The sequence below is a fragment of the Ruditapes philippinarum genome, unplaced genomic scaffold, assembly GCF_026571515.1.
Source record: "Ruditapes philippinarum isolate M1 unplaced genomic scaffold, ASM2657151v2 ctg4314_1_1_1_1, whole genome shotgun sequence".
Lineage (NCBI taxonomy): Eukaryota > Metazoa > Mollusca > Bivalvia > Venerida > Veneridae > Ruditapes > Ruditapes philippinarum.
In genome coordinates this window covers 1-118,391 of record NW_026864598.1, presented here as the reverse complement: position 1 = coordinate 118,391, position 118,391 = coordinate 1, and the positions used below count along the sequence as shown (strand labels likewise).

General features: G+C 31.7%; 4 protein-coding genes and 1 long non-coding RNA gene across 6 annotated transcripts; 4 read left to right on the top strand and 1 right to left on the bottom strand.

Moving 5' to 3' along the window:
- The first annotated feature begins 34,538 nt into the window (after window positions 1-34,538).
- Window positions 34,539-36,904, top strand: LOC132726230 (E3 ubiquitin-protein ligase TRIM71-like). The gene is made up of 3 exons (XM_060711506.1): window positions 34,539-35,459; window positions 35,916-36,061; window positions 36,815-36,904. Exons 1-3 carry the CDS (start codon window positions 34,580-34,582, stop codon window positions 36,902-36,904), a joined length of 1,116 nt encoding a protein of 371 aa, XP_060567489.1. The 5' UTR covers window positions 34,539-34,579.
- Window positions 36,905-40,010: 3,106 nt separating this feature from the next.
- On the top strand, window positions 40,011-50,050 carry LOC132726235 (uncharacterized). The gene is made up of 5 exons (XR_009625168.1): window positions 40,011-40,252; window positions 44,459-44,485; window positions 45,277-45,297; window positions 49,111-49,131; window positions 50,026-50,050. It is a non-coding gene; the product is annotated as an uncharacterized LOC132726235 (long non-coding RNA).
- Window positions 50,051-75,772: 25,722 nt separating this feature from the next.
- On the bottom strand, window positions 75,773-88,960 carry LOC132726231 (trichohyalin-like). 2 transcript variants are annotated; one of them, XM_060711507.1, is made up of 9 exons: window positions 88,881-88,960; window positions 88,468-88,499; window positions 87,951-88,041; window positions 87,297-87,491; window positions 83,075-83,206; window positions 81,766-81,921; window positions 79,252-79,421; window positions 78,690-78,732; window positions 75,773-77,850 (listed from the first exon to the last, which is right to left on the bottom strand). In XM_060711507.1, exons 3-9 carry the CDS (start codon window positions 88,026-88,028, stop codon window positions 77,608-77,610), a joined length of 1,017 nt encoding a protein of 338 aa, XP_060567490.1. In that variant the 5' UTR covers window positions 88,029-88,041; window positions 88,468-88,499; window positions 88,881-88,960; the 3' UTR covers window positions 75,773-77,607. The 2 variants fall into 2 exon arrangements, with proteins under 2 accessions (XP_060567490.1, XP_060567491.1); XM_060711508.1 differs by lacking the exon at window positions 88,468-88,499 and having other exon boundaries at window positions 88,881-88,899.
- A 7,042-nt stretch (window positions 88,961-96,002) lies between these two features.
- On the top strand, window positions 96,003-101,154 carry LOC132726232 (uncharacterized). The gene is made up of 7 exons (XM_060711509.1): window positions 96,003-96,242; window positions 96,421-96,961; window positions 97,418-97,445; window positions 97,729-98,319; window positions 99,817-99,891; window positions 100,194-100,568; window positions 100,943-101,154. Exons 2-7 carry the CDS (start codon window positions 96,431-96,433, stop codon window positions 101,152-101,154), a joined length of 1,812 nt encoding a protein of 603 aa, XP_060567492.1. The 5' UTR covers window positions 96,003-96,242; window positions 96,421-96,430.
- A 1,056-nt stretch (window positions 101,155-102,210) lies between these two features.
- On the top strand, window positions 102,211-116,738 carry LOC132726234 (zygote defective protein 12-like; the record flags this gene model as incomplete). The annotated part of the gene is made up of 8 exons (XM_060711510.1): window positions 102,211-102,278; window positions 109,652-109,753; window positions 109,970-110,100; window positions 110,815-110,854; window positions 112,847-112,954; window positions 113,251-113,381; window positions 114,006-114,045; window positions 116,523-116,738. Coding segments are annotated over exons 2-8 (768 nt in total), but the record flags the coding sequence as incomplete, so codon positions are not given.
- Window positions 116,739-118,391: the final 1,653 nt, after the last annotated feature.

The window sequence follows — 118,391 nt, the reverse complement described above, 5'->3', positions numbered from 1 at the left end:
GGCGAGGCCATTATGCCGAGAGATTTTTTGCAGAAAACATCCGAGATGTCGCCCAGTCAGTGTTATAACCCCGCTAACTAACGATTTTCATATATATTATAACTGTTCTATCGCAAATTCATAATTTTTCTAAAAGATATCAGCAAAAATACTATGTGCATTTCTCTCTTTCTTGAGCCCTTTTACTTTTGTTTCAAATTGATACCTTAGATAAAATAAAAGTAAAAAATGGCAGTTGTTTTTACTGTCCCCAAAAAAATGAAATAAAAATAAAAATGAAACGAATAAAAAAAGAATAAAACAACATACACAATACACATCTAATGTGAGAGACGGATTGTAATCTGATACCCAAACATTTTGACAGAATTATGCCCCTTTTTCGACAGAGAATTTACGTCAAAGTTTGTGTACTTGTGTACTATTCAAAATTTTTTAAATTACATTGACATCTGGCTTTGACACTTTGTACACTTGTTCACCATTGTAATCTCAACCTATGTACAGTAAGTCACCGTATTGAGCTTTTTTTACATTAGTATGCCCTTTTTTAAATACTAAGCACACTGAGAGTAGCCGAGCACGCTGCCATACCTACAGCGCTATAAATAGATAAATCAATAAATACATAAATTTTACATTAGAATATTTTTTCTAAATTTGTTAAAACCGTTTGCTCTAAGACGAGTGAAAAAAATCGGGCGCTGCACCCGCCCGGCAGAGGCGCTTGCTAATTAGTTACTTATTTTTATGACCAATTTTATCATAATATTTTAACATATTATAACAATCGTTTACATATCTAGATGTTGCATATTAATAATACGTATCAAAATAAGAAAACGGTCTCAATTACAAAGATATCGATAGATAAAGGAAAACGGTTCAGAAATAATTGTGCATACATTCAGCTCATAATATATGACCTGTCCCCCCCCTTATTTCACAGCTAGACTGACTTGAACATCAAATATTTTGAAAATATTTTGATAACGTATTCATCTTGTTCAAACTATTCAAAGAGCTTATTATATGTGTCTCTTAGTAAAATGAAAAAAGTTTGACAATTATTAGTCAAGTTAATGGTTATTGTTTAAAAATAAATGTTCTTAAATGTTCTGATGTTTTTTTCATATGTCCCTTATTTTCCTTCTGATGGGACAAAGCAGTAATATAAACGCAAAACTTGAATTTCATATATATTCCAGGTCAAAATGAATTAAAAGTTTTACTTAGATATGTAAATTCAATGTGATAGTTTTACTAATATTTTCTTTTTTATTTGATGAAAAATAAAATAATTTTTAACATTAATCTATTTCAGTCTACGTAGAGTACACGAGAAGTAAGTACATTAGATTAGTTTTAATTCGTAAATGAGTAATAAATATAGTTTATAAAGAGTAACATTAAACAATTGACTTTTGATGGACACACTTATTAAGAACAAGGCAAATTTTTCAAAAGACACGATTTTGTATCTTGTTTTAACAGCAATTAAACTCTTATTTGATTAACGTGCTGAGTCAATGTATCGATATTCATTCTCCTGTACTTGTGTATATTTTGAGCACATTTTTATTTCAATATAAACTAATATACAAGGAGATCAGTTATAAACATAGATTAATCGAACTGAAAATGTTGTTATAACTAGAACTGTGTCCAAAGGACACGGATGCCCCCACTGACAATTTATATATGGTATATAGTGAAAAAATCAACAAAGGGCCATAATTCTGTTAAATTTGGTCACAGCAAAAATTCCTTCCTTTACTACCATCCACACATTAAGGTTGATCATCCCTGGAAGTTTAAGCAAACTCTGCCATCCGGTTTAAGAGGAGTTGCGTTCACAAAATTTCTATATGGCATATAGTGAAAAAAATCAACAAAGGGCCATAATTCTGTTAAATTTGGTCGCAGCAAAAATTCCTTCCTTTACTACCATCTACACATTAAGGTTGATCATCCCTGGAAGTTTAAGCAAAATCTGCCATCCGGTTTAAGAGGAGTTGCGTTCACAAAATTTCTATATGGTATATAGTGAAAAAATCAACAAAGGGCCATAATTCTGTTAAATTTGGTCGCAGCAAAAATTCCTTCCTTTACTACCATCTACACATTAAGGTTGATCATCCCTGGAAGTTTAAGCAAAATCTGCCATCCGGTTTAAGAGGAGTTGCGTTCACAAAATTTCTATATGGTCTTTGGTGAAAAAATCAACAAAGGGCCATAATTCTGTTAAATTTGATCGCAGCAAAAATTCCTTCCTTTAGTACCATCTACACATTAAGGTTGATCATCCCTGTAAGTTTAAGCAAAATCTGCCATCCGGTTTAAGAGGAGTTGCGTTCACAAGATTTCGGGACGTACGGACGGACGGACGGACAGACGTACGGACGGACACTCGGACGGACAAGTGCAACGCTATATGCTCCCACTCTGTGGGGGCATAAATATGATTTAGGTTGTCTTTAGATATACACATTAATCTGTCTAGTTTTTAAACGTGACAAAATGTTTATTGGGATCTTTTATGCCTAAGATTTTTAAAGGTTCTTGGCCGAGATAAATATCAGATTAGCAAAGTCCATTGACATGGATAGTCACAGAAATCTTCATATAGTTAATGTCTTATTATTTTACCAAATTTGTAAGAAAGTATTTGATATTTTTTTTAAAGTTGTCAGATTTCCTTTTCCACACAAAAGATATATTTCAAACCAATACTTGTTTGCCTATTTGTGGCATTAGATAACCTTTTAAAGTAAACACATGTTCTTTAGGTGACAATATGTTAAAGTTTATGTATATGAAACGAGTTAGTTGCGAGGATATAACAATGGCTGGGGATGTATTTGCTAAAATGGCGAGGCCATTATGCCGAGATGATTTTTTGCAGAAACACCCCGAGATGTCGCCCAGTATGTGTTATAACCCCGTAACTAACGATTTTCATATATTATAACTGTTTTATCGCAAATTCATAATTTTTGTAGCAGATATCAGCAAAAATACTATGTACATTTCTCTCTTTCTTGAGACTTTTTACTTTTCTTTCAAATTGATACCTTTGATAAATGAAAGTAAAAAATGGCAGTTTCTTTACTGTCCAAGAAAAAAAATGAAATAAAAATGAAAATAAAAAAGAATAAAAAGGAATAAAACAACATACACAATCCACATCTTATGTTAGAGACGGATTGTTATCTGATACCTTGTCATGTTTATTCAAGTTTTAAGGGGCTTCTCAAGCGGAAATAATTCTTTCAGCGGATGTACTTTTGTTATTTTAGCAATTCTTTATAAGAGAATGAATTTTTATTAATTAACAGTGTTTATTATCTTTATTATTATCATTATCATTATTATTATAACTATTATTATTATTATTATTATAAATGATTATTATTATTATTGTTTTTTTATTATTATTATAATTATTATTATTATTGTTGTTGTTGTTTTTTTCATTATTGTTATTATTATTAAATTATTATTATTATTATTATTATTTTCCTGCTTGGAATGATTGTTACCCCTGTCCCATTTCAACCTCTGAGAAAAAACAAACTTAACTGATATATACCTAACAAAAAATAAAATGTTATATATTAGTTGAGTTTTTCCTATATCAATTCAAGTTTTTAAAGGCTTCTTTGTCGGAAATAATTCACTCAGCAGATGTGTACATTGTTATTTTGGCAGTTCTTTATAAGAGAATAAATTTCATTTATCGTCGTTGTTTTATTATTATTATTATTATTATTATTATTATTATTATTATTATTATATAATTATTATTATTATTATTATTATTATTATTATTATTATTATTTCCTGTCGGGAATGATAGTCAACCCTGTCCCGTTGAAATATCTGTGAAAAAACTACACTAGTATTATAAAAGGTGCATAAGAAAAACATAACAAAACCAAAAACTGTTCAATATTAGTTGAGTCTTTTTAAAATTTCTATATAAATCAAAGAAAATAGTGCACTGTTTAAAGTGCACTGAATATAATTTGTTAGGAGGAACAAAAGAAAAGTTGCAAACCATGCGATAAGCTTATTTTTTACTGTCAAGATGATATAAAGTTATTGTATATTTTAAATATTAAGAGGATATTTTTTTGTTTCAGTGAAATATGGACAGTCACTCAACATGATAATATGCCACATATTTTCACTCGCCGTCCCGGCTCGTGAAAATATGTGGCATTTCATTATGTTTCGTGAAAATATATACCATATTTCACGAAAAATGAAAAATAACCTTTTTATTTAATGTTTTTATCAAAGAAACATGGTTACGAACCACCCTGCTTGCTACGCAACTGCAAATGTACAGCGCGCAGTAAGGGGGCAGGGGACCTAAAAATGAAAAATTTTGTAATTCAGTGTGACCAGAAACACAATACCAAATATTTCAAAATATGTTTCACAGGCAGATAACCAGTTGCACAGCATTATTCAATGATATATGACAAACATTGAAAAAAATAATAGTTTGTATGCATTGCTCCTTCAAAAAATGACTGACAGCAATTTATATTTACCCCCACCCAGCCAAAATCACACCTAAAATATACCAATATGGGCAATCTTCATGAAGGTGCAGCATACTCCAGAATCCGCCCGATTCCTTTAAAAATATCAGTAACACGCAGTGCAGGCCATGGCATTTTCAGAAATGACAAATAAAGTGTCTGTCATACGTTTAGATTTTTCACAAAATTTATCTGAAATTTCTTACTTGTTTGGCGCCAACTGTCAAAGCTTGATTTTTAACTTTTTCACCTCCATTCGGAGAGTCAGAAATACATACAAAGCTACCAAAATGCTTAGTTTCGGGTAAAAACCCCAAAATATATCTCATTTACTACACACAAACAAGAAAGAATTACAATGACAGAGAAATATCAGAAGTTATCAGTACCTTCAAAACACCATGTCTGAGTTATTATAAAATTTGACCGGGGCCATCATTCGAATATGTCCCCTGCCCCCTAATATAGACGCGTCTTGTTTTGCACAAGATATTTGGCGCTACATTGAGACGTCACGTAAACAACTCTTAAAACGCCTGTACAGCGTTAATGACTGAATTAAAAAATATTGGTGTTTGGATTTATTTTCTTAGTTAGACCATTTTCTATCCTTCTAGATAGTTTTCAAAACGAAATTCAACAAACGTTTTTTTGTGTTTATCAGATTTTTCAAACAAAATGGCGAAATAAGTCCCTTAAAATAAATATGGGTTTTGACTCCGCCAACTTTCATATTTATATTTTATATTTATTTTTGAAAATATGAACTATATTTGACTGATATAGCACCATTTTGCATGGGTGAAATTAAATAATATCTAATATAACTGTCTTGTACCGAGAACTGGTAATGATTAAATATTTGAACTTCCCAAAAGATTAAGAGACTACCCACTTTTTTACAAATAAAACATAACCGATTCATTCAGAAAGATATTTAGATATGTATGTAGATCATGGAGTTATTGATGATTCAGGTCTGTCACATATATTAAAAATTTAAAACAAATATGACAAAATATAAAGTTGAACTGAAAAACCTGACCAGTGAACGTCTACTCATTGATGTGCTTAATGTCACCTTAAGAAATCGCATTAAAACATCCGTTTAGTTTATCCTCGTAATTTATAGTCTTATTTTTTTATCTTTTGAATAATGATTGTGGTATCTTTTGTTTCAGACTACAAAAAGAGCAACAGAAGTAAGTAAATAAGATACTCCATTTACAAACACTCAATATGTGCAACCAAAAAGAAAGATAAACGGAATCTGATATAAGGCCGAAAACGGCAAAATTGTAAATCATGCAGGTTCGGTTTGCTAAAGTATAAGCCTTTACCTTAAATTCATTTATTTATTACGTTTTTCTTTGTAGATATAGCTGAAAATATTGATGCTAAGATATAAAATTTGGAAATTTTCGACGGCAAGGCTTTTTTTCTGAAAGTATCTTCAACCCTGATTAAACGTGAGTATGGTCAAGTAACCGATCTGTGCAGTTTTTATAGACTATAGGTATATCATTTTAATTCAGGAGTGTCTCGCAAATTGATACATTTTTCATATTTTTTTGTTTGTCGGCCTACAATGACAACAAATGTCATAAACTATCGCACATATTTAGAATGAACTGTTGTGTAACATACTTTACATTTGTCAATAATTAAAACTTTTTTGTTTCAGAACCCATAAACTAGAGAACAAAACGTAAGTAAATAAGTGTTTTCCTATACTAATATATATTAAACAAGTGATTCCCTCGCAATAATAACATTTATCATATGTACCAACATTGCTATGTGTGTATACCGTCTATTTTCGTTTTTTCTATAAATATCTGATACATTGTTCTCATAGATGTCCATATTTTTTAATTAGTGTATATATATTTTGCTGAAAAGCTTATACAATAACATTTTCTGATAATGGGTTCCAATACATTTTACATGCGATATCTAAAATAGTACCCTATATTGCCGAATAAAAAAGTGGCCGTTACACTAATTACCATTTAATTTCTTATTTAATTGATTTTGTTGAACAATGAAGAACTGTTTATAATTTATATTTACATTTTTGTTTCAGATTGGATGAATTGAGGAAAGAGTAAGTTTATTAGTTAATTCTTTTAAATATCAAATACGTGTTACAATGAACAGTTAAAGAAACTGTGGCCTTTTATAGCAATGAGTATCTCAAGATTTTGCTAACTATTGACAAATATGCTTGAATGGAGGTTTTTTTTTTAAATTTAACAGTTTTTAAATAATTAATGCATAACATGCTCGATACCCATATGAAATTGATTTTCACTAAATGCCCCCACAATCAAAATTCTTATCATAAAAAGAAGTCACCAGTCATGATAGCTAACAATTTACAATAGCATATAATTTGCCTCTCATTTTGATTAAATAATCTGAAAATATTTTTTTCAGACTGAAGGAGAAAGAAGCAGAAGAGTAAGTATATTATTTTCTTCTTTAATGACAAACACAAACATGAATCATTTCAGAAACACATAAGACATCATCATCAAAAGTTTTTTCATATAAATTTTCGGTGTATAACAAGTTTGTTAGAAAAGAAATCTCAGATTTTAGTATAGTTGTGCTAAAATGCTTCATTTATTTATTGATTTATATATGTTAAATTAATGTAATTTATTAAAGGTAAGATTACCTTTGGATTTTAGGTGAAGTTAACATAGTTCAAAAAGCAATACCTGAAATTGTAATACACTCTTACATATCTATTAACTTTTCTATCTGACATTATTCTGCATGTTAGAATTTTGAAATAATTTAGAAGACTTTGTATTTTATACATCTTGCATTATATTATGATACAAATCATAAAACAAATAGAAAGAAGAAACATGGTTATAGTTTTGGTACACTAAAAAATTGACAAATGAGTTATTTTTGGGAAAAATGTTATTATGATCAACATACATCTCCATTGTTTTATCAACAGTATTATCATATAATGGTTCGTTATAACAAGTTTGTTAGAAAAAAAAAACTCTGATTTTAGTTTTGATATGCAAGAATGTCAAATTTATTTGTTTTTATTGTGTCGCCTTGAAAAGGTGACATATAGGGGTTACTTTTGTCGGCGGTGTCGGCGTCTGTGTCGGCGTCGTTGTCGTTGTCGGCGTCGTTGTCGGCGTCGGCGTCCCCTAAAGCTTGTCCGGAGCATAACTCAGTCACTATAAGTCTGATTGACTTCAAACTTGGTATGCATGCTTCTTTCAATAACCCGAAGTGCAGTGCACAAGGACCGGTACTCTGCAGTTCTTATTTTTTGAGTTATTGCCCTTTGTTAATTTTCATACTTTAATTTTGTCCGGGCCATTTCTCTTCAACTAAAAAAGCTATGGACTTGAAACTTCATAGGATGATAGATCTCATTATTAAGAAGTGCAGTGCACAAGAACCAATACTCTGCACTTCCTAATTTTTGAGTTATTGCCCTTTGTTTATTTTCATACTTTATTTTTGTCTGGGCCATTTCTCCTAATGTATAAAAGTCATGGACTTGAAACTTCATAGGATGATAGGTCTCATTAAGAAGAAGTGCAGTGCACAAGAACTGGTACTCTGCATTTCTTATTTTTTGAGTTATTGCCCTTTGTTTATTTTCATACTTTAATTTTGTCCGGGCCATTTCTCCTTAAGTATAAAAGCTATGGACTTGAAACTTCATAGGATGATAGATCTCATTATTAAGAAGTGCAGTGCACAAGAATCGGTACACTGCATTTCTTAATTTTTGAGTTATGGCCCTTTGTTAATTCTCATACTTAATTTTTGTCCAGGCCATTTCTCCGAAAGTATAAAAGTTATGGACTTGAAACTTCATAGGATGATAGATCTCATTAAAAAGAAGTGCAGTGCATAAGAACTGATACTCTGCATTTCTTATTTTTGAGTTATTGCCCTTTGTTAATTTTCTTACTTTATTTTTGTCCTGGTCATTTCTCCTCAAGTATGAAAGCTATGGACTTGAAACATCATAGAATGATAGATCTTATTGATAAGAAGTGCAGTGTACAGAAACTGCTGCTCTGCACTTATTATTTTTTTAGTTATTGCCCTTTGTTATTTTTCATATTTCATTTTTGTCCTGGCCATTTCCCCTAAACTACATTGTTCACAAGGCGACACATCCGACTCGCGGAGTTCTAGTTTATATGTGTGAAATTAATATATTTTATTATAAGTAAGATTATACATTCGCCTTTTGAGATGTAGTTTACAGAGTAATATTTTTTATAACACATGTAAAGTAGGTTAGATGCTTTAATATCTAAAGAATAATTGCTGAAATTGTATAAACTTTACCTCTTATATCTTTACAACTTGTTTTGTCTGACATTATCCTCAATGTTCGAGTTCTGAAATGATTTAGAAGAATATTTATTTTATAATTCTTTGGTATGATTTACATGATTATGCTGAGATAAAGCGACTACGATAGCTCAAAGATATAATTTGCACGCTTCCTTGGTTTTTTGAATACATTATTGCAATATAAAATTAATTGCAAATTATAGTGCATATGTTTATAGAGATATTATCTAAAAGAGCTGTCGTAATCAATGCCTTTTTTGACAGTATAATAAAGAAAAAGAAACTTTTAAGGATTTAAAGCTTTAATTCAAACATGAAAAAATAATAAAAAGAAGACAATATACTTTAGCTTCGGTTTACAAAAGATGAAACATGAAAATCATTTTTGGAACAAACAAAATTATCATTAAAAATGATTGAAAAATTTCAATAGATGCCATAAATTGTTGTATTTCTAAAGTCGCTAATACTGCTTTTCATCTCCGATTTTTATTAGGCCTTGTGTGAGTATATCTTTGAGAACAGTGAATTCATGCAATCATAAAAATAAGTGTTACAGTGCTACCATATATAATGCCTTGTTTGACAGTTTTCGAAGAAAGATTATACACATATTTTAAGAAGTTAAGAGTTTTATATTTTTAAAACATGAAATATTTGTTAAATGAGTGCAACTGCTGTAATTGTAAACACTTTGACCTATCTTTTCTATCTGAATTATCCTGAATGTTAGAAATTTAAAAATGTTTTTAAATTAGAAGAATTTGTATTATAATTCTTGTACATGATTATGTAACGCTGGAGCTAAAATTAAGCTGTACTTAAATAACTTCAATATATAATTTGTGCCCTTTTTGCTTTGTTAATAGATTATTATAATATACAATTAAGTTATTATGCAAATTATTGTGTACATGCATATAGTCATCGAAATATTTTGTGAAAAATAAAATATAGTTTCATGTCAGACTGAATGTCAGACTAAATGCTTATTTTGACAGTAATAGGAAAATAAAAAAGAGAAACGTTTCGACAGCATATAGATCTTAACATTTAAGCATTTAACTATTAAAAAAAGAAGGAAATCAGCTATGTCTTTGTTTGACAAAACAAAAATGAAACAAAAAAGCACTTGTAGAATAAAATATATAAGAAGGAAGGCACACTTCCGACAGATGCCATTCATTGTTGTGTATCTAAAGTCGTTAATACTGTTTATTATCTACAATTTGTATCAGACCTTTTGCGAGTATTTATGTTAAAACAATTAATAAACGCAAGACAAAAATGAGTGTAAAAGTGCTGGCATATATAAAAACTTGTTTTGACAGTTTTTGAAGAAAAATGGGGAAACTTTTGGACAGTATGAACAGCTTTAATTCAAAACTTAAAACATAAAGAGAAAAACGGCAATGTAAAAAAATGAAATACGAATGTTTTCTTTGGATAAAATGTATTATCATGAAAAAGAAAGAACAATTCCAGCAAGTGAATCGGCTTATTGATAACTTAATAACTTTAAACTATTCAATCGATTTATTGTTAAACGCCTTGCCATGAACCTCACATCTCCAAACATTTTTTCCTTAACTTAACAACTAAGTCATCATCCATTATAATAATTTTATTTTATTGTTTCAGACAACGTAAACAGGGAGAAAAGTAAGTATACGTATCTTACAAAACAATCATAAGATACTTTGAAAAGCTTTATGCAATAATATGTTTTACGAATTAGTGATGAATATATTAAATGTTTTATTTGTTCGTCTGATATACGTAAATGAATTCAATTTATTATAAGAAAGATTATACTTTCGAAAATTCTAAGATTTATATTTTTATAACATAACATATTTGTTATTGTTAGATAAGTTATTGTATACACTCTTTCCTATTTATTCTATCCTAATTTTCCTGCATGGTGAAATCATAAAATTTCTTAGAAGAATTTGTATTAAAATTCTTGTACATGAGTATGTTACACTGGAGCTGGAATTAGGCTGTACTAAAATAGCTCCACGATATAATTTGCACCCATTTTTTTGCTTTGTTAATAGATTATTTTAATATAAAGTAAAGTTATAATGCAATTTACTATGTGTACATGCATATTTTCATCGAAATATTTTGTTAAAAATAAAATATAGTTTCATGTCACACTGAATGTCAGACTAAATGCTTATTTTGACAGTATTAGGAAATAAAAAAAGAAACGTTTCGACAGCATAAAGATCTTACATTCAAACATTTAACAATTAAAAAAGAAGGTAATCAGCTATTATAGCTTTGATTGACAAAAAAATAAAACAAAAAGTACTTTTAGAAAAAAATATCATATTAAATAAGGCACATGTCCAACAGATGCCGTACATTGTTGTGTATCTTAAGTTGTTATTACTGTTATTATCTACAATTTGTATCAGACATTGTGCGAGTATTTATTTTAAAACAGTTAATACACGCAATACAAAAATAAGCGAAAAGTGTTTGCATATATAAAGCTTGTTTTGATAACTTAAAACTATTCCATAGATTTATTGTTAGAACGCCTTGCCATGCACCTCACTTCTTGAAACATTATTTCCTTAACTTAACCACTTAGTCTTAAGTCATCAATTATAATTAGTTTATTTTATTGTTTCAGAGAACGTAAACGGCTAGAAGGGTAAGTAAACACATATTACAAAACAATTTTATTTTACTTTGACAAGCTTTATGCAATAATATCTTTAACGAATTAGTGATGAAAAAATTTACTGTTTTATTAGTTCGCCTGATATACGTAAATGAATATAATTTAATATCAGAAAGATTATACGTTCGAAAATTTAAAGTAGTTTACAGATTTTTTTAAAATATATTTTTTATTGTTAGATGAGTTATTGTATACACTCTTTCCTTTCTTTTCCATCGGGATTTTCCTGCATGTTTGACATTTTTAAAATTATTTAGAAGAATTTGTATTATAACTCTTGTACATGATAATGTAATGCTGGAGCTAGAATTAAGCTTTTCAAGAAATGGCACAGAAGTATCTCATTTAAGGTTGCGTGATAACCGCCGCATGATAACATCTGTGAATATTTCTAAATTCAAAGTTTTACCATTTCATGTTTGAATGTTAAATTTTGCTTAAGCTGGTGCGAGGCCGGTAGTTTGAACAGGCTCAATCAAACCGAGCCCGCAACATTTTCAATTTCGTCGTTTTGGGATTCATATTTTCTATTATTTACTTTTGATATGCAAAAAAGCCAAATTGTTTTATTAAATTCATAAGTGTGAAGTACATATAGTTTACTATATTAAGTAACATTATTAATTTGCATTTTTAGACGTACTTTACAGAGCAATATTTCTATAATGTTTGAGAAGGATTTGTATTTATAATTCTCGAACATGAGCTTGAATAAAGCTTATAAATCCATCTAAATATTTTGTTAAAAAGGAAATATATTTTAATGTAAAAGTGATGTCATACAATTGTCACTTTGTCAGTATTACGAAGAAAAAATGAAACGTTTCGATAGCAGAAATATCTTGAATGGAAAACGTAATACAGTTAGGAATAAAAAAAAACGGGCTATAACTTTTATGTACAAAAAAATGCAACACAAAAGTCAATTTCGGAAAAAATATATCGTGGAAAAGAAGAAAGAACAATCCCTGCAGATGCCGTAAATTTGTTGAGTTTCTTAGTTCTTTATTAATGTTTATTATCTTCCACATATTTCAATCTTATACGAATGTATAATATATAATAATATGTTAAATAATTCAATATATTAGGGATACATTTTAAGACAAGTTAATTCGCGCAATACAAAAAAAGTGTATCGGATTATTGATAACCTAAAAATGTCCTTCCCTACGTCATTCTTCTGTGACTATTATCCCCTTTACAGTTAAGTCTGATGTCATTACACATATAACCAAATAATTTTTACAAAATAAAATATGTTTAACGGATTAGTGATGAATATATTGATTGTTTTATTGGTTCGATCTATATGTGTAAAATGAGTGCAATGTATTATAGGGAAGATTTTTCATTCGTCTTGAGATGTATTTAGTTACATTTCTATAAAATATTCACCTGTTATTGTTAGATGCGATGTCGTAAAGAGATCAATTGCTAAACTTTTATATATTGCTACACATCTTTAGCTACTGTACGATCAGATATCATACTGAATGCTTGAATTTCTGAAACGATTTTGACATATTTGTATTTGTATCATTATCATATGATATCATTGCTGAAATGAGTGACAAATTAAGAGCCGATTCATATTTGCACTCTCTCTTGTAAATGAAAACAAAGTGATGTTTTAATCAAACATTTTTGTGAGAATGAAATCCTTAGCTCTAGTTTTGATGTAAAGAGTAGTCATATAAAATGCTTAATTTGACAGTATTTTTACAAAAAAAATCAATGTTTTAACAGCATTAAAATATTTACAGTTAGAAAGAAGATTTTTCGCTATAGTTTTGATATACAAAGAAAATGAAATTGAAACACGAACATAATGCGTGTATATGATTATCAAGGGTTTGTGTGAGCTATAGTTTTGATGGCAAGGTCTGTTATATATAGTCTACTGTCTACTGTCTATATAATGCTTAATTTGACAGTATTTTGATAATCAAGAAAAAAAGTTTCGACAGCATTAAAATCTTTAAAGTAAATCACAAAACATTTATAAAACAAAAATACTATAATTTGATGTTGAAAAATATGAAACACAACAGTCCTTTTTGGGAACAAAAATATAATGAAAAAGAAAGATTCCAAGAGATACCGAACACTGTTGAGATTTTAATGTGGTTTATAATGACTATTATCTTTGATTGTTCCTGGCTTTGTATGAGTATACATTTAATACAATAATATGTAATATAATTAAATATATTAAGAATGCTTTTTAAGGAACGGTTGTTTAAGCATTACTTAAACGAGTTAAACAGATAACTGAAATCTTTAAATTCATCGATAAATATTGTAGCAATGTCGTTCTTTCCTACGTAATACTTCAGTGAACATTATATCCTTACCCATAAGTATACATATATAACAAAACAATTTGAAGACGCTTTGAAAAACTTAATCAAGAATATGTTTTGCGGATTAATAATGAGTATATTGACTGCTTTATTTGTTCGACTCATACGCGTGAAATGAATAGAATACAATTTATTTTAAGTCATATTATACGTTTGCATTTTAAATGAAGTTAACCGAGTTATATTTTCATAACATATGTATTTGATATTGTTCTAACGTGGTAACATCTATTCCAAAAGAATCTGTATTTGGCACATAACATTGAATCAATGATCTCTATAAAAGTTTTTGCATCATGCACTTCTGGTAAATTATGTTCCGATCCGTCATTTAATATCATAAGGAAATTTAAGACAAAATGTTTTAGACAAAGTTTCTTGACTGGGTCTCTCCCCTCATTGAAATGCTGTTTTGATTTTAGATTTATATTCATATTTTGGCGTATATTGCGCCACCTTTATGTTGTTTTTCAAGTTTTAAATAACTGTTTTTTAACATTTTGTTTCAGCAGTCTTTGAGTGTTTTGGGTAGTACTCTTTCTAATACGATTTTAAGTCAAATCGAGTCTGCAATTGTTATGTACAAAATAAAAGTATTTTGGTTCAAACCATTTGTTCTTCATATAATTTAATATGATATATAGCATGTTATTTGTTTTATGATTTGAAAGATATACTTGATATATTGAACGCCAGATGTACCTATGGCAATATTTTACTTGAAAATTACCGAATTCCGGATCAACGTAATTTCAAAATTGTAAAGTTAGTGAGCCCCTTTAAACTGACAGAAAATCCTTTTGTTTCGCGACAACCTGTTCTTTGTATGTGTGTGTATCGGATACGGTGCAGGTCATATATCTTTCTTCCAGCGTATAAACTCAACTAATTAAGAATTATACATCTTATGTCTTTTGTCATGTTATGAAATGTACCACAACAAACAAAATTATGGAACTTAATTATGTAAACAATATTAAGAAACATAATTAAAATACCATCGATTACAATGGAATGTTCCACACGTAAAATGTATCGAATCGCAGGATTTTCCCTACCAAAGTTGAGACACGTGACCATGTTAAATAGATTATTTCTTATTGATATTCAATTTGCGTACTACGTTTGTAACGCGTTAGATAATGTAATAAAGAAACACGATGTATTGACGTGTTTGGCAACATTTTTCTTGAATTAAGCTGTCAGTAATTAAGAAATAACATCGGCCTGAGAGGTGTATATCGGCTATTTAACACCGATTTGGAGTTTTGATGCGTAGGAATTGACCACGAAGGCCGTAGGCCTGAGTGGTTAATTTTTTCGCATCAAAACGACAAAACCGGTGTTAAATAGCCGATATACACCTCTCAGGCCGATGTTATTTCGATTCTAACACGATAAAATAAGGAAAATCACTAATGTTATTTGACAAGCGGAAATAACTTCCGGTGCCGATTTTCGTATAACGCTGTTCGATTTTCGCACCCTACTGTTTCGAAGATATAGAAATTATCAAACAAAAGAAATAATAAGAAAAAAAAAAGTTTCTTTATCAAGTTTTCAACAATAAAAACTTACGTCGTTTTGTGTTTACATCAGTGCCCCATTCATCATTCTTGTATGTATGAAATAACGTCAGCTTGTTTATGAATGAGTTGTTTACTTAGGATGACGTCATTACGCTGCTTACGGATTGGCGCCGTTTTGTCAAAATATTTATTAACTGATATGGATCTTATATGTGGCGTTAGTGTATGTGAGATATTATTTCGTATTGTATGAAAAGAAAACATTATACGAACTGAAAATATAAATAAAAATGCTTTTTATTGTTGCTTTAAAATGCTTTGTAAACTATACAATCGAGGGTGAAAACATAACAGCTCATATACAAGTAGTCCCTAACCAGTGTTTGTTGGCAGTTTAACACCAGTTTTTTTTTCTTTGTCTATAGTGACAAAATCACGTGAGTGTTAGAATAATGAATTTACATTAGGCAGTAGACAGATTTTCCGTAGACAGATTTTCTAATGTCTACTATATTTTTTGTTAATTTATTTATTTGTTGGTTCCTCAGATACTACTATAGATATTTGTGATGAAAAGTAAATATTTGAAGTGTATAGTTTGCTAAATTAAAGGTAATAGATCTTGTATAATATTGATTATTAATGTAATTGTTTCCATGATATAATACCTATTAACAATACAATTGCTTTCATTTTAGATTCTTACGACTCGTGCAGAACAAATAACAGAAATAGTTAGATGTTTGAGAAAGACAATGTGGTCTTGAAGGCGCTGGATGAGGAAATCAAAATTCAAAAACAAACATTTATCAGTTTTACACAATAATCGAAAATTGGTATTCTGTAGATTTTTAAATAATATACAATATATCAAACAATATAAATCAAATTCGATGTGTAAGTGTTGCGTGTGCGCGCGCGTGTGTGCGCGTGTGTGCGCGTACGTGCATTGGTGCGTGTGTGTGTGTGTGTGTGTGTGCGTGTGTGTGTTTGTGTGTGTGAATAATTGTTTCTTTAATGATCCTGTATGTTTTGAAAAAGACGTTGTATACCACTGTTACGTGAAATTCTATTTATATTATTTTGCTAATACAACAAGTTTCAAACATCGAATAATAATTATGTAGAAACTGCAAATGTTTGTACATAATAAATTTTATCATTAAATTATATGAATTCATTTCTTATTGGACAATTTGATGTAGAATTTACAGAACACAAATTTCTAATTACCTCCCTTTATTTACATGAAATATTAGATTTAGTATTATCTTTATAAATAATGCTTTTAAGAACTTACAATATTGATAAATCTTAATTTGAGCATCATATTTTGCATATAAAACTATAAAAAAATGTGTAACAGGATCTTTAAATGAATTTTTACGTTCTATAAATTGGAACTTTGATTGTACCCTGTTTTTCTAGATGTTATGTTAATAATATCGTGTAATGGATGTTTACCATTTAATTTGTATTTTATATCATCACTTTAACTCAATATTACACTGCACGGCTTGATACATGTACTTATATTTGCCTTTTGAATTTTGTATATAATGTGTATTGGTATATGACCGCTCTTTGCGTAAACGTCATGCACTAAAGATTTACCATTAATCCAGCCTAATTAACCTTTAATGTTGTCTCAGTGCTCAATCATTTGGTTAATCTAAACGCAATTACTATTGTTCATCTTTATTGTACAATATGTAATCGATAACAAACATTAAATATCGCATTAAATTGTGACTCAAAAGCTGTGGCAATAATTATTCTTCCAAGTTATCACTGCCAAATGTGAATAACATTACCAGCAAATTTTGATAAGTATATCCTAAAACAGGGTCAATTTGTTCGGGCAATTACATCACTATTGTTTACGTTTTTTCCCTTTTCTGTTCATTCAGTTTATTTTGTAATATAATTTTGTTAACAAGCAAGTCTTGTTGAGGATATTCTAAATCTCATAAAAATTGTATCAATATTGATTTCAGTTTCTTTAATACTATTCATGCGAACCTTTTTGTATTCTTATTTGTCATTTTCATTTAAACATATAGTTAATGTCAGCTTGATTCAGTTATTGTTGTCATTGTTTTGTTGCCTTTATCTTCAAATTGTATTTATGAAACTGTGCACATGTTGATAAGCGTCTTCAAGGTATACACTTATGTTGACATTTGATTTATGTAACATACATGTATATATTCTCCCGCGCTTTAATCATCGAATGTTTATGTTTTATATGATTATTAATTGTTGTTTAGTATATTCTAGATTTAATTTTGGTTTTAATATCATATCTTTTGTTTAATGGTTTGTGAATTGTGTGCAATCATTTAATGATTTAACATCTACTTTATTATAAATCTTTTGAAGTAGTGGCATAGTTTTTTTAGATATAATCTTATATAGTTTATGTATTGTATTTTTTATATTTAATCGGATTTATTCTATATACTGTTGGTTTATATATTTAACCGCGTACGTAATTTTGGTACTGCTGTGTATATGTGATTTTAAAATATATCATGTTTTATTTTGAACAAAACATTAATTTGGCTTTTAAAGCTGTTGAATATGGACTTATATCTGTTGAATATCAGTTAATGTGTACAAAAAATATACACAAGCGTAATACGAGTAGTCACTAGAGATATTTTAATGTGAGAAAGCTATCCAGCTTACTTGGGGTGATTCTACTAATGATACCTCCTCTTGTCTGAAATGATACTAGATTGGCGTCTAAGATATTCCTTTGCGAGTAAATTTATATAAAATCGCCATAGAAAGTCTACTGTGTTGGTGCGACGTGAAACCTAACTACAAAAAGCTACATAGTCCTTAAATACTGAAAAATATGTGAATTATTGTGGCCTATAAAGTTTGCTTTGAATCAATGACATACAGTCAGCTGTCTTTTTCATCAATTATCTGTCAAAATAATAACATTAGCTTTTATACTTAAAGTGCAAAAAGGTCAAGCTAGCACATTATACATGTTTGTAAATGTAAAAAATGTCCTTTTCATGTTGACAAAATGCATTTGTTACAATTTATTTGGAAGAAATCGTCCCCTAGTAATTACAAGAAGATAATGAATATTTTTTTTGGAATGTCCACAAAATCTATTTTAGAATAAGAGGTAAATGACATAGATTCAGCCAATCTGCATATGAGTCTTAGAAAAACATGTCAAAGGTTTTAAAAAATTGTTATAAATTCAAAGAAGATCTTGTTTCTAATACTCGTATATACTCTTGGTGAACTGATGATAAAAGACTTTGTGACTATTTTGAAAAGGGAGAAAGAGTTTATGAACACAACAAATCTGAAAACGATTTAACTCTGCTGCAACATTTGAGAAATTATTTCTAGAAATGACATGGTGGAATTAAAAATATATTCATCAATCGGAAGTTTAAGGAAAATATCTATAATTCAATTGAGCCAAATATGTATACCCTATAAATGTATTAATGTGTATTATAATAAATGGTATGTGTCATTTTGTAATTGGTGACATGCACTCTATAATTGGTGATAAAACTCTAGCACCAGAGGTATCAGAATTATTACCCTTAAACTTAGACTTTTCATGATTTTTTTCTTTTATGTATTAACTTCTTTATTTGTTAGTGTATCTGCTTCTTACTTCAAAAATATGTTTCTTATTATCATCCACATCATATGTGGCACGGTTCATAATTCTAGCACCTATTTCATCAGAATTATCATCCTTGAACTTAGAACTTTCATGAACAAATGATAGAAACGGTATCCACTTTAGACTCAAGATAATTTTTCCATGCCATTACTCGCATCATGTATGACAATGTTCATAAGTCAAGCATCTATATTTCAAGTGTTATTTCCTTTTTAGATTAAGAATTTTGAATTAAAATTGGTATAAGGTTTATTCTTGTCACAACTAGGGATGTTAAAAGTTTTGCCCACTGTCTGTTAGTCCGTCTGTCCGTCGTCTGAGATCACTTTTAAAAGAACTTGGAACTTTTCCCAACAAATTTTGTTGAAAATAGAGAAAAGTTGAAACATAAGCTATACATATTCATCCTGAGAAAAATAGATCTTTAAAAATAATGTCCCTATAAGACAGGGAAAATTAACAAGACAAAATAAGAACACAAAAGATTTAAGTTCACTCATGTCTTCAATAATGGCATAATCAAATATCTATGGCCGCTCAGAATGTTGCTGGCATAACTCTTGTGGGGTTCTAGCAGATGAGGACATTTTCTTTTATTGTTTGCGATATTTTGATAATTTCTTGTTCATTGTGCTTTCAATTAAAATTTTCACTTCCTGCTAATAATATAATTCCTTCACTATCAATAAATTACAGCTATTACTAGATAGAATGTTGTTTGTTGTCAATTTATTTTTATTATTCAAACACAAGTGAATTAAATATGACTTTTCCTGCTCAGATATGAGCTTTTGTGATCCTTGATGTCTGTTGTTTGAAGTATACTTAGCCTCGTGACTTATATTTTCTTTTATAAATAGTTAATATCAATTCATTTAGTATATATAGACTCAGGAATTATCCGTATTTGGCTCTTTAGTAAAGGGATATTAATCTTATCTTGTGCACAAGTAGAAGTAACAGCTTACATTGACACTCAAATAAGATAATAAATCAATCAGAAATTGAAGTGTCAAAAGCACAAGTACTAGTATTCAGTTTGTAGCTTCAACCATCCTATGTTATTTGCAAATTCTTATCAGTTTAGTTAAAATGCCCCGATGTTTGACCTGTGCCTTACCACTTTTAAATGTAGTATTGCCTAATGACAAAATCCCGTCCTTACGGCTATGAGTTTCTCACTCATGACACCGATGCTGCTAATAGACGTTCATGTATATTGGTTAACTTCATTATTATATCTAAGCTATATGTTTATATGTATTACACACTGGACAATACTTACTACTATGCCAGCTAACAGGTACCCGAGACAATGCTATTTCAAGCTTCGACGCCTTGACGAATCTGGTCCCACAACATGGGTTACTCATGTAAAATACTTGCTGTTTCAATATGGATTTGGGTTTGTAAGGATTTAGACGCCAATATATGAATGAACCTGTTTACGTCTACACTGAAGGTGTGCTCAACAGTCAATACTAGCAGACGTTAACTTATCTCAATGACACCAATGCAATGTATTAACTGTACAAAGGTGTTTTAAATCTTGAAAGATATGTGTTTATACCGCTTAAACAAACCAAAACACACTGTCTAACTTTCGATGTTCTAGGCACTCAGTTATGATCGAATCGTCATATGAAAAAAGATCGGGATTTAAGATTCTGCCAGATTTGCCTTAAACGAAATGAACTGCACTGAACTGCATTTTTATAGCCACTCTCCCGCACAAAACGGGGCTAAAAAATCAACATATTTGCATAGATGTAAAACGTGCAGTTTCCACTGTGACCTAACGGTTGCTTTGTTTTACTATCACACCTGTTAATATGTAGTAAGTAGAACAGTTTTACTTGGGTGTTTTTGTCGTCGGACAGTACATATATTAATCATATAGTTCTATATAAATGTTCGAGTCTGAATTGAATTCTTAACTTTTGATGGCATTTTATTTCAAAATTGCCCAAACTACAATGTGTGGGCTAGTAGCTTTAATATGTCAAATGTATAATAAACTGAGAGGGACATTATAATACTGAATGGACATCGAAAGCTATAAGTGAACATTTATTTATAATCATTATGTCAGATAATCAAAATCCAGTGTCATTGCTTATATTTAAATATGTCACTATCATTTTACACTAAATTATTGCCATGAACACAATCATTTTCTTCATCATTTAACCACTTAATCTATCTGTCTATGTCTCATGATATATGTCACTAAATGAACTGGAATTATTTGATTGTCCGAATTCTCTAGAAGTCTTGTTATCATCAACCTTTAACTCATCCAGTGTAGAATATAAAGAATCATTGCTACTATGTTCACTTTCGTCATCACTTATATTCTAATTACTATGTCCAGTATCACCCACCATATTTACTTGAAATGTTACTTTTAAGAATTTATTCACTTTGACAATATATCGCCTGTTCCTCGTGTACTTAACATGTAAGTGTATATAACATAACATAACATAACTTTTCTCTAGTATTTCTCTCCTTTGTTTTTATTGTTCATACCTTGCCTTTCTTATGATTTCCTTTGTTTTTGAAAGTCTTTTATTTCCTTTTCACGATTTTCTGTTTTCCTCTTTTCATATGTGTCTAGCATAATTCATTCTTTCTTCTTCAACTTCTTTCTTCCTTTGTCTTTTTCCAATCTCAACTTTCTTTTTGATATATACTTCGCCATTATGTATCTATGAATAAGAAGAATATCTTCTTAACATACACTTTAATCACAATATGTTCCGCAGTTTTCACTCACACTTCACTCAACTATATATGATCTCCACAGGTTATTACACAATGTTCAGTTTTTATTCACACTTTCTTTACTTGAGTATTTATTTACATCCAAATTATTCACAAAACAAATCACGATTTCTCTAAATGTACTCCATATGTATTGCTTTTCAACAAATCACGATGTCTTTATATATACATGTACTTCATATGTATTTATTTTTCACTATACTCGTATTTATTATTCTGCACTTTCATATTCTATTCTTTTTACACAATCTATCGTTTCAAAACGATTTCAAGTTCATAATTTCAGCTTTATATTTTACATCCTCCAAACACATTCATTTATCATTTAAAGTGCATTCACTTCAATATGATTTAATTCACAACTGTTATTTTCTTATCGTATTGCACGTTTTTTGATACATTAATTTATGTTCCGTCACGTATGTTTCAATATAAATTCATGATTTCGGTCATTCGTTTTCAATTCGTATATTTTCAAACTATTCATCACATATGTTTCTGTTTAAATTCATAATTTCAGTGATTCCACATTCACGGTTATGTTAGAAAATTGCTCAATACATTTTTTCACCAGACCAACAATTATTATTTTCTCCACTGTTCAATAAAAAACGTAGTGTTCAAAATTATATAGAAGCATGGGACAGAGCTAATTGATCTACGACGAATCGAGAAAACACGCAAAATTTATGTTTGTAAAAATATTTGAATGCTTTTACAAAAGATGAAAAAAGAACATCACATACATCAGATGAAATGATTACATGGTCATTTAATTTTTTGCACGAACGGACAATTTTCTATTTGCGCACAGATATAAAATATGTACTGATAAGATAACGAAGCAGTATCCGTCGGCAAGTTTTTTCAGAACGATATCATTCAAGGAAACGTTCGACAGAATTTCTTCAGTCTGAAATAAACATTAGAGACAAGTCCCCCCCCCCCCCTGCCGGCGAATACAGACGACTTTCAAAAGTAACCACAAATCATTCAAAATTCATAATAGTCAATAAATATAAGCTGGAACTATGTGTTGTTACTTTTTTTTATCAATATATCTTGAAATAAAAGCGAAAATGACCAAAAAGGAAACCCGCGGCACATTTTTTTTTCAAACTAAGGGAGGCAACACTGTACATTATATTGTATATTATAGTCTATACTTTAACAGTAGGTTGTTTCCCGTATAGAAGGCTATTTCCATTCTGAGGCACCTTATGGGGAGTTAAGGATAATTTAACAGCGGTTTTGTTTTGTTTATTTGAGATATTTCGTACTTGTAATTAATGTTTCATGAATTCATGAATGCAATAAAGTTTTACTCGTGGTACTTGCATACGACATGTCCGTAAAATGTAAAAAGTCTAGTTTTAACTAATCACCGTAAGTAAAAATGATTACGACATTTCTTTTCTTTCTATTTTCTTTTTCTTTTGTTTTATGTTTGTACAAAAGTCAACAATTTCTGTATTCAATTACACATTAAAATACGCACAGTTATTTGACCGGTTCCGGCACAAGTTGTCAACCTTCGCTGTCTGCATACAAATTAACAAATTGTTCCAAGACCGTTCTTGCTATTCGACTTCAAGCATAACAATTATCAGAAAATCTGCGCTGTGTAAGATAACTTATTGTGAACAAGATACAAGCAATTGCTAAACGAAAGTGATTGACTGGTTTTGTTTGTTTGTTTGATCCATTTTAAGCCTTTTCCCAACAGTATTTCAGTCATATCGGCGGGTAGATTTCTAACCATCGTTCTTGGAGGGTAACATCAGTACTAGAGGACCTTCCTCCGTGCTGAATTACCTAAGTATCTCCCGGGGATCGAACCCACGCCAGAGAGGTAACTGGATTAGTAGTCATCTTCTCTAACCCATCGAACACGGAGGCGGTTAAGATTGACTGGTAATGTACTGTTTGAACCACATATATGATCGACCATTGATTAGCTTTATCCATCGTGTGAACACAATATTCGTACTACTGTTCTTTCATGTAATATATGACAACTGTCCTTATATGATATGCGATCGGAAGTCAACCTTTCACCGTTTAAGTTTATGATGCACTGATCATTGTAACAACTTCTTTATATATGCCAAAATAATATGCACTAGCTGAAGATTTTAAACGGTGCAAAATACACCGAAAAATGCTTCTTGGGGCATCACAAAACGAAACATTTTTTTCAGGAAGCATGCCCACCTATCCCCCTCAAGCCCTAGCACAAACCCCATTGGTCGTACGTATCACAATATCGTGACGCCGTGCCTGTGTCCAAGATGAAATTAGTATTTGTTTTGCGATTGTTTTGCAACTGTGCTCGAACAATATCCAGTCCAATTACTTATAAATCATTTCTTTACTATCTTTTTATTTTATCCATGAAACAGATATATAGACAAACATTTTTAGTTAAAATAATATCTGTCAACACTGACATGTTTATTCATTGTATTTTATCATTTAGTTTACAGATATTAAATGTATATTAATTACACTAAACGTGCGTGTGCTTTCTATGAAATAATAACGCGTATTTTAAAGACTCCTTCTATTTTATATAGTTAACGCATTTTAGATAAATTAATTTGATTTAACTTGAAAATATGTTTACTTAGAATAAGTTGTTGCTACAGTTTCTTACATACTCTTTCATATATTTCTATATTAACATTAAACTTCTGATGAGAACACATGTAAACATGTTGTTCATTGGGTACATTCTGCATCAAAATACGTGCTTCGGTAATACATGTATTTAAAAAAGGGTCTCCTGGTTTTAAAAGGTATTAATTACTGTATGTTATTTTTTTTGGAAATATTTTTGGATGAAGCAGATAACACCTTTTCCATCGATATGTAAAATGTGTCCCTTTTTTCAGTTAAAAATATCATGTATCGATGTACCAATAAGAATAAAAATGGCGAGATGAAATTTAGCAATTTATGCCTAATGTAGATTTAATAATCTGACGAAAATTATAAGAAGCCGAAATAGAATGTTGATTTAACTATTTAATTGTTAAAGTAAAAAACAAGAAACAAAACCAGTAAATATTTTATTTATTTTCCATAATTATTTATTTCGGTTACGTGAATGGCTCGCTTTCAGGTTTGTTCGGAACTTGTCAATGCTCCAGTAGAACCAGTCTAGAATAATTTCGGTAAAAACTCTGCAGATGTCATATTAAATCTCATCATGCTTTCTGAATATTTTCTATTCAAACCTTAAATAAAATATTACTATTTGCCTTAAGAGGTCTTCAAAAAGTTTTATAATAAAACAGATATTGATACTGATTTATAAACCCACAAAATCATCGATTAAAAATATGTGTCGGAAATTGCTTTTGTAGCGAATCAATTACAGCTAATTTACACATCCCGTTGGAGCCCCATTTGTGATGCGCATGTCTTATCCAGGAATCCGGTTTTTATTTACAAGTACAATGCATAACCTGTATTTGTCGTATAAAGAGTTTATTTAAATCGGAGACGTTAATTTTATTTTTTGTTTAAATAACCTCATTTTTTTATCGGAAACTGCTTCGATACAGTAGCGCTGCTAAACTCAAATACCGTCTGTAACTCAGTTAATTAATTTCAAAAATACATATTATATAAGTCTGTATTGAAAAATAGCCAATAATCTTAATTAAGAATAAACTATTGTTTTTAAACGGTAAAAGTGTGCACACAAAAGTTTAATGCTTTAATTATTATAAACACGTTCGACTCAAATCCTCAAATTAAATATACACCTTCACCACACCTTCAGTGACAAAATATTAAAAACAATCACACTTACACAATTACAAAATATAACACAATTTTCAATATTCATATATTCCACAAAGGTACATGTCACTGTGGAATCCTTGATATTTATCTATCCTCAGTAATTCTGGTAAAAGTATCTGGTTGATGTATCCTAGTTGATGTATTCTCGTAAATGAATCCTGCTTGAGGTATTCTCTTTGATGTATCCTATTTGATGTATCCTAGTTGATATATCCTCGTAAATGTATCCTGGTTGATGTCCCCTGGTTGATGTCTTCGGTCGATGCATCCTGATTGATTTATCCTACATGATGTATCTTAGTTGATGTATCCTAGTTGATTTATTCTGATTGATGTATCCTGATTGGTGTATACTCTTAAATGAATCCTGCTTGAGGTATTCTGGTTGATATATCCTCGCAAATGTATCCTGGTTGATGTATCCTGGTTGACCTCTTCGTTTGATGCATTCTGATTGATTTATCCTACATGATGTACGTAGTTGATGTAGTGAATGTATTCTGAATCATATATCCTGATTGATGTAACCTGATTGATGTACCATAGTTGGTGTGTTCTGATAAATGTATCCTGATTGATGAATCCTGGTTACTGTATCCTCGTTATTGTATCCTCGTTGAAGTATCCTGGTTGATGTACCCTACTTGATGTGTTTTGGTTGATTTATCCTAGTTGATGTATTCAGATTGATGTAACATGTTTGACCTATTCGTTGATGTATCCAGAAGGTATTCTACTTAATGCACCATAGTTAATGTATCCTAGTTGATCCATTCTGGTTGATGTATTCTGAATAATGTGTCCTGATTGATGTATTTTGATTGATGTACTTTGATTGATGCATCATGATTGATGTATCCTGATTGATGAAGCATGGTGATGTATCCTGGTTGATTTATTTTGGTTGATGTATCCTGTCGATGTATCTTGATTGATGTATACTGCTTGATGTATCTTGATTACTGTATCTTGATTGATGAATCCTGATTGATGAATCATCGTGATGTATTGATTGATGTATCCTGATTGCTTTTTCTTCGTTGATATATCGAATTGATGAATCCTGATGAATGAATCATAGTGATGAATCCTGGTTGATGTATCGTGGTTGATGTATCGTGGTTGATTTATCGTCGTTGATGTATCCTGGTTGATGTATCCTGATTGTTATTTCTTGGTTGATGTATCCAATTGATGAATCCTGATTGATGAATCATGGTGATTAATGCTGGTTAATGTATTGTGGTAAATGTATCCTGATTGATAAAATAAAGAGTGTCAGTTACGCGCCCTGCATCTTCATGTACATTGTTTCGTTGTTTACATTTTTAGCTCACCTGTCACAAAGTGACAGGGTGAGCTTTTGTGATCGCTTTTCGTCCGGCGTCCGTCCGTCCGTCCGTCGTCCGTCGTCCGTCCGTAAACTTTTGCTTTAAATGACATCTCCTCATAAACCACTGAGTCAATTTCATCCAAACTTCACAGGAATGTTCCTGTGGTGGTCACCTTTGAAAATTGTTCAAAGAATTTTATTCCATGCAGAACTCTGGTTGCCATGGCAACCGAAAGAAAAATCTTTAAATATCTTCTTTTAAACAACCCTAAGAGCTAGAGCTTAGATATTTGGCATGAAACATCTTCTAGTGAGTGTCTACCAAGTTTGTTCAAATAAAAGCCCTGGGGTCAAAATTGGCCCCGCCCAGGGGGGTCATTGATTTTCCCTATATGCATATAGTAAAAACTTAAACAATCTACTTTTAAAGAACCGTAAGAGCTAGAGCTTAGATATTAAGCATGAAACATCTTCTAGTGAGTGTCTACCAAGTTTGTTCAAATAAAAGCCCTGGGGTCAAAATTGGCCCCGCCGGGGGGGGGGGGTCATTGATTTTCCCTATATGCATATAGTAAAACCTTAAAAAATCTTCTTTTAAAGAACCCAAAGAGCTAGAGCTAAGATATTTGGCATGAAACATCTTCTAGTGAGTGTCTACCAAGTTTGTTCAAATAAAAGCCCTGGGGTCAAAATTGGCCCCGCCCAGGGGGGTCATTGATTTTCCCTATATGCATATAGTAAAAACTTAAAAAATCTTCTTTTAAAGAACCGTAAGAGCTAGAGCTTAGATATTAAGCATGAAACATCTTCTAGTGAGTGTCTACCAAGTTTGTTCAAATAAAAGCCCTGGGGTCAAAATTGGCCCCGCCGAGGGGGGTCATTGATTTTCCTTATATGCATATTGTAAAAACTTAAAAAATCTTCTTTTAAAGAATCCAAAGAGCTAGAGCTAAGATGTTTAGCATGAAACATCTTCTAATGGATGTCTACCAAGTTTGTTCAAATAAAAGCCCTGGGGTCAAAATTGACCCCGCCCCAGGGGGTCATTGATTTTCCCTATATGCATATAGTAAAAACTTAAAAAATCTTCTTTTAAAGAACTCCAAGAGCTAGAGCTAAGATATTTAGCATGAAACATGTTCTAATGGGTGTCTACCAAGTATGTTCAAATAAAAGCCCTTGGGTCAAAACTTGCCCCGCCCGGGGGGTCATTGATTTTCCTTATATGTGTATAGCAAAAACTTAAAAATCTTCTATGAAAAAACCCAAATAGCTAGAGTTTAGATATTAAGCATGAAACATCTTTAAGTAAATATCTACAAAGTTTGTTCAAATAAAAGCCCGGGGGTCATAACTGGCCCTGCCCCAGGGTGTCATTGTTTTTAACTATATGTGTATACTAAAAACTTTAAAAATCTTCTTTTAATAAACCCAATGAGCTAGAACTTAAATGTTTAGCATGAAACATCCTCTTATGGGTGTCTACCAAGTCTGTTCAAATAAACAAATAAAAGCCCTTGGGTAAAATTGGCCTGGGGTGGGGGGGCCTATATACAGGTGAGCGACCTCAGGGCCATCATGGCCCTCTTGTTTAAGCTGTCAGCTGTCAAATGATATTCATATTTGTTAAATTTTGTACATTGTCATTTAAAATTCCAGTTAATGATTTACAGTATATTAAGAAATATGAAAAGAAATAACAAAAATATAATTTACCTGTATTGATATTAAATATATATAAATATATTCGGACTTTTATTAAGCGTTATAAAAAGCATGTAATGTTTGCAAAATGTTGACTTAAAAGTAGAACACGATTGAGCGAGGAATATCACGTGTTTAAATAGATCAAAGATTAGCTCGAAGGTAGCTTATATATTGGAGGTATTAAGAATATAGTACGAAATATCGAAATAATTTGGTCTGGCCATAATTTACTTAGAAAAAAAGGGAAAAAAAAACAACGAATATAATAAGAATTATTACACCCTACAACATGAAAACATCACATGTTAACATTACTTAACGGCACATTATGCCTCACAAATAAATGAATTTTACATTAGGTAGAAAGTCCAATAAAAATGTATTAATATTTCAAAAATGGATGTTGAACATGTGATGTTTATCACGTGATGAAAATACCGTTGAATGTGAAATAGATGATGATAAAGGTAGCAAAATGTAAATAAAAAAGGTATTTTGACCTCCATACAAAACACTTATTCACTGTAACTGTACAAATTACTAAAAGCACAAAAGACGCAACAGATGACTCAAGTATATAGCCAATGAGTTACTTTAAAAAGACCTTTAAAACTATAAAAAGAAAAAAAAAACTTTAAAATTAAAAGATTCTGAAAAAATAAAATCACGACAGTTTTAAAGTGACATTATGCCCATCCAAGGGTAATATAGTGATTGAAGGGTGAAAATAAGTTTTCATTTTTGTTAGAATTCCTTTTAATAGTATAATTAAGTGCACAGAACCAATGAATATCTCACAGATCCAAACGAAATTTCTGTAAATATCCATTAGAATTCGCCTATAACGCTTAGTTTATAAAAAGAGTGGGGCAGTCTTTTTATATTTTAGGCAGATTTATAATTTTATCCTTAACATTTTCCAATATCATCTGTTGGTCAAACACCTTTTTGACAGTCACTCTTTTGAAATATAAAGTCAATTCAGCTCAACTTGGTTATGAAAATATGAGCATAATGGCACTTTAAGGTTAAATAGCGCTTAAAGTACTTGTATCGTTTACTATGATTATAAAAGCTGCTATTATTGACTTCACATTACATATCATTGTTAATTGTGCAATAAATCAAGAGGGATACAACTATAAATGTAGATTCAGAAGTTATATCAAATATCTTAATTACACTTACATTTACTGCCATACCACTTACATCTACTGCCTTTACACTTACATCTACTGCCTTTAAATTTACATCTGTTGACTTTACACTTACATATACTGCCTTTACACTATTATGTTAGTCTTACCAAACATTGGATGGCATAAATGTTTGAGTGTGTCTTAAAGTAATTATAACAGCAAAAGGTACCTGGGGCTTGTTGTAAACATATTAACTATTTGGTCTAAATTGAAATAAGATAAATGTTGGGACATCTAGGAAACAAATTCACTATTTTTCTATCTTAGTAGAATAATGCCAGATTATGATACATTTATTGTTTTCAGTTTTTTAGCATAACTCATGTAATGCATCATTATTTTTACCCATATTAAAACAGTGAAAATTGGCTCTGTTCTGAATTCAAATCTAATGCCATGATTTCTTAATAATAATCACAAATGTGAGATGAGATTATTTGAAGTGTAACAGATGTGTAGCCAGGGAAGTATATTATACTGTGAAACAAACGTTTCTGGTGCAGCAGAAGCAGACACAAGTGTTAGAGATAAAAATGAAATGGAATAAAATATTTGTGTAGCTAAGGATATGAGAATAATTCATTGACGAGGTTCGAGCCTACAGCGGTAAGTAGTAAGTGATTTAAAGTCAGCAACCATAATCACTCGGCCACGGCTAAATGATTGCAAAACAACAACAGCAAGAACAACAACAAAACAATAACAACATCAACAACAAAAATGAACTATGTATAAGAATATATTGCAGTTAATTTTAAAAATTGGTCTGTCATGAAAGTTGGTCGCAATATGCTAAAATAAATCAATCACCTATCTAAAATGCCTTCCACGTATGACATACTAAATTAACCGTCAGGAGTTTGATTTTGTATTACATAATGGAAAGCCTTGACTGTCTTATAATTATAAACCTAAACGTTGTTATGTCCATATAGCAATATATTGAGTCAATCTTTCCTTATACAATGTGCACTCATTGATATATTATGTGGATCCATCTTTATGTGAAGTCAACTGAAAAATATATGATGTCACCGTGTCTTTATATGATGTCAATTTATCATTATACGTTGTGCATTTTTGAATATATTGTGTGGAGCCATCCTTATATAGAGTCGACTTAACAATATATGATGTCAATCTGTCCTTATATGATGTCAGTCTGCCATTAGATGATGTGAAGTTATGAATATATTATGTGGAATAATTCTTATAAAGAGTCAACATTAAATGATGTCAACGCGATCTTATATGATGTCAATCTATCATTATACGATGTGCATTTTTCAATATATTATGTGAAACCATCCTTATATAGAGTCAACTTAACAATATATGATGTGAATATGTCCTTATATGATGTCAGTCTTTCATTATATGATGTGCAATTACGAATATATTATGTGGAACCATTCTTATATAGAGTCAAAACAACATTATATTATGTGAACCGTCTATATATAGAGTCAACTTAATAATATATGATGTCAACACGTCCTTATATGATGCCAATCTTTCATTATACGATGTGCATTAATGAATATATTATGTGGAACCATCTTTATATAGAGTCAACTTCACAATATATGATGTGTATGTGTCCTTATATGATGTCACTCTTTCATTATATGGTGTGCAATTACGAATAAATTATGTGGAACCATTCTTATATAGAGTGAAAACAACATTATATTATGTAGAATTGTATTTATATAGAGTCGGTTTAACAATACATGATACAATTTACTTTGAGTTTTCCCGCTGTTGCTACGAACGGTGCATATTGAGATATAACCCGGTAAATTTAACCCCATCAGTATAATGACAGAAGCACACGATATAATGATGTTTGCACTTCAAATAAAGCAGCGGTCGTATAACAATAGATGCACATCGTATAATGAAAGATTGACATAATATATTGATAAGTTGACTGAATATAATGATGCAACCACATACTATATTCATAAATGCACATCGTATAATGAGTGGTCGACATCATATAAAGACACATTGACATCATTTATTGTTCAGTTGAATTCATATGATGCATCTACATAATATATTCATGAGTGCACATTGTATAAAAAAGAGTGACACAACAACGTTCATTTTTACAATCATAAGACAGTCAAGGCTTACCATATTACATTATGAACTAATATACGCTCCCAAATCGGGTTTACTTTGCAATGTTATTGACACCCCCTTCGTTTTGTATTCTGTTACGCAAAATTATGCTAACCTGAATAACACAGCTCAAGATAACGATTTAACATCGTATTACAACAAACAAGTCACGTGGTATTTTACATTCCATGTATAGGTATAGATAATGTATCGTCTTTGTAATAATTTTATCAGCTAAAAGTCGGATGTGATCATGTAAAATGAAGTTATCTGTAGTTTATATATATCTAGTTTTAGCATATCTTGAGGTTTATATAATACTAGTATATATTTGTATTCTGCCTTTTTGTCTCAAGAAATTATACCCATTGGCATATTATGATTATTTTAACGTTTAAAATGTAAGTTTATATATATACTACTCAAAGTTTGCTGAGCACCAAGAGTATTTTTTTATCTTATCTTATGTTGAATGAATTTTTGGAAAACTAATTTTTGCCCCCAAAAATCTTTGCAAATAGCTGATTTTGCTTTAATAGCTGGTATGTGACCCAGTGTTGTCAATGACAGCTTGACACCGTCGTTGCATACTCCCTATCAGGTTTCTTATGACAGCTTGTGGGATGGTATTCAACTCGTGAATAAGGGCGGCACGTACCAAGCTCCTGGGTACTTATTGTTTGGACCTGACGGACTGAAATACGGACCTAGAGCTCATTCCATACATGCTCAATGGGATTAAGATCCGGGGATCGGGCCGGCCAGTCCAAACGAGTAACACCTTGTCCTTTCAAGTACTATTGGACGACATTGGATGTATGGGGCCGGGCATTATCATCAATCAAAATGAACCCGTTACCAATTGCACCAGCATCCAACCTTACCTGGGTTTTAAAGATCTCATCTCGTTACCGCTAGGCAGTCAATATGCATCTGTCGAGGACAATGAGGTCATTACGTCCATCCCGGCAGCTTCCACCCCAGATCATTATTGGTCCGCCACTATAGCTATCGTGTTCCGCAATGTTTGCTGTATGGAACCGTTTCCCTGACCTTCGCAATACTCTAGCACGCCTGTCTGTGTCCAGGCAGTACCTTGACTCGTCAGTGAAGAAGACAGGCCGCCATTCCATCCTGTTCCAACCAACATGGTCCATGGCCCAAGCATATCGGAACCGGCAGTTGTCTCTAAACAGCAGGATCCGTATACATGGTCCCTTCGAACGCAGACCACTTTCATGCAAACGTGTACGTATGGTTTGTGTTGACACACACGCGCATTTTGAAGGTCAAAACGAAATAGGATCATCTTGTTTGTACTACTTGCACGTGCAAATGACCTGTCATTCAAGGTTTTGTATACACAGGGTACACTCTCGATACATTACTACACGATTTAAACAATTTATAACAATGTAAATATCATAACATTATATAATTTAAAATGCATGATGATATGTGGAAAACTTCGTGCTTAGCAAACTTTGAGTAGTGCATATAATTATATTAATATAAAAAAAAATAAAATAATGTAAAAACTTGGATATATGTTGTATGAAACTTTAAAAAGTTTAAACATGCACAAATTCTCTTTTGAAAGTCTCATAATCCAGAAAGAATATAAATTATGTATTTTCAATAAAAACAAATCCTGGTATATTTAACGTTCCTACCTTCTTACCTACCTACCTACCTACCTTCCAAAATTTGTACTTTACCAAACTGTCATGGGTCGGTCACCGAAGGGGAAAACATATTTTTCAGACTGGCCTTTCACAAATAATGTGTGATCAGTTGGTCCAAGCTTTTTAATCAAACATCTATTGTTCATTTGAGTAATGAATTCACTCTGAAATATATACGGTATAATTTTTATTTTCTAAATTTTTTACTGAATTAATTACCAGCACTCCATTTATATTTACTTAATAATGCATCATGACAAAACATTTCATATTGTATGTTTTACAAGTGCACTACTGTTGAGTAATAAACGCATCGAGCTTGTTATTGGTATATTTACTGTAGTAAATGTACCTCGGGATTAGATTAAAAAACAACAACATACAATTGCCTACTTCCGGAGTATATGTCAAACACTTTAACACTTTCATAATTTGCTCGACCCATAATGATATAATAGTTTATAAACAGATAAGTCCCGGTAGCGTAATGATTATAACTAATGTGTGTCGAGGTCGAATGTGCAAACAATTGTATGCGCCCTAGCCCTGCCCATATTATAGTTGAGAAAATAACGCTCCGTATTTTCTTTCTGTTTTATTAGGAAATAAATAGTTTGTTTTATCAAAACCGAAAGTAGGTCGATAGGGAAGTTTTATACCAATGACTTTCAATTATCTGTCAACAGCAGTAAAATTCTTAAGACAAATCGTTTTGTTTAAAGATCCTCTTTTCAGTGTGTAATCGTTAATATAATGGAGGGTTCTGACGAATTTTGTGAAATCTTCTGTGAGCCTTGTGAAAAAGCTCAACAACAAACGATAGCAGAAGGGTTTTGTGTTGACTGTTCTGAATACTTATGCGGACAGTGTTTTAATCATCACAAACGTTTTAAACTATTTGAGCACCATGTTCTACAAGATAAAAACAGCATGCCTTTGGATCCAAAACATATTGTATCGAAATATGTCTGTACATCAAAGTGTCAAGTTCACGCGGATGAAGTTACAAAATATATTTGTAAGACCTGTGATAAGATCGGATGTAACGTTTGTATGACGATAGACCATCGATCATGTGATGGTGTCAAGTATATCCCGGACGAAGTGAAGAAAGCTGAAACATCTGCAGAAATACAAGAATTTGCGAAAATGATAGATGATATGATTGAAGAGCAAACGAAATTGTATGTCAAGATTGACCAAAATTTTCAGGTGTCCGATGAAATGAACAAAACAGCATGTAATGAACTTGAGCGACAAAAAGATCAGATTGTCACCTTCTTCGAAAATCTTTATGATAAAATTAAAACCGAAGTTGTTGGAAAACAGGACGCAGATAAAAATGTATTTAAAACTTTGTTGAAAGAAATCCGTATTATGCAAACAGATCTGAAAAATCGGAAAGCGAGACTTCAAACATTAGAACAAGGTCAACAAATCTGTGAAGCTTTTATTTTCATGAAATACACGCAAGCAGCAATGGGGAAGATGTCAAGTGACGTTAAGATACTTTCAAAAAATGGAAAGGAAAAACCAGCTAGATACCAGCCATCTTTAGATGTGGAAGAGCTGAAAGAAGATTTCAAATGCTTAGGGCGTTTGTTAACAGGAGAGTCAGACCAGATAACACAAAGTAAGAGAAATAAGTAACGACAAATGATATCATAAGGGCGTCATTTTACACATAAACAATTGTATATTGCCACTTTTCAATTGGTCGATTACTTGAGTTTGAAAGAAAAGACAATGTTATCTTTGAAGAATATTTATCTTAATGCTATTATATAATTATTGTGCATGCATCATGAAATGATAATTGGTAATTAAAAATATATTCACATTCGCATAACACAGTTTATCCTTTGAATAATGTTTACCATCGATTTTACATCAGAATGTGTAATACGCTAATTGTCTACCCATTAAATTTGTCAAAAAAAAACTACTGAGATTAAACAAACATATTACTTCTGGCAAAAATGTCAGGGCTTGCCTATAACACTTCTTTAAGTGCTTTGGTTATTATTTTTTTAGATAACACTTATAAAAATGTCATTAATGAATTCGATAATTATGTTATTTGTTCAAGTCGAGTCGGTAAAGAAAAAGATGGAGAAAGAGCTCCATATGACACGCCTAGAAAAACAAGATCTGCAGGACGTACTAGATAGGACAAAAGCAATATCGGAAGACCTTAAGAAAAATGTAACTGAGTTACAGTCACGTATACAAAAGGTTAGTTTACCTCTTTTTTGTTGATGGAGTAAACTTACGGACATTTGTTTGAATATACTAATTAATCGTATCCTAGTTGATCGGGCCTGTACTTTATTTGATTTGTCATGTGAAGGATAGGTAGTACATATTGCCTATAGGGAGCTGGCCTGCCAAAGTGTTAACATGAATTCTTAAAAAAACAACAAAAAAAACAACAACAAAACAACATACACACACAAGAAATATCTAATACAGACAGGAGTATGTACAGAAGAATTACAGATTGAATATTTTCAACTGTAGGGATTCTTACTTTCTCTATTTAGTACTTTAGTCAAGATTTCAAAGTCATTGTATATAAAATCTTTTAAGCTATTTCATTTTCGATGAAATAAAATCATAAAAATGTATTTTTATTTCAAAGGGTGGCCAATATCTTTAAGGTGTCATATACCTTTTGTTTTTGCTATATACTAGGGCTGTCACGCAAAGTCAATGAAACCCCATATAAAATTAAAAATCAAAGTCAAAAATAACTTTAAACAAGTATGTGTCAATGAATTTCATGAAAATAAAGTAATTGTAATTCAAAACGCATTGAAACAGACCTGAAATGTATGCCACCAGGCCATAAATATTCATTTCACAAGCCTCTCATGTTATCTAGAATGTCATTTCATAACTCAGTGCATAATTAGTTTGGCAATACAAGTTCATTGTTTCAATTTATATCAACAATGGTATCCACAGAAACTTTATTTATCCTTTAAGGAAGAACAAAACAACAAATATCTGAAAACGGAGAAAGAAAATCAAAAACTGGACTATGAAAGCAGGTATTATTTATTTTTATTCATATGATTTATTTATGTTATTTGACATATGGCGGGCCCGTAGTTCGTCCAACATAATAAAATGTAAACATTTGTTTCCTTAAACCTTATATTTATTTTCACAAATGAAATAAAATTACATCCTACACAACAAACAAACAAATTTCCTTTTTATTTTATGCTTAATACAAATTAAAACGACATTTCCTTAATATCGACTTTGATATTAAAATCTGTTTTCCCCACTGGTATCCGTTATTAGTCGAATTTCTCATAAAATACGAAAAGTCTTTGGCTGAAAGATAAGTTTGACAATCACCGTTAAATGGCTGTGATATTTTTTATTGTATTCAAAAAATGTGAATGATCGCTTGTTTTAATAATAAAAGCAAACAATTCTAGTAGAAGAAAAAAATCACACCATCTGACCTTATTTCCGTTACTTAGTGCGAGTTTATATTTGACCTTGCTTTGTGAAATGTAACAGGTCGCCATTTTGTAAAGTTGTGTTTTTCCCGGGAGGAAAATAATTGTGTTTGATTCAAAGGATATCATTGCATTTGTTAGTCATATATCTGAAAAAAGAAATATTATTTGATGACTGTTACAGACATAATAATGATAATCATAGATATTTATGTAAATCGTTGGGGTTATTGATGATTCAGGTGACTTATATACAAATATGACAAAAGAATAATAACTATAATAATTTCTGTTTAAGAAAGGGCATTAAAACGTCTTTATAGCCTCGCACAACAAAGTTGTAAGGGAGTATACTGGAATCAGCTTGTCCGTCTGTCCGTCCGTCTGGCCACCCAAAAACTTAAGATTTCATTGACCCACAGTCTTCACATTTGATATTGAAATTGGTCATTTTCAATATTTGACCCCTATTGATTTGAGGTCAGAGTTCAAGGTCACATCCTTGACTAAAAAAGCTTGTCCTCCCAATAACTGTGGAATCCTTTGACCCACAGTCTTCATATTTGGCATGGAGGTTAGTCATGATCGTTAGATTTCTCCTATTTATTTTAAAGTAACAGGGTTAAAGGTCAAGGTGACAGGGAACCTAACTAAGAAAAGCTTGTCCGCCTAATAACCTAAGAATTCTTCGACTCACAGTCTTCCAAATAAGTATTGAGATTGGTCATGATTAGTAGATGGCGCCTAATGATTGTGAGGTCACCAGGTCAAACGTCAAGGTCACGTGGGGCCTTGATTACAAACAGCGTGTCCACCTAATAACTTAAGAATTCTTTGACCAACAGTCATCTTAATTTGTCAATGAGATTAGACATAATTATAAAGTTACCCCTATTGATTTTGCGGTCATTCAGTAAAAGGTCAAGGTCACAATGGCCTGAAGTTCAAAAGGATTGTCCGCCTAATACAATTAGAATCCTTTGACCAGCAGTCTGTTAATTTTGCAGGGACGTTTGAAACGACCATTTAGTGACACCTGCTGACTTTGTGATCACTGGATCAAAGGTCAAGGTCACAGGGGCCTTGAGTTCCAAAAGCTTGTCCGCTCAATTGCTTAAGAATGCTTTGGCCAACAGTCTTTATATTTGATATTGAGGTTGGTTGACTAGTATATGCCCCCTATTTATTTTAGGTGACTGTGTCAAACGTCAAGGTCACAGGGCTTTACTACAATAAACTTGCCTGCTTAAATACTTCAGAATGTACAAAGTGTTTTGATTTTGACATTTTCACATTTGAAGCATAATAATGTTCTCATATATTCATCGTAAAACAACCCCAGACAAAGCTTCATGAATGGAGGGGGGTTCAAGGCAAGCACTGGCAGTTTCAATTTTGAGGTCGGTAAAGGTAAAGGTCACTTTGATATTTGCCACTAAAACATGTAGAATACATAACTTAGTAATGCACTGGCTTACTACCCTCAGATTTGGCAGGGAGGATGTCCTTGAGCTCTAAATGACCACTGTTGATTCTGACAAAGTGGTATGCAGGGGTATTCACGCCATGGCAATGGCAGTGCTAGTTTAAATTTTAGTTTAATCTAGTAATCTATAGTCTTATTTTTCATCTGATGAATATGGTTGTGGTATTTTTTTTTTTAGATTGCAAAAAGAGCAACAGAAGTAAGTAAATAAGATATTGCATTTGCAAACGCTAAGTATGTCCAAAAAGAAACGATACGTAACGTATCAATTTAATTTTATATTCACAAAAAAGAGACAAACGGAATCCTTTATAATGCCGAAAACGTCATTAAAAATCATGTAGACTCGGTTTGCTAAAGTTCTAAACGTTAATGTTAGTAAGCCGTAACAAAGGTGTCATTTATTTATCATACTTTACATTTGTCAATAATTAAAACCTTTTTGTTTCAGAACCCATAAACTAGAGAACAAAACGTAAGTGAATAAGTTGCTATTTGTGTGAACAGTCTATATTATTTTATAGATATGAAACAGTAAAGGTATGACCATTCTTATGCATTACATCTTCTTTGAAAAGCATTCAAATAGACTAGAACCTTTGTTAACTACATAGAAATTTAGGACCGTGTGTTCAAACCCGAGTAGGATCAACTTTTTTTTATTTCTTTTATCATTGTTTTATGTTTCTCTCATAATCCTTTTGGAAAGGAAAATGTACTTAATTTTATTTTTTAATAAATATAGGTATAAGGCTTAATAATGCTAAATCTAATAATAGATATGATACCTGACATTTTCAAAGAGTAATAAAAAATCAAAGTATCATTATATTTCTTGAGATTATCCACTGTACGTTTGAGGAAATTTAGAGAAACAGGCACTCATTTTGGTATATTTAGGGATATTTTAAATCAAGCTCTCTAATAAAGAAAATGATCAATACATTTTGAGTAGTAACAGTCATTTTGCTTTCCTTAATTGTTAGCTAAATGTTACATTTTGTTTCTTACCAAAATTTAATGGGCATAACAATTTTCATAAGAATGAAATTGTAAATTATTTAAAGGTTCCTTATTTCAGAAAAGTGGCCATACCTTAATTTCAATACGGTAAAGTTTGTTTAAATATTGCATACATGTGTCCTTTAAGGTATATATTTGACCTATGTTGTCAATTTATCATTTACTTATATTGCTCGTAAGGTGGTCATACCTAATTGCTTTCTGTAAGATGTTCATATTTCTTAGATATTGTATATATGTTTTGTTGAAAAGGTAATGGAATAAAACTTTATTATAACGTTTACTTATAAAGTTTCCATGTATATCTAAAAACGTTAATATACCATATTGCCGATGTAGTCTTTACATTTATTACCATTTAGTATCATACTATGTTGAACAAGTAAGAAATGTTTATAATTTATAGTATATTTGTTTCAGACTCGATGAATTGAGGAAAGAGTAAGTTAATTTGATAATTCTTAAAAATAACAAATACGTTTTACAATAAACAGTCATATACATACTTATTTAAAAATTACTAAAGAAGTAACTTCCTCTTTTTTCGACTTAGAATTGACGTTAAGGCTTTAAACCTCAAACACTTGTTCATCATCATACCCCAAACCTGTACACAGGGGGGGGGATCACTCTATCAAAAATCTGACAAAATTAAGCCCCTTTTCGACAATAAATAAGTATACTTCTAAAAGGTGCAAATGTCGTAACTTTTTTCGCACAGGTTCACATTAACCTCTTATGTCAATGGGAGACTATTTAATATACATCTATTACAGATATTGACTGAAAGGCAACTCATTTTGTTTATGTTTTAACTTGAAACAGCCCTGGGTGTGGCATTCAGAATGTTGGTCAGACAGGACGGTCTCTGAACTTTCCATCCCGTGAACATTTTTATAAAATGAGAAATCGCACATAATTTACTTTTTTATATCACCATTTCCGTTAAGATGGTCATTCATTTAAGAATGTTTCAATTCAGCAAGTGGAGCAAATAATGTATGACAACGATGCTTCGGCTAGTTCTTAAGTAAAAGTTAGACAGCACAATTAAAAGGGATCAAACTCCTTCCCACTTGGTCTAAAAGACAACATTTTTTTCAACAAGGTTGCATCTCTTAAGATGTTGAGATTGGTATACTTTCTGTTCTGAATATTCGTTAACGTAAATCCCAATCTCACGGAGTACCTAGAAATGGCAACATCAAACGTAAATCCAAAATGACCCTATCTGTCACCGACTTAAATAATATCTTTGAAAAATCTGGTAAACGTGCAATTTTATCACGTCTAACTTTCCTTTCACTATCCTCTGACAATCATAGACGCGGAGGCAGATAATATAGTTATACAAACAGATCTAATATATACAGTAGCATATCTTATTCAAATGCTCGGCACGTCTTAAGACCTCATATCGACAACACTTCTGAACACAAGAGGCATTTCTTTCAAGTTACAATCCTAAATAAAGGTATTGATTTCATCGATTTACCTTTCATGATAAACGTGTCAGTGATTCATTTCCAGGAAACCTGTTAGAAAAATCATATTTAATTAAAACATAGTGGTCTCTGACGTAGATATTCAATCTGATCAACTTCTTGAGACTGCTGTACTTCTTAATTCTGTAACTCAGATTTTAGCCTTATTATCACTGGTAATTTTGATATTATTGCAGGCAACAAAATTCGTAAATTAAAATGGAAATGATCTTAATAAAAAAATCCCTTTAGAAATTGATTTTTATGCTTGACGTAGTCAGATGGCCGAATTTATTGAGGATTTTTCAATCAAGTGGTGTCGCAGTGAAAATGTCGATAGTAATGCTCTAGTTACATGGAAATGTAAGATGTTCAAAATTATTGATTCAAGTATTATTTTTATGTGGAAATGAACATGTTCTGCAACCTAAACCGAGACTTAAAAACTTCTGGAAAAGGATAATCTAGCTTTTCACTAAAAAATTGCAGACAAGATGGCTAATAATATTATTATTGTATGACGTATCCATTTCATTAACGTTTTGTATAAGGAACTTAATAGTTCTGATACGTATTCTAAAACTACTGCTTCTGAAAAAGACATTTTTTAACAATCATATTACTAATATTTCCAGTCTAAAAAAAATCCGAATCGATGAAAAATAACTAAAACCTATTATTATGTATTGGATTCCACAATTACATAAAATAGTTACTAGCCCAGATTCATTGCTCATTCTACCTCTAGCACAACAGGTAAACTTTCTGTTTTATTGTCTTGTTTGACTGTCATTAAACACATGCAATTAGATATTGCGATAAATTCTCCGAAAACACCGGCGAACATCAATTTAAAAATAAAGAATTCTGGTGAAACTTTGGATAAATGAAAAATTATGAATCAATCTTCAACTGTCAGTACATACGACTTTTCTACCTTTTAAACTGCCACACCATTTAATTAATGATAAACTAATTTCCCTTATTCAGAAAACCTTTGCACGGAAAAGACATTACCTTACTTGCATGAAACTCTCAAAAATCTTTCATTACAAACTGCTTTGTAAAACATAACACTATTTTGGCCTGTGACGGAGATTGTACAGCACTCTCTTTTCTTTTAGACACTATTAATGACAGGTTTACAGAATTCAAAGAAACCACAGGAATTCCTAAGCGTACTAATTGTGCACCTCTGGTCGCCGATTTGTTTTTATATTTCTATGAAAGAGACTTTATTTTGAGTATCTCTGAAAATACACAACAACATGTTATATTAGCATTAAATAACACTTTAAGATACCGATAACTTGATGACATTGTTAATTTAGATATGTTTTGGATCAAATTGTGTTTTATATTTATCCTTATGAGCTACAACTCAAAAACGTAAATTCTTGAAATTTTAGTACATCGTTTTTCGATCTTCATATTATTATCAGCAACAATTCTATTTACACGAAAATCTATGATAGAATATATGACTTATATATAATTTTCTATAGTAAATTATCCACATTTAGATGGAGACGTACCGCATGCATCATCTTACGGGGTATATGTATCTCAGTTAATTAGATTCGCTAGAGATTGTAGCAACGTAAAGAACTTTAACGAGCGGATTTCTTCTTTAGATTACATCTGACGGACCAAGTGGGAGACTCTATGATGGACAGTTTTTAAAGCCCTTTGGGACTGAATTGTCTTGAATGTTCGTCTTCTGTCTTGCTTCGCCGGGCCCATTTTCTTGGTTAATTTTCTTGTTGTTATGTCTTTCTTTGTCATTGCGTTTTCTTTTATATGTTTTTGTATGATCATTTCTGTTTGTTTTACTTTATTCACCTTTTGTGACCATAACAACTGTTAGAATTCAACGTGGCGATGATTCATTTTATTTGCACTGTCTCGTTAACAGGAACATGGTGGGGGTAAAAGTGAAGTTTATACTCCAAATCAGTACTAATGCTGCTGACCGTTCCAAGGTGGCGCCCTCTGTGTTATTCAGATTTGTCTTTGTGGTTTCATAGTGGTGACCTTTTTTGTGCCCCTTCTTGTTGATTTTACCATCCATTGTTAGTATCTTACTTTTTGCCCCTAGTTTTACTTTTTTTAGATTTAGCCCCTCCACTTCCCCGTACATTAAGTTTCCTTCCTCTTTACCTTAAACGTTGTTGGCTTATAAATCAATCAATTGCCGTTGATTACCTTGTCAGTTACTACTATTTTCTTTAACGTATTATTATAGTGATTATACTGTCTGGTCTCTGCCTTGTGCCCTGTCCAGTTTTGTGTTTTGGGTCTTCCTGGGCCCCTTGCCACTAGTCCTTAATGCTGTATCGTGTTGGGGTGCTTTCATTGAACGCCGCATTTCTTTGTTAATATGGTTTATCATATTTTACAATTTACTTTAAAATTTACGTACTACCTCAGATAATCCCTTGACATATGGCTTTGAGATTTGGCACACTCGTTAGCCATCGTAATCTTAATCTATGTACAGAAGGAAGTGAAATCATAGAGCTTTTTTACAATAATATGCCTTTTTTATTTACTGATATAAGTGCATAATAATATAATGAGCCGAAATTGGACAATACGTTTGTTAATCAATATATTCATAGCATAACGACAAAAATTACGAAGATATTGGCACATAAAGAAAACATTTGAAGCATTATTGTGCATATCTTCAGTATATTACCTGTTCCCATATTTCACCGCCATACAATAACATTGGACTGACTTGAAAATCAAATATTTTGAATATTTTGATAGCGTATTCATCCTAAATTATTCAAAGAGTTGACAATATGTGTCTCTTACTAAAAAGAAAAGGTTTAACAATTTAAGTTAAGTTAATACATGTTTAAGGATAATGTTCTTAAATGAGTAACTCGTTGCTGTCCAATATGAAGATCCAGATTGCCCAATTTGATTGAACTATATGCTTAAATGGTGGTTTTTAAATTCAATATTTTTAGAATAATTAATTCATTACATGATCGATACCCGTCATTTGAAATTAATTTTTGCTAAATTCCGCTAAATGCCGCTACTATAATTATTCTTATCATAAAAAGACATGATTGCTAACGAGATACAATAACATAATATTTCCCTGTCATTTGATTAATTCACCTATAATTATAATTATGCTTTTCAGACTAAAGGATAAAGAAGAAGTATTAAAGTAAGCCTATTATTTCTACTTTAATGACAAACAAACCTTTAAGATGTAGTTTTTAATAACATATTATGCATTTGTTATCTAAGATACTCATCTTGAGAACAATTGCAGAACAATTAATGAATTAAGACTACGTGATTAAGAATAAAATGTGGCGCATGGAAGGACGTACCAACAATAAATCAATGAAATATTTTTATGTTTGTCATAATACACATCTTTATGAATTGCATGAATTAACTTGATTTAAACCTTTTTCTAAATAGATTTAATCATTTTATATATCATTATATCAAATAGATACGCATATAAATGCATATTTTAACTGTATTATGAAGGAAAAAGGAAACTTTCAATAGCATAAAGATCTTGAATGCAAAGCGTCATACAAGTAGGAAGAAAAGAAAATTGGCTATAGCTTTTTTCTAAACAAATGCCACACAAAAGTCCATTTTTTAAAAAATCATGAAAAAGAAAAAACAATTCCTACAGATTCTGTAAATTGTTGTTTTTCTAATGTCTTTAATCATATTTATTATTTTCGATATTTTTAAACTTATACGAATATATTTGAATTGATAATACATGACATAATTAAACTTATTAGGAAAAGTTTTTATAACATGTTAATTCGCGCAATACAACAAAAATGTATTGGATAATTGATAGCTTAAAAATAATTCATTGATTTATTGTTGGAATGTCCTTCCCTACGTCATTCTTCAGTGAATATTATCTCTATAACAACTCCACTAAGTTATATGTCATTTAATCTATTTACTTTCATGTTTCAGACAACGTCAAATGGAAGAAGAGTAAGTATACATATATAACAAAACAATTTTAAACACTTAAAAAAAAATATGCAAGAATATGTTTTCTTGCATAGCAGACTGGCGTTTCCGTGAGTTTTACCCATGCCGGAAATTTCATCTGGCATGGGGGGTGCCAGATGAGTCGCGTGCCAAACAACAACGTCATTTTAGCGCACTTTATGGATAAACCGCGTTAAAATGACGTGGTTTTAGAAGGGAAAATGTGCTAAGGATGACGTCATTTCGCCGTTGTTATTTAACTTGTAAGTTCATACGCTATTGTAAGAAAATAGTTATGGATGAAATGACTTTGATTTCCATGAACATATATCATATTGAGGTAAACCATTTTTAATATGAAATAATATGGCAGAATATGCAAGAAAAAATATCTAACATATGTTTGCGGTTCGGATCGGAATATCCGTCCCTCGGGAACCCGCCCATGGGCGGTAACTCGGCAAGCCTCGTTACCGCCCAATGGGCGTGTCCCCTCGGGACGGATATTCCGGTCCGAACCGCAACATATGACAGATATTATTATTACGGATTTATGGTGGATAGATTGATGGTTTCATTAGTTCGATTTATGTGTATAAAATAAAATTAATGGAATGTATTATGAGAAGTATGCTCTTCTTTGAGATGCATTTTACAGAATTAAATTATTTATAAAATATCCATATGTTATAGTTGTATGTATTGTCGTTAAGAGACTATTTGCTAAAATTTTATATATTGTTATTCATCGTTAACTAATACGTGATAACATATCATCCTGCATGCTTGTATTTCTGAAATAATTTTGACAGATTTGTATTTTATATATCACGTTCATGATCATATTATATTATTGCTGAAATGGGTGACAAATAAGGTGCATATATATATATATATATATATATATATATATAAAAGAAAGAATGCAACATATATATATATTCTTTCTTTTTTATGTAAAAAAATATTTTAATTAGAAAAGCAAAATATTATATGTGTATGTGTACATCAAATCATTTTTGTTGGAAAGGAAATCTTGGCTATAGTTTTCGGGTAAAAATGTCATTTAAAATGCTTAATTTGACAGAATGTTAATGAAAAGGAAAACATATCATTAATATCTTAAAACAAATCATAAAACAATTAGGAGAAACTTGTTTTTATTTTAGATACACCCACACAAGAAAACATTGAAATTGAAAGTCATTTTTGAAAACAAATATTATAACGATTTCAACAGACATTTACATGGTAAAATCAAAAGTACTATCATAATTATAATGGTACGTTTAAAAAAGTTTGTTAGAAAAAACTCTGCTTTTAGTGTTGATATGCAAGAATGCCAAATTTATTTGTTGAGTTATGACCATCCTAATGCATTACCTCCACTTAAAAAAGTATTAAGATAGACAGTACTGCAAACTTAGGGCCATGGATTCAAACCCCAAGTCGGATCAACATTTTTTCTTTCTTTTTTCATCTTTCAACATTATTGATACATCTCTCATATTCCTTTTGGGAGGAAAAAGTGTTTAATTTAAATTATTTAATTAATATAGGCATTTGTTGGCTAATTAATGCTTAATCTTAAACAAATATGGTACCTGATATTTTCGAAGTGCATATCAAAACTATACAGTAAAATTATTTAAAATTTGACAAGATCATCAAGTATATCTTCGAAAAAAAAGGAATACTTTGAAAACAGGCAAACATTTTATGGGTCAAATTTGTCAAACACTTGTTAAATCTTGTTGAAGGAAGGATAACATTTTTATACATATCTCAGAAATAAACATTTTGCAGATGTGGACTGTTAGCTGAATGTTACGTTTTGCTCCTTACCAAAGATTAATGGGAACACATTTTACATTAGGGTGATATTGTAGAAGGGCCATACTTCAGAAAAGTGGCCATAACCTGATTTCCTTACAGTAAAATTTGTTTAAATTTTGCATACATGTATACAGGTGTCCTTTAAGATATATATCAGACCTGTTTTGTCAATTTTTCAGTTACTTATTGTGCCCGTTAGGATGGTCATACCTTAAATTTATATGTGTAAAATTAATATAGATAATTATAGTGTTAAAGTACGTTGTTCCGTGTGATAACGACTGCAGAGTCCCTAGGAAGCCCGGGAGGGCGAGGGCTCCAATAGTTCTGAGGGACTCTGCAGACTTTATAACACGAAATAAACTTGCGTTGACGCTATTATATCATAAAATTTTAAAACAGATTCATGATGTATATTTAATACAAAACACAATTACATGAAATTCTTGTGCTTGGATGGTATTTATCAAATTCTACATGTTTTACGTATGCGTTATATTTTTCCAAGGCCAACAACTTTGGAAATTGTCAAAACCGATTTTTTTTAGAATTTTAATTGATCAAACAAAGCTTGACATTGGAGATTCATTGTCTCAAGAATTTTTTTACATTACTCTACCCTCTACACAAGACAAAACAAGACCCTCAGAAATTCTTAGAATGATTTCAGATTGACGGTAGATAAAAGATAAGTGACATCAGAATCGTTTTTTTTTTTCAAGCACGCAAGTTTATATAAAAAATCAGGCACTAAACATTATTCTCTCAAAAAAATATAAAGAGCATTTATCAATATAAACATCAATAAAACAACATTGTCTCATATTCATTTTGTTGTCTTGTTTTGTAAGTTAACAGGGGGGGGGGGGTTAACTGAATGACAGGTATTTGTTTACATTGACAACTGTCCGTTTCTTAGAAAGGGCGACGACCAAGATTAGCAGCGATGTCAACACGCCGTATTTCCGGCATAGTTACTTGAATGCTGCTCGCTGTAATGCGATTGTGGCCCTCGTATCAATAATTTCAATTTAACAAGAGCGCATTACTCTTTGGCAACAGGCAAAATCGTTATGTTTTTGTTTGTTTACTGGGCCCTGTATGTATTGCGCATAGGTGAAACCGGGCTATAACATGAGCGCGTGACTATGTTAACACATGGTTTTGGTCCCGTTATAACATGGGCAAAATAGGGAAAAATAGCATATTTTATGCTATTATATAAGTAAGAATATACATTCGCATTTGAGATGTAGTTTACAGAGCAATATTTTTGATAACATATGCATTTGTTGTTGTTAGATGAGTTAACATATGAAGAGCAATTGTATACACTTTAATTTATCTTTACGAACTTTTCTTTCGCATTATCATACATGTAGGAATATATGAAATGATTGAGAAGAATTTAAAAAAAGCGATTAAGTCCATCTAAATATTTTGTAAAAAAGGAAATATATTTTGTTGTAAAAATGATGTCATATAATATGCATACTTTGACAGTTTTATGAAGAAAACAAAGGATCTTTTTGGTAGCATAAAAATCTTGAATGCAAAACAAAAAAAACAGTTAGGAAGAAAAGCAATCAGCTATTGCTTTTTTCTACAAAAATTGAAACGCGAATGTCCATTTTGAAAAAAAAAATAACAAGAAAAAGAAAGAACACTTCCCGCAGATCCCGTACATTGTTCAGTTTCTTATGTATTTAATAATGTTTATTATCTTCGATATATTTCAAACGTGTACGAATATAATTGATATAATAATACATAGTATAATTCAAGATATACTAGTAACAGTTTTTTAAGACACGCTAATTCGTGCAATACAAAAAAAATGTATTGGACTATAGATAGCTTAAGATACTTCATTGATTGACTGTTGGAATGCCCTTCCCTACGTCATTCTTACGTGAATATTATCTCCTTAACCACTTAGTCTTTTGTCATTGATTATAAATATTTTTAATGTTTCAGACGACATCAAGTAGAAGAAGGGTAAGTATACATATATTACATTTATTTTTAAAAAAACTTTAAACTGTATGCAAGAATATATTTTACGGATTAATTATTGATATATATATATAAATGGTTTCATTGGTTCGTTTTATGTGTGTAAAATAAGTGGAATGTATTATAATCAGAATTTACATCCGTCTTTGAGATGCATTTTACAGTGTAATTTATTTTTTATAATTTATTGTTAGATATGATGTTGTAAAGAGAATAATTGCTGAATGTTTTATATAATGGTCCACATAAAACTATGCGATCAAATGTCACCCTACATACCTGAATTTCTTAAATGATTTAGACTGATTGTATTTTATTTTTCCCGTTCATGATCATATGATATTATTGCTGAAATGAGTAACAACTGAAGAGCCAATATATACTTAGCTAATATATACTTTGCACTCTTTCTTTTTATAAAAGCAACTTGATATTGTAATTGAAAGAGCAAGACATTATGCGTATATATGTACATCAAGCATATTTGTAAAATGTAAAATCTTGGCTATAGTTTTTTTTATAAACGTCTGTTATATGAAATGCTCAATTTTACAGTATTTAGATGAAAAAGAAAACTTTCGACAGCATTATATTACTTTAAAGCAAATCATCAAACATTTATAAAAGAATAATATTGGCTATAATTTGATGTACAAAGCAAAAAGAAATATGTAACACGAAAGTCCTTTTTGGAAACATAATTATATAATGAAAAAGAAAGAAATATTTTTAAGGCACGTTAATTCAAGCAATAATTAAATGTGTGTAACCGATTATTGATATCTTAATATACATTGATATTGTCTGTGAACATTATATCCTTAACCACAAAGTCTGATGACAATAACTATAATAAATTTAATTATATTTTTTCAGACTACGTAAATTGGAAGAGCAGTAAGTATACATTTTGAAAAACCTTATGCAAGAATATGTTTTGTGGATTAATAATGAATATATTGATTGTTTAATTTGTTCGTTTGATATGTGTAAAATGAATAGAATACAATTAATTATAATTACGTTTGCATTTAAAATGTAGAATATCGAATTATATTTTCTTTATAACACATGCATTTGTTACATATTTTTACTAACTTTTCGATCTGACATTATCATACATGTTAGAATGTCTGAAATGATGTAGAATTATATTTATTTTATAATTCTTGTACATGATTATGTAATGCTGTAGCTAGAAAATATTATAGGTCCAATGTATAATTTGCACCGTCCTTGGTTTTGTAAATAAATTGTTATAGTATTTAGTAAAAAGGCAAATCATTGTGTAAACCTGTATATTCATCAAACTATTTTGTTAGAAATGAAATGCATGTAAAAAGGCTGTCAAAAATGGGATACAGAAATCCTACCTTATCTTAACTTATCCTATACTTATGAATAATTCATGATTGTCTTTCAGTGGTTGTATGTTCACAAGCTAGAATCAAACAAATATCATACATTTTCTCTTACCGGATCCTGGGATGATATTTCTGAAAAATAAAGTGATAATTGTAATTCTTGTATATTTGACCCTTTCATAGCGTTTTCATAATCATCATCATTATCACCATCATCATCATCACAGACAAGCAATTATTATGTCGTTGATATATAATATAGGCATGAATTTTACTTTGCCAATTTCCTATAGAAAAGAAAAACCAGTGTCAATACAACCATATAGATGATTTGTTTTTCAATATAACATAAGATTAATATATATGATCTGTTTCAAAGTAAGAAATAGACCTTTTGTGAGTATACTTTTTACAGCTTTCAAAACAAGGACCCTAGAATAGACGTTTCATTTGAGCAATGCTTACAAGAAAAGTAGAGTTTAACTATGCTCATGCTTTTTAAAACTATATGTGCATCCATATCAAGTAATACCATTTATATTAGTTCTGGAACAACACTAAAATTCTAGAAAAACATTGAACAGGTTATTACTGAAGCAAGAAATTTAAAACGTGCTATTTTCTTATGTGCATTTTCAGCAACACGATCATTTGTGCTCTCATTTAAAGTATAATATTTCAATTAGCGAAAAAGGATCATCATAGCCGTTTTGTTCCCTATAAACATATTAATTGTATGGAATTTAAAAAGTTCTTCACAGACAAGGTATTTGGTTGAGCGCTACATTTGTAGGGGTCAAAATCTCACCCTCTTTTAGCTGTGGAACAAGATTTCAAGAAATACTTTTTATAACATACTGAATATACAGGTGAAGATAATATTGCTAAGAAGTAAAACAAACAGACACGTGAAATATAGTAAGCATCAAAATTACTTACCTAGATCCTTTGAATTGTATATCCGGCGCAGACAGTTACACTTGCATGTTCTGAAAGTGAGCTAAGTAGAAAGAAATTGCAGCTAAATGAGAAATTCCATAACATCAAGGACAAAAATAGTTTCGGAATATATCAACTAGTGTATCAATCTTGTTTTAGAATGTTCATTCTATTTATCCGTACTAACAAATAAAACCAAAACTTGATGATCATACGCCACTCTTTACAGAATGTAAAAACGAAAGAGTCACATAGAACGTTTCATGATAACCGCTGTATAAACACATCTGCGAATGTTCCTAAATTGAGATTTTCATCAGTTTTATATTTACCTTACACCGGTGCTAAAGGGCGTGGGATAAATATTTTTCTTTGCCTTATCCGTCCAGGGAACATACAGCCAATCTTATGTTATTAAACAGATTCAGATTCAACTAAATCGAGCCTGCAACATTCTTAAATTTGTTGTTTAGAACATTTTAAAAGATTATGTTTTTCTGTCCTTTTTTATCTGTCTTCAACAGGAATATTTTTTTTAAGTTTGAGTCACAGGATGAAGCGGCTACTAAACACTAATGTGAAAAATATGCTGATTTAACTATTCTTTATAAGAAAAAAGTGCGTGGAAATATGTTTTTTGTAACATTTTTATCTCGCTAAACTAACTATTTTATACGCCCGAAAACATGTTAAGTTTATATTGTTATGCACATTTGAGACACATTGCAAGAACTTAAATTTTTGATACGTTTTATCGCTCTGTGGACCGCAACATAACTAACAATAATCATGCCCTTCCTTGGTCAAATTAAGCAAGCCCCGGGTACTTTCTTGAAATTATGATATATAAATTATATAATTTAATGTTAAAATGTTAATGTTAAAAATTGGTCCCGTCCAGGAAGTCACTTACTATATGTAGACTAATGTATATAAAAACATATCGTATCTCTTCGTGGTAACATCTATTCCAAGATCTCTATAAAAAAATTTTTATCAGACACTTCTGGTCAATTATGCTCCAACCCGTCATTAAATATCAAAAGGAAAATTTAGACAAAATGTTTTTAGACAACTTTCTTGACTGGGTCTCTCCCTCTATTGAAACACTATTTTTGTTCATATTCTGGCGTATATTGCCCCGCCTTTCTTTCAAGTTTTAAGTTTATGTTTTCCAACAGTTGTTTCAGAAGTTTTTGAGTGTTTTAGGTAGTACTATTTCTTAAACGATTTTCAGTCTGCAATTATCATGTACAAAATAAAAGTATTTTGGTTGATATCATTTGTTCTTCATATAATTTCATATAATATATAGTCTATTGTTTTTATTACCTATGGCAATATTTTATTTATTATTTACAAATTATCGTATTTTGTATAAAAATTAATTTATGTACAATATTTGCTTTTCATGTCTATTCAGATATAATCTGGCGACTGTGAAAACAAATATTATATATTTCACTGTCAAATGATCAGATTAATATAATCTCACAGTCTACTCACAATTATGTCATAATTTGGTTATAATTCTACAATATCACAAAATACAACAAGTATTCAAACGTATTAGATTCGTTTCGATCTGTTAATACATCCTTAAATTTTTTCAGATACCCGCTGGGGTAAGTTATAATATATGTTTACATTTAAGCTATCGTATTACATCAGGTTTTTTTACCGTGTTATAATGATTTACGTGGAATCTTAATACAATAGGAACGGATATATTGATGTCTGTCTTATATCAATTATTAATTTGTGACTCTCGCCAGAAGGACGAAACTGACGTTTTATACCCACTTATAGTAAAGTAGCGTACGCTGGTACAACAAAAATATATCTTGATGAATAACTTGTAAGACGTATGTATTCACATACATATAAGCTTTAAAGTGATTTTCGAAAACTGTGTTAACATTTACCCCCTAGAGTAATGTTGGTCGGAATATGTAGTACACCTGTTTTCTTTTTTCTTCTGGAATTATTAAGTATTTGTAGAATTATTGCCTTTGCAAAATTCGTTCCAAAATGTTGTATCAAGTATACTTCTAAAATTGCTTGAAAAGAGTGAAAAATCGTGACATTTAACAGGAATATTGATTATCTTGGAAGTTGTGCATCTTTGGTAATCTTAAAAATATAGCTAAATAAATACAACACTATTAATGAGTAACATAAAAAATGAACACGTCCAATTCGACTGAATACTTATATATGATAAGGGTTAGACGTTTCTCGATTCTTTTATCGTATTTAACAGACAGTTGACATTTAACAGGACAGAATATCACTCTGTTTATTTATTTATTTATTTATTTATACAAGAATACGTATTTTTTAGTTCCGTTAGATACTTCTAGATATTTGTGATGTTAAATACATATCTAAAGTGTTTATTATCTAAAATTTGAGGTAAAGTATTTTAGATTATGTATAGTATTTTAGTATCTTTTGCCATCATTTTATAAGCATTAACAGCAAAATTGATTTCTTGTTTTAGAACATTCCCTCCGTATTATGAACCATCGGATAAATAGTCAAATGTTAGATACTAGTACATGCGACGATCTACAGAAGACGCTGGTTGAGGAAATGCAAACATTAAAACAGTATATATATGTGTGTGTGTGTGTGGGTGTGTGCGTGTGTTTGAATGCGTGCTTATGTGCGTGTGTGTTATAAATGTTAATCGACAAATTGTTATTACGTAGATTTTTAATATTTACAATTAAAAACAAATTCGATGCTTGTAATAGTTGTTCCTGTTATGTAAGTTTACCTGTGTCGCAGTTCATACGAAACAAAGGGGTCGTTGACTCTGCTGTGAGTTCTGGACCTGGGATTGAGGGGTCTGTAAAAAGACAAGTATGCACTACTCAAAATATTTATTCTTCACTACAACAAAACCGTGGCCTGCCCCAAGTCACAGAGACAGGACAAAATATACATGAGTATCAGGCCTATATGCTCACATAAAATGTCAATATACAATAAAATATGATAAACAAGATCAACAAGGAAAGGCGGCGTTGAATGAACGCAACCCCCATATGACTCAGCAACAAGAACCAATGGCAAGGAGCCCAGGCGGACCCAAAACAAAAACAGGACAGGGCAAAGACAGAGCACGGACAGGTTAATCATTAAATGATAAATAATTTGTAACTGATTAGGAATTCAAAGAAAATAATAATAGGCCCACAAAGGGGAAGGGGACAGGAGACCGGAAGAAAGGGGGGGTAATCAAAGAAATAAAAACTAGAGGCAATGGGGAAGATACTTACCGTAGACGAGAAAATAACAAGGGACACAAGCAAACGTGTCACCAAAACAGTATGAAACAAGAGCCGGTTGAACCGGGTGATGCTCCCCGAATAGGTTTTGGACACAGGAAGGTATACCTCTTGTTGTGTCAGAGTTATGTCACAGACAAAGTTAAAAGTGTAAAAACAACCCAAATATTGTGCACAACACATTGTCTCAATATGGTGATCATTTTTGTTAAATAGTTTTAAAATCCGACTTCAAATAACGAAGTTATGCGCAAGACATGATTTTGCTTCAAGGTAGCGACCCAAATGTTGCATGCGACACGTCGATTCAATATGGTGATCATCTCTGTGAAATAGTTGTTAAATCCGACTTCCAGTAACGAATTTATGGGCCGGACAAGATTTTGCTGCAAGGTCATGCCGTGACCTTGACCTTCAAGGTAGCGACCCAAATGTTTCGCGCGACACAATGTCTCATTGTGGTGATCATTTCTGTGAAATAGTTGTAAAATCCGACTTCAAATAATGAAGTTATGTGCCGGACACAATTTTGCTGCAAGGTCATGCTCTGACCTTGACCTTCAAGGTAGTGACCCAAATGTTGCGCGCGACACGCCGTCTCAATATGGTGATCATTTCTGTGAAATATTTTTAAAATCAGACTTCAAATAATGAAGTTATGGACCGGACACGATTTTGCTGCAAGGTCATGCTGTGACCTTGACCTTCAAGGTAGCACCCCAAATGTTGCGCGCGACACATCGTCTCAATATGGTGATCATTTCTGTGAAAATGTTTTTAAAATCCGACTTCAAATAACAAAGTTATGGACCGGACACGATTTTGCTGCAAGGTCATGCTGTGACATTGACCTTCATGGGAGCGAACCAAATGTTGCGCGCGACACGTCGTCTGAATATGGTGTTCATTTCTGTGAAAAAGGTTAAAAAGCCGACTTCAAAGAACAAAGTAATGGGCCGGACACGATTTTGCTGCAAGGTCATGCTGTGACCTTGACCTTCAAGGTAGCGACCCAAATGTTGCGCGCGACACGTCGTCTCAATATGGTGATCATTTCTGTGAAATATTTTTAATATCCGACTTCAGATAATGAAGTTATGGACCGGACACGATTTTGCTGCACGGTCATGCTGCGACCTTGACCTTCAAGGTAGCGACCCAAATGTTGCGCGCGACACGTCGTCTAAATATGGTGATCATTTCTGTGAAATAGTTTTAAAATCCGACTTCAAATAACAAGGTTATGGGCCGGAAACGAATTCGGGACGTACGTACGGACGGACTGACGGACGGACTGACGGACGGACAGACAACCCGACGACTATATGCTCCCCCGAAATTTTTCGGGGAAAATAACAAAATAGACATACATCTGAGGAACACAGTGGGGCGCCGCCTTGGAACGGTCAGCAGCATAATATTGACTGCTGGGGAGTTTAAACCGGTTAATGGTGCACCAAACGTCGCTCTTAGCCCAACCATGTTCCTATAAACGAGACAGTGTAAATAAAATGAATCCCCGCCAAGTGAAATTCTAACAGTTGTCATGGTTACAAAAGGTTAAATAAGTAAAACAATAAAATGATCATGTAGAAACATATAAAAGTAAACCAATGACCCATAACAAAAGTACTCAATGTTCCTAAAGGAAGACAGAGCAACAAGAAAATCACATTCAAGGGCCCGACGAAGCAAGGCAGAACGACGAACATTAAGACAATTCAGTCCCAAAGGGCTTTTACGAACTATCCATCATGAGTCTCCCACTTGGTCCGTCAGATGCAATCAAAAAAGAGGAAAGCGTAGTGTCCAAGTGTAAAAAGGGTTGAACACTAAACATGCAGTATGTGTTTAAAAATAGTAGGGTCATAACCTCTTTTAATAAAACGTTTAATGATTTTAGTAAAAACAGCAGAAAAATTACCATGACCAAAATCTTACGAAGTTTTGTAAATCACATCGCCATAAAAACCAGACTGGACTAATCCCTTGTCGCAGAAGAGTTTTTAAATCACTATTGAATTTAGAAATTAAATCAAAGTTAACGATTGTAAAATTTAGTAAAATATTTCCGTAATTTATGATAGCGGTAGCCCTGTTTTAGAAGCTTACTGGTAAATAAAAATATTCCGCTCGTTGAAATCCTTTACGTTGCTACAAGCTCTAGCGAATCTAATTAACTGAGAAACATAAACCCCGTAAGATGTTGCATGGGGTACGTCTCCATCTAAATGTGGATAATTAACTATACAAAAGTCAAAGTCATCTCTTTTATCAGAGATTTTCGTGTGAATAGAATTGTTGTTGTTATTAATATGATGATCCAAAAATGATGTACTAAAATTTGAAGAGTTGATTTTATTAAAACTCATTAAGAACACTTACATAAATGACTTTAGACTTATTTCAGTATTCTTTCTAGTTTGCACTTAAATTGTGATTTTTTCCAAAAAAGGCACACAACTTTAAACCCATTTATTTTATTATATGAGAAAAGCAAAAATAACATGTTAAGATAAACCCCAAAATATAACTTTTATAAATGAAAGTAAATTTGTTATTTCGACATCACCGCCCCTTTCAAATACCTTAAAGCTTGCGATAATACTAAAAATATGAAACTTCTATGCTATGCGTCACCCAATAAGTTGATTTTAACCAACTTGGCGTCTTTCTTTTCTAGCAAAACAGTCTGGGAAAAGGGTAATGCACATGGATTAAGAGTGGACTTGCGATTTTTAGGAATGAATATTTCCTCTCAACAGAATGATGGGGAGGTTGGGAGCTGAAAAATATTAGTTGTGTCTACAGTGTGCACTTGTGTGGTACAAGAAAAAGAATCATTAGATTCAATTGTGTTTTTGAGAAGGGTTAAAGGAGATTCCTATGTACAGTTCTGGGATTTCCTCTTCCATGCTCCTTCTTCACAAGGAATACAGGCACATCAGGATTTGGTTGCTCCACCAAAATATACATATCTCTTCCCTACTTATCAGCAAGTTTGTGCTTTCCCTTCAAACCAACGTTCCTCACCAAGACTCTGTCTCCGTTCTCTAATATCATACCGTTTCTTATGCCGTCGGGATTGTGGCAACTTTGTAGGCAAAGTCCAGCCGCTTTTGAAGGTCACGATCATAGTTAGAATGATCAGTAGACTTGGGTTGTTCATCAGGCTGGATTCCGAGGACGGCGTCGATGGCAAGATGTACATGCCGTCCGAACATTAGAAAGTGGGTGTAAGCCCCGTGCTTTAATGCCTGGTAGAATTATAGGCATTCACTAATTCCGTAATATGTGCCTTCCAGTTCGACTTCTGTATCTCTTCCAGGGTACCTAACATGTTCAATAATGTCTGATTAAAGCGTTATAGTATGCCATTGCCTTGAGGATGGTATGGAGTGGTCCGAGATTTCTCAACATTGGCCAGCTTACACAGTTCCTTGATGACGGCGGATTCATAATTACGGACTTGATCACTGTGTAAGCGGCTAGGGAATCTGTAATGGCAAATAAACTGCTCAAATAAATTCTTGGCCGTTGTATGAGCTGTCTGGTTCTAAGTTGGGATAGCTTGAGCATAACGGGTAAAATGATCAGTGATGACCAATATATACTCAAAGCCACCCGCAGACATGTCCAAGGACAGATAATCCATACAAACAAGCTCAAGTGGAAACGTTGATTTCACGGGGACAAGAGATGCGGCGTTACCCACAGGGGTTTTACGTCGAATGCATCTTGCACATTCCCGTATACGCTTTTCAACATATGCGTCTAAACCGGGCCAGAAAAATCTGGACTTGATCAAAGATAAGGTCCGATCTCTTCCCTGGTTACCTGCCTCATCATGTAATCCTGAAAATGTAATATCATGAAAGACAATGGGTACAACCAGTTGTACTACAGGATTACCGGACAAATAACCTTTCCTGTACAAAATGTCATCATTGAGAAAGAGAGTACTCCATTCACGTAAATACTGTCTGACTCGATCTGTTTCAAGACAACAAGGCGATTTGTAAGTTTGTGACCAGCTTTCAGAATACCAATAACTCTTGAAATTACACTGTCTTTTGCTTGCTCGAGTTTCCAATCAACATCACTGAGACAAGATCCAAGGTTTTCACTCGAGGGAATAGCTTGGGCATTGTGAGAGAAAGAAATACACTCAAATGCAGGGGTTCACCTCGGCAAGAAAAGCTTGAAAAAAAGCTTTAAGAATTTCTGGATAAAGAATTCTCGTTTTGACACTATTCCTAACCTCAACACCTGGTAAACGAAAAAGAATGTCGGCATCTACATTAAGCTTTCTGGAACGAAACTGAATAGAAAAGTGATAGGCAGAAAATGAAGCTAACCAGTGATCGAGCTTGGCCGATATAAAAAATAAACTTGAGAGGATTTTATCAGTGCCTACAAGAAACTTGTTTCCGTACAAGTATTCATGGAATTTGGCTACCACAGCCCATTTCAAGGAAAGAAATTTAAGCTTATGAGCTGGGTAGTTCCTCTCAGTCGGTCGTAAACCTCGACTGGCATAGGCAACAAATCTCTCAGTACCGTCAATTTTCTGATATAAGACAGCACCTAGACCAAGACCACTTGCGTCAATATTCAAAATAAATGGTTTGGAGTAATCTGCTTATGTCAAGATAGGTGTGGAAGTTAAAGATTCAATGAGAGATTTAAAAGCGTTGTCTTGTTCCCTACCCCATTTCCAAGGAGCAGTCTGCTTTCTGGACCTACCCTTCTTAGTAGGATGACCAACAAGTAAGTCATTGAAAGGTTTTACTATCTAAAAATAGCCTTTCACAAAACGGCGGTAATAACACGCGAAACCTTGAAATGAACGAAGTTCCTTCATTTATTTAGGTACGGGCCATTTCTGTTGAACACTTATCTTTTCTGGATCAGTTCTAACGCCATTTGCATCAACCACATGGCCTAAAAACTTTACTTCAAACTGAAAGAACTCGCATTTAGAACCTTAAAGTTTCAACCCATATTGTATTAATTTGTGAAAAACTGCTGCCAGTCTCTCAAAATGATGTTGAACGGTGTCACTAAAGATAATAACATCATCCAAATAGATAACACATTCTTTAAGATGCAGTTCTCCCATACAACGCTCCATTTATCTCTGAAAAGTAGTGAGAGCGTTTGTAAGACCGAAAGCCATTAGTTCGCACTCGAAAAACCCGAGAGGACCAACAGTGAAAGCAGTTTTTAGTTTGTCTGATTCTCTTAAAGGACCCTGCTAGTACCCTAAGCGAAGATCAAGTTTTGAGAAAAACTTCGAACATGCAAGACAGTCAATGGTTTGTTCTATGCGGGGTAGTGCATAGGCATCCTTCACGATATTGTTATTCAATCGACGTACGTCGATACAAAACCGAAGGGAACCATCCTTCTTCCGGACCAAAACCACGTTTGATGAAAATGGACTGTGTGAGGGTCTTATAGTACCAGCTTTCAGCATTTCTTGAATATGCTCCTTTATCTCTTCAAACATACCAGGTGGAATCATTCTATAAGGTTCCTTGAATGGCTTAGGGTCGGACAGCTCAATTTTGTGCTCAACAGCCACGATCTGCTATCCCAGAGGAAAAGATATGTTTCTAGTTGCTATTAAATATAACATCCTGAGAATGTTTATCACCAGAAAGATTATCAGAAGGACATGTTACACCATTTCTTCAAGAGTCTTATCTTGATCACTTGTCATACAACACTACAGTCTGAAAATTAAAATAAGAAGTAGTAAGACCGGTCCAAATTGTTTCTACAAATTACATGTACAAAACAAAATATAAATGTAAACAATGTCAACATTCTACATGTATTACAATTTAGACAAGAGGGCCATGATGGCCCTGAGTCGCTCACCAGAAACAACTGATTTTCAGTGTTGGAATGTCAATATATTCTAATATTAGATTTGAGCATAGAATATGTTTAAACAATAATTTGAAGAAATGCCATGACCTGGGGTATTTAAGCTTTAGCTTAAACAGGGCTTATCAAATTAATATGAGCAAACTTGATAAAAGACTACCTAAGAATGCTACAAAGTTTGGTGATCATCTTTCAATTATTTAAGTAGAAAATGATGTTCGAAGGTTTTTTCTATTTTTAGCTTTAGTGGCCCCTAAAAGGGGCTAATCAAATAAATATAAGCAAATTTGATAAACGGGTATCCAAGAATGCTATAGACAAAGTTTTGTGATCATCCATCAATTGGTTCTGAAGTAGAAGATGTTTAAAGGTTTTTCTATTTTTAGCTTTAGTGGCCCCTTAAAGGCGCCAATTAAATTAATATGAGCAACTTCGATAAAAAAAACTACCCAACAATGCTTCAGACAAAGTTTGGTGATCATCCATCCATTAGTTCTGTAGAAATAGACATTTAAAGGTATTTCTATTTTTAGCTTAAGCGGCCTCATACATAAAAGGGCCAATTCAAAATAATATGAGTAAACTTGATAAAAGACTACCTAACAATGCTTCAGACAAAGTTTGGTGATCATCCATCCATTAGTTCTGTAGAAAAGACATTTAAAGGTTTTTCTATTTTTAGCTTAAGCGGCCCCTAAAAGGGGCCAATCAAAATAATATTAGCAAACTTGATAAAAGAGTACCCAAGAATGCTACAGACAAAGTTTGGTGATCATCCATCCATTAGTTCTGAAGAAAAAGATATTTAAAGGTTTTTCCTTTTTTAGCCCTAGAGACCCCTAAAAAGGGTGATCATCCATCAATTAGTTCTCTACAAATATACATTTAAATGTATTTTTATTTTTAGCTTTTGCGGCCCCTCAAAGGGGCCAATCAAATTAATATGAGCAAACTTGATAAAACACTACCTAAGAATGCTACAGACAAAGTTTGGTGATCATCCATTAATTAATTCTCTAGAAATAGACATTTAAAGGTATTTCTTTTTTTTTAGCTTTTGCGGCCCCTAAAAGGGGCCAATCAAATTAATATGAGCAAACTTGATAAAAGACTACCCAAGAATGCTACAGACAAAGTTTGGTGATCATCCATTTATTAGTTCTGAAGAAGAAGATGTCTAAATGTTTTTCTATTTTTAGCCCTAGAGACCCCTAAAAAGGGCCAATCAAATTAATTTGAGCAAACTTGATAAAAGACTACCCAAGAATGCTACAGACAAAGTTTAGTGATCATCCATCAATTAGTTCCCTAGAAATAGACATTTAAAGGTATTTCTTTTTTTAACTTTTGCGGCCCCTAAAAGGGGCCAATCAAATTAATATGAGCAAACTTGATAAAACCACTACCTAAGAATGCTACAGACAAAGTTTTGTGATCATCCATCCATTAGTTCTGTAGAAGAAAATGATTAAAGGTTTTTCTATTTTTAGCCCTAGAGACCCCTAAAAGGGGCCAATCAAATTAATATGAGCAAACTTGATAAAGACTACCCAAGAATGCTACAGACAAAGTTTATTGATCATCCATCCATTAGTTCTGTAGAAGAAGATGTTTAAAGGTTTTTTTTCCATTTTTAGCTCTGCTGACCCCTTAAAGGGGCCAATTTGAATGACATGAGCAAATTCAAGTGTGACTGTCACAAGGATGCTACAGATCAAATTTGAAGTAAATCTGCCTAGTTGTTTCAGAGAAGAAGACGATTGTTGACGCATGACGACGGACGCCGGAGCATCCCCCTTTGATACTAATAGCTCACCCTGAGCCTTCGGCTCTGGTGAGCTAAAATAGGACAATAAGCTAAATGCTTATTAATATCTAGATGAACAATATTTATCACTGTAACTGAACTAATTAAATTCGAAAGTCTATTATTTGAATATCAAATATGAATTGTCACAAATCACTGAATAACACCGGTAATTGATCCATTCATTTTTCACAGTTTAGTCCGTTGAAAACAAAAGTAGAACAATCCATCCATACATATCAAACACTGTGTTGTAATGATAAATGTCGATCTAGATCAATCAAAAAAAATTTATATAACAAGTCTAGGCATAATTTTCACTCCAAAATGCGTAAAATAAGTGTAAAATTATTCGTTTACATTCTTCTCGATACATGTATACCGACATTCCTTGGGAAAGCCGTCTTACTCCATTGACGTAATATTAAACGATTTGCACAAAAACTACATCGAAATCGATTCACTCTTCGACCCAGGTTCCCCCGTTAAGCGCCAATTGTCGCAGCTCAAACGAAACAAAGAGATCGTTGACTCTGCTGTGAGTTCTGGATCTGGGGTAAAGGGGTCTGTAAAAAGACAAGTATGCGCTACTCAAAATATTTATTCTTCACTTCAACAAAACCGTGACCTGCGCCAAAAATTTCACAATTCAAGTGCAAAATATGAAAATCACCAAAATCGATGAATGGCAACATATATATGAATAATAATAGCATCATCTGCAAAAGTTTTTTTTTACCTGTAAAAAGACAAGTATGTGCTATTTCTTCACTACAACAAAACCGTGGCCTGCGCCAAAAATTTCTCAATTCAAGTGCGCATGCGTTGTGCAGATAAGCGGGGAAATTTAAATATTAGCGAGAAAAGATAATCGAAGAGATTAAACAGGTTATAAAGTACTTTAATGTATTATAGGTAACGGCTATTTGATATGAGATATGAGCTATAAGTGTATTGATTAAAGAAATAAATACGAAAAACAATAAAGGACATGGACACTAACAATTAAATATACAGAGACAGGCATGGACACGGACAGAACAAAAATAAACAGCACTTAGCAATACGGACAATATATACTTGACCCTGTTACACCTGCTATTTAGAAAGTACACTGAGATTTATATTAATGATGCCGTATTTTGGATGTTCAGGATTCAGTTTGTATTTTATGCCATCACCTTAACTCATCATAACACTGTAAGGCGTGATACTTATATTTGTCTTAATATATTGTATAAAATTTACTGTTAATCCAACCTTATATACAATTTTGTCTTTCAATACCATATTTAGTTAATATAAGAACGATTACTATTGTACAATATGTAATATTGTTGTGAATATAAATAACATAACAAACAAGTTTTGGTGAGTATATTTCTAAATCTCATAAAAATTTAATTTACTTCGGGAAAAATATATATATTGTCGGCAATGTCTTATTTGTTTGTCCTGACCCTTATACTCTCCTCTATTCTCCTGTTATTCGTTAAAACCATAGTTAATATTAGCCCAGCAAGTCTTGTTTTATATGCCTGTATCTTCAAATATAGTTAGAACTGGTGCAGCACGACGGACAAGGCGTCTACAAGGCATAGAACACCTTAATGACTCGACAATTGGGGTGAATGTCATAAACATGTATATTTGCGGGCTCTAACCATGCGAATGTTTATATTTTACGTTTATTAGATTTTTTTGTTTAGTATATTCTAGATTTGATTCGACAGCTGCTTAATTATCGAAATATTTATGAATGTACATATTTATTTTACATTTAGTCTCGGGGTTTATATATAGTTTTTTAGATATAATCTTACAGAGTTTATGTATTGTATTGTGTGTGTATTTAATCGGATTAATTCTATATACTGTTGTTTTTTATATTTAATCGCGTAATATATCATTTTGGAATTTATGTGTATATGTGCTTTTTTAAATATATATTGTTTTATCTTGAACAAAACATTAATATAGACTTTTAAGCTGCTGAATATAAGGTAATGTGTACAGAAACTATACACAAAAGGGGGCATTTTTGTGAAGACGCTATCCAGATAAGTTACGGTTCTACTAAGGATATTTCCTCTTGTATGAAAATTAAGAATGATGGGGATCTAAGGTAATCCTTTGCCAGTACATTTATGGAAAGCCGCCATAGGAAATCTACTGTGTTGGTGCGACGTGAAACATAGCCACATAGTTCCCATATACCGAAAAATGTAAATTATTGTGGCCTATAAGATTTGCATTGAATCAATAACATACACCATAATTACTTCAGTTAACTTTCTTTTTTCATGATTATCTGTAACACCGGATAACGTAACATTTGCTTTTATACATGGTACATAATTTGCAAAAAAGTAAAACTATCCCATTACGAGTATACAGGTTTGCAAATAAAGAAAGTCCTTTTTTGTCATGTTGCACTTGGGGCATTGCATTTGTTATTTTTTCGGTAGGAATTGACCTTCCTAAGTGAATGTACAAAGTTTATATGAGTAAGAGTTTTAGGAATATCCAGAAAATCTTTTTAAGAATTAAAGGTAATATCATAGATATGAAACTCTTATTTTAACAAACGGTTACGATTCAGCCCTAATCTGTATACAGTTTCTAGAATTAATGTCAAACGCTAGCTTTAAAAATGTTTTATAAATTGATTATAATATATCTTGATTCTAATGTGAACTGGTGATTAAAGAATTTGCTAAAATTGGCAATTGAGGTTTATGGTGTTTATGAACAAAACAAATATGAATATGATTTTACTTTTAACTGTTAACATTGAGAAAGTATTTCGTAAACACAGCATGGTGTGCTTTCCAAATCTATATGTACGTAAAGAAAATATGTATTATGCAATTAAGTCAAATGTGTACGTACAAACTGAAGATAATGAAAAATGCGATTGATAATTTTAAGTTTTTTTCCCAGTAACAAGGTCACGTTTATGCTGTTTATATAACATGAATTACTAATATTTACGTAACTATATGAAGAATAATAGACTTATCGAGTAAAAAATGTTTCTCTGTGTCCATTGTTGTAATTGCCGAAATGCAACGACATAAATGTTTATGATATACCAAGGCAGCAAATAAATGAATGAATGGGTGTTTGAGTATATATGCATGAGTCAAATAGTTTTCGTGATAAGTTTTTTTTAATTGAGCTCAATATGGTTAGAAGTAGGCTTTGATGGTTGCATTTGCTCTTCCGTTTGCCGTCTTTAGTTCGCCATTATCCTTAATAACATATTGCGTAATTTCGACAGAACTGCAAATGGCGGTACAAAAATAATTCTAAAGTCTAGCTCCATCAATAAAGGTTATATAAATAGTGTCTCAATTTGTCAAACATGTACGTTACAATACCTAAAAGTAGAAATCTGCAAACAAAGAGATCCTTCGGATGCATTAATCACAACAAAACTGCAATAAATTAAAAGTCTAATTTTAAACACTGTCTTGCCCAGAGCATGGCATGTAACATCACCACGTGGTCCGCTAAAAAGTAAATATAAATCATGACCCTGGGCAGTCACTTTGTGTATATATACCTATATAGTTATAGATGGAGACATTTAAGTCACCTTGTGTGCAACTATAATTCAGATAGCTTGCATAGTAGCATAGCCTGGTGGACCTTTTAAGCAATTTTGTTCGAAGTTACTCCACGGGTCAAGAATGGCGTGTGTTTTGGTCATACTTCATACATGGGAAAATATTATAAGATATTAATCGAGATATAACAATGTCTATAGCATCGATTTCTGGCAGTTTCTAATGGACTTCTTAAGTTTTTAAACGGCATTCTGGTTGGTCAAAAATAACATTGGCCAGTGTGACCCAATTGCCTTTTACATTTAAGAAGTATGGACTCCACTCATGCATATTCCTCAAGTTCTATTATCCTTATTATATACCTATTCTCACACACCATTATTTATCTTTACTTTTGCTTAATTTAAGATTTTTGATTTATTTTGTAATCCTTAATTATTTAAAGTATCTTTGATTGTACTTACATCAGCATTGTTAATTTTATTTAACATACTTAACTTTCTTAATTACTACAATTTGATTCCAACTTATGTATTTACTCTGGAAAATCTAAAAATTATCAAGTTTTTGTTGCTGTTGTTGTTTGTTTTTTGTACAATATTAATTTTTAAAATTCATTTTCAACTCTTTCGTAAAATAAAAAAATATTTTAGAACATAAGATTTTTATATTTTACATCTTTCATTCATTTAAATGATTTAATGATACACAGAGCTTACAATTTTTGTTATTATTATTTTTTTTTTAGATTTTATCAAATTTATAAACTCCATAAACGAAATAATTTATTATGTTTTAATGCAATTCAGATATTTGATGTTTTATCTTTACCGTAATATTTGAATAGCAAAACGTTTTTTATTGATTTAAGAATAAAGTGTTTATGAAATACCTGAAAATTGTTAAACATGATATATGAACATATACGTTCATTTTTTTGGCTAAGTTAATTTACGTTTAATAATTCTAAGATTTAAAAATCATTATTTTACTGATATTGATATGATTATTAGTCTAACACCGGTTTAACCGGCGGTGTTTTAGGTTTTACCCTCTGTCCGTCAATAAAAACCGGATCTCGTGATAACACAAAAAAAAATATTGAAAATAGTTTTATTGAACTCTAAATATACTATGTAGAACGCAGTCTGGATGTTATTCACCTCTTCTTTAGTTTCCTATGTTGAAAAAGGTGGTTAAATGGCCACAAATAACCTAAACATATGGCAAAATAACAATATTTACGATAACTCCAAAATACTAAATATATTTTTATGAAACTTGAAATATGGATAGGTGCCAGTATTGAGATTGTGCACATCATTTTAAGCTTGACTATAAGGAATATATTGATAGCTGTTCTACTCACCCAGGGTCACTGAACGCGTTTTACGCAATACAATCTTTTCACTATAACCTGTTTATTTCTAAATTAATTTTACTCCAAACTTCAAATATGATTCTGATCAACCACCATATCACATGTGGAAAAGTTCACAACTCTAGCACCAAACTTATCATAATTATCTCCCTTGAACTTAGATTTTTCTACAAAATAGTTCATTTTAAAGTAGTTAAATGTTTATAAATGAAGCGTCCATATTTCTAAAATTATCTCCCCTTTATACTTAAACTTTCTTATTTCTTCATGGTTTTTTCTTGAAATTTAAGATATGTGTTCATTTTTAACACCTACATCATGTGTAATTGATTAATATGTCTAGTGCCTACGTTTCTATGTTGTTGTTTTTTTATTTTGAACATCGAAGTTATTTGAAAATTGTTAAATATTTTTTAGATTTTCTTCTTTGATACTATAAATGTAATACGAGGGGTTATTCAAAAATTCATGGACTTTCTTTGTTGCGTAAAATATATTTGAGATATTAATTTGAAATTCTTACACTGCTTAGAAGAATTAATAAAAAAATAAAACATAGAAAATTCCAAGTGAGTAGCTTCTTACATTTCAACAATATTTAATTTTACATAAACACATGTCTGCGACAGCGGCGTACTCCAAAAAAAATATTGACGTAAACGTCATAATATTAACGTACAACTTGTGCTTTAACGTTACGCAGTCAATGACGGTAACTGCTTCTCAAAGTAATGTCCATCACTAATCTTTTATGCCACTTAAACACTTATGATCGTGAAATTTTCTTTTCTCTGTGTGTCTGCTGATTTTTATCAGGTGTCATTTCCAAATTAAAACAAAAATTTATAATCGTTTATGATCGTGCGATTTTCTAATTACCACGTGTCCCTCATTTTCCCGTTGTAAACAATAAAGGCGTCTGGTGTTTCTAGCGATATCTTTTAAAATAAACGGAAATGACATCCATTATTTTAAAGAATTACTTAAATAGCATCATAGAAGAAACATGCGATGTAACTGTTCCTTACAAAATGTGTTGATAACATTCTACAATGTCTGCTGATAAATTTTCATCACAATACACTTTAACGTTCAAGAGATATTGGAAAAAACACGAATTTTAGGATAGACACTCGTACATTTGAAAATTGTTATTTTTCACTATTTTTTTTGTTATTATAAATGTTATCTACTTTACACTTTGTCATTACTCACATCATGTATGAGGATATTCATACGTCTAGCATCTTATTTCAAGTGTTCGCCCCTTTTCATTTTAAGAACTATGTTTTTAAAAAAAATTTATTCTTTACACTACCATGGATAATAAAGCTGCTATCTTTTTGTCGGTCAGTACGTCTGTTCCAAAATCTCTTCCCTGAGATCCCTTTTAAAACGACTTGGAACTTTTTCAACACATTAACATCAAATAGAGAAAAATTGAGACATAAGCTACGCATATTCTTCCTGAGAAAATTGGATCTTGAAACATAATTTCCATATAAGGCAGGGCAAGTTAACACGTTTCTATGATACAGACAAACTAAGAATTAGAAATATTTAAGTTCATTTATGTCTTCCAAAATGTCATAATCAAATGGCTATGCCCGTTAAATTTGTTACAGACATAATTCTAATGGGGTCTGATTCGGGACTTTTGCATTGATTGTAATACTTTGATAATTGCTTGCGTATTTTGTTTAAGATTGATTTTAGATTTACACTTCCTGCTTATGATATATTTTCTTCATTACTTAATAAATTATAGCTATTACTAGAAACATGGTAGTTTGTTGTCAATTTGATTTTATCATTCCAATGTAACTCTCCAGGAACGATGGTTAGGAAACTACCCGCCTATATGACTGAAATACTGTTTGGAAAAGTCGTAAAATCGAACAAACAAACAAACAAACAAACAAAAAAAGCATATTAATTCAGCATTAGGTTAACCGCTCATATGTAAGCCTTTGTGATCCCTGATGTGTGAAGAATATCGTACAATACGCCCTGTGCTTCGTGATTGATACAATATATCTACCCATTAATTTAGTATATTTAGACGATATTACAGAGGAATTATCCATATCCGGCTCCTTTCAAAATTGATATTAATGTTTCCAGTTTTGTTCACAAGTAGAAATAAGAGCATGCATAGACATTATAATAGGATCTGAAATCAATCAGAAGTTTAAATGTCAAAATCACAAGTACTATTATTATGTTTGTACCTTTAACTATCTTTTATTTCTTGGGAAATTCAGGTGAAAAAGGTCCCGATGTTTTGCCTGTGCAGAATCACTTTTAAATTTGAGTCTAAAACCCGACATATAATCATTTAGCACTGCCTAATTAAAAATATGTCTTTACGAGTTATGATTATCCATGCCACGGTTCTACTGCTGTAAATAGGCGTTTATGTATTGTATATAAATAGGTTTACTAATTATATAAAGGGTTTTACCCTGAAACAATACTGTCCAACACTTGCATTTTTGGTATATTGAATAACTTAATTCTTATCTGCTGTATCGTGTGGAGATGAAAGTGCGCGTGTTATACCGTAAGTATGTTCTGATTTTTTTTTCCTCTCTCATTAAATAGAAATTAGTTGCTTATGATCTGTTTCCTATTTGCGACATACATGCTCTGATTAAAATGGGCAGAGGTTTCAAAATATGAATTAAATGTGTAATGCTAGATTACAATATTATACAAAGGCTGATTTAAGGGATTCTAGTATTAAATGTATAAATAGTTCAACATCGGTTTGGTTTTAACAAAAGAAGTAAATGAATACCACAGATTAATTCCTTATCATTTAATCTAAGATACTTCATGTGTAGTGCATATGGGTTGTGAAACATGTTTTTCCGAAAATGAAGTTCGTTTAAATGCAATTATGTTTGCATTCTCAACTTTTCTGCAAAACACTTGATCAGTCCTTTAAAAATTTGAAACATCTTGTCCATGGCGGTTATCCGTTAACCGGCTACAAACTCAAGTTCTTATGACAATATTAAAACATATAACTGTATATCCTTAAAAGAAAAATTAAATCAAGTTTAATCATGAAACGTTTAATCTTGCTGAAAAATTACCATTGCAAATAAGATAAGGGTTCGATTATATTCTGGTTGTATAGATTATGAACATCTCGTTTTTAGCATATTTTGCACCAGAACGAAAACTTAACATTTGCTTGAATAATTTCATTCTTACCGTATAGTTCATAGCAGTTAAAATGGCTAAATGGCAAGAAATAAGTTACTATGCACTTTGGCCAACTTCGTATTATGAGCGAATGTGAGCACCTGCGAAATGACAAAATAAACACCAAGTGATTTTCAAGATGGCTGCTGTCGTTGACTGAACTGTACTCAATTGCACACAAATTTAAGGTTTAGATGACATTATCAATTGCAATCAACAAAACTTAGCATTGAAGATTTTTGAACTCGGGTAAAAATCCAATAACTGTGCTAAAGCCCCACCCTCAGTAATTTCAGATTGACAGTAGATTTATTTGTATACGAGTATATAGACATGGAAGCAGAAATTAAAAAAGAAAAATATTTAAGCTATATATGATATAAATCAAGATCTTGGCCAACATCTATAAAAAGAAGTCGTAAAAAAACTATTGGACAATTTGCAACAAAGGAAGAACTTGAACCGTGAACTAGATAGGAAAGAAATTGGAGGCATATACGACTTTAATTTAGATTTATTTCTGACTTTACATCAGAACCGTTCTTGAAAGCACATACTTACAAAAAAACATCAAGCGCTAAAAAATATTCTCACAAAAGAAAAGTAAAGGGCATTTATCAATTAAAAACAACGATTAAGCAATATTTTCTTATTTTTAATTTGTGGTTTTGCTTTATGTTATCATGTTTTCTTAGTTAAGTTGAGGTTAAGCTAAATTACAGACATTTGTTTACATTGACAACAGATTTTGTTACTGCACGTTTCTTAGAAATGGCGACAGTGAAGACAAGCGGCGATGTATAAGCATCGTGTTTCCGGTACAGGTATTAAAGACGTTAATACAGACCATTATGCACATCTTAGTGCCATTATCGCATAATGACGAGCAGCAACCAAATATTCAGATCTTAATGTAAGTCAACATGAAGATAAGAGCTTGATGATCTTCAAACTTTAAAATAAAAGTAAGTATTATAAATTGTTACGATCCAAATAGGAATCAGAAATAATAACCAGTAATTTTTTTTAAAACAATAACAAAATTTATTCTTAAAAACTACAAATGAAATCAGTATGTTACAACATACAAAATCGACAAAAAATGAAATAACTGAAATTGAAATTATGAAGAACAGTTCTTAATTAACGTTCCGGTTCCTAATGATTTATTAAATGTCCGAGTGTGTACATGTATTTGCTCACTCAGTTTAAGAAAAATGGCAGTGTATCCCCAAATAGCTAATTCTATTTTATTAACCTTTGAATTTAATATAAACGAAAGATTCTTTGTTGGACATAAAACATAAGTGAATTTATGGTTATCTTACGATAATCAATTCATGTATATAAGGCTATGTCGTTAAATTGTTTCAAACATCTTGTTAAATATGAATGAAATTACAGTCGACTCTTGTTATCTCGAACTCATCGGGACCGTCCAAAAAATCGAGATAACGAAATGTCGAGATAAACTTATAAGAATAAGGCAGAATCTAATTTTTACAAAAGACATGTTTACAGCTTATGTCAAATAAACTATGATATCCCCATGTCTTGTTTTCATAAGCCTAGTAAATATTTAAAGAAGTAACATTAGCGGAAAAACGGGTGTCTTTGATAAAAAAAACACATAGTGAGGTTTACTCAGTAATACACCAATATAATGAAAACATTGATTTTAGGGTGGTTGATCCGGATATCCTCCCAGGTTAGTTATCGGGTCTTTCTCGAGATTGTTCGACCACTGATTGATTTGTTGATGTGAAACAATATTGCTCCGATGGCTTTTCTATACTTTCATTATTTCATTTTACATTTAAAGTCATAATGCATTGAAACAGTGTTCGAATATTAAGAAAGTAAAATTCACTCATTTTAGACTTAAGTCAATCAACACGCTAATAAGATTAACTTTAAAAATAACAGATCAACTTGTTACAAACATGATCATCATGATGCCACGCACTTTTGAGCAATTTACGTCTGGTTTGTGTTTTTCACACGTCTGAAGGGAACAGACGAAATATAAAACTACTAGTCGAGATAAACAAATGATAATAGTGTGAAAATAACTTTTAGGACTAAAATTTTACATCGATATACTGAAAATATCGAAATAAAGATATCGAGATAAAAAAAATATTTCCAATATAGATAAAGAAGGCAGAAAATCGGGACTTTCAAAATTTCATCGAGATAACGAAATATCGAGAAAAGCGATGTCGAGATAACAATAGTTGACTGTATTAAGTGTATAGGCATATTGTAAAATATGTTTAAAAAACATCTCAACACATATGAATACTTTTTTTCAATACTGTCGTTCTGTGTTTGCCATCTGAATTTTTTTCTTAATCATCCCGAGTGTTGAGCATATAGTCGACGCTTTGTCTGTCCGTCCGTTCGTTTTTGTTGTCCGGGACATAACTCTGTAAAAACAAGAGAAATGAACATGAAACTTTGTAGGTAAAAAGATCTCATTGTAAAGATGTGCAATGCACAAAAACCGTAACTCTGTCATGCCTAATTTGGAGTTATTGCCCTTTGTTATTTTTTTACACTTTGAACTTTATCCAGGTCATAACTCTAAAACTATAAGAATAAGAGAATAAGTGCAGTGCAAAAACCATATCTCTGCATTGCCTCATTTTTGTTCATTTTAACATTTTGAACCTTGTCCGGGAGATTACTCTGAAACAAAAAGAGATATCAACACTTTGATCTTGTCCGGGAGATTACTCTGAAACTAGAAGAGATATCAACATAAAAATTAATAGGTAGATACATTTTATTAGATAGAAGTGCAATGCAAAAAAGACCATAACCCTGCCTTGCCTCATTTTGGAGTTTTTGCCCGACCCATTTTTTACACTTTGAACATTGTCCAGGACATAGTTCTTAAAGTATAATTGATATGAACAAGAAACTTTGTAGGCCTTGTCTAATTTTGGAGCTATTGCCCTTTGCTCATATTTACATTTTGATTTTTTTCCGGGACTAAACTCTGACACTATAACAGATATAAACAAGAAACGTTTTAGAAAGATAGATAGTAAAGGTATTGGGTAGATAAGCAGTGCAAAGAACAGTAACTTTGTCTCGCCTAAGTTTGAAATAATTGCACTTTGAACTTTGTCCAGGACATAACTCTGAAACTACAACAGGTATACTTTTCTGTGTCCAAAACCTATTCGGGGAAAAACACCCGATTCAACCGATTTCTGTTTTATTTTTCCTAGTATTGTTCTCTCGGTTTTAGTATTGTTGCTTTCTCTCGGTTTTAGTATTGTTGCTGTCCTCTTTTATTTTGATTACCAATACTTGCCTTCGTTCTTACTCCTTTTCGTTTTGTTCTTCTTTAAGCCTCATAGTCTCATGTTTTACTTATAAGTATATATGTGTAAGAAAACATCATACCTGTGATTTTCTTATTCAAACTATGTTGGCAATAATGCATGAACTTAACAGTAAATTAACGCTAACTGCATCATAACGAGAATTTCAGGTGTAGTGTGATTGATTTATAGATCGATGGATACCAGGTACTTGTCTAGTATTTAAGGAAGGCTAAATAAGACACGAATTTGAACAAACACAACTATAATTGATTATGCTCATATGACATATGACATATCATTTTACGAGGTATGTTCAAAAAATTCGTGGACTTTTGCTGTCATTTTTTTGCTTGGTTAATAAAAACGAAATTGGCTGATATGAATTGAACGAGTGTCTTTATTTCTTAAAGTAAAATTTGCTTTTATCTTTAACTTTTATATCCGTTGGGAACTATGTGCACTTTAATAACCATGACAACGCAACATCGGCGCACGCCAAACTTTTCCTAAACTTATTATTATTTATTATACAGAAATGTTGAAATAAATTGAACGGTTATTTTATCAGTTAAAATGCAGGTAAACATCTGTTAACATTAAATGACACAAATCTGAAATTCAATGTCATTTGGACGTTGAATGGCTACACAAACAAGTTTTAAGCAGCAGTAGTTAGTAGTGTTAATGAAACCCATTTAAAAAAATAGAAATTCGCACTTTTGGAAAGAAAATATTTAATTTACGTTTGATGTTCACAAATTTCAAATACCTTTTTTATTTTCCAAAAAGGATTTCCAATTTGAAAATAATTCTTTTTAAACATCATTACTTCTGGCTTATTGGTGATTTTATTTAATCTAAATTTAGTGTCCAAAAAATAATGATGTCGTTTGATTTCGTGAAAAGTTCGCTTTTAAAAATTACAAAAATTTCTATAAATGAAAAATAAGCAGTAACTTGTGTATAACTTAGAAAGCCTGGAGCTTGGGCTTGAATAAAATTCTTTTTTGTTTCATGAAGCGCATAGGAAGTAATTATGGTTTAATTTTTCTACACCTGAGCGCGTAAATATATTTGTAGTATATTTCAGTTTTGTATTGTATCGTAAGTACAATAAACACAATTAAAATCAATTTTTCTACTAAGAGGTCTTTTGGTTTTACAATTTCGCTTTTTCTTTTTTGTTTCATGAAACTCTACGAAAGTATTTGCGGGCTATTTCTAGTACACCTAAGCGCATATATATATTTTGTGTATTGTGTATAATGATTATAAGTTTTGTATTTCAGACCAATAAATAACCCGTATTTGTATGCACAATATACGCAATTTTAATTATTGGTTTCTACCAAGAGGTATTTAGGTTTTCAAATTTCGTTATCTTTCGTCAAATTCTCATCATCGATATTATGGGTTACCGACGATGAGAATCGTTTTAATACAAAAAATATGCATATTTCATTTCTCATAATAACCATTGTATTATGATCATTCGTTTACTACTTTTACTACTTCAAAACCTTTTGTCGTTGAAACGTCTTTTATCGATTATTTTGATATAAATACACATATTGTCTTTAAAATTAGCATTCAAGCGTTTCTGAAACAGAACGAAATTGTAATATATTTTTGTATCAAAGACATTGTGTTTCGGTATATGTTCTCAAAAAGATTTACCTGTAACATGTTTTTGTTATCAAATCAATTTCAAATACTTATTTATTCATCTTTGGCAGATTTTCAAGGGAAAAAAGTGATGAAATAAAGGGAAATACTTAAGCAAAAACAAAAACACACAGATAATGAAAAATGAAATGATTAAAGATTGAAGACTCTTATTTTATACGTTTTTATTAAAACAGAAACCATTCTATAAAAAAATAAAACTTAAAAAATAAAAACGAAAAACAAAAAACAACAACATGCAAACCAAAACTTAAAAACAACATTCATTAACGATGGTAAAAAATATAAAAAACAAGCATATGATACATCATTTTCTTTGCTAGGGGTTTACATCGCACCTATACAGTAAAGGTCATTTGGTGACTTTCCAGCTTCACTGGTGAGAGAAGGCCTCAGGTGCCCTAAACAGCCAAGAAAAAGTTAAAACATCAACTAAGAAATAACAATCAAATCTATACAGAATGTGACAAACAAAAAAAACAATAACAATAAAACATAAGTTTGAAAAGCAACAAATTATAAAAACGCGCTAACATGAACAAATAAAGAAAACAAATGATTTAATGGGATAATTTGACGAATTCTCCGATATGTCTTTTACTACGTATTTCACTTTCATTTTTGCTTTTATTATACACTTCTATAAGTCATTTGATCACCTTTATAGTAATCTATTTTATTCTTGACCAATTATTTCCATTCCGTCGCCCCTTTTATATTATAATATGTGACTGGCATGTTCTAATATGCACTTTGGGTGATGTAATACATGTGACCTTATCTGTATATTGTCAAAGGTCAAAGCCGTATTACTTAACAAGATATGTTTTCTAAATGATATCTCAAAAGATTATCAAGTGCAAAAACGAAACTACTTGACGTATCTTATCAGAAATTATCATTTAGTAAAATTTCGTGGCTTTTTTTAATGTCAACTGAGGTGTTATATAAGATACCTGCTGTGACTCGGTCAAAACGTATATATGTACTATATAGTGCAATGATAAATGGCTTATTCAAATACTGTTCTTTTTATATAGAATTACATAAGTTGAAAATATGCTCATCTTTTAGTTGGGTACTTTCATCGCAGAAATTAATTAAAATGTACTAAATTGAGTATATCTAAATTGTATCAAAGAATCGCATGTTTATGTAAATGTTTAAACAATGTGAGAAAAGCTGCAGTTCTTATTAAGGTTACATTGGAACTATCTTAACAAAATGCCATATTTTGACGACCCTTTATTTTTCAATGTATGCCCTCCTATGGTGTGTAAAGTTTAAAACGTAACATTTCTTCTTTGCTTTATTTTAAATAAAATTTTTAAAAATTATTGTATTTTTTGAAATATTTACATACATTTTTTTTCTGATCAAAACAATGCCAAGAGATGCTAGAAATCTGTTTTCTGCATTGCTATGTTTGACAAGCTGTTAAATATCAAATATCCATTAAGTTAGCATTGAGATTTAATTCAAACGAAGCTTCTACCTAACCGTTTTTCACCTTTTTAAGTAACAGAATCTTATAAAAGGAAAAATTATTAGTTCAGAATAATTTAAGTAGGAGTGAGTGTAGCGAATTCATTAAGACGTTTTATTGTTCGTAGGGGCATCTAACTAACTTACTACACGACGTTTAAATGAATTGTTAAATAAACGCTGATAAGAATAATTAATGAAAAATATACATTGAAAAATTTCAGGTTTGTGCATTTTCGTTGGACAACAAATACGGACAAAAAGTATTCCTTATTTGCCATCCTTTAAAAGTAAACAGTATGAATCAATTGGTTGAAAGGTATATTGACACGTTGACTAACAAAATCGAACCAAAGGCAAAACAAACAAATAAATACAAACCGTAATATGCCAAAACCTGTACTAATTTTCCTTATTAAAACACACGGATAAAAAGTTCAGTTGCAAACTAAATTTGCTTGAAACATTATAATTTGACATGTCTATTCTTTTAAATGTATCATTTGAAAATGGTGGAGATCTTTCCGTTGATAGTTGACAGATTTTTTAAGTTTGGCTCGCTGAAGATCTCGTTCAAGCATATCACTGTTATCCTTCTGCTCACGATCAACATGATCCAGTTTTTCTCGAAGCCTTCCAAGCTCTGTACTTGTACGAACATTCTTTCTTATGTAGTCCTGGATAACAAGCATTACTGCGTCAAACTTTTCCCGAAGATCACGAAGCTGAAAATATTAAAGATATTGTAAAGTAAGACATGCTGACGATAGAAGAGATAGCTTTCCTAAGTAAATTATTTTGTAAGACATCGATGTTGTTGTTGTCGTTGTGTTGTTTGTTGTTTTGTTGGGTTTTCTTTTCTTTTCTTTTTTGTTTCTTTTTTTTCGTTAAGAAACAGGAAAAAGGTATGTAAGGTTGATCGTTTTTTTTCACAAACATCTATGAGTTGCACTTTCCTGCCATCAATATTGTCTAGATAAGTGATAAATAAGCAAATTAAATAATATGCTAATGTATTTCTATCTGTAATTACTAACGTACAACAAACATAATTAACAATTCCACGTAAAGATCCTTAAAAAATGCTAATGAATAATAAAGATTGATTAAAACCCAACTATTGACATCGAAAGCGACTCGCAAGAACATTGAGTTTGATACACATAACTTATATAAAATGAGGCATGATTTGTAACGTTGATCGTTTGAGAAATATGTTTTAAAAAATAAGTCTTTATATGTTTTATAACCGGCGAACACTTCGTACTAAAAATAGAAACCAACAATGAAACTGGCTGATGAACAAACATTAGTTAACAAATTTCCAATTTTTTTTGGAAACAAATTTGACATAACATAACAATTGATGTTTACCATCGGTTTTTCAGTTGATTTATTATTGTTTGCTTCTCATAGACTTTATCTTATAACTGCTTGATATTATCTTAAGATTTACAAATCTGTTTTGTTTTGCTTTTGACATTTTGTTTATTTCCTACATTTCCTATCAAAATAATTTTCGCTATGTGTATATTTTGCTGTCTTATCGACAAAATGTTCTTACCTCCTGATCCTGGCATAATGACTCTTTTTCCATTGCTGTGATTCTGAAATACAAATGCAATCATTAATACTTGTAATAATAATAATTTTTGAAACCTTGACAGTTATAAATTATAAATATGCAAACTGATCCACAAAGGTTTTGTAAAATAAATCCTGATATTTAAAGTACCATATAGTTTCGTGCTTAAAGACAGTACATACATTTATAATAATCAGTTCATTAATTTTTTAAAATCTATTTTCATGTATGTCACCACTCTTCTATTCATTAGTTCTATAAAATAATATTTCTGGGCTTAGGAAAGTTTCATTATGTAAGTTGAAGATATGTGGTTTACCTCTCAATACATATAGACCTTTTTGTCGTATGTATTTGACATCTAAAAACATACAACAAACTACAACGCATATCTGATAATCATGTTGTCTTTGAATACAATTTATAGATTATTATTCTTCTTCTTCGGTTACAATATCGCCAAAGATATAAAGATTAAAATGTATATCGTAGAATACACATAAATATACATAACACACAATACATCAATATATCTTCATACTTTTCAGAATATTGTCGTTCTGTATCTGCCATCTGAATTTCTAGCCTGGTTCTCTCGGTTCTTGCATTATTACTGTCTTCCTTCAGCTCGATAATTGTCTCTTGCCTACGTTCTAACTCCTGTTCTGTTCTTTCCTGTCGTTCCCTAAGCCTCACATTCTCCTGTTCAGCCTGTACGTAATGCGTTAAATGACTGAATGTACAATTTGATTGGAAAAAAGAATGATCACAGAGAAAGCTGATGTTGCATATCAACTGATCTAGAAATGTTTAAAATCACTTTAGCTTTGAAATAGTAATCAAACCTGTGAATGATAACAATAAAGGCGTCTTTACATCCCCAAACGTGTTGGTAGGTTAAGATAATAATGCAACACAAATGAATTTAATAACATTAAAGGGAAAGGCAATGTTAGAATAGAAATTTGATATCAGAAAAAAATTACTATAAATAGTAAAACTGCAAATGTTTTGCGTTCAAATAATGATATTAAAACGTTTGATAACAAAAATTTAATCGCTTAAACACCGATTTCTACAAATCTGTAGGCGCGGCCATGTTTGTGTTTTGGCGGTATAAAAACAGGTGCACGTGATGTCATTAACCCAGATATTTAGATTTATAATCAACAATTGTCGAATCGTAGCGAAAGATAAATATATTATAAAGTATTAACCAGACGAATTAATCTTAAACATAATGTGAGGAGAAGACGTTTTTTGGTCCACAATGCATAAAAATATCCAAGGAAATATAGAACCAATAAACAATCAACTGCCTACCGAGCACTGATCGCACCACTTTAGACCGCCGAGTGATATCCGTTACTCCAAATTTAACTAAACACTCTCACACAGATTTAATAAATACATATGTTATTATTTAACAAAGTCTCACAATCAATTAATGCAGTTAAATAAACAAATGCAGCTGAATGGCGCTAATAATCATTATTATAATAAAAACCCTGCTAAAAAATCTTACATTAAAACATAAGAGACTCTTGTCAACGTTGCTGCGAGGTATTAATTTACATCTGGAACGTTCAATTGTAATCGCTGGTATGTAATAGAAAGAGCATCGAAACACGAGGCTATCTGATTTTTACGAGGGGGGCGTAGCCCCTGAGTTTTAATCAGATTGCCGAGTGTTTTGATGTTCTTTCTCTTTTGTATCATAGTCAAACATAAAAACACGTTCCATGATGTCACAATATGAAACTCCAGGAAAAAAGGAACCAATGAACGAGCATCTGAATATGATATTTCTATCGCTTTCCCTTTCCCCGTCGTCACAATATGTAAACCCTTTACAAATGAACCAATCAATGGGCATGCTCTGCAGTGTGGGTTACTAATACCTGCACTCCAGTTAACGCACTGTGCATGTATTTGTATACTATTTTCAACAGAAAGGTCCTCAAACTATGATACAATTAAAAGTACTACTGTTTAATATATTTTGTTCATTGTATTTGATGATAGCATGACAATGGTTATGCATACAATATATATATTACTGGGTTTAGATAAGTTTGTACGCAAAAAAAAGATACATGTCCGGCGACGTACCCGACACACACAAAGGACAGCTTGTCTTGCGAAATAAGTTCAAAATAAAAGGATTTAACATCGATTGGATGAGCTTCTCCGTCATTTTAATTAGAATATTAAATTTAATTAACCAAATAAATTAAACTTGAAAAAGAATAAGCAGTCTTTGCCTAAATCATGTGGTCAGGGATCATTTGCAAGCTTGATCATCCGGGAAATGTTAATAAATGTTGATGCGTATTTAATTAATTAATTAAAGCATTCCAGTTCAATACGATGTTTTCATACACTTTTTTATTATAATATATAAAGAAAAACTTGAATTTGAGATACTGATATTTTTTAAGGTAACAACCATCCATTATCGGAGAAACGATTCAATTTTACAAAGCATCCATATTATGTCCAAAACATGCGATCATTTCAATGTCGGTATCTACATATAATACTTCTAATTTATACTTTGGAGGCAACGCATTTTTGTAAGAAATTCCTTTTTGTAAACTCATTCAATACATGCATGTATGTGAATATAATGTACGTAATAAGAATAATAAGTTGGTCATCAAGATATAGTTCGGTTGTACCAGCGTGTTCATCTACTGTAATTGGGAGTAATACGTCATAATCTCGGTCTCGTCTGTCTCGCGAGAGTAAAAGAACACAAAAATTGCGGCGCCTATGAACTTATTTCTTAAGGGAAACACGAAAGTGTCACATTGATGGTTCCCTATTATCCGCCGTATAAACACACCAGGCTTAAGCTAATCGGGCCTGCAACTTTTCCATTTATGTCGTTCAAGCGTTCTTTAGGGATGCCATTTTTCTCTATTTTCTTATGATAAAAAGTTTATTTGCAGGACAAACAATATAATCTGCAAAAGAAATATTAAAAGATAAATCTAGATAGACCATTTAAAACAACCAAGAAAAGATTATTGCACCTATATTTCTTACTTACTTCCCTTAGACTTCTCTCTCTTACTGTCAACTCATTTTGAATCTTTTGACAATCAATTCTTCTATTAATTTTTTCCTGCTCAAGTTCTCGCCTTGACGTTGCTATCTCTTCCCTTAAGGTCTGAATTCTTTCAGCATCTGACTCAGCTCTCTGTCTCTAAATAAAAACAAGAAAGCAGTTTTAAATGTCTTGCATTCCTGAAGATGAAACTGTTACAATTATTTCCATAACAAAATAATTGCAAAATAAATCCACTATGTCATTATCTTGTTTACATGATATTTATTTATTTCATGGTGGTATGGTGTTTCTGATATCTTATTAAAAACATTATTTTGCATTATATTTAGAAAGTAATAGACGTATGGATCATCCAGTTGGTGGTCATGTGATACGTATCATTGTAAGACTCTGTGTTGACTGGTATACGATATACTTAAACAATTGTTTTAACGCTTGTGTGCTTTTTAAAAAAAAAACAACATATTATTCTGATCTTTTAAGCGAAATATTATCTGCCCGTTAAATGAAATCTTATGCTATAATGAATCTTATTTCGTAACATTACTCCATGCCAATAATTTAGTGTTGCGAAACAGCTATGACAATTTCACGTTTGATAGAAACAATATGTATCTACTAAAGTTAGCATTCTATGATCTTTATTTAAAGCAAATTTAAGTTGTTTTTATTGTTCTTTTTTTAGTTTTGTTTTTTGAAAAAAAACGAAACAACAATATTTTTGTGTCAACAAATTATTTATAGAATGAATAAATGTATAAATAAATGTTTATATATATTTATTCCATCTAAGTTTATTAGTTAAAAAAAGAAAACAAATAACAGCAATGCAATTTGACGTTTACAGAACGCAGTCTTCGACATAACCCTGTCAAACACGTGTAAAACAAGTTATAACAATCAAACCAACAACCGCTTGGTTGAGAGACATTTATCCTTACCACTGGATAAAACATTTATTCTTAATACTAGATAATACATATACATTTACCATTAGATAATACATGTATCATTACCACTATATAATACATATACCCTTACCACTAGAAAATATACATATTCTTTCCACTACATAATACATTTACCCTTATCATACCGTTACCTCTAGATAATAAATATACATTTACCACTATATAATATACATTATTCTTCTCACTAGATAATGCGTGTACCCTTATCACTAGATAAAACACATACCCTAACTACAGGATCATACTTTTTTTAACTTTGTTTTTATTATGCTCCCTCTACACATAATAAATGAAACATTATATTGCTAGGCAAGTACCTGATTACTGTCCGCTTCTTGTAGTTGTGTTTCAAGAGTCATTATTCTTCTCTCAAGCGTCTGTACGTTGGACTCAAGACCGGCAATGGTGTTTCTAAAATCTTGTTCGGACCTTCGCCTCCGTTCCTGTTCCTGAAAACAAAGCATGTATTTAAGGTCATATGCCATTTAGGCTTGTCAAATATGTACATCATCATAATTTGAATAAATTAGTGTGGTGAGAAGAAGATTGACAAAAGTATTAAGTACATTTGCTTCAATTAACCATTTCAATAAATACTATTTTTAATTAAGGGCTATCGTTTATCAAAAAGGAAAATTCATTGCAAAGGCAGTGTAAGTACAATGTAGCAGATGAAATGCCCTTCAAAATATAGAGTGGTTCTAGTTTTGTAATAACCTAATAAAGTGTTACCTAATTCGGACCGCATGTTCAATAATTTCCCAAGTGGTATAATCACATGTAAAATACTGTTAGCGAGATAATCTATTATGTAAAACAGTTATTTTCTTACGTTTTGAATGGTTTTATTGGGGAGGCTATGCCGACCCAATGTTAATAACTGTTCGTCAAATCTTACTGCCGCGGTAATCAGGTCAAAAAATAGTACCTTGATCTTTTCTAAGCTGACTCATCAGTCATCACAGACATTTACAATATGAAAATATTTTCATTCTTTAATTTCATATCTGCAATTTGTAAAGATAATAATTCTCTGAAAAATTCTTGATTTTTGTTTAAATCACTACTCCGTGACGTCATACTGCCGCGGTAATCAGGTTTGGCATAGGTACGTACGTCTGTAATAAATAGTTCTGGTATGAAAACCCTTCAAAATAATAACTTTATCAATATTTTTTTAACAAAAAGCATAAATGAAAATTTGTAAGTAAATGCTTTAATTCAGTGGCAAATATTCTTTATTATTCTTGATAACAATTTTCCAATTACTACGCAGCGACCAACTGTTTATGACGGGTCATTAACTAGAACGTTCCAACACCGTATTCTCCATTGTGTACACCGGTCTTACTGACGATATTTGAGACCGGTGTATATACAATGCCGTATTCTCAATATCATGCATGTTCTTTTGTTGTTATAAACCATTAAAAGTCCTTAATATTTTTTAAAGACAAATAATTGTAAACTGTCGCTTACATCAGAGACATGGATCATGCTTGCGTGATAACTAAGGAAAACTAACTTATTAGTACACCCGAGGAGGCTGTACGCGGAAAACGGTCATAAACCGCTGTATCATAGCTGTTAGTAAATATTTTGCATACATTTAACTAAAAATTCACTGATGGTGATGAGCATATAGTTTGAAACATTATATTCTTGAACCATTATCGCCGAAAAAAAACTATTTAACTACAAAACCCCTATAAGGACCTTCCGACAAAATTCCAGCACAATATTACATTTTACATTAGCAAAATAAAAAAAGCAATACTTATATTTTCATCTTACATAATTCATTAATCAAACTTTTAACATAAAAGTATATTTGGCAATTGACAGATCCCTACTCTGATCTTTTATTTGTATAGGAATAAATTTAAACATGTGCTCTTTTGTTTAGGAATATTTTGTAGTGAAAGTCTTATATATTCACTGATCTCATAATTAGAATTAGACAGGTCAGGGATTTATACAACCAGTTGTTTACTTAACTATGCTCATTTTAATCCCAATAGAAACATTCAAATATTTGGGGTAAAAAACATGACCAAAGTACCTAGTAGTCGTTTACCCGGTGGTGATCCCATTAAACTGATTATAGATTCGAATTGATTAGAAAACACAAATAGAAACATGTGTTTCCGTACAACAAAAATCGGAAGTAAAGTGAACAGTTAATTGACAGAAATATGTGGTCAAATATGTTTTAACAAAGAAATAATTATTTCAGAGAAAGACGCAAAGATCAGTATGACCCCGTATTGTGTAATTAGAAAGTTTATTCAATTCTAGGGCATACATCATAATTTGATAGTCCATGTGTAATAAAATTCAAATTTTCAATACAGATTATGAGATACATAAAAAATATTAAAGAATAAGAAGCATTAATTAAAAAAAAAAAAAAAAAAAACCGCATACATATACAAATTACTTACAGTCGAGCATCGGGAAGTCATTAACATATCTTACGAAACTTTAATTTGAAAACGATATTTGCGCGCGCTGAAGTGATTAATGTTTATTTGAAAAATAAAAAAAAAAAGAACTTTTATGTTTGTGTTCTAAAAATAATCGGCGGCATAAGAGGAATTTCTTATTCATTTTACAACACTTGAAAAATTACTACAGAAAATGTGTTGTTGTTTTTTTGTTTTGTTTTCAACAAAAGTGAGTGTATTTTAAGTTTATTTATACTCGGCGCCGGAATAACCATATGTCCGAGATTATAGCATCTGGGACGTCTTTTTCAAGCAGATTCTTCCTGGAAGCCCATTCTTCGTTCTTTGGTGGTAAAGGAGACGACAATACCGTCAAGGCATCAACTTTCTGACTGACGACAACAAAAACGGCATCTATTAGCGCCAAACCTCCAGAGTAAGTCACGACAGGTCAACCAATCACCTCTGGTACTTATGATGACTTGACTATGTCCTTCCGTGTGCCTTCTCCGCGACGTGCACGCCTCTGGAGGAAATTGGAGAAGTTTCAACAAAAACTTCCAAAACACGCCATTTATAACATCATTCATAGCACTGACGGCTTCGATGTTCTCATCTATTTGCGGGAAATGGTCGACAGGGAAAACCCTACGTAATAACCGCACACCCTGTTAACAACAGATTTTCCGCAGTATATATATTCAAGCTAGTGAGGTTTAAAAATACACAAGCTATCGATTAACTACCATTAGTTGGTTGAGTGTTGGCGGTAAAAAAGAAGATATAACTTCCTGATCAATTTTCACTTAGGTTGATTCAGTTTTGAATAAGCTTTGCAGATATGTATTTTTTCAAGAAATATTTAGCTTTAATATTATCCGACGCCGTCAGTAATGAAATGGGAATAATTTTCTGAAACGTGATTTTATTTGAGATTTGCTTCTGGAGAAGACAACCTTCTGTCCGTAGAGCAAGAATATTAATACTCATCACAAGACAGTATCTTATTGATCTCAATTATGGTACATCTAAACGTGTATAATTTTTATGTTCAATAAAAATGTTGCATCACTTGCAGTTGTTATTATCATTCAATAATATTAAAATGACATAAAGTATTTATGATGAACAGTCCTAAATATTTTGACAAAGGAACTTGAAATTCTATCAAATAATCAATATTAGTTATAATATCCAAATATACCCCCTATATACTATAAAAAAATTTTTATAGTATATAGGGGGTATATTTGGATATTATAATTAATATTGGTTATTTGATAGAATTTCAAGTTCCTGTGTTTGTGTTTTTTTATAGTATATAGGGGGTATATTTGGATATTATAATTAATATTGGTTATTTGATAGAATTTCAAGTTCCTGTGATTTTGATAAGGAACCGTCAGTTGTAAAATGTTATTGTTATCTGATAATGAACAGTCGTCATACTTGCTGGTATGTCATTTATTATTGACAGTTTAGGTTTTTCAAAATTTGTATGATTAACAGTCCGAATGTAGACCTCAATGAAATGTTCTGGAATATTAACAAAATGAATAGTCAACCACATTAACCATATATATGAATGTTTGAACACAACAGTAAGGATAAATAGCGCAATGTGCATATCTTTTTATTTTGGTAGCATATTTTAAGCAAAAAGAAAAGACACTATAAGTCTGAAACATTCTCTCATAGCCTCCCCATCAGTACATTCAGTGCTTTGATATATTATTTGAATGTAGTTTTCATGTATGTTGTCTTCATATGATAAAACATTATACGTAATTAAATACTAATTTTGTAAAACTTTCGATATCTTGATTTGTTAATGTAAAATCATATTAGATAAACCTGTTGTAAAATTATCAAAATCATAATTTATTAATCTGCTTAATAGTTGTTAATAAAGGAAAAGGTCTCACAAGATGCGCTTTGACGCATTCTTATTTATAAATATAATTCAGGTTATGTGATTTTAATTTCAATGTACCAATCGTATCAGTTATTTGCGATAACAGTAAAAGAAATTGCGATCAAAATTATTTATAAACACTTTACCTCCGCTAAAAATTATTTATAAACACTTTACCTCCGCTAATCTTTCCTGTATCGTAGCGTTTTCGATAAGGAGCCTTTGGTTGTCTCTCTCAGCTTTTTGGACTTCAACTTTCAAATTTTCTATGCTTCTCTCCAACGTCTGCTCTCGATTAGAGTTTTCCCTAACAATAATGTTCATTGAATTCCTCATTTCCTCAATACTGTTTCTCCGAGTCAAAGCTTGAAACTGAATATTTGTTATCCATATAAGATAAGGTGACTTTTTTGCTAAACTGAAAGTGCTATGTATAGTACCCTTTTTAAATGTCTTAATTATAAGTGGAAGAATTGTATTCTTTTTATTCTTTTAAATCTTTCGAAATTGACAACAGCAGTACGTCAAAGACACAACTTCAAAAAGAAACACTTCAGACAAATAGCACAATAATGAGAAAAATATACGACTTTTTACAGTACTAAAACATTTGATATGTAAACTTTCGATTAACTTGAACTCTTATAACATATACACAATTATATGAAAGGGCTCTTCTGAACTCATTTAGATAAAGTCTGTTTTAGGGTGCTAACATTCAAATATACAATTATATATTAATGAGTCCAAATTCAATAATTCTTACAATAAAAAAAATATTTTCCTGAGAAAGAACACTCGGTTATCTAATCAGTCATATTGCTTACTTACCTTTTCGTATATTTCATTTTCTAACCTCACGTGCTCTCGAAACATTTCGTTCAGTCGGACTATCTCAACGTCACCCATTTTGATTTAGCTTCTGAAAAATAGTTCAACTCATCTGATACAATGTACCATGAATAAAGATATAAAACATTATTGTTTAGAAACGAAATTCTTGTAGATCGTTTTCTAATATATATTTTTGTAATTGAACTATAACCTTTAAATGATATCACTTTGGTGAAATAAGCATACATTTTACATTAACAATAAAACATATGTGTTAATAAATTGAATTTAAATTGCTAAAAGATAACTTTTTTATCATAAACATGTATAATAGTTGATAAAAGATAAATATAAACCATCGCCACCAACTATTTACAGACGGTTAGCTAACATCTATAATAATGTTTTTATTGATACCTTTTATTTGCATGAAAATAAATATATATATTATTTGTATATTAACACAAAACTAAGCTAAATATGTGTTATAAGTATGTGTAAATAGCATACTTACTGGATGTTCAAAATCCGTTGTTTTGTGCAAAACTGAAAATGTAATTATCGAAATGTGATACAGGTCGTTTTGTAATAGATATTTTTAAAATTTAAATGATAGTTCTTTGGTAAAAATAAGTATACATTATACACAAACAATAGAAATATTTGTTTATAATTTGAACTTTTATTGCTCAATGACTATACTACTTTAATATTACATATGATGGTTGAATATACAGTTTTGCTTAAAGATAAATGAAATATTAACAATCGCCACCAACTACAAATAGACGTTTCACTCACTTACATAGTTATGTTTTTTTAATATTAATATTTATTATTTATATGGATATAAATTTATATTATTTGTATATTAACACCAAACTTAGCTTAAAACGTGTTATTAGTAAGCGTAAATTGTATACTTACTGAATGTTCAAAATTCCTTCTTATGTGCAGAACTGAAAAAAGTTTACAAAATGCAATAATATTTTTTAATCAATTAAATAACCTTGAAAAATAATAAGAACATTGCTTAAATATCTATGTGTTGTAAAACTCCTTGTCGGTAAAATTAGACAAAAGAAAAGTTTTCTGCTTAAACAGCGATATCTTATAAAACAAAAAAGAATTACAAAGCGGCAAGTGCGTCTTTTGTTTTCCTTAGACATTTAATTTTCCCTATATTGTTTAAAAGATATTTGAAGATAAACTTGTCCCTTTAAATGTATATTTTTTACACATTATGAGCAGTTAATAAATCAAATTGTCTATTCAGCTGTCAAATATGACGCCATGCTTTTAAAATAAAGTTACAATATTTACGCTATATTGAAAGTAATGCCATAAAGTCACTAAAGTGTGAAGAAAAATCGTTATTATCGTTAAAATCATTTCCTCTGTACTACTTATAATAAATCATTATTATTATTATTATTATTATTATTATTATTACTATTATTATTATTATTATTATTATTATTATAAGTGTTGAGTTGTTTTATTATTGTACTCATTATTATTATTATTATTATTATTATTATTATTATTATTATTATTATTATTATTATTATTAATGTTCTTAGTATTGTTGTAATTATCTTTATTATTATAATATCTTATTATATATGTTATATTATAATATTATCATTATTTTTGCTATTTTTTTAATTTTATTATTATTACTATTACTGTTATTATTATTATTATTATTATTATTATTATTATTATCATCATCATTTTCATCATCATCATCATTATCATCATCATTATTATTATTATTTTTATTAGTATCATTATTATTATTATTATTATTATTAATACATATTGGATCATGGTGTTCAACAGAAATATTGTTCAAGGTGTTTAATTGAATTTCTTTTTCATTCTATTTAATCTGACAAACCTTATGATTTCTCTTCCATATTATTAATAACTTTAAGAGTATTTCATTTAAATGAAACAATACATGTTTCAAACAAAATAATCTATAAAAACTTTAGTGTTTACCCTGTCAAAGCCGTAGGTCTAATATAGTAAATATACCGAAATTTTAGTTGCGATATCATAACATACTCTAAGCAGATAATAGCAAAAGCTAATTAATACTTGGTCAGCTGTACTTGATATAGAATTATACTTGCAAAGTTTTGTAGAAGACTGTTATACCAATTAAGATGTATTATATGTTGAACTTGGACCTTTACCATTGTACATTCATAAAAAACTAATATTGTAATGCTATAAGTACATAAACATCTATTAAACATGCATTTTGCTCTTCTGTAAACCATGTTTTTGTAATTGAAAATTTGACTAATTGCTTAAGAACATTTTGTTTTAATGCAATCATATATTTGTTGTTGTAGTATCAATACAGAGATAACAAAGAAATGATTTTAAAAGGTTGTAAATTGTTAAAAAAGAGTCTAAGTAAAGACGATAAAATTGTCAAATCTCAACAAACAGTATCAACTGCGCATTTAGGTATCAAAATACTATGATTTGTTAAATTCTAAAATTTATTTGAGATTCGAGGTATCATACGAGCATTATATGCTAAAGAAATCAATCAATTTCAGTGGACACAAGAGTGTACGTTAGATCAAAGATTTGTAAATGTAGGAAAAAAGATTATACTATTTAAAATTTTGTCTTGCTAGACAGCCTTTAATATTCCTTTTTTACTTTTTAAGTTATTTTCAACTAAGCCAAACAAGTGTCCTACCTGTTTGAGTTCTTGATTTTTTAAAACAGAAAATTCCAAAAATATAAACGTATTTTCGCTTTTCGTTTTTGTTAGCGTAGATTTTCAAACAAATGTACGCATTTTTATAGCCTTGCTAATACACAATATTATATTGCTTAAGCCTTATTTATATTCGCCGTATAAATATAATTTACTCATATACACATTCAATGGCGCTTAAGAATGATATAAACGGATATCGCATTACAAACAATATAATTAAAATTCTAAGAAAGCTTTTAAACAATTAATGTGCTAAACATGCTAAAAAAATGGCAAAACATCAATATCATAATAATTTAGCAAAACAAAGTATCATAAAAGTAATTTAGCAAAACTAAGAAAATATTAAAATAAAGTAGTATAATCTTCACTCGACTTTTATCGATTTAGTGCACTTTAACGCTGTGTATGTATAATGCACATCACATTAAAAGATATGCAGTGATGTGCCATACTGTTTTACGGAGTCGCAAAAGCGGAACAGGTATGTCATAAAGATACATTTTTGAATAGAGTCTAAAACAATTTGAACAGTACCGAGTCTTGTGTTATATCTTTGTGTTATACTTTGATTTCAAGGAAATAAATCAATATGCCCTCTACAACACCCATCAAACTATACAGAAAATACCAATGGTATCGAAGACTCAAACACCAAAAGACAATGATGAATTCATTAGTATGAACGGATATAGTGTGACAAATACTGGCTTCAAAGGAATTATCATTTCTACACATCTTAAAAATCTGAATATGTACACACTTAATGCCTATGGGCAGTGACAAATGATTCACATATAAGGTCTATCGTGTAATAAACTTATATCATTGTAGAATTACATTGATTTATGGGGCGTCCGTGGCCGAGTGGTTAAGGTCGTTGACTTCAAACCACTTGCCCCTCACCGCTGTGGTTCGAATCCCGGCAGGTACTTTGGATTATTTTATGTGAGGAAGCTATCCAGCTAGCTTACGGAACGTTGGTGGTTCTACTCAGGTGCCCGTTCGTGCTTGAAATAATGCACGGAAGGGCACCTGAGTTCTTTCTCCACCAGTAAAGCTGGAACGCCGCGATATGACCTATACTGTGTCGATGTGACGTAAAACCAAAAACAAACAAACACAAAACATTGATTTATTTGGGCAGGTGCTGATAGATTTTAGATTTTATAATCAATCCATATAACTGTTTTATCAAAAAAAAAAGATAAATACATGTAAAAAGGGTATTAATTGATCAATTCGTACAAAATGGCACAGTCAGCTTGAAAATTCATCAAAAGATATAAACTATAGGCTATTTAAAAATGATATATCATTTGAAGCATATCTAAATGTACTGCCAAATAATCAATGGTTCACTCTTTTCAAATTTAGAACAAAAATCATAAATTACCTGTTGAAATAGGAAGGTGGCGCAACTCACATCTCCCATATGAAGCGCGTAAATGCAATCTTTGTATGTTAAATGAAGTCAGTGATGAATTTCACTATATGTTAGTGTGTCCTTTTTTCTGTCTTCAAAGAAAGCGATACATCCCAACTAACTTACAGTAGACCAAACGTGTTGAAATTTAAGGAATTATTATGAACAGAAAATTTTGATCTTCTTAAAAATATTGTATTTTTAGCACGTTCTATTATTGAGCATTTAAGACTAATAGCTAGAACAAGACAGGCCTAACGAGTTTCTAAGTTAAATCCAAATGAATCCAAGTTCTACCTAATTTTCATATATTGCTTCCTGACTATCTTAGTAACGAACGATTTAATATCTATAGCCTTTCTTAGCGGTTGTAAATATTTGCAATGTCGTAGTATTGTCTATGTGCACCTGTAGTGACGTATTAGTATTTTCTCACGCCACCTGATATTCCTTTGCATTACTTTACATAAGTATGTATGATAATTTGATAAATGACTATTGATAGAAGAAATAATAACAAAATGTGTTATTTTATATATATATATAAATATCGTAATGCTCTACTACTCTCTTTTGATACACATTTTCTAGAAGTAAACATATATATTTTATGACATACATGTATGTACATGTACTTACTATTTAGCAATTAATCATAAATGTATATTTCGAAACATAAACAACATTGCAGCAGTTTTTGACAATATAATTACTGCCCCCATGTGATGAAAATACCGTTTAAAGTAGAATTTGTATTAAGTATCATGTCACCCACTTTTTATTTTATGTTACATATTGTTACTATTCTGATGTGGCTTCTAATAAAAGTCATTGTTGTTGTTGTTGTATAAGATTATTATTATTTCTATGGTTACTGGTTAAGGAAAATGTTTATTTGATATAAAAATAATGTTGTTTTTTTTCAATTTTCTGTATCGCAATTTAGTTTTATTTAATTTTAAACTGAATGCAGTGTATTTGTTCCTGATTTCGGATATATTCCAGCCTTTAGATAAGTTTAATACAACAAATGAGTTTTAAAATATGTAAATATTTGTATTGATTAATTACATATTTGTGATTACACTTATTTTCTAGAATTTTTAACAGTACTGTAACAGGCGATTTTGTTTGATTTTTATTGGCTTATTCTTTTACATTTTGTTTATTACTGACAATTTTTCACGAAATCAACCAGATGTTTGTTCTATGTAATGCATCGGTAACTAAATTTACGTAGTACTCCAATATATTGTTACACATTAATAAATTTCAAACAAATATATTAACATATGTTTCAATGTTTGTTTGTTTGTTTTTGGTTTTACGTCACATCGACACAGTATAGGTCATATCGCGACGTTCCAGCTTTACTGGTGAAGGAAGACCTCAGGTGCCCTTCCGTGCATTATTTCAGGCACGAAAGGGCACCTGAGTAGAACCACCGACGTTCCGTAAGCTAGCTGGATAGCTTCCTCACATGAAAGAATCCAAAGTCCCTGTCGGGAAACATATGTTTCAAGTGCTTTCAACAAAAAATAACAAAATATAATAATAGATTTAAAACCCCACTTTCATAATAAATCAATTATGCGAGTATATGAGATTAACGGCACAAGGTTTAAGGTATATTTCCCAATCACATCCTACGCTGTTGCATTGCGGACAAAGATATCTAAATATCTGACCAAGTGTTCATGAATCAGCGAAATAATTTGAGACTTGTGTTTTCGCGAAATGAAGATCAGAAAATATAATATATATATAATATATACAGTATTTTACTACAATGTATTGATCTCTTTGTTTTTGTAAAGGATACATAAATAACTTACGTTGGTATTCACAGTAGGGAGCACTAGTGTGTTATATCTTGCAATATTGATTTCAAGTATACTTTTACTTTTGAACATGCTTTAATGTAATGATTTATTGCCTTTGTACAATTTCTAGTGCATAGCCTTCAGATCTAACGGTGCTAAATTGTACGCAACGAACTGGAGAATGGTTCACAATTAGTATAACGTTAACATTTGAAATAAATACGGCTTATATATTTCATATTACTCACACATAAGGACACATGTTGAAAGAATGTTTTAGGCAAAAACAAATTAAAAACACTTGTATATTTGTCTTTTGCATTTTGAATTTGTCGAGGATCCGATTGTACGTGCTGCGGTCCAATCTCCTCTTTCAATATCTAAGGGAGAGAGAGCCAAAATAATGTATGGTGGACATTATTTTTATGTACTGCAGAGCAATTTCAAACTTAAAATGTTGCAGGGACATTATTCAAATAAACACCATGTTTGATTTTACTGTTGAACGGAAATACTTCTATTTACTAAGGTCGACTGTCCCTTTTAAATTGTGTGGAAACCAGTTAATATATGCTTTGCACTATATACCACTCTCTGCTTGTAACCATTAACTAAGGACCGCCATAGGCTGAAGACTGTCATGTTAGCCTGAGCCAAGGCCGAATGCTAATATTACAGTCTCAAGCCCAAACCCATGGCCATAACGAAAATACCTAATTATTGACAATTTATTAATTAACTACTGTAACATATAATTTGAAAAAAATAAGTACTTAATGAACAAAGAATAATTAATGTGAAATTTCGTTGTTGTGAAGTAAAGCAAATTAGATTCTTGTTTTAAAACTCTCATAATAGCCGGGTTTATTCATAAAGGCCGTGCTTTTTTGTATAATGGCCTTGTTTTCATAATGTCGTGGTGAACTTCATATTAGCCTTACATTTGAAGTGAAAACGTGCCTAATATTGAAAAGTTATTAAATAATCAATGTTGAACGAACATGGTTACAAGATTACTGTAGTCTTTGAACAGTTTGAAGGGCACTTTCGTATTAACTTCAGACGACTCAAAGTTTCACCTCTTTGAGGCACACTTTGTCTACTTACTTGAGATCATTCTCTCAAATGAACTGTTGAACTGTTAAAGAGATGCTATTTCTACTTATAATTGACCACTTATCAATTTTAACGGCAACATTTTTAATTTTACTGTTTTGGCGTTCTTTAAGAAGTCTGCTTTTCACTATTTAGCTGTTTTAGGTGCCCAACTTTTATACAAATGACCAAAATTCACTTAAATGAACGTCTGAGGGACGCAATTCATTCTTCCTGATATAACTTTATACTTTGAATTGTTTGAGGGACATAATTAGTATTAACGTATTTACTAGGGATCACATTTTGTTTAAACTGTTTTAAGGACTCGGTGCCTGTATATAGCATACTACTCTCCACCTAAATATTTTTAAGGGTACGATACATGTTTACTTAAGGCTATTCCCTATTTAGACTGATTAAAGAACATGTTTTAAATTTACAAGAGTCCACTCCCTGCTTAAAATGCTTAAGGGATTCCATTCTTAGTTGCTAGAGACGTATTTTACATTGAAATGGAATAACACAAGAGTGAGGGTATTGAATGACAAATGCCTAATTCCATATGGAGTCATTTACAATTGTTGAAAATATTAACGTGTGAATACTTTAACCTATTAAAGAGATCATAAACAACTTGGGCAAAATTATTTGTGCCGTTTTTCACTTTCTTCAATGAACCTTGGGACCTCTTGTGTGATCCCTGGATACATTGATGAAACCCACTTTATAAAAACAAAACAATAAAAAAGAAAAAAAGATATACACAAATGTATAGGCGAGTTGACAGCTCATATTTTATTACACTACCAATTGTATTGTTTCTTTTGTTATTCTAAAGGTAAGTAAGTGTAAAGTTTTATTAATTTTGAAATAAGATAGTTCAACTATGTTTTTACTTTGTTCTTATTCCTTGCCTTCAATTCGACATTTAAAATATGGTATTCAAGAGCCGTTTTTAGATTTAAAAAGTTCAGTCACTCATTTCAGTTATGTCTAATAATGTTAACAAATTTACAAGTGTAACATTTAAATAACTAAATTAATGTAATAATCAATTTCAGAAAATGGCATTAATACGTTAAGAAACATTTCACCAAAGTTAGCCAGCTCGGACAACTTTGACATTTCATTAAATGTATTTAATTATATATCAGTGATTTTACATATATGAATAATTTATTCATTCAACTGTGGTAAGTTTTTGAATGAATCCTTTTTATAATTTAGTAAAATGTATATTAGTTTTCACATGTTATTAAAATAACTTGATTTTGTATATTTTCTTATTTTTACTTCATTTTTAATTCATTATTAATACTTGAAAGCGTTAAATAATAAAAAATAAAAATGTTTAAACTGTCTATTTTCTAGACCCGCAGACATGTCGACAGACCCATCAGAGACTAGAAATTACCAGCGGTTCATTGCTGCCTTTATTGACATAGGAACGGAAACATTACTGAAATTGTTATACTACAAGAAACCGAAACATGAGCTGAAGAATTTTATATTGTCAAAAGATACTGACCTGAAGAGAGACCTTTCAGAGTGGCAGTACAAAAAACTTAAGTACATATTAGCAAATAATACGGACGACTTCGATATTTCACTTTTATTGGCACTCCTAAGTTCGCAGTTCGAGTTTGAAGGTGTCATGAAAGAGGACTTGAAGAAAATGAGGAAAATAAGAAACAAAATTGTTGCCCATTCAACAAAAGCAACAATGAATGAAAAAGACTACGACAGTCTGTTCGAGAAACTAGACACAATTATTTGGCGAATAGTTAAGGTTGTTGACACAGCCTTTGTGGATTCAGTTGCTACAAAGATTAAAATGTACAAAGAGATGTCACCAGAATCTTCTCGGGTAGCTGAATATAAGGCAACGCTTAAGGAATGGCACGATGAGTTGGTAAGACTAGCACTTTTAATGCTTATAATTGTCACATTGCTAAAAATACCGGCAACCTATCAACATGAAAAACTTTAATCAACAGTAACAAATAATGTTAAACACAAATTTGAACATCCTGCATATCCTATTTTAGATTTTAAAATGACGAAATGACGTTGTATCCGATGTCAACTATTTAATGAAGTTTTTCATGCAAATAATTAATTATAGTTGTTATCTTTTTGTTGTTACATGTATTCAAAACTATTATTTATTCATAACTTATTTGCTGGCAATTGTTGCATTTGCACAGACCATCCAAACATAATAAAATGATACTGCATTTATGTTTGTTACAGCTTTCATTTAAGGGGCATTTATGGCTATTCTTTTTTCTTCTCCTATGGTTCAACACTTTAAAAGCCTGACACTTAAATTTAAACAAGTAATAATATTTTATTATACATATTTCAGGGAAAAGAATTATTGAAGTACAACCATGGTAAGTTAAATAAGTATATCGACACGTTTGAAATGACAAACATATAATTACAGTTACATGTTTTAGACATTTGTCATAGATGTTCTTTTTTTTGAGTTCTATAGCTCTAATCGAATAAGTTGTATTATCATAACCCTGTTGAAGAAGGTCCTTGTTGAATACAAATTAATCTTTGTTGGAATAAGTACGTTGTGCATTGATGTTGATAATCTTATTTACAATAAAACATACAATATATAATTTAATATTTACCTTTGCGTTTCTTTGTGTCTTTCTTGTTTAGATCTCAAAATGTTCTTCAGTCATGAAAATGAAAAGTACATCCGTTATATAAAGCTCCTAACAGATGCAGCACCGAAAGTCTTAAAAGGATTTCTGCTTCACGAATTAAAGTGCCGAAGACAAACAGTAAAGGAATTCCTTATGCAAAACCAAACTTTTTTGATGGCAAACCTTCGGAATCAGGATACTGTTTCACAGCTGTTTGGAACAGAAGAAGATGGTACAACTATTGCTTATCCAGACATAACTTGGGATGCGTGTGTCATAGCTGAAGTTCTGTTGATTGTATTTAGAGGTAACATAACAAGAAGAGAGCGAAAACATATTCAAGGATTAAAGAGAGCACATGAAACATATTCAACTACCGCCATTGAGGCCCTAGATAAAGACAAAATAGAGCACTGTTGGGCGGAATTAAGTCATAGCTTAAGATCACTTGCTGAGGATCTCGGTGAGGACATTGAAGAAGAGGTAAACAATCTTATTAAAAAGTATCTGACCTATAATTGTTCTGACCTTGAGCTAGGAGATTTACTGGAAAAACTAAAAAGTCGATGCCGTGGAATTGCCAGTATTGCAGATAAATATCAAGGTAAATTTCTTTAAGCGAAATATCCTTTCTAAGCCGTTTGTGAATTTAGATACATGATATATACTTAAGTTATCGAATCATATTTAACCTAGAAACATTTTTATTATCAGCGACTCAATACAAATTCACGTGTATCATTGTAGTGTGTGTATTCTGAATATGAATGTTTGCATTATCAGCAGAATATGATTTAAGAAAATAACATTACAGCTTTTGTAGTTTTTGTTGTTGTTGTCATAGTGCGTGCGTGTTTCCATGCGTGCGTGCGTGCGTGTGTGTGTGTGTGTGTGAGAGAGAGAGAGAGAGAGAGAGAGAGAGAGGGAGAGAGTGAGAGCGCCTGTGTATGTGTGGCTTTTTGTATTTTATTTTTATTTTTTTGAAGTTGGTGTTGTTTTTTATTTTGTTTCTTTGTTTCTTTTTCTTTTTCAAAATATTACCATGCTGCATTTTATTCACATATTTGCATGACGATCACGGAAAGTTTGCATAAAAAAATAGTGATAGAAAAAATAAGATAAATAGAAAAACAACCATTAAAGTTTAACTGTAACATGTAATCATTCTTGGTTTAGTATTATTATAAGATAACAAGAATGACTTTGTCACATGTTTAAATCAGATTATCAGTAAAAAAATTGATTATAACATTTAACTTTTTTAAAATATGTAGTATGTCTAGCTAGAAGTGTCAATTTATAATTTATGTCGAAAACAAACATAATTATTTCCTCAAAGACATTTCGAAATGATTTGTTTGATTGCAACTCTTATTAAAATTACGTAAAAAGGATTTTATGCAATTTGTGTATGTAGATTTTTATAAGGAGTAATTTCCACATCGGTCTCCCCAAACCAAAATTCTATAAATATATCTTTCTATAATTAGGTGCACATACAAATCAAATTATAATAAATTAGTTGCATATTTCAAACAATTGAATTTTATAATGGCGATTGAACAATTTTTGATCATATTAAGTACCGTCCATGAACAGGCTCAATCAAACCGAGCCTGCAACATTTTCAATTTTGTTGTGTTGGACTTTATTTAGGAATTCTGTTTTTCTCTATTTTAAGAATAAAATGGTAAAAAAGGACTGTTCCATATATTGAACAATAATGTCATATATGTTTGATTGCATTCTTTTTCAGTCATTCTATTGTTCTAACAATACCAGTATTTAAAAATATTTAAAGTATTTTAAAAATCCTTAAAGAAACGGTTGTTAGATTAAACATTCGCGCGTCCATACTATGCACAGAATGTTAAAAAGATCAAATCTTTATAACGATTGTGTAATGCAGCGAATTCCTTAGGTTAAACAGTTTTCAAAAGCAATATAAGTCGGTGAACCCGTCAAATGCATAAACCAAGACTGAAATCACATTTTCATTTTATATTATCATTAAACGTATACAGGTAAATGCAGTCAATCAAACATGCTATGATAACTGGTTTGCACTGTTCTTACATTGACATTTACTTGATGCTTGCAGAAACTGTCCAAAAGCTACATACAGCGCTCGAAGGGCTCACAACAGATGAAGCTGTGGAATTCAGAAAATATGAGAGTAAGAGTTAATTGCGATGGAATTTATAAACAAGTTGCTTGCTTTCCATTGTCATAGTTGTAATCTTGAAAACAGTATTTCAATTTATTTAAATCCCTACCTTCCTGGAAAAATAGTGATAAGCCCCGGCCACAAGTGAAGAACTAGACCAGCCTGCACTTCCATGCCGTTTGAATTATAATTCCGGATTTTTTAACGTTAATTTTCATCTTGATATCCCTTACCCATACTGATAAACGTATTTCACTAGGTAAGTGGTATAAAATTGACCATTGGAAAGATTTTTTAATTATTTATTTCAGTTGATGTAAAAATCCACGTTTGTTGTGACAATTGCCATAAGACACTACAAGTAGAACAGGCGATTATAGGTCTTTTCACAAATCCAGACGAAGACGACGAGCCTGCAATTCCTGCGCTCCGTGAGATAAAAAGGGCTATTAATAGCATTAAAGGAATAAGTGTAGTGGGAGCAGTTACAGAAAGCGTCGTGTTAACAGTTAGATGTGAATCTGGACAAAGTCTTCTACAATTAATTAATTATATTAACTGGAAAGGATTTCAAGACCATCTGACAAACTTGGAAGCAGAACTAGAAGACCAATTTGACGATATCTTTCACGTGTCCGGCAACTTAACTCTGGATACTCTGACACGTTGGTTTGATCCACACTCAGGTAACTAGACATGTACTGTTCATCATTATCTAATTCATCATTAAGCTCAGTGTCGCAGGTGGTACCTTCAAAAGAGTAAGCCCTATTTCATTTCTTTTTGTTTTTTGTCTTGTCCATAGGAATCCTTGGTTTCAAAACATTTACTGTTGAGTTAAATACCGCTCTTATTGGTCATAGCGGCATGTAGGATGGTGTATTTGCAATTGCTTCTCATGAACAGGCCCAATAACGCCGAGTCTTTTGGCTTTTATAATCATTGTTACCCTCTTTTATAATTCTTATTCTGTGTCTTTGTGCAATTCCTTTCGTTCGTGTCTTAAAGGAGATTCAAGTTTAATCAACCAAATAACATTCGTTGTATTCTTTCCCTTCAGGACAGTTAAAGAAGCAGTTTGAGGGTGGAGTTGTTTTATCATTAGCAAGCACTTCACAGGAAGGTATGAGACAAGTATTACAATTCTTTGACAGTGCACATGCTGCAAATTGTTTCAACAGGGTGGCAGAGGGTCTTTCTCATCAGATTAATGCAAATATAAAATTGAAGGTTACCGTCGACAGTAAGGAAATACGTGATGTTTTAACGTGATACGGGTAAGGAGGAGAAATAACTAAAAAGATATTTACAGCTACCGTGAAAACAAACAAAATAAATTCTTAAACCTTATACTAAGTCTCGTGTAAGACAAATCGCGTATCCGCTTTTTACATGTGCCGTATCAATTTTTGAGCAGGGCAGTGCGAAGCTTTATTACTGTTAAAGATGTTAAATTGAATATTCCACTGACCTCATCTACCTTCATTCGACAATAAGAATTGTGATTTACATAAGGACATTTGTTTACAGCAGTCGAACCATAAGCTTGTTAATAAGTTAAGTTATAGCTCAGCATTATTTTATTTCAATCATCGGCAGAGAGATCGCTCAATGGTTATATTAAGTGATGATTTTACTATTTTGTTGACTTAATGAATGTTTTTTTTTCAATATGTTTACCTCAAATGAATCAAATAGAGAGCAATCTATACTTAAAACATAGTATGTTGTTTTGAAATTTGCAATGTTTTAGGCTTTTAAAATAACAAAAAGACATGAGTTTAAACCCGGGCAGCAGTGTTGGGTCATGACGTTTCCCTTTTTTTATTATACTGATAGGGAAACATTAGAACAAAGTTACGTCCCTTCACTAAACAGTCTCAAATTTTTTACCCTGTCAAAAGGGAAAAGTCCAAAGAAATTTATCGAAAAGTTGGGCTCAACATTCGCAAAAAGATAACAATAACAACTGTATAAAAAACCAAAAAATATTTTAAAATTTCTTTCCCTTTTATCGGAAACAATCTTAAAAAAAAATAGAGACGAAGATTTGAAAAATTGAGTTACAACCAAGGGAAAAATTGTACAGAAAATCCCTCAAAAAAATCGTAACCCAAAAGAGAACGTGGGTTTAAATAAATTTAAGTAAAACTTTTTTTAAATTCTTTTAAACTCTCAATGTCAATAAATCTTTATATAAAAAATAATGTTATAATAAGTATGGTAGAAACGTAGCACTTAACACTTCATATATATAACAATGTCATGACTACATTTGCCTTAATTTATAGAAAATTACCATCTTTGCTTTTTTTAAATATTTTCAGACACAGAATGGAGAAGTTATCGATGAGATCAAAAAAGAAAAGGCGTTGTTAGAGGGATATTTAAATGGGGTAACGTTTCAATTATAATGAATGGATCAATACGTTGAGCATTTTACAACTGCCCCAGCCTTGCAATCGACATTACCTTAGTTTTCATCACAAAACTGAAAATGTCTTTGCATATGTAAAAGGTTTAAATTCGTCGCTTCAATCAAACAATATTTACATTTTCTTCGTCTTCCTTGTTAAATTTTTGTTCTGTCCACTTTTTGTCCTCATGATTAACTCCTTGGTTACCTATAGAATTCATCTCCTTATTAACTTGTTTTTGTTATGTGCTCAAAAACAGGTGTATATTGTTATGCACTTGATTGTCCGTTTGTCGGTCATCTGTCCGTCCGTCTATAAGCAGTGTTTCGTGTCAGGTTTTTATCCTTTGTGGAAGAAAATTGAAACTACAGGGCAGAAGTGTTTACCATAATCAAACAATGTGCAGAGCGAAGATTTGACATTTCTCAGGTCATAGTCAAGGTCACACAAGGTCATTGGTATTATTATAAAACTTTTGTGTCCGCTCTATGTCTTTTGAACTGGTAGAAGGAAATTAAAACTTTTTGGCAGGAATAATACTTATTTTGAGACGGTCTGCAGGACACAAGTTTTTTTAAGTTTCATCATTTAAAAACTAAAAAGGGACATTGCTGTTTTCAGTCAGTATATATACTCTGTGACAACTGCATGGATATTGATAATCACAACTCTGTGCCTCAAAAGTAGCTTTTTTAAGGGCATGACCGGTGACATATCTTGGGTCTGTACTCTACAGCAAAATGCGCGAGCACCTTGTCGATGGATCGATCACTCACATTTGAATAAATGTAAATATTTGATTTTTAATCAAGCTCTTTGAAATATTTTTTGTGTTTAGCCAAAGATAAGATGGGCACAATGCTACATGTAAGAAAATGTGAGTCAACATTAACTTTTTAGTAGAGAAATCAAGATGTGTCTCCTTGCGAAAGAAAACACACGAGTTAATATTTGGTAAAAGTTGTAGCAACGTCATTTTAGAGTATTTCGTATCGAAACTGTATCAAAACTTGTGAGAATGTTCTTCGTGGCAAAGCATTCTTCGATTTTTGAAAAAGAAACATATTTTTTTTTAAATTGGATGTTTTGTTTAAACTGTTTTTACCTTTTCTGCTTTGTTTTGGGCGATGGCTCTATAACGGAAATGTCGAGGGTTCTCATTAAAATGTGAAAAGATCACTAAAATGTGAAAGAGCAACTGTTTAGTAGGCGTATAAAAACAACTTTGCATTCGAGCGTATGTTGTGGTGCTCTTGTTTTTTGAGTTTTTTAATTTTTTAATTATAACATAATAATCTAAATTATAATCTAAAAATGTTAAAGTTTTTTCTTTTGTTTGAGATTATCAAACATAATAGAAATTGTAGCCATAAAGTGGAAATCAATTTCGCACCTTCCTATGTATGGTTACAAAACATACAGAGAGAAACTATGTCAAGTTTGCAAACGGCATTTGCATGTACTATACATTTTACAAAATATATACTCTGCTGAGGTAAGATAATATACGCCACAGTGTATTGTAATGCGGTGTCAAAAAGAACTATTTAGTGAGTAAATGGCCATGAATCATGTAACTTGCTCAAAAGAATACGATCTAAATGATATGACCTCAATAGGAGAAATATTTGACAATATTCACATACAGACTGATGACCAAAGACGTAACTTTTGGGGCGTCCTTGGCCGAGTGGTTAAGGTCGTTGAATTCACACTTCTTGCCTCTCACCGCTGCGGATTCTTTCATGTGAGGAAGCTTTCCAGCTAGCTTACGGAACGTCTGTGGTTCTACACAGGTGTCCGTTCGTATCTGAAATAATGCACGGAAGGACACATGAGGTATTCCTCCAGCAGAAAAAAGTGGAACGTCGCTATATGACCTATATTGTGTCGGTGTGACGTGAAACCCAAACAAACAGCAAAATAACCGTATTAAATCAAATGCAAGAACGTTGCACAAAACTAAACATTCATCTTAATTGCAGTTTTTTTTCCATCGATTCACAGTGTTCACAGGTATGCTATGGAACTGATTTACGCTCAGATACATAACATAACATGCTCAAAGTTTCTCCTGTAAGAAATCTTGATGTGCATATATATATAAAATAATAATGAAGAGTTTTATTTTCGGGCAGAATGTTTCCCTTAGTAGAAAAGTGTCGGACATTTATTTTTTTTAATATTGAAACAAGGCAAGTCCCTAATTGTGATGAATGCTCCTCGGATCTGAATGTGTGGCTCTGCGTTTCAATGCAAACTTTATAGGACGATCATTACATAGACCTTATCCTATATCCACGTACAGCCACTTTTCGATCAGCTAACAAACTTTCCAACAACAACTGTCAGTGAACTGATTTAAATAACTTTTCTCTTATAATTCCATTAATATCAATCTTTCAACTTTATAATTCAACAATTTTTTGAAATCTTACCTGAAAAACAAATATGCAACACAATCAAAACAATGTTGACCTATTTTCCGGCCATGTTAAATTTTACTGCCACTTTTCGATCACTTTACGACATCTATACTGCACCTCATAAAAAGCGTCACACAATGTCAAAATTTCATCAATTTAGTAACTAAACGAAAATTTTAAAATTTCAACTTCAGATAAACGGTAATTAACAGTTTTAACATATTTACAAGGTCAGTTTACTGTTCTATTGTTCATTTTGCGTAGTGAGACTGTCACAGTTGGGGCATAAAAATCTGTCCCCTTTTCTTAAGACTCTTACTGGGGTACAGAAAGCCAAATGAACCCAACCATTGCTTTTATCACACTGACCCCACTTGACTATGATTATGAAAGGTCTTTTGCTAGTATCAGGAGAGAATTTTTTGCATACAAGACACTTATCTTTTTCAGGTATTTCATCATCTGAAGATTCATTTTCATATTCATCTATTCTCTCTCTAATGTTTTTTTTTTTTTTTTTGCTCTTTTCATAGGAATACCTGATGTTCCAGGTGTAGGAGATTTTGTTTTTTGTTTCTGTAATACGATTTTGCTAGATTTTGATTCAGATGGTTTTTGTTTTGAAGTTTGATTTTCTTTGTGTTCTTTAATTTTCTTTACAACATCATCTTCAGTAATTGGTTTTCCTGCAATTACTTTGCTTAGTGTATTTCTTGATTTTTTTTGCAGTTTCAACATTTTTAAGTAATTGACCACCTTTTTCCACGAGAAAACTCTCTGCTGACTTGTTGCAGCTGTCGGTTTGCTAAAAAATTGGTCTAGCCGCCTGCGAAAATGAAGTAGCTGGCGCTATCTGATGGTCTGGTACAACATCATCATTGAATGGATAAAGACCACACTTCCTGAATGCTGATGTGATGTTGTTCACAGTCAGTGTGGATGTAAATACTTTACAGGCAATGTGGCAGACATCATACCTAGTAAGTGTGCAGCCACCTGACTCCCGCATTACAAAATAGATAAATACAGAATCCCTAAAGAAAGCCCAACACGGCAAAATTGAAAATGTTGCAGGCTCGGTTTGATTGAGCCTGTTCATGGACGGTACTGGAAAGTGCAAGTTACCGTCCACGCCCCCTAGCACCGGCTTAAGCAGAATTCAACATTTAATACGAACTGGTAAAATTTAGAATTTTGAAACATCCGCAGATGTGTTCATATGGCGGTTGTCACGGCTATGACAAGCCGCATTCCAAGCTACCTCAAACGGCCCAAAGCAGCTAACGTCTAGAGGCTGGAGTATGTGTGAACAATGAGGTGGCAAAACAAAGAGAATGATGTGTTGAGACTTTGCCCATTCTATTAGTCCAAGTGAGCAGTGGCTCTTGTGCCCATCATATAAAACTAAGACAGGGTTATCTTTGTCCCTAGCCGGTAGGTACTTAACAAGATGATCTTGCATAAACTGACAGAAGATATCTGTGTTGGACCAACCAGTTTCTGACACTGTTCCAGCAGCTCCAGGGCTGGCACCTGCCATCAGACCATCAACCATTCTAGCCCTGGAAAAACAAAGAAGGGTGGCACTTGCTGGCCAACACCATTTACACAGACAATCAGTGTAACTAACTTGGACTTGCTAGATGTAACTGCCTGAGTCTTACAATGTTTCCCTGCAAACCACCTTTGGGGTTTGTGCTCAGTGCACAGACCCTTTTCATCTATATTGAACATACGATGTGGTTTTTCTAATAAATTGTACTTAACAAGTATTTGTTTAAGATTTTTAAAGTAATTTTTCAATAACGTAACGTGTTGCACTGTTAGCACGTGCTATTTCAAGGGCACGAGGTTTCTTTAATTTGAGCTCTGGCCAGCGGCCAAGGAATTTGTAGAGCCACTTATCAGTCAGAGGTTTTTGTTCTTTGCCTCTTAATCCAAGGTGGATGGCATAGTCTGTGGCCAAGTTCATTGTTTCCTGCCTACTATAACCATATCCTATTTCAGACATTGTCTTCAAATGTCCTGATAATAGTGCCTCCTGCTCCTGTGAAAAGAGTGGAGATGTTCCAGACTTTACAACATCAACATCAACTCTGCCTGCTACCCTGTCATTCAACGTAGTGTAAGGAACACCAAAACATCTGGAAGCTTTCCTGATGGACATCTCACTTTGCATAACTGACAAATATGCATTTGCCAGGTTGTCAGAGTCATAAGGTCTATATGACCCCCCTCTGGTGACAGTTTGCTGGAAAAAATCAGAGATTACATGAGAATATTGTTTAATTGGTGTAACATTGTTTATTAATTAACTTTAAATTAAGAATTTGACAGTTAAGCATATACATATATTTCAAACGTAACTTTTGTAGTGTAGTATACTTTTTACTATAAAATAGCAGGTGCGTGGCCCTGGAAAATATCAATTTTTGCAAACGGACGAAAACAGAGATCGTTTATGAAATATTTTGAGGAAATAATCTTGATTTATTAATGGGAAAATTTTAGGATTAGTGAAAAACATTATTTTTTATTATTTGAAATTAAAATAACACCTATTTACCTTTCTAATCATCATAATTCATTGCTTTGACATTTTTGACATTTATTGTAGTCGAGGTAAACATCTGATGTGCGTACGCGTCGTTTCGCGACATATAAGGGAAAAAGTAAAACATTTCCGGGGCCGATCGAAAAGAGGTTGTGATCGATTTCGGGCGGTATTGGGATAATTTCCTAAGTAAACAAACGTCCATTTTCAAAATTTTCATGTAAATACTTAGATTAAAATATTATAGCGCGTAACGTCATGTCATGTTAAATGGTGTCATAAGAACGTCTCAGATCACTGTATTTACTTTAAAATTGAATGCCAATGTAATTAAACAGCAAAATACTATAAAATGCATTACGAGAAGCTTGCGGAACATCTGTCCTATCCTTTTGTTATCCTGTTGTTCAGTTTTAAGTATGTTAAATGGTGTCATCGAAAAGTGTTATTACACGACGTCGCTTTGAGCCGTAATGGTCGCGGTAACGTCTTGGATCACTATACTTACTTAAAAATTGAATGCCAATGTTATGAAACAGCAAAACAAACAACTATAAAATGCATAACAATAATACCTATTCTATTGTTATCCTGTTGTAATCAGTGTCATGTTCAAGAATGGAAGGACGTGCGTTAAATGTCCAAACCGAGTAGGTAGATACCGACGATTATCAGACTGAATATTTATAAAAAAAAGTTTGTTGGAATCTGACCAAAGCAATACGTGCGGAGAAATTGTTTATAAGTTAGAAATTAGTGTAGGGCCAGTTCATACTATTTATTTGCGGAATCGTTTGAAAATGAGAATGGTTTTCGTCATGTTGGTGCAACATCGTCAGACGCCGGATCGATTTGAATACAGAAAACCAAGGTATCTTATCAATAATTGATGCTTTTGATAAAGCGTGTGTGCGGGCGTTTTAACCGGAGCTGAGAAGACACATCAAGCTCCCCGAAGTCGGCAAAGTATAGCAGAGCTCAATCTAAACTTAGAATGTAGATGATTTATGCCTATGATCGACTTGAAATTTTCTCTAGTCTCATGATCGCATGGTGTGGCGTCATTGCTAGAGCAATATGAATGGGAAACCCTGGTCCCATATGCCACTGACATACAACCCTGTAAATTTGACATTTTCCCTAAACTGAAGGAGGACATGAGGGGTATCCGTTATAACGATTTGGAGGAACTTAGATTGCCGTTGCATTATTAATAAATGACCCTCGTAGGAAGAAATAAACACTATTAACACAATTGACAGGTTAGTCAATCTGAAATGCAATTATCACCAAGGTATATTCATATCAAATGTAAAAGACATAATTCAATAAATAAAAGATGTTGAGCAAGAAGATTTAAGTACTTTGATCTTGAACTTGGCCTAGTCAACCAACCGGACTACTCAAGGTATGTTACGACCAAATATGATACAGTCCTATGTATAAATATGTTTTTAGCCACATAACGTCAGTCCATTTGAAATACACCCGTTAAACAGTAAAAGCTCTAAGAGCCAAAAAATTGCTGTAATAAGTTAAAATTAACTTCCTTAAAACCAAGGAAGGTAAATAAAAATGTAAAACTAAGCCAAGTTTCATTATCATATTTAAACACAATACTTATTCTGATCAGTTTAAACATTGTGTAACGTTTTATACGAAATCCTTCAATCGAATCAGTGTTCAAAGAATATTCATTTGGCATGTAATGAACTATCTTTTTGCAACTATAGCTCTGTTGGCACTCAGTATCATATTATGAAAAAGTATTTTGTATTGAAGTTAAAATTTTATTTGTTTACATTCTATTACCATTACTGCTTGTTCAGCGCTTCTTTCTTCATTTGTTAATTTAAAACATATAACATGTTCTAAATCCATTTTCAAACAGTATTTAACACATGTTTGACATATCTAATACAGGGTGATAGGACGGCCTAATGATTTTCTTAAGTTTAATCATGGTTTTATCCTACGGTTTTAGCTCAGGGAGAATAGTAAATCTTACACAACCCACTGTAATAGCCCTTTTAGAGGATCAACCCATGGTGACAGCCCCGGGGAATACATAAAAGATCACATTTTACACGGTGAAAGACCTTTAGGGGGGGTTCTTATCATTATTCGCGTTTAAAGTCAAACAATAATTTTATATAAAATATAGCTTATTTCACTGTAAGGCGTTATGAGCTCCACACCGAAAGTGACAGTGATTTTCGGGACATGACTGACATGAACGGACTGACAGGGTGAAAGGAAGGGTCGACAAGGTGACGACATCATGTTCCCCGAATCCTTAAAACAGCTTGCAATTTCTAATTTCAAATCGGCAACCGTTCCTTCATAAAATTTGTCTCATAATTTTTTTTTAGATGGAGCAGTTTGATCAAATAACTCAAATTGAACTGGAAGACTCACAGGCTGAAAACAAGAACCTTCTGAATCAAATTGACGAGATTACAAAACACGCTGAGGTATTATCATTTCACTGAAATTTTACCCTACTGGAATTTGATACTTCATAAAATAATATTTTACGAAATAATGAAACAGAGCATTTTTATGATAATCAAACTTGTTTGACCACCGAAAATAGTAAAAATCTTTGTAGTTCTATATACGGACCATAAATTCTTATTTAAAAAGAAAACTTTCAATTCTCATTTCAATAAATATATCTTTTAAACCAGGCAGAAAAGTTTGAATTGAAAATTCAACTAGAAGAGTCTGTTAAAGAACGGGAGTTATTGGAGCGACTCGAAAATGTAAGAATGGAAGAACTGCGTGAGTTGAAAATTCAAAAGTCTGACTTGGAGAAAAGGTAAGTTTTTCAATGCATATTGTATAAAGGATAAATATCTTTTAAAACTCCTAAATTTTAAAAATAGTTTATTAAATGGGGTTTCCGAGAAGAGATCAATTAAATGTTTTTGGTTTAATAAAAAAAACAATTTGATTTTTATTTCTTATCGTGATAGAAACGAACAGATTGGCTGGCTATCTGTTAATTTGTTTCATTATATATTATGACAGGTTATATGGCCCTATATAAACGTTTGTTTGGATATGTTACCCAATCAGCTAGGCAAGGGTTATTTTGCAAAGAATCGTTTATATACGGTCTTAAAAACTGTCAAAAAATCTCAACAACGAATTTATAATGCAACACAGTTCATTGTTTTAATTAGTGAAAGAAATTGAGATTTCTGCAATATTATAAGATGCATTATTATTAGACATAATGTTACTTTGGCTTTTGACGTGACTTAGTTTGTTATGATACACTCAAAGAGTTACATTTTGGGTTTCATTTTGAGTGCTTTAAAGTCAAACACATTCCTGTTTACTGTTTGCAGTTTTAAATGTTTGCATATGATAAATATCATATTACATTCTTGTAGATTTAATTATGAATTTATTGAGCTGGTATAATAAAATGTTTTTGAACTCGTTCAGCACTGAAACTAAACTCATTCAATTTATCCTTTCTTGAATATCTGCTTTGTAAATCACATGATTATGTTTCTTTTTTCAGATTGTTAGTTATGTCTTATGAGGAAATATCAAAACAAAAGGTTCATGATAACACAAACTATTTTATGCGTTTGTTTCCTTCCTCTTTCGTTTAAGCTCACCTGAGCTAGCTCAGGATTGAGCTATTAGGATCGTTGAATGTCCGTCGTCCGTCCACACTTGTTCGTTAACACTCTAGCGGTCACATTTTTGCTTCAATCATCTTTAAACTTTGTCAGGATGCTTATCTAGGTAAAAGCTAGGATAAATTCGAACATTGGTCATCTCGGATGAAAAACAAGGTCACAGGAGCTAAAAATAGAAATATTATGTTACCACTCTAGCAGTCACATTTTTTTCCAATCACCATCAAACTTTGTCAGGATGCTCGTCTAGGTAATTGCTCGGAGGATTTTGAACATGGGTCATTTCGAATGAAAAACTAGGTCACAGGAGCTAAAATTACAATAGAAAAACCTTGTTAAAGGGATACTTAGGCAAATTTATGACAAAAATATCAAAATTATCCTATGTACTCGAATCACGCTAAAATGACATTTGTAAAAGTCCCAGCATAAATGTCTGTAAAACTTCTATATATTTTTGGTTTGAAGCGTAAATATATCTTTATATGTTGAACAAAATTTAGACGCCGATAGAATCACCGAGTAGTTTTATAACTAGTAATGTGACTTGAACAAACCCTGGAAGTTACAATAACATATTTTGTGGATATAGTATGATTGAAACAAACCTAAATCATTCATTTGACATGTTCTTTAACGTTTCCAGATATCACTGTGACAACTATTGTGAAATCTTAACACACTAACCTGACCCACGTGACATGTTCAAAATCCATTTTCAAACAGTATGTAACACATGTTTGACATTTCTAAAGAATTCAAAATATTTATTTATTATTTTCTGAGACTTAATACGTCTTTAACATTTCGATTTCGTTTATAAGTCTCTTCAACTGTGTGGACGTTTCAATGAATCATTGTGCATAGGATAACCTTCAATCAGTTTTCATCAGAATCATTCAATAGATACCAGAGCAAGATAGTTTTATGGTTCTTGAACAATGTACTTCCCCTCTGTCTTAAACATTATGTGAAATTATAATTAGTTTTCTTTGATTTTTTTCAAGTTATAAAAGAATACTTTACACGTTGACTTGTTTTCAAAAAAAACGTATGTTAAGATATACATGTTTTTGATAAGTAATGTGTTTGGTCACACAACTAATCAATTAATTGTGATTATAAAGGGTATAAAACTAAATCCTTTGAAATATTTATTAAAAAACAATTATATTGTTTCAATACTCAAATGGTCGATTCTCGAAAAAGTTGTAACAGAGATTGTTTCTGTTATTTAATACTCATGGATATTGAACGTATTTGAATAAAATGTTCGGATCATATCATTATTTTGCTATTTTAAGTACGGTTTTATCTGTTCAGCAATGGTTTCTTTTATGCACCCTTCGTGTTTTCAGGAAATTTACTTCCATATTTTTTCCACACAAACATTCTTTACACAACTCATGGTGATAGGCCTATCTAAAGGTCCTTATAGCAATTTTACCTACGGTGATATCTTAATGGTTTTCTCAATTTCTTATCATGGGTTTTTCTCATGTTAACCCACGGTTTTAGCTTCAAGGATAACAGGAAATCTTACACAACCCACTGTGATAGCCCTTTTGAGAATCAATCCATCGTGACAGCCCCGGGGAATACAGGAAAGATCACACATTACACGGTGAAAGACATTTGAGGGGGTTCTTATCACTATCCGTGTTTTTAAGTCAAACAATAACTTTATATAAAATATAGCTTTCTTCACTATAAGGCATTATGAGCTCCACACCGAAAGTGATTGTGATTTTCCGGACATGGATGATATGAACGGACTGACAGGGAGAAAGCAAACGTCGATAAGGTGGCGACATCATGTTCCCCGAATCCTTTAAACAGCTTTCAATTACTTATTTCAAATAAGCAACCGTTCCTTCACAAAAAATTGTCTCATCATTTTTATTTTAGACGGACCAGTTATTTCAACTCAAAATAACTCAAATTGAACTGGAAGAGGTACAGGCTGAAAACAAGAACCTTCTGAATCAAATGGCACAGATTACAAAACATGCAGAGGTATTACAATTTCAATGAATTATTACCACGTTGGACGTCGAGTTAAAATCCCTACTGGAATTTGATACTTCATAAAATAATATTTTACGAAATAATGAAACAGAGCATTTTTATGATAATCAAACTTGTTTGACCACCGAAAATAGTAGAAATGATAATTCATTCTTCAAAGGCTATTAGTCTAATGCAATTGAAATCTTTGTACAATAAACTATTTTTGTAGTTCTATATACGGACACTTATTTAAAAAAGAAAACTTTCAATTTTCATTTCAATAAACATATCTTTTAAACCAGGCAGAAAAGTTTGAATTGAAAATTCAACTAGAAGAGTCTGCAAAAGAACGTCAGTTATTGGAGCGACTCGAAAATGTAAGAATGGAAGAACTGCGTGAGTTGAAAATTCAAAAGTCTGAATTGGAGAACAGGTAAGTTTTTTAATGCATATTATATAAGTGATCAATATCTTTTAAAACTCCTAAATTAAATGTTTTTGGTTTAATAAAAAAATGATTTTTATTTCTTATCGTGATACAAACGAACAGATGGGCTTCTATCTTTTAATTTGTTTCACTATATATTATGACAGGTTATATGGCCCTATATAAACGTTTGTTTGGAAATGTTACCCAATCAGCTAGGTACGGGTTATTTTGCAAAGAATCGTTCATATACGGTCTTAAAACTGTCAAAAATTCTCAACAGCGAATTTAAAATGCAACACAGTTCATTTTTTTAATTACTGAAAGAAGTTGAGATTTCTGCAATACTATAACGTGCATTATTATTAGACATAATGTTACTATGGCTTTTGACGTGACTTAGTTTGTTATCATACACTCAAAGCGTTACATTTTGGGTTTCATTTTTTGAGTGCTTTAAAGACAAACACATTCCTGTTTCCTGTTTGCAGTTTTAAATGTTTGCATATGATAAATATCATATTATATTCTTGTAGATTTAATTATGAATTTATTGAAACTAAACTCATTCAATATATCCTTTCTTGAATATCTGCTTTGTAAATCACATGATTATGTTTCTTTTTTCAGATTGTTAGTTATGTCTTATGAGGAAATATCAAAACAAAAGGTTCATGATAACACAAACTATTTTATGCGTTTGTTTCCTTCCTCTTTCGTTTAAGCTCACCTGAGCTAGCTCAGGATTGAGCTTTTAGGATCGTTGAATGTCCGTCGTCCGTCCACACTTGTTCGTTAACACTCTAGCGGTCACATTTTTGCTTCAATCATCTTTAAACTTTGTCAGGATGCTTATCTAGGTAAAAGCTCGGATAAGTTAGAACATTGGTCATCTCGGATGAAAAACAAGGTCACAGGAGCTAAAAATAGAAATATTATGTTACCACTCTAGCAGTCACATTTTTGCCTCAATCACCATCAAACTTTGTCAGGATGCTTATCTAGGTAATTGCTCGGAGGATTTTGAACATGGGTTATCTCGGATAAAAAATTAGGTCACAGGAGCTAAAAATAGAAAAAAAACTTCTTAACAGTCTACTAGTCACATTGTTGACTCAATAGTCATCAAACTTGATCAGGATGCTCGTCTAGGTAATTGCTCGGATGAGTTAGAACATGGGTCATCTCGAATGAAAAACTAGGTCACAGGAGCTTAAAATACAAAAACCTTGTTAAAGGGATACTTAGGCAAATTTATGACAAAATATCAAAATTATCCTATATACTCGAATCACGCTAAAATGACATTTGTAAAAGTCCCAGCATAAATTTCTGTAAAACTTCTATATATTTTTGGTTTGAAGCGTAAATATACTAGTATCTATATATGTTGATCGAAATTTAGACGCCGATAGAATCACCGAGTAGTTGTATAACTAGTAATGTGACTTGAACAAACCCTGGAAGTTACAATTACATATATTGTGGATATAGTATGATTGAAACAAACCTAAATCATTCATTTGACATGTTCTTTAACGTTTCCAGATATCACTGTGACAACTATTGTGAAATCTTAACACACTAACCTGACCCACGTGGGTCAGGTTAGGAAACAAACATTTTATTCTTTATAAGGAGAAACATTTTGTTCCTGTGACTGCCTGGTGTATTCATTTTGAGGGCCTTTACAGATAAATTAATGAAAAATTCAAAACAAAGAAATGACAATTTTGCCTGTGTATCCCTTTAACACTCTAATGGCTACTGTTTTCATTCAATTATCCTTGAAATTGGTCTGAAAGTTTGTTTTGATGATTTCTAGGACAAGTTGGAATATTGGTCACCTGGAATTAAAAACTAGGTCACACCGCCTTAATATGTAAAACCTTGTTAACAATCTAGTGGTCACACTTTTAACTCAAATATCATCAAACTTGGTTGACCAGGATGCTTGCTCAGATGAGTTCGAATATGGGTCATCTTGGGTGAAAACCTAGGTCAGAGGAGCTAAATATAGAAATATCATGTTAACATTCTATTGGCTACTGTTTTGATCCAAGTATCCTGGAAATTGGTCTGAATGTTTGTTTTGATCATTTCAAGGTCAAGTTCGAACATGGGTCATCTCGGATGAAAAACAAGGTCACACCGCCAAATATGGAAAAACCTTGTTAACACTCTAGTCGTCACATTTTTGACTCAATTATCATCAAACTTGTTCAGGATGCTTGTTCAGTTAATTGCTCGGATGAGTTCGCATATGGGTCATCTCGAATGAAAAACTAGGTCACAGGAGCTAAAAAAGAAAAATCTAGTTAACACTCTAGTGGCTACTGTTTTGATCCAACTATCCTGGAAATTGGTCTGACAGTTTGTTTTGATGATTTCTAGGTGAAGATTGGAAAATAGATCACCTTGGTTGAAAAACTAGGTCACACTGCTCATATATGGATTATCCTTGTTAACACACTAGTGGTCACATTTTTGACTCACCTGTCATAAAACTTGGGCAGAATGCTTGTCTAGGTAATTGTTCGGATGAGTTCGATGGGTCAGGTGAGCGATCTAGGGCCATCTTGGCCCTCTTGTTTAAAGACAATATGATATAAAAATGGTTTTACATATTATTGTGTCGCCGATACTGAGTAGCGTCGACATATAGGAATCACTTCACTGGCATATGAATGTCTGTCGCACAACAGTTGTCCATACTATTCCTCAAAAACCACTTTGGCAATATCATGCAAACTTTACAAGAATGGCCAATGCTAACTCTAGTTGTGCATATCAATGGAATTTACTGGTTCATAATTTTTTTATATTGCCCTTAAATGATTTCTATTTCTTATTTCTAAAGTTAAATCGGAATACACTCTTACATTTCTAATTCAATTTTTTTTACACATAGGATTGATCCGAACCTCAAGAACTTTTGATTATTCATCAGTGTTTTTTAAAGATTTTGCCCTTAAATAAAAAATGGCTTTTTACCATTTAAAATTTCAGACGACACATGTAATGACTGTCCGCTCTTGTTTCCAGCTTTCAATGGCATGTGTCATATGTTGATAGTGAAACTGTTACCAAATGTACAATCTTTAATGAGATACTCTTATTTTTTTAATATGTACAGTTGTGTTTTAGATCGCTGATCTTGAATTAGAGAATGCTGCCATAATAGATAGTCATAAAGATTTTATTTGGAGAAGTAAACAGGAAAGCCGTGCCTTAAGAGAAGAGTTATATCGTATAGAGAGACAACAGATTGTTGACAGAGAACAGTGTGAAAACGATATAAGAAGGATGAATAACACCAAGCACGGACATGCTGTTTATAGACTATACACTCACCACACAAAGGTTTGTTATTGACGTTTGATTCGACCAAATTTAGTTTGAAAGCAATTTCGTCTATTCGCTGGTTGTTTTGATGATGCATTATAAAAATTAAAAATTTGTTTTATTTATCCAAGATGTTTCAGTACAACACGTCTTTTTTGAATATTACTATTTTCACAAAATAATTTTCAAATGATTTTTATAAGTACATATATATAACTGTTGCAAACAAATATTTTTCGGATTAATGACTTTTTGCTGAATTAAAAAGCTTTTGAATAAAAAGATGTTTTGGGCAAGATAACAAATTTTGGGGAAATTCATACTTTCACCACATTTCGGAAGACGCTCAAATAGCATACAGTCAATTTAACATTTCCAACAAACTGTTAAATCACGCCTAAATACAATTGTTAAATTATTTTTCATCAGGCGTTAAATGTGATCACTGATCGCTCTGGTTCCCAATTTTAAAAGAATTTTGTAAAAAGCTATAGGTCTGAGTAAGGCTATAACAGGTAATCAATGGCATGTTATCTGTGTTGATAGTGAAACTGTTATGTAATGTAAGAGTCTCTAATGGGTTGCTCTTTTTTGTGTCGCCTTGGAAATGCGACATATAGGGGTTACTTTTGTCGGCGGCGTCGGCGGTGTCGGCGTCGTTGTCGGTGTCCCCTAAAGCTTGTCCGGAGCATAACTCAGTCACTATAAGTCTGGTTGACTTCAAACTTGGTATGCTTGCTTCTTTCAATAACCCGAAGTGCAGTGCACAAGGACCGGTACTTCTTAATTCTGCAGTTCTTAATTTTTGAGTTATTGCCCTTTGTTAATTTTCATACTTTAATTTTGTCCGGGCCATTTCTCTTCAACTAAAAAAGCTATGGACTTGAAACTTCATAGGATGATAAATCTCATTAAGAAGAAGTGCAGTGCACAAGAATCGGTACTCTGCATTCCTTATTTTTTGAGTTATTGCCCTTTGTTAATTTTCATACTTTATTTTCGTCCGGGCCATTTCCCCTAATGTATAAAAGCCATGGACTTGAAACTTCATAGGATGATATATCTCATTAAGAAGAAGTGCAGTGCACAAGAACAGGTACTCTGCATTTCTTATTTTTTGAGTTATTGCCCTTTGTTAATTTTCATACTTTAATTTTGTCCGGGCCATTTCTCCTTAAGTATAAAAGCTATGGACTTGAAACTTCATAGGATGATAGATCTCATTAAGAAAAAGTGCAGTGTACAAGAATCGGTACTCTGTATTTCTTAATTTTTGAGTTATTGCCCTTTGTTAATTTTCATACTTAATTTGTGTCCGGGCCATTTCTCCGAAAATATAAAAGCTATGGACTTGAAACTTCATAGGATGATAAATCTCATTAAGAAAAAGTGCAGTGCATAAAAACTGATACTCTGCATTTCTTATTTTTGGAGTTATTGCCCTTTGTTGATTTTCTTACTTTATTTTTGTCCTGGTCATTTCTCCTCAAGTATGAAAGCTATGGACATGAATCTTCATAGGAAGATAGATCTCATCAAGAAAAAGTGCAGTGTACAAGAACCGGTTCTCTGCACTTTCTTATTTGTGAGTAATTACCTTTTATTAATTTTCATACTTTATTTTTGTCCAGGCTATTTCTCATAAATTATAAAAGATATGGACTTTTTGAA

What these genes read in the sequence shown, in the direction of transcription:
- LOC132726230 (XM_060711506.1), top strand. Translation starts at nt 34,580, where the DNA reads ATGGAGGGTTCTGACGAATTTTGTGAAATCTTCTGTGAGCCTTGTGAA. An exon ending in GTCAGACCAGATAACACAAA is followed by an intron (nt 35,460 to 35,915) that starts GTAAGAGAAATA and finishes TATTTGTTCAAG; the next exon opens with TCGAGTCGGTAAAGAAAAAG. An exon ending in TACAGTCACGTATACAAAAG is followed by an intron (nt 36,062 to 36,814) that starts GTTAGTTTACCT and finishes TTATCCTTTAAG; the next exon opens with GAAGAACAAAACAACAAATA.
- LOC132726231 (XM_060711507.1), bottom strand. Translation starts at nt 88,028, where the DNA reads ATGGGTGACGTTGAGATAGTCCGACTGAACGAAATGTTTCGAGAGCAC. An exon ending in TACAGGAAAGATTAGCGGAG is followed by an intron (nt 83,207 to 87,296) that starts GTAAAGTGTTTA and finishes CTTTGTTTTCAG; the next exon opens with GAACAGGAACGGAGGCGAAG. An exon ending in CATTATGCCAGGATCAGGAG is followed by an intron (nt 77,851 to 78,689) that starts GTAAGAACATTT and finishes TAATATTTTCAG; the next exon opens with CTTCGTGATCTTCGGGAAAA.
- LOC132726232 (XM_060711509.1), top strand. Translation starts at nt 96,431, where the DNA reads ATGTCGACAGACCCATCAGAGACTAGAAATTACCAGCGGTTCATTGCT. An exon ending in TATTGCAGATAAATATCAAG is followed by an intron (nt 98,320 to 99,816) that starts GTAAATTTCTTT and finishes TGATGCTTGCAG; the next exon opens with AAACTGTCCAAAAGCTACAT. An exon ending in GGAATTCAGAAAATATGAGA is followed by an intron (nt 99,892 to 100,193) that starts GTAAGAGTTAAT and finishes TATTTATTTCAG; the next exon opens with TTGATGTAAAAATCCACGTT.